This window comes from Drosophila elegans, unplaced genomic scaffold, assembly GCF_018152505.1.
Source record: "Drosophila elegans isolate 14027-0461.03 unplaced genomic scaffold, ASM1815250v1 contig_476, whole genome shotgun sequence".
Classification (NCBI taxonomy): domain Eukaryota; kingdom Metazoa; phylum Arthropoda; class Insecta; order Diptera; family Drosophilidae; genus Drosophila; species Drosophila elegans.
The window spans coordinates 13352825-13494011 of NW_024545863.1; the positions used below are offsets into that span (position 1 = coordinate 13352825).

At 40.0% G+C, this 141187-nt stretch overlaps 13 protein-coding genes across 20 annotated transcripts in view; 7 read left to right on the top strand and 6 right to left on the bottom strand.

The window, feature by feature from the left end:
* Positions 1-1678: 1678 nt before the first annotated feature.
* LOC108148301 lies at positions 1679-2976 on the top strand. The gene has a single exon (XM_017275283.2). It carries the CDS (start codon positions 1816-1818, stop codon positions 2728-2730), a length of 915 nt encoding a protein of 304 aa, XP_017130772.1. The 5' UTR covers positions 1679-1815; the 3' UTR covers positions 2731-2976.
* A 365-nt stretch (positions 2977-3341) lies between these two features.
* On the bottom strand, positions 3342-74948 carry LOC108148299 (hemicentin-2). Its single transcript, XM_017275281.2, has 8 exons — positions 74478-74948; positions 44887-45616; positions 21429-21712; positions 18164-18234; positions 12663-12823; positions 7784-7992; positions 6374-6479; positions 3342-5921 (listed from the first exon to the last, which is right to left on the bottom strand). Exons 2-8 carry the CDS (start codon positions 45005-45007, stop codon positions 5806-5808), a joined length of 1068 nt encoding a protein of 355 aa, XP_017130770.1. The 5' UTR covers positions 45008-45616; positions 74478-74948; the 3' UTR covers positions 3342-5805.
* Positions 36759-38815, bottom strand: LOC108148298. 2 transcript variants are annotated; one of them, XM_017275279.2, is made up of 4 exons: positions 38549-38815; positions 37467-38064; positions 37250-37399; positions 36759-37194 (listed from the first exon to the last, which is right to left on the bottom strand). In XM_017275279.2, the coding sequence occupies exons 1-4, from the start codon at positions 38622-38624 to the stop codon at positions 36876-36878; spliced, it is 1143 nt and encodes a 380-aa protein (XP_017130768.1). In that variant the 5' UTR covers positions 38625-38815; the 3' UTR covers positions 36759-36875. The 2 variants fall into 2 exon arrangements, with proteins under 2 accessions (XP_017130768.1, XP_017130769.1); XM_017275280.2 differs by having other exon boundaries at positions 37467-38174; positions 38549-38814.
* On the top strand, positions 60406-62043 carry LOC108148300. The gene is made up of 3 exons (XM_017275282.1): positions 60406-60496; positions 60761-60775; positions 60844-62043. Exons 1-3 carry the CDS (start codon positions 60489-60491, stop codon positions 61787-61789), a joined length of 969 nt encoding a protein of 322 aa, XP_017130771.1. The 5' UTR covers positions 60406-60488; the 3' UTR covers positions 61790-62043.
* Positions 74949-80113: 5165 nt separating the features above from the next.
* On the bottom strand, positions 80114-81072 carry LOC108148244. The gene has a single exon (XM_017275161.2). It carries the CDS (start codon positions 80988-80990, stop codon positions 80160-80162), a length of 831 nt encoding a protein of 276 aa, XP_017130650.1. The 5' UTR covers positions 80991-81072; the 3' UTR covers positions 80114-80159.
* A 4277-nt stretch (positions 81073-85349) lies between these two features.
* LOC108148242 (Golgi-associated plant pathogenesis-related protein 1-like) lies at positions 85350-86334 on the top strand. The gene is made up of 4 exons (XM_017275158.2): positions 85350-85469; positions 85534-85662; positions 85727-86040; positions 86095-86334. Exons 1-4 carry the CDS (start codon positions 85392-85394, stop codon positions 86195-86197), a joined length of 624 nt encoding a protein of 207 aa, XP_017130647.1. The 5' UTR covers positions 85350-85391; the 3' UTR covers positions 86198-86334.
* A 480-nt stretch (positions 86335-86814) lies between these two features.
* Positions 86815-87956, top strand: LOC108148235 (Golgi-associated plant pathogenesis-related protein 1-like). The gene is made up of 4 exons (XM_017275150.2): positions 86815-86946; positions 87001-87129; positions 87352-87662; positions 87716-87956. The coding sequence occupies exons 1-4, from the start codon at positions 86905-86907 to the stop codon at positions 87840-87842; spliced, it is 609 nt and encodes a 202-aa protein (XP_017130639.1). The 5' UTR covers positions 86815-86904; the 3' UTR covers positions 87843-87956.
* Positions 87957-115822: 27866 nt separating this feature from the next.
* On the bottom strand, positions 115823-116847 carry LOC108148236 (EF-hand calcium-binding domain-containing protein 1-like). The gene is made up of 3 exons (XM_017275151.2): positions 116360-116847; positions 116199-116306; positions 115823-116078 (listed from the first exon to the last, which is right to left on the bottom strand). The coding sequence occupies exons 1-3, from the start codon at positions 116717-116719 to the stop codon at positions 115893-115895; spliced, it is 654 nt and encodes a 217-aa protein (XP_017130640.1). The 5' UTR covers positions 116720-116847; the 3' UTR covers positions 115823-115892.
* A 307-nt stretch (positions 116848-117154) lies between these two features.
* On the bottom strand, positions 117155-118124 carry LOC108148237 (calcium and integrin-binding protein 1-like). 2 transcript variants are annotated; one of them, XM_041709357.1, is made up of 4 exons: positions 117851-117939; positions 117631-117792; positions 117460-117570; positions 117155-117378 (listed from the first exon to the last, which is right to left on the bottom strand). In XM_041709357.1, the coding sequence occupies exons 2-4, from the start codon at positions 117646-117648 to the stop codon at positions 117157-117159; spliced, it is 351 nt and encodes a 116-aa protein (XP_041565291.1). In that variant the 5' UTR covers positions 117649-117792; positions 117851-117939; the 3' UTR covers positions 117155-117156. The 2 variants fall into 2 exon arrangements, with proteins under 2 accessions (XP_041565291.1, XP_017130642.1); XM_017275153.2 differs by having other exon boundaries at positions 117631-118124.
* An 816-nt stretch (positions 118125-118940) lies between these two features.
* Positions 118941-120292, top strand: LOC108148239. Of its 2 annotated transcripts, none has more exons than XM_041709359.1 (3): positions 118941-119407; positions 119904-120011; positions 120054-120292. In XM_041709359.1, exons 1-3 carry the CDS (start codon positions 119054-119056, stop codon positions 120117-120119), a joined length of 528 nt encoding a protein of 175 aa, XP_041565293.1. In that variant the 5' UTR covers positions 118941-119053; the 3' UTR covers positions 120120-120292. The 2 variants fall into 2 exon arrangements, with proteins under 2 accessions (XP_041565293.1, XP_017130644.1); XM_017275155.2 differs by having other exon boundaries at positions 120065-120292.
* Positions 120293-131869: 11577 nt separating this feature from the next.
* On the top strand, positions 131870-133075 carry LOC108148243 (Golgi-associated plant pathogenesis-related protein 1). Its single transcript, XM_017275160.2, has 5 exons — positions 131870-132183; positions 132240-132374; positions 132431-132651; positions 132725-132835; positions 132894-133075. Exons 1-5 carry the CDS (start codon positions 132136-132138, stop codon positions 132985-132987), a joined length of 609 nt encoding a protein of 202 aa, XP_017130649.1. The 5' UTR covers positions 131870-132135; the 3' UTR covers positions 132988-133075.
* Positions 133076-133927: 852 nt separating this feature from the next.
* LOC108148407 (argininosuccinate synthase) lies at positions 133928-136668 on the bottom strand. 2 transcript variants are annotated; one of them, XM_017275443.2, is made up of 3 exons: positions 136487-136668; positions 135351-135596; positions 133928-134869 (listed from the first exon to the last, which is right to left on the bottom strand). In XM_017275443.2, exons 2-3 carry the CDS (start codon positions 135534-135536, stop codon positions 134027-134029), a joined length of 1029 nt encoding a protein of 342 aa, XP_017130932.1. In that variant the 5' UTR covers positions 135537-135596; positions 136487-136668; the 3' UTR covers positions 133928-134026. The 2 variants fall into 2 exon arrangements, with proteins under 2 accessions (XP_017130932.1, XP_017130931.1); XM_017275442.2 differs by lacking the exon at positions 136487-136668 and adding an exon at positions 135793-136371.
* Positions 136669-136799: 131 nt separating this feature from the next.
* The window catches only part of LOC108148287 (transcription initiation factor TFIID subunit 1), an 11372-nt gene continuing 6984 nt past the window's right edge, over positions 136800-141187 (top strand). For all 4 annotated transcript variants that reach the window (XM_017275253.2, XM_017275255.2, XM_017275254.2 and 1 more), the window contains exons 1-9: positions 136800-137084; positions 137264-137565; positions 137948-138082; positions 138138-138349; positions 138416-139047; positions 139108-139488; positions 139544-140261; positions 140321-140593; positions 141152-141187. The exon at positions 141152-141187 is cut by the window's right edge and continues 186 nt beyond it. In XM_017275253.2, coding sequence (XP_017130742.1) covers positions 136897-137084; positions 137264-137565; positions 137948-138082; positions 138138-138349; positions 138416-139047; positions 139108-139488; positions 139544-140261; positions 140321-140593; positions 141152-141187 — 2877 coding nt within the window. In that variant the 5' untranslated portion in view covers positions 136800-136896. The remainder of the gene's footprint in view (positions 137085-137263; positions 137566-137947; positions 138083-138137; positions 138350-138415; positions 139048-139107; positions 139489-139543; positions 140262-140320; positions 140594-141151) is intronic.

A 141187-nucleotide genomic window follows, 5' to 3' on the forward strand; every position in this document is an offset into this window, starting at 1 on the left:
ACCTAGCTGTATTTATCTTTAGTTATACATAGCAAACGGCGTTGATAAATTATTTTTTGTTTATCTATTAGAACTATTTTTTATGTGTTACATAACTTTAGTTATGATTGAGCACAATCGAAATTTGTGATCAGCTCACAAGTTCAAGAATATCTCAGCTATTCTAAGAATATCCCACATATTTTTTATCACTTTTTCAACCACTCTTACAAAAAATAAATATTCTTACAGAAACGTAAAAAGGTGTAACGACTTAAAAAATGGGCTTTAAAGAATTTTTGAAAAAGTATTAGTATTGACATTCAAAGCATGTCATTTCGTTTTTAAAAATGTATTACTGATAATGTAATTGACCAACTTAAATTGAAAGCCGAACGGATTTTAAAATGTCATTAAACAGAGAACGATTTTTTTCGATTGAAAAAATTATAAGCAAATGAATTTAGTATTAAGTTTTTAAGACAAACTAAAAAACAAACGTTTTGGATAAAATCTCACAAATCCTTCTGTTCTTTCAAAAACATTCGTTGAAAAAAATGACACTTATTTGACCAACTGGCATATTTGTTAAGATATTGGAAAAATTTAATTTAATTTTAGCGGTTAGTATTTTATTTATAAATATTTGTTCAAGGACTTGATGCACCCCCGGACCGTCATCGTTTTGGGTGATTTCCATTTAATTAATTTTGGCAGAGATATCTATTATTTTGATTTACTCGGCGCCCTACTTTCAGTTGCCAGTCACAATGAGACCGGCAACCATTGTTGGACATCGACGGCTGTAATGGATATTCTCAAATCAAACCCTAAATCCTTTCAATCACGTTTGTCCTTGATGTTTGGCCTGAAAATAGACAGACCGTTACGTTGACCTTGACCCGATATCCATTGTCAAACTTTTAGGGTTTGGATCGATTTATTTTTGCTTTTTAAGGCCAGATTTTTTTTATTGTTATTATCTATTAATCTGTTTTAATCTAAAATTTTTCCAAAATTAATCTTATAGTCTACCGTCAACGTCTTCTTCTTCCGAGTGAACCAAACAAAGTGAAATGCAACCAAAAATAATTTAAAAAAAAATGGAAAACTATTGGACATATTTTTGGCCAAAATTACATTTATATGCTATTTTTGGTATTTTTCGGCTATCTGAATAGAGGTAAAGAAACGAACGGATTTCGTCGATCTGAATACTAGGCTACAGAAAACTGGTTTTCAAACTGAGTACTAAGGCTTTAAAATTATTAATATTTCTGCGTTTTTACTCCCATTTATGGTCCGAGAAGTACTTAGCTCAGCCAACTTTAGCCCCAAAAGATTAAGTTTTTTACTCTTTTTTCCAGGGCCTGACGAATGCTCACCCAGAGTTCGTTCTAGACGGCTGGCAACGCTTTAAAATGTTCTTGTATTTTTTCATCGATCTGAGTACCGGGGTGAGAAAAGCCACTGACGAAAAGAGTACGCTAATTATTTGCCTCTCGCTCTCTCTCATTGCTGGCGTACGGATTTCGTCGATCTGAGTACTAGGCTTAAGAAAAGACACTGACGGACAAGTTTTCGCCGGTTATTTGCCTCTCGATATCTCTCATAGATAAAAAAAAATACAGATTTTTTCGTTGTTCAGTTTCAAAGGAATACATTTAATGAATAAAATCGACTTTGAAAGGCAGGAAATCGGCATTCCCAGGCAAGCATTTCAACTTATCGATAGTTTCAGCGTCTTGCATTCTCCATCCCTGGCAACTCCGCGCTTTGCAATTTAATTTTTATAAAATTCGTGGTAAAGCCAATAAGACAGTTTTTAAATCTAAGATGGCCCACAAACTGGTTTACGATAATGATCTCATACACATTACGGCAGATCAGGATGAATTTATCAAGATTAACCAAGATCAAGAGGATTTCAATGCATCTGAGGAAGGGACGAGCAGCGACATCCACGTTTTTGTGAATAAAGAGGATGAGCCTCATGCACAGGATTCCAACGCGGCTCAAGGAGACTTTGCCGTTTTGATGGCAGCCATTGAGACTTTCACAGCACAAGGAGAAGAATCTTCTGGTGATTCCCTAACCTCTCAGCCCCCAGCTCCTGCAGATGCTTATTCAGAAGGATTTTTTGCACAAGAAGGCGATGCTGTGGAGTTTGGCCATGAGGTCTACAACGTGCTCATTGCTGACTCAACATTTCCTGAAGAAGTGTCTGAAGTGTCTCGACTGATCCGTTATCCCAGGCAGAACATAGTCTACCAGGCCTTCTCGCCACCCTCGATCCCCGGTCTGCTGTCTGGCCATGGCGATCGTCCCAATGGTTTTCAGCAGAACTGCTTTGGTCTGGATATGACCGATGTGGCCTGCACCCTGCTGAACTCGGCTGCTGCTCAACTGGATCCCCCTGTGCACGTGGACGAGTTCACGGTGCGAACCATCGCCCACGGTCTGTCCACAGCCATGGACTTTACGTCAACAGAGGGGACTCCTCTAATCGGACGCCGGGGCGTCGGTCGTCTCGTGGCAGCCCTTATCCTGGACAGAGAGTCGGGCATCCTTTTGGCGTACGCCGTGGCCCAACTGGTGCCCCAAGCTCTGGTCGACAGCGAGACTGGGCAGGTGATGGGCATGATGCTACATCAGGTAACTCGCGGATTCGGCATCGACGACATTTGCCGTCGCATCATCACCGAAAATACCGGACCCGTTCTCTTGGTGGTCAATCAAATCCCAAATTAAAACTAAACTATAAACTATTTAAGCTTAAATAATAGTTTATGAAAACCAAGTAAAAAGTGAAAAGTAAGAAGATTTTTTCAAGTTGAGAATGCCAAACTAAGAATTCCTAAAATAATATATTACAGGTGTTTGAATTGACTGAAAAAGATTCAGTATTAACATGATTTAATTTTATTCAGTTTTAAAATAACTTAATTTTAATGCGATGTGCCTTGTTCTTAGAAAATACGTGCTCGTTTCTTATCCTTTTTTACTTTTATACTTACCAAAAATGTTCTTTCAAATGAAAAAAAATAAGACTTATTCAAATCACTGACTATTTAAATAAGCTATTCGTACTTAAAGAAGTAATTTAACCAGACAAGTTTAATGCTGAATGTTTTCAATTTCGTTTTATGTAATGCCAAAAGTTTGTCAGTAAGTCTGTATCTTCGTTTTTCTCAAAATAAAAGTTCGCCAATAGTTTTTAAGAATTTTTCTGAATACCTGTGTAGTAACCTACTTTACCTTAACAGAACAAAAATAAAGTGCCTTGTTTAATACATACCATAAAAATTGTTTTCCTGGCATAACCAATTTCCCACACATGTTGTTTTGTGAAAAAGACCTCGTTAAGTTATTCAATTTTATTATTTTATTGTATGTAATGCAATAAATTTGTCAGTTAAAGTTTCACATAGTTCTTAGTTTCGTTTACATATGTATGTGTAAGTATTTCTTTTCGGTATTAGTCGGTACTTAACAATAAACTTTGCTATATCATGAGTACACGTGAGTTCGAGTGTCTGTCTTTAAAAGGTAATGTCCACACCTCGCCTCGATTTTGGGACGTTTGCGTGTAATGCGTTTTATTTACAATTAGTCGGGGTGTTGATAATTACACGTATGGCATCTATACGTTAATCGAGTTGATGAAAAACACTTAAGAGCTTAGAAATGTATTTTGATTTCGATTTGTATAGTACTTGCTATGGTCATATGCGCCACTTAAATCTAACAAAGTTTCATTGTTCAACATTCAGTTTTATGGGCTGTCCAATGGGTTGTTGGTGGCTTTTTGGCGGCAAAATAAAAGGCTGAAAGTTAAATGGCAGGGTTTAAGTGGGTGGTGGTTGCCTCAAAGGCGGTTAGCCGCAGACCGCGAGCATTTGATGCATGCAAACGGGAATGTGTTAATTGTCCACACCCGTGAAAAGAATCCCTGTTAATTTAACACCCTCCAGCCCTCCCCCGCTGCATTATTCTGACCGCAGAAATTTATTTCCGTGGCTTTTTTTTTCTCGCAGCTGCTTGCGGTTAACTTGGCCCGGGATCAATTCGTTAAACGCTCAAAGGCGAGCGCATCAAGTATACGCAGGGTGTAACAACCGGCGCCTTGGGACAGCAGTCGCACACATAATTAATGCCACTTTGAGGGCATTGTTTGAGTGGGAGAATGTGTGTGCGCGGCTTGCACCTAATTGCAATTAAGTTGACGCTGTAGCAGCCTCAATTTCGACGCAAGGACAGGGACAACTTTAATTAATTTCAGACGATTTTTATGGGATTTGCCGTGGATTGGACGAGTGTGTGTAATTAAAAAGGACGTTAAGTGGATAAATAAATACGAGCCGGGCCTGCGGGTTCGCACACGATGTTTACATTTTGTCCGTTTGATTTCGATTTTATTTCTTTGACTGCCTTCCGCCTTTGTCTCCTGCCTGCTATTTGTTTATTTATTTTTATGTATTTATTTGTATCGTTTAAATGCAATTCATTAGTGTTCGGAATACGTCTCTGGTTGGATTCAGCCATTTATATTATTTGTATATTTAATTAATTTACATTTTGTTGAACGATTTCGCAATAGAGTTATATACAGTTCGCGAGTCAGTCCGCTCAATTCAATAAATTTACTTTCGTTATCAATTAAATTGTTTTTGTTTGTTTATATGCTGTGTTCTGCTGGATGTCCAATCCGATCAATGCATGTATTTGCTATAATTTTTTGTTCTTACGCAATTATTTTCTTTATGAATTTTGGTTTTTCCCGCATGTTTCGAGCTTGTTCGTGAGATAAGAGCACATAAAATAGAGTTCCATAAATTGGCTATGCAAATGTTTACCATGTCGCACACATATCGGACAGTCCATATTTGTGGGTTTTCTGTTTGACAATGATAATGATAAGTAAACTCCTTGAAATCATAGAAAACTTCTTTGATTATCGGGACGGCCAATTCGAGGGTATACAATTTTAGATGCATTTATTGGCAACAGAAGTTAGATATTTCTCGAAACGAGAAAACGAGGTCACCGGCCACAGTTCAGTATTTGCTAAAAATAATAAATATTCAAAATTGTCCGGCATCTGTGAGCGAAAGAGGGAGAAAGAAAGAGAGAGAGAGAGAGTGGAAACTGTGCGAGGGGTGCGGGAGATACGGCTAATTGAAAAGTTCAGCATGTCGCCACATAGGAAGGAGACTGCAAATGTTTTCCCAGACTCAAATTGCCATGCAAATGCATTCGAGTTGAATTTTTCCAAAAACGCATTCGTTTGATGGCAGGAATTTCCCTGAATCCGTTCCCCCTTCCTTCACGGTTCGCCCATTCGGTCCAAATGCATTCAGGATATCGATGCAATTTCATATCGGACTGCATAAATATTTACGGTTATGCATTTATGCAAACTTACTCGGTATTTTACACAAAACAGAGGCCCCCGAAACCAAACCGAAAACCCAAACCAAAAAAATAAATAAAGAAATCAGCTAGGAGTCTGCCTAAGACTAGGGGCTTACTAACTAGTTCGCTTATAGCCGGTAGAACTTACGATTAGCTGGATTTCGGGGCTCTCGAAACTGGCTGCGGTATATGTATTGGTTATTAGTTAGTGGATAAAATCAACTAGCTTACAACATGCACTCGATTATTACGTTTAATCTCTCTTTTCTTGTCGCTTTTGCTATTTGGGTCTATCAAATTAATTTGGTTTTATACTTTTTACGTTGGCAGAGTGTTGGGCTTCCCATCTTCTCATTTTTTAGTAGCTGCTGGATTTCCTGTCCCTCAGTTTTGCTTGGAGGCAGTGACATGTCATGTGCGGTGGCCCACCCCGATGATAATCACGCTGAGTAGGAGTGCCAGGATGCTGAGGGCGTAGGCCCGGGTGGTGGCTGCCGATGAGGTGACCGCCGAGGCCGACGATTCGCCTAGGAGAATACACAGGGAAAAATTAAACATTGTGCCAGTTGGTCTTCCCTGCACAGAAATAAATTAAATCACAAGCTATTCAAACTTGTCTCAGATTTCATTATTTAATAGACACACCAATTATCTCACTTAATTCGAGACTGTAATGACTTAATAATCAAGCTTTGCTTGGAAATTTTAAACTTTTTAAACGAGCATCTTCCTATTAAAATTGATACTATATTAAGTAAAAATGTTTAAGTCGCTGTACCTTTTAAACGATTTTTAAATATTTAACGTAATACATACAAAAAGAATTACCCATACTGTATATGGAAAATATTCAAGCATGCAATATATATGACTCATTTTTTACATAGTTAGAATTAGAGTGTATAAGGGCGGCTGGACTTAAATTTCTATAGTATTGATATTCTTTTTTTTGTGTGAAAATTCCCGCCCTGGCACTCACCATTTATTATGTTCAGCGTTACGGTCGCACTGGGGCTATTCGACGGGCTACATGTGTAATTGCCAGTATCGCGCTTCTTGGCCGACTCGATGATTAATGAGCCAATCTGCAGAAGAAGAAAAACACAGGCACATACAGTTACAGATTCAAGGGCCCAAGGAAAAGTTCGGAAAAGAAAAAGATAAACACAGGCAGTTTTCATTCGGACATGGGCACACGTATTCCAAATATTGGGCATGAGCCGGAACTGACTTTTTGCTCCGGGGCCGGGGCACAAAGTTATGGCCAGGCAATTAGGCGAAATGCGACAAAACTGAAACTTTTGCGCAACAACATTATAATATTTTGTGCTTGGCACCAGAAGCGAAGAATCCATAGGAAATAGAGAGTAATTAAATTAAAGTCAACAAGGGAGTCTTTGGGTCTTGGCCAAGCGCAAGAAACTCTGTTACTCTGTTACAGAGGAATTAAATGTTCTCAGTTACAACACACCTTTTTAAATATATTGAAACAATTAATAAATGAAGGCAAAAGAATGAATACGAGATTCCAAAAAAAGGGACAATAATAAATTAAATTAATACATTTTTGGTCTTAATAAAAATATATAGAGATGTGCTCTATTTTCATGTTGGGATGTTTTTAGCTTAACAAAAGGATGGAAAGATAAAATTACTGTTAATTTTACATTTTGTCATTCTTAGTCATTTTAAGTTTTTAAACATTTTCACAAATAATTAGACAACAATATAAAACAAAATTTAAAAGTTATCTCAGACTCGGCTTATATTTCTTTAAAATGTTTTATTCCATTTCATAATAAAAAGATTTCGCATTAGTCAGTATTGGAAAATATCTAGTTTTTTGGCATGTATGTACTTAAGTAAGGTAAAAGATCCAAAATTGTTCAAGTATCTAAGTAGATTAAAAGGAAAAAAAGTTTATAAAAACACATTTACTAATTACATTTTGTTTTAAAATCATTTTGAAGTCAATTGGTTTTTCTTATTTATTTATTATGCGTTGTATATGCTTTGAAGAAACATGTGAAAAACATGCGGTGGATTATACCTTATATTTAAGTTGCGGTTAAATTATGCTATAGTTTTTTTTCAAACTATTTTAAAAAACAAAATATTAATAAATTTCAATTTTCAGTTAAAAATCTTGACCTAGGTAAGGTATAAGGTGCTAAACACTTGCATTTAGTAAACAAAACCATTAAGTAAAAACCGATTTGTTTTTGTAAAAGTAAAATTAATGGCTAACAACTTTTAAGTCTCTCTTAAATAAGAACAATTTTGTTTTTTTATCTCAGCTAAAGAAGAAAGCGAGCTGTGTTTAATGATGGAATATATATACGTATTAATTACTCCCTCATTAACTGGGAATTTTGGGCTGTGCACTTACCGTGCTCTGGCCTTCGCCGGAGGCCTCCGGCAGGTTGGGATCCAGTTGCGTGCGGTGGCGGCGGGAGTCGGCCGCCAGTTGCTCGGCGCCGTGGTACCACATGATGAACGTGGGCGGCTCCAGGGCGCCACGCACGATGCAGCGGAGCACCACGTTGCTGCCCGCCTTCACGTAGCGGTCCGGTTCTCCCAGAATCTCCGTACGGGGCACTGCAAGATGGAGGATGGAAGTTGGGACGTAAGTGGAAGTGGCAAATTCGCTGCTTCGAAATTGTGTCATTTCGCTAATCTATTGAATTAACAGCTGCGAGTCACGTCGCACACGTAAATCTGGTTGTGGCGGAGCGCCACTCCGCCTTCGAAGAAAATCCACTTTTCAATTTTTCACTTACTGATTCCAGCATGAACTACCCCCCAGATGTCCCCGAAACGGCGCCCGGGTGATTTTTGGCCAACAGACACGCACATGCATAACAAACTAAGAGTTGTGTCAAACAAAAATGGAAGAAAGGCAACAAAAAAGGCGGCGAATAAAAAGCATACAAACGAACAAGTTGGAAATGTTGGCGCATACATTTTCACACGACCTTCCCTCCGCCAGGCGTCACGACCACCCCCTCCCTACCCGGAAAACTGTGTGTCTTCATTTGCTAGGGCAACGTGGAGAAACGTGAGCTTTGAAATTTGACAAAATCACGTATACGCCGAGTTTTCACTGCTGTTACACAAAAATGTGCAAAATGAGTGCGCCGAGAATTTACACAAAATGCCCGACTATGCCCCAGAGTATCTGTGCTTGGGCTTGCAGCAGTGTTAGAGTGCGCGAGTGTATCTTTGTGTGCGCCATGCTCTGGTTTGACACCAAACTGTGTCAGCTTGTCAAAATCGTCATGTTGTTGCATGTTAGTTTTCCAGCTGCTTGACTGGAGATTCGCGACACAGCAGCAAAAATATATGCAAAAAAAAAAAAAGTGAAATATGTATGTGGTAGTATGGAGTATGGCAGCTGAACCAGCAGCAAGTGCAATGTTATTAGCAACCGTTCTACTTTATCACCCGCGCAACTTGACTCTGGGGATACCACCGCCCGGTGAGAGAATAATTTTCCAGTCAGCCAATTGTAACACACATATGGCTTTAATTAAGTCTGTAAAGAGTAGTAATTAAATGTAGCAGCTTTAAACTCATTTAACCAACTTAATTGGTGGGCATATCTGCTCTCGTTGTAAGCTAAAACTTAACATTATGACAACTGATGTAAGTGGAATTTTTATAATAGTTCATAAGATTTTTTCTTAATATAAAAAAATATAATAACATATTTCATTAACATATTATTAATTATTATCATATTAATTTATTTCATTTTTTATTTAATTTCTAAATAAATAATAAATAATATTTAATTTTTATAATAGATGCAAGGGTATAAAAAGTTTGTTTGTTTTCTTGTTTTTTACTTAGTTTCTAAGATCCCAATTTAAAAATTCCTCCTTGCAAATAAGGTATCAGCAAAAAATCTAGCTTGTAATCTTCGACGAGTATTTTTTTGAAAACAAAGACGACTATTTCAGCACTTTCTTTTTTTTAGGAACACTATAAAAAAACGTAAAAATAACCTTTGTTTAATGATCTGCCTTATTTTCTTATAAAAAAATTGTATTTCAGATATTGATTGCTGATTATGCAGAAACGAAACCGAGAACCTCAATTCAGTAATAAAATGGTTATCGTAACACATTTTCAAATTAATTTCATTAACACCATCGATTGCCGAACTATTATCCTTAGTCTTTAGAAATAACTCTGAAAAGAAAAGAAGCTGAATGAAAACCGCAGCAACCCAAAAACTTTGCGAACAAACTAAAGTTGACCACACTTTCAGCTAATTCTCCGAGCACAAAGGGAACAGCAGCCCGAAGGGGAATGGAATTGGTTAGGAGTGTCAAGCGAATTGCAGCAACTTAAATTAATTGAGTTTATGGCGAAATGCTTTTAGGGAAATTAGTTAAGGGGAGGTGTGCAGACATCACAGGGAATATTGTCACTTCTGATGGTGAGATTAAATGCGCTCCCTAAAAATATAATAAAACCAAAAGAAAACCCCAAAATTGGCTTTGGTCATACAAGATTAGCAGCAAATTAAATAAGCAGACCGAGCCAGTCAAGAATGAATACGAAAGCAGACATGGAGTGAAAAGCTCGAGCCCAGGAGACGAGATGAGCTGAGCAGAAAACGGAATCTCATAAAACCAAATCTAGTTTGTTGTTCAATGATGTAGAAAAAAATATATTCATTCACTCGGCAGGCATGTGTGCGTGGCCACCGTGGGTGTGAATGCCTTTCTCGGCGCGAAAAGCTCTCCCATGGATTCGGATAATAAATATAAATCTGCCGAGTTAGCCGGGAAAAGTTTAAAAGATTATTACATAAGTTTGCAGCTAAGCAGACTTGATGTTTTTCGGGGCATTAACAACGATTTGGCTCTATTGTGCTGCCCATTTCGGTGACCTAGAAACTTGAGTAAATGAACCAAAACCAAAGAAACTGACATTTTAACCAGCAACAAAGCAAACAAGAATCTTTTACCAGCTCCCCCAGCCTCTGTTAACACAACAAATTGACCGAAAACTACGAGCCTATTACCCCCACTTTGGCTCTGCATCCGAATATGGCCCAGAAATCAAGCAGCAGGCAAGCAAAGGCCAAAGCCTCAACATAAAATCCATTGCCAAAGACTCAGAATCGAATTCATTCAGCGCCAACTGGGGGTGGTGGTGGGTCAAGGCGGTGGTTTGGGTTGCTTTCGGGCGGTGGGTGGTGGGGTGGTGCAAAAATCGACAACATGCAAAGGGAGTTTTGGCCGTTTGCACAGACAAAACGATGCAATAAATACAAATTACATGGCAAAGGCACAAAATCAGCCAGGCAGCGCGACACCAAAGGGAGAAGTGGGGTAAACGGGTGGGAAAACTGGCAGGAAAAACTGCAAAGGGGTGGTCAGGGGGCGGGGGCGACTAGGTGCTGCCGATAATGGTTATGGCCAGCAGAATTGGGAGAAAAGGAGCAATGGAGCGAAGGAACAGGAAGGACCACGCTCACCCAAATTCAACTTCAAACAAACAAAGGCCGATTGGACCACGACGGGGAAATGGAAATGGATGAAGGCCAAACGACTGCAAATAATGGTTATGCAGAAAGAGACGGCAAATCGGGGCGAGAAAGAGACGGATCGCCGAATCCCTGCTGGGCATGAATAGAAATCCTTTATGCTTAAACTTGTCGTTAGATTAACGCAAATGTGGCCGCGCATACGAAATTCATCTGTGCGAATATTTTTGGTTCCAGATGGATACCTGTTGTCTGCCACGCCCTCCGCCCATTCCAAAGCAAGCACTTGGAAAATGCAATATACTTTCATTTGTTTAAAAGTAAGGAACTACAAAATCTGTGATAAACAAGTGAAATCTAGCAATACAATGTCAACTTAAAATTATTATCAGATGTGTGTTTCAAATTTTGGCTTGTTTCAAAATAAATAAATATATTGTTTTGTTTCTTGGGACCTTCTTAATATTGACTTACTATTTTAATCTTGTGATTCTGAATTTAATAAGTAAAATATTATTTCAAGCCATAAATTTAAAACTAAATTAATGTTGAATTTTAGAAACTCATGGTAATTTTTGTTCCCAGTGCTCAAGCACACATGAGGTTTGGCATACATGCGCAAGTGTTTAGCATACAAATTAGCTGAGCCGGAAATGCGAAAATCACTTTTTGGCAACGCCATTATCCAGTCTATTGCCCTTGCCGCCTTTTTCCCAGTTTTCTCCGCCTTTTACTCAGCATGTGTCCTTTTTTGCCAGCAGCTCCTTGGGCTGGATCTCCATAAAACCAAAGTGTTAGTTGGATAAAAGAAAATTCAATTTGTTGGCTTCAAATGCAAATTGACTTTTTACTTTCACTGGCCTTCGCTCTGCTTTTCGTTGCTTTCTGAGCCGGGCTAAATTGACCTTAAATTGTCAAAGAATTTGAAATGATGGTGTAATTCCCGGCAAAAATTGTTTGCCCAGCCCGAGGGCAGTGTTTTTTTTACCAACGAATTCCGGTGTGAAACAAACCTCAACCGCAAAGTGGACAGATATTCGGGTAGAATTGCAACAGCAATCGTTTCAAATGAATGCATCCGTGTCATAGATAAAATCCGGAATCCATTCCCAAACCCGTGGCCAAAAAATACTCGCACTGATTTCAGTGTCGTAGCCCCAAGCAATGCGGTTGTTATTGTGCGGCCCAGATAAATATTGTGAGCGAGGGAAATTTCATATCAATTACAGCACCCAGCACATCCTCCGATGCCCTCGACTGACATTTACATTGTTCATTTGGCCTGCTGCTGCTGTTTCTTCCGGTATGCAAACATGAAATTTAATTAACTTTTTACTCAGTGCTCTGTGTGTGTCTGTGAAACCAAAACGAAACCAGAATCCAGTACGTAAAAGTTTTCTCGTTAAAAAACTTGACCAACCGAAGAAATTTTCCGTCTGTTGGTGCGAGTGTGTGTGCTCTCCTTTCTTTTTTTTTTTTTTTTTTTTTTTTGATCATTTCAATGGGCAATGGTCAGCAGCCGCAATTTGAATGCAATTTAGTGAGTAATTTCAAATGCAGTAGCCGCATGAAACATGCAAAGATCTCGGCCCATGTGTGGCCGTGCCCTTTGTAAGAGGGCTGGAAAGTTTTCGCATTTGCTGCCGCTTGACCTTTGCTCCTTGCCCGCAAATTATACGCTCCAACTCACTCAGAGCCCAGTGTCTGAGTGCGAACTCATATTCATAAGCCCCAGCATTTCATGTTCATGGTCTTGGCCCTGACTTACCCACAACTTGCAGCTGGACACGCGCGCTGACTTTGGGCTCCGTGGAGACCTGGCACTCGTAGGATCCGGCATCGCGGGCCTGCACATATTTGATTTGCAGCGTCCAGTACTTGTCCGGCTGCTTGATGGCCAGGAATCGCTGGTCTGCTATGAAGACGGCCCTAAAAATAAGATTAAAATTGGCATCAATTATAAGTTGCAACACACACATAATTTAAGATGTTATACAATTTATTATTTCATTTATAAAGTATTTATGCCATCTTTGTCTCATTTAAGATCACAGTAATTGCATTCAACCATGAATGGTTGCCTCTGGCAACAGAACTTAAACTTATTCCACTGGAAATCTAATCCCTTGCCATGTTAAATTGCAATATAAGTTTGTTTAACTTTGAAAAGTTTATTATTAGGGCTCGTATAAGTGACACTTAGTTTGCAACTTTAAGAACAGAGCTCGAAAATAAGAGTTACCCTTTTTCCTTTTTTGAAATAAAGCTGAGGAATAAACAACCAGTGCTGGTGAATATTTTCTGATACAATTGGAAACTGATTATAATTCTAATTTCTGACATTGGTGATTAAAATAGTAAAAATAAGGTAAAAATATTAAACGCAAATTCTTTAGTAGAGGGCCTAAAACTGAGAGGAATGAACGATTTAATATTTTTATTCAAATAATTGCTTACAGATATTAAAATTCAATGATATTTTCGAGCCCTGTGTAATGGTCTCGTATTAGAAAACAGTTAACCAGATCTTAGCTGCATTAGATAAAAAAATTATATTTAAGAAATTCACTGCATTATTCTATGATTATCAATATTTTAAATAGAAAAATATCTTATTTTTTGCCAATTGATTTTTAATTATTGTCTTGAAATTTAAAACCTTGTTCTTAGGACCAAAAATTGCTTTAAGCAATACTTCTATGCTTCTTAAAATTTAAATTACCAATTTAATATACGCAACACCGAACTCATAGTCCCTGTGCAAACTATGCATAAAAGCATATGTCAAGAATCTGGAAAGTCTGACTGGGAGAACTGAGCCACACCATTATCACTTGTTTGGAAACTCCAGGTAGTCGGTAACCACTAGCCATTCGGACTGACTTAAAGCCCACATATAGCACAAATTCTAAACAAACGAACAATGGCGGCAGACCCACTTAGTCGAGTCCTCGCTAAGTCCGCTACTAATGGCCACTCAAAAGACACTCAAAGTTATTTAGTTGCGGCATTTAAGCGGCAGCTGGAGGGGGGAAAGAGTTGACAACAAAGTTGCGTGTTTGGGCGGGCAGCATGCAAATGTTTTTGCTGAGGGGAAACTCAGTTGTAAAATAAGTTGCGTTTAATGTCATTGTTGTAGTATTTTTGTTCCTTCTTCCTAGTTATGCCGCTTAGCCGCTTTCCACTCCTCTTGATCCCCCAATCGACCCCTGCACTTTGCCTAAAGTGCAAAAATGTTTCCGTCATTTGGCTAAAATGCAGTGGAATGGCCACGCCCACTGCACACATGCGTTGACATTGCTTATTATGTGCCTCAAAGCCGACTCTTGGCTTGGACCGTCTTCCCACCCACTCACTAACAAGTTTTGATGCTAAACCCAGATTAGACCCTTGCGTTTTGCACTCGTAAAACTCGACATTTTATGACTTTTGCCATTTCCTCGGTGTCCCGTTTTCCCTCTCCCTTAACTGTACACCCCTCGCTGTGTTTCTTATCAAGATTTTGTAGTTACTTTATAATTTTCATTTCATTTTAAAGTTTTCCCAGCGCGCTTTCTGTGCTCTGTGTCTTTTTTTTCTTACTGCCCGAGTTCTTCGTTGTCCCCCATTTGCCATATATTTCTGTAAAACTCCTTGCCCCTGTCCGCATTTTGTGGCTTATTGCGGTCTCTGCGCTCGTTTCTCAAGTGCTGGGGAGTGACCCGATACGGCATAAGTTTCCATCTGCAATTTATTGTTGTGAAAGAAAATTCTGTGTGCTGGCTGGTCCTCTTCGCTTTTCTGTGATACAAGCCACTCGGATACTTGGATACTCGGATGCGGCTGGTTGAGTCTACGCAAAGAGTACTCCTCAAGTGAGCTAATCAAATCGCCGATCTCAAAGAGATTTTCGGTCAAAATAAATGGAGTTTTATGGCTTACAGGGTCTTGGGTGCGCGAAAGGTAGTGATTCATTTATAAGGTGTGGATATAGATTATAAATCTTACACCCAGAGAAAAAGGGTAGCATTTTGGTTGTTTTCCCCATAAACAACTCTATAGTAAAACTTAACTATTAAATATTTTAATCTAAAACTGTTTTTCAAAATATAAACTTACTTAAAGTGAACTAAAAACCTGGTAACGTTATAAACATATTTAATTAGTTTATCCAATAATTTAATTAAAGATTTAAATTTGAAAATCACAGTGTAACACACTTTGATTTAAGCACAACACCCCTCGGGGCTAAATCAGTACCGAAAATATTTAATTTAAAGTGAAAGCATTTGGATTTTCCATGATTTTTCTCTGGGTGTATGAGGCTTGGATATCAATATAGCAATCAAATATCTTAAATTAAATAATTCAAGTCAGGAGATATTAGCAAATTTCTCATGTAGAACTGTAAATTTAATTTTACATAAACTAGAAACGTTAGTAAACAAGAAAACTAAAATAATAATTTTATTTATAATAATTTTCTTTTTTTCGCATATTTTCCATATCTGTCCGAATAGAATATAAATGTGAACTTCCTGAATTCTGTTTAAGGGAATGTGCTCACTCAAAGGTGCATAATTTCCGGAAAGACTGCTTGTGAATATGATAGGGTGTCCTTTCGTACGATAGTGGGTGCGGACTTTTTCACTTTAACCTCAGACGTATCTGAAAAGATTTTCTCCCCTCGACGGAGAGTTTCATTTCCTTTGGTTCGTTTATCGCATCAGGAGCTTTTGCTGCTGCTTGTTGCGGTTGCCACTCGAAGAATCCCATTAAGAGGAAGCTCATCTCCTGCTGCACATGCAACTCTATGTGGCACATATCGTGTGTCTGTGTGCGGAGATAAGAGATAACAAAGTGCCGAGAAACACCTGGCTGGGTAATTACCTCAGCCGCCGAGACTCCTGACTCCCGACTCCTTTTGCCATCCGACTCGGTCAAGTAATCCTTTGTCAGCGGGGACTGGAGGCTATAAATTGAGGAAAGCATGTGTCCAGCGGCAAACAAAGGACGCCATTGCACGTGACATTTATATGATAGTGTAAACACATCATTTGCGCTATTATACAACACACTCGCTGTGGCGCTGGCTAAAAGTTTTTGAAATCTATTCCCATTATGTTTGATATGCCGGAGAACTGCTGGCGAAGGACAAACAGTTGGGGGTTTCTTTTGAGCGGGCAAAAAGAAAACTTTCTAGATAAATGTGACAGAAGACATTGGAGCAGGAAAGAACTCGACGCACACAATCAACTGGCAGCGGAAGCAGCAAATGCAGCAAGAATGACTTGGCCCGAATAAGGAGTTGGCCAAAAAGGGGTGGCACGGGATCTAAGGACACTCCTCTGGTGGGCACTGCAGGAAGCAATCAGTAAGGACACTATCTCAGCTAAATTTCAATGCTTGCCGCCCAGCAATGTTTGCCTTCAGCCAGTCATTCATTCATTCATGCCCAGCCATTCATCCTTGCTCGCACTCATACTCACACACACACACACACACACACACTGAGGGGACATGGCCACACAGATATTCACATATGGGAGCTACTCCGCCAGGAGGACAAACAGGCTGGCTGTCTTATCTAATGTGAAAGGTTCATTGGTTTTACTTTTCTATCAAAGTAATAAGCTGGAAATGTTTGCCCTGCCCCGCTGCAGCTCAATGCGCCCCAAAAGGCAGACGTGGCTAAAACAGAGAAGATGCACTGGGAGATAATCTCTCTTTTTTTAGGATTTTTTAAACGAGATAATTTAGATTTTGAAATAGCCAGAAAAAGCTAATAAAGCATCTTACAAATCTTAAAAATACTAGGACTACAAATTTTCAGTGACAGCAGAAAGAACATTTCATCAAATTTGTAAATTTAAATGAAACAAATTTAACATTTTATAAAAGACTGCAAAAGAAAGGATGTTGTAATGCACGAATTCATTTTCATATTTTTTCTAAGTGTAAAGGAAAAGACAGAGGGAAACAACAACAAACCGAGACGAGGACAGTTTGAAGTAAAGTTTTACTGCTTTTAAAAGAGAGGGAGGTGAAAAAATGCAATGAAATTGCACACTTGCGTTTCCGCTTGGCCTGTCATACAGGAAAAACAGCAAAAAGGACATATCCACATCCAACATCCAGCATCCACAAGCTCAATTCATTGATGACACACCTGCATCTCCCGCTCCAGGACACGCAGATTGAAATTGAAAAGGCTCTTCGGAAGCTTCAAAGTTTGTGCACTTAATTCATTTTGTTATAAATTGTTTTCATCTCAATTGAATTTACAAAAATATAAAAGGAATCGAAATGGGAAATCTCTAAGGAGTTCTGAGAAAAGAATGATGAAACAACTGATGCGAACGAACAAATCGGTCTTACAAGAGTTGAGAGTGGATGATCCCAAGGGTTAAAAGCGACTTAGCTATCAAAAAACAGGTTATTTTCTTTTGATCATCAGCATGTGTTTAACGAAATCGAAAATGTCAAGTCATAACTTTTGTTTGAAAAAATCGTTAATATCGTAAATACACGTTTTGGTATCACTGAATTTTCATTTATTTTTCAAATAACAAAATTTAATTTTCTGTAAGTGTATTTTAAAAATTTTTTTGGTCGAAGTGATAAAAACTACATTCAATTTTTTCTTCGTTTTATCAATGTATCAGACTTAATCATACGGTTAAAAAACATAATTTCGAGAAAACCCACGACGCGCCATTTTAAATATCCTGATTGGTGACTTCCTTTGATCCCATCGGTACAAGAATATAATTAAGATATATTAGTATTAAAATTGCTCAAGCCATTTTTATAGATTTAATTATCTATCAAGGTTAACCACTCCCCCCTCGATGGTCAATTGATCTAAAATGATATCATTGTTATTTTATTTTATTTTTTTAATTATTTTAATTGGCAAATATTATTTCAGCTGATAGCCATTAATTATTTTCATGCGAATTATGCCTGAAATGTCTCAGACAGAGCGAGAACCGGTAAATCACTAACAAAATTGTATATTGTGCGTACAGACGAACGCAAGAATAACAGTTGAAATTGAGCCTGAATCTCAGTAATTACGCAAATATTTATGCTCATCAGTGAATTATTGCGTTTATAGCACTTGAGCTGTCAATTACGTAAAATAACAGCACAGCGTCCCCAAGGAAGTCGAGCATTCACATCGATATTAACGAGTCTGAATGGAAAGGCAGAAAATTGATTTCTAATTGTCAGCAGATACTGGACCTGCCTCGATTCCAAATGGCTGGAAATGAGTTTGTTAATTACCTGTCAACGGTCAAGATGTGTCCATCTCGCAGACGAATCCAGGACACAGATTTGTTTCCCAGCTGTTTGACCTGCGGAAATAAAGAGAGGAAATTAATAGATTTATGTGAGTGGCATTGAATATTTTTGTGGTATATGAATGGCCAATAAAATTATTCAGAAAGTAATAAAAAGCGTCCTATTTAAAATGCCATAGTTTAATAACATAGCCCAGATTAATACTAATTTAGTATAAATTGTCGAGTCCAAGTCGAATGTTTGATTGCTTTGGAAATCGGTTACAAAATGTTTGGCTCCATTAAAACCATTTGCAAATAATGATTATGCTCATCAGTAGAGAACGGTCTCAAACTGTATAGACTGTTCACTTCATTGAGGATAAGGACAACCTCTGGTAATTAGACGGTCTACATGGGAATTGCTCAACAAGTGGAAGAGGAATGTCAAAGTGCCGCCGCACACACACGAGAGAGTAAATTACTGCAACCAAATGCAAATGGGGTTAGGAATGGGAAGCCACTACCACTTCCCACAGAAACTACATTGAAATGTAATTAAATACCGAAATGAACATGAAACCAGGCCGACAGATGGACAAACGTAACGCAACGCAATGCAGGGAGTCATCGGGGCTCAGAAGCAGAGGCATCCGCATGTTTCAGATATTATCGAAATGTGTCGTAGTTAGTAAATCTAAAATGCATTTATAGGCGCACACACAGCAGCATCTCTGTTTGCACTGAAACGATTTTGTCCATTCAACACTTTGCTATTGGGTTCGGTTTAGGATTCGGGTTTGGTGGCAGGAAGTGGGCCTCGAACTCCTGCAGTTGATCCATTAAATGTTTAGGTGCTGTCACCGCCCTGTAATTCCGTTGTAATGGTCCCATTAGGAGCTCCTTGCATGTGTCGCATTTAATTGGGCCTCGGCCTGATTGCAGGCGGATTACTAATTTAGTTTTGTGGAAAATTCTATTTCCGAGATTATTAACTTCTGATTGCAGCGACATCGAAACTCGGTTCACCTCCACTTAATTGAAGTCCGCATTCTTTGGCCGGAAGAAAAATTAAGCTACGACAATTACAAATAAGCTGCTGCTTGGAATATTTCAAATAAGCCATTTGTCCCGAAAGGATGTACTCCACCTGATGTCATCGAATGCCCGGACAAGTGAGGCCAATTTGAAAAGAAGCGGACCGAAGAGCAATCTTTGTCTGACTCCATCCCCATCCCCATCCCGATTCCCGTCCCCTTTTGTGCCTGTCCTGCTGCCTGGTGCCTGCTGCCTGCTGCCTCCTGGCTAAGAGGACTCACTCAACTGTGGCACTTAATGCAGCATTTGAACAGAGAATGGAATGAAAGGCTCCCGGAGAATGGCGAATGGAGAACGGCCAAAGGAGCATCGAGCAAACTGGGCGTGTCATCCTGGACGGGCATAAAGTGTAAAGCCAACGACGAGTAATTGACGAAAATTGAGATGCGAGCCTTATACTTTTCATTCCTGGATCGGGAAATAATGGCAGTGTTGGAGGTCGGAGGAGCTTCTAGGCTATCGTTTGCTGAGCCCAGCGGAGGGGCACTTAATTGACCATGACAACAAGAAATTACCATTGCTCAGCTGGAAAATTACAGAACACTGTCTGCACGGCCATGTATAAAATATTTCAGCCGCGATTAATGCGAATTTTCCAATGCTTTGTTCTTTGTCAAGAATTTGAGCTCTTGAACTTGTCTTTAAATGCCTCTAAGATGACTTGGTAAATTAAATGAATTTATCTTGAATTTAATCCTTGTGTTTGCGCACGTAGGAATATATTCAATTTTTCAACTTTTATCCCACGCAATTTTTGAGGCTATTTTTAGCTGCTATTAAAAACAATAATATCACTTCTGCTGGCAGTTTATTTTTCGGCTTAGCGTTAAACAAACGGCTGAGGGACAGTCAAACACTTTATTACAGGCTTAGTGCCTAAATTAAATAAATATTAAATAATTAGCAGATCTTTCACATTGGCCATAGAGTCACGTACCTTTGCTGACCTCGACACCAAAAACTTGGCACTGATTGCGATGCCATAAAACTAATTTGTTGAAATTTAATTTTCAGTTTTCGTTTATGCTAAATAAAATATTTACAACTTGTAAGCAAACAATTTGCATGGCTGCGTGCCACGGGCATTTCCCATTTCCATTTGCCCCTGACCCTTGCTTTTTCCCCCAGATTTTCCTGTTGGCCCTTAAACACCTGCACAAACAATGGAAAAGCGTGTGAGAAATCGCCCGAGAGAGTCTTGGCCACGTTTGTTTGCCATTTGTTTTTGAGCCTTGCGTTAAATACCCAGTCTGCGGTCACACCTCGTCCTCCCTGGCCGTCGAAAACGTTCCGGGCATCCAACAAATATTTGCGCAATAAAATTTAATGTGTTTTCTATTAGGGCTCCGGCCAGGTCACGCTGATGAGGGCCGCCACAACAACAATAAGAGTAATAATTACAAATAAAAACACGCATGCACCTCCACTAAACAGCACGCAACTTTGTTTAGCAATGTACAGGTGGTATTCGCTAGCCCGAACTAAGTGCGTGGAACCATGAGCACACAAAGCTTAACTTGTTGGTTTTAATGCCAATAATTTGGAATTTTTACTTCGAAGATTTTCCCATAGCTCCAGATAATTTGTTTAATCTGAACAAAAAACTTGGAATTTAAATTTTGATATAAACATCATAATGTTATTTATTGTGAACCGTAATTTAAGAAAAAGATTCTTTTTAACAGGTTTCCACTAGCATTTTCTTTCTAAGAAATTTCAAAAGCTAATTTATAAAAATGTGTTACTCAATCAAACGTTTAACACATATTTCATAATTTATTATCATAAAAACTGTGTGTTTTTCTAAGTCAATTGCTTAGATTAAAGACTTTTAAGGCTTTAAAGATTTATTATCAAATTAAAAACGAACTTTCACTAGCACAATTTTGCTCTTGATTGTTGAGTCAGGTTTTGAAATCATTATTGTCTGCGTTTATGCGTTTGCCGATATTTTTACTTTATGAGCTAGACAATTTAAACGCCCGATTTAGTTCGACAGAAATAATAAATTACTACGTTTAATTTGAGTTACAGAAGTTCGACTGTACGCACAATAAAAGGGAAATAAAGAAGGAATTATGAATTTATTTTTCTGCTAGTTTAGCTTGTTTGGCTTGGGAAATTGAGATGGGACGGGGAGATTGTTGAGATGGAGCGTGAAGAGCACTCACCCGACAGGGCAGATACGCGTGTGTCCCGATCTGAGTGGTCACATTGGAGGTGGCGTAGCCATCCAGATAGGGCTCCACGAGTCCCGATGTCGCCGACAGGGCGGATGCCTCCGGCAGAAGCGAGGACACTTGAGCCAGACTGGAGAATGCGGTCGCCGCTGATGGGTCGCCGCTCTCATCCGAGCTGATGGCTGTGGAGGCTGCCGATGACGACGATGTCCCTGCTCCTACTCCTCCAGATCCACGCCCTCCTGCCGCCTCCGCCGACGTCTGTGTGTGTGATGCTGAAATTGATTTGGGGGCAGCCCAGAGAAACGAGAGAAAAAGTAAGAGAAAAGTGGATTTCTTGTTAATCGAAATGACAATTTTGGGCTTCGATTTCACCAAAGCACATGTCACGTACATGTTTGTGTTCGGCAGGGCTGTGTTAGTTGATTGGGCATTAAAGCTGCAGGCAAACATCCAGCTTTAATTTGCATACATGTGTACATGTACATGAGAGCAGGAAAATTTAATTTAATTCAATGTTGTACTTAGTTGTTCACACGTAAGTGTTTTTTGGGATTGTTTAAAGGCTTATTTTCGGCCGAACAGTGAGCACACATTAGGATAATGCTTTTAAATTATTAAAATTTTTTTCACACAAAGTTTTTGCATCAACCATTAAGCTTTAACATTTTTTTCTTTAAGAAATATCTTAGCCAAAAGGAATCAATAGATATCGCCCAAATTATTAGCTTACGCCCTGCTTGAACCCAAAAAAAAAAACAACAACATACCTCAAGTTTCTTAAATATTCACAGTTTCCACTGAAATTATTCCAAAAAAACCTATTAACCAGGTGAGCTTAAGGTAACCTGCTGCTATAGCACTTTAGAGACTTATTTTTATCTTGTAGTTTAAAATATAAGTTAGAAAAATATAAAAAAAATTATATATATCGAAATTTATTTTAACGAATTTAAGCAAAGAAATAAGTTTAAGAAAAATTGTCGTCTAGGATGAAGGCGCTGTTCTATACACATAAGTTCTTTTGCGCTGATCTGAGTTTTGTTTTTACCTTAGAAGTTTCGCAATTAAATTTAAAAGCCATTGTGTTACTAAGACTTATCTGAATTTACTGGCTGACATATTCATTCTAAGAGCTTGCACATGCACCACCACAAAAGCAGCAGCGACAAGTTAACAGCATTATACGAGGACGTGGCAAATGAGTGCCTGGCGTTTAAGCCAGTACCACACAAAACCGCCAAGTCAGGAGCAGGCGAAGAAGGAGGTCTAACCACACTGACTGGCCAAGTGGGTGGTGACCACCTCTGCAACTGATGGGCCATCCTGCGGCTTCCTTTCACATCCGAACAGCAGATACACACACGTACTTATCTGTTTGGCAATCGCCAGTTTTTCGCTTTCAAATCATTCCATGAATCAATGGCGTTTAAGTGGCTGGCGAGGACATCGTCACCATCATGATTATCGCACCGCTGCAAGGATTTTTAATGAATGTCGTTCATTAAAATTGATTGTTGTTTGGTGGGTTTAGCCTTCGACCTCGCCATTCCAGTCTCTTTGGGGCAAATATTGTCCAACGCCGAAGGGACGCAGCAATGTCGATGAGTTGGCAGAATGCGGAAGGTCCGCTAAAACGCATGCTATTTGCTGAATTGCCAATTAACTGGTAATTTCGGGTAAAGCGAACCGAAGCCGTCCCCAATATTACCCCGTCCCCCGACCAAAGCAATTGATTTTATCCGTCTGGGCCTTTATTTCTGCCCCATGACTGAACAAAATTTGCCGTACAACATTATTTTTGGTGGGAGTTTTCAAGTTTTGACTTTGACATAATTGCGCCTGTCGCTGACAGTTTGATATTCCTTTCAGACTAGAGAAAAGAATTGTGAAATATTTACTAACCAAAGCTTCAATATGACAGATAAGCTGCCGTTTAAAAGCACTATTTAAAAAAAGTTGTACTAAGGGTAGATAACATACCTTCAGTGGATGCATTCACGAAATACTTTTAAAAGTATACAACGAGTTATATGCTTGGAATCCATAGAGAGAGTACTGGGAAACCTTCAAATGATTTCCACTTATTTTGCGTGATGTAAATATGAGGTGTTTGGCATATATAATATTTTTTGGTTGTAACACATTATGGGGCTTGAAAATTTTACCCTGCAAGGACATAAAATCATCCAAAATAGCAGCAATACTAAACTGCATAACAAGGATAACTGCATGCGTAAAATTGTTCCACAAACTACCAGATCCGACCAAACCGTTGCAGAATTCGTTCTCCAATTAAAACGACGAATGTAGCGTAAAATGATTTCCAGTTTGACAACTTGTACGTCAATTTAATTGGTGCGAGCTCTTGATGGCCATAAAGGTGGCAGTGACAGTGGCAGTGAGTTTCTGGCGTATGCACAGCTGAAATCAGCAATCATTTCATCTATGCCTATTTTTTGCCTTTCAGGATGCCATATCGGCCCCTTCCCGACCCTCTCGACCTCCTGACCCTCCGATGCGGCACTGACAAGGGGGGCAAAGCCACGGAAACAGCCGGAAAAAAGGAAAATAGTCAGGGACCTGGGGAAAATGGGCGGAGGGGGCGTAATTGACAAAAGGTCTCATGCATTCAATGCCACTGCCAGGCGCGTTGTCGTCCTCTGACAAATACAGCGCCCAACTGATGACTCCTCGACACTCCCGGCCCAGTTGCAGGACCGGCCCAGAACCAGAAGGACATGGCCGCTGGCAACCCACACCCAGCACTCTCACACACACACACACACAATCAACGCAATCGACACGCAAAAATTGGAGAGAGGCGCGCTGAAAAGATCAAAGCCGTTCAATTGTCAGTGACGACAGCCGGAGAGGTTCCTCGGATGTGGATGTGGCGGGCGTTTTTTCGGGGATTGTGATTTGTCAAAGCAGGGCGCTCAAGGCTACCGCCCCACCAGTTTCCGCCCAAATGTTTAGCTCAACTTTCATCAAATAAAACAGATGCCAGAAATTCGCTTAGTTTGCATTTCCACACGAAGCTGTTGATTAACGTGTGTATATGGCAGAAGGAGGGGACGGTTCCCAATCAGGGAACTAAGAATGAAAATGAAAGCAACGACGAACGCCATTTAAGTTACTTCCGATTTCGATTCATTCATTTCTTAAAAATGTCTATGAACTCGAAGGTTTAATGCGGCGTATACGTGATGTGCTATGAGCAAAAGAAAATCATCAAAAAGGATTTCTTTAATGGAGATGTTTTTCAGAACTCAAAGCTAACATTGTTTTCCTCTGCCTCAACGGTTTTTATTACACGTTTAATTTTAGTACTTTATGCACTGTTCGGTTGATCGTCCAAAATTTGTATGGCTTATTCGAATTTGCATTTTTTACTAGCTTAATTATTTTATTTTTTAAATAATAATAATTGTGCCTAGGTCAAATGAGAATTAATTTTACAAAACAGATTTATGTAAAAAGGAGGATAAATCCTTAAAAATATAATTAACATTAAAACAGCAGTTGTGTTAAAAAAAATCCATTTCCTCTTTCTTTGCATATGAAAGGTCTTTACTGAGTTTCAGCATAATATGATACAATTAACCGCTTAGACTTTGATTAGTTGTAGTAATTTTGTATGGCCTACAAAATTTATTAGGATACAAAAACCTTTCATAATTTGTTTTTTAATATAATTGTGTTCAAACCAGATCCAAATTAAAATTACAAAACACATTTAAGTAAAATGAGGAGAATTCTTTTAAAGGTTTATATAACATAATAGGTTCATCTTCATGGGAGATGGCTTTTTAGTTGAAAAAATGCTATTTCCTCCTTCCTTGCATATGCAAAATTTTAAAAATGTACCTTTAATTACAGAGTATGAAACAATTAACATCTTTGTCCTTTGATTAGTTGTGGTAACTTTGAGGTGTTTGCCTTTAAACTCATATGGAGATGACAGGAGAAACTCATTTTGTAGAAAAATAGTCACACGGACACACAAATCAAATTCCAGCCCTGGGCTCGTGATCTCTGACGGGTTCAAGGTAGACTGCTGCACTCCCCGCTATCCCACTTTCCATTTAACCTCTTTTGAACGCAGCACGAATTGAAGATGTGCAGCCCCTGCCATGGATCCTGCTGCGGACCTTGCTGTGGCCCCTGTTGCAGCCCCTGCTGCAGTCCCTGCTGCAATGACTGCTGCGGGCCCTGCTGCAGTCCCTGCTGCAGCCCCTGCTGCGCACCCTGCTGCGGACCCTGCTGCAGCCCCTGCTGCAGCCCCTGCTGCAGTCCCTGCTGCAGTCCTTGCTGCGCCCCCTGCTGCTGCAGGCCGTGCGGCCAGTGTTGCACACCCTGCTGCGCACCCTGCTGCAGCCCCAGCTGCAGTCCGTGCTGCGCCCCATGCTGTGCCCCCTGCTGCGCCCCCTGCTGCGGACCTTGTTGCGCCCCCTGCTGCGGACCCTGCTGCTCGCCCTGCGGCGGGTCAAAGTGCAAGTGATCGGATTCGGATTCAGATTCGAAGGCAGGAGCCAGCCGCAAATGCCACCACAAGTTCGTCGGGCTCGTTGGAGAACCGTCAAGACCCATTTGCCATTACCAGCTAAGGCAAGCAAATACACGAAAAGTCAACAGCAGACCAAAGTTTTCTGGTCCCTGGGGATGGGTATATGGGGGGAATTGAACCATCTGATCCCGGGTCCATGTTAATGAAGATACCGATTAGACGGCGGGGCCCAGGTAAAAGTTGGTCATCCCCAACTTATGCCAGTTGTGCAAACTTTTTGGCCTCTTCCAAAAATTAATTAAAATCAGTTTCAACTTATGTGACACTAGCACACACACAAAATAAATTACATTACAAGCCAAGATGAGTCAACTACATGGCAACGAAATCTGTTCGTAGAATTTGGTACGTTTTTGGTATTCTAGAAATTCTGACTAAACTTGAAACAGAAAGTTATTTGGTTTCTTTGAAAATTGAATATAAAATATGTACTTGAATCATTTATTCTTCTGTGGCAATAGTGTAGAGATATCTCTACACTAACAAGTCTATATAATTTTTTTTTTAAATAAGAATAAAATATATATTTCAGCATGGCTACAATGAAACGATATGAACATTAATATCAATTATTTATTTATTTTCATGAGCACTGCAACAAATAAAACTAAATTATTTAAGATTCATTACCAATTTAGGAGCAATAAGTATTCGAATATATATATTTTAGGAAACGATTCCTCAACGAAAGTTGTTTACACACAGATGGCAGCTGTCTCCATTTTGCATACTTTAATTAAACATTATACAGCACATCAACATGCAGGGAAAGTGGATTCTCGTTAAATGTCTCAGAATGTAGCCTGCAGTGCTGGGGAACGAGTAAAAATAACTTGTGACATGCTGCTGCGGCAGTCGTTTAATCATTTCACTCGAAACGTTCCTAAGCCCGCCGGCTATTGCCCTCCTCCCGTTCTCATCCAGTTCGTCCTGAAGTTTTCCTGGGCGTTGTGAACTTAATTAGGTTTAATTAATACTAGAAAAACACACAGACACACAGAGCGACATATTGACAAAAGGCAAATTGGTATGCTCAAGGAGTAGCCTCGCATATGTGGGATTGGAGGATTGGGGGATTGGGGGATGGGGACCCAGGTCCTTGGCCCAGAAAGGATCTGGTCCCTGCGACAGGAAATGAGTTTTCAAAGGCCGGAAGGCAGCAATTATGGCAGTCGCTTTGTGTGGACTGTTAATTGGTCTGGGAATCGACGAGGCCGACGACTTTACGATATTTCATAAATTGCAATTTTACGATGCCCTCAAATTGAAACCCAATTGCAGGCTCAACCTTGAGATTTGCATATCCTGGGCGTCCTTTTCGTTCTTATCACAGAGCCATAAGAGCCAAGTACACCACCGTCCCTTCCACTTCGACCATTTGTGTACTTTGTGAGTGTCGACGTCATGTAACGTGGCAAATCCAATTTCGACACGCCCATGGGGCGGAAAGGAGCCGTAGATGGAGTCCGCCCCCCTCCATGACTGCTCACTCAGTCTCAATAAAGCAACAGAAATTTTCTGGCAGAGCGAGAGGGGAAAAAAAATTGCCTTTGGCAGATTTGTTATTGGCCTGGTTGATGCAGCATTCTTTGAGGCGCAGCCAAAGAAATTGGATGAGGCCAGGTGCCAGCAGATATTCATTCCGTATGCAGGTAAATATTTGCCCATAGATGACTCCGGGCTTAGTGAAGAGCCACATTTGCCCATGGCTTTTTCGGATTTAATACGGCTTCAAGGCCGTATGCCGTCAACTGCATTAGCTGGCACACAGATTTAATTAAATTCGTTTGCCAAGCAAAAACCATATCAAAATGCAAAAATCAAAGCCAACTTTATGATTGCACTCAATGAAAGTCGAAAATCTTTCTCGTTTACATTTTATTTTCCACCTCTCTTCGAACTGTCAGTAAATATTTGACATGCGAGCTGTGCCATTTTTAATTATGCTGCAAATAAACATGGCCACCGATATTTGGCCTGCCCGATGCAATAATATTTAGTCTGTTGCCCTGATTTTGCGACTGCGACGCACTTGTTTTAATGCATAAATAAATATTTGTGTTAAAATGAAAAAACCGCAGGCCCTGCACACGAACATCATTCGATACATGCATCCGATGCTGTATGTGCTAGAAAAACCTGACAGGCATTAGATTTCGCTTAATAAACCCTAATAGTCTGTGGTATCATGTCGGAGTGTCTATCAAAAACACACTTTTCGGACCGCCCGCTTTCCGTTGTTCTATTTTTCGTATTTTCCCATTTTCCCATTTTCTCATTTTCCTATCCATCAATTATGCACCGGACTTTATGGACAAGGGGCAGGGAAATTCGCTTTTATATTATTATTTGCTTTGAAACGAAAGCTGTCAGAAATGACCGCAACTGTAAGCGGCGTTTGGCTGGTGGAAATTGTTTTTTGCAGCCGTTTCAGTTGCATTTATCGGTTTGACATTTCCAGTTTGCTAACTCACAGCAATAAAAGAATTTGATAAAATAGAACGAAATAACAAGCATGACAGTTTGTTCATATTTTTAATTGAAATTTACTGACATACTCGGAACTAGAAATAATATTTTCTCGCTAAAGAAATACATTTTAATTGGGATGAAAATGCGTTTATCATTTCAACCGTTAGCTAATTGATTTGTGCTCTCAGCAGATCATTTTGACATGGCTAATTAGTTGCATGACTTTTGAAAACAATCCAGAGTTTTTTTTTTAACAATCTACCTATTTTAACGGGTTTCTGAAAAAAAATAACTGCTAAACAAATATTAGTACCGTCTTAACAATCAGATGAACTCGTTGGAAAAAATATTAAATTGTTTCGCTCTGTGAATAAATAATTTATTTATCATTCAAAAAAGCCTAGCATAAGCAATTCAAGTTACTTAAAAGATTATTGAAGCAACGTCGTAAAGATATCTATATTCTTAGCTTTGGCCCAAGTCAAAGCTAAATAACAAATATGAAATAATAAAAATATATGAGAAATTTATCTATTAATAATAACGGTTTTCGATTTAGCTCGCAATTAGTCATATTAAAAACCTACAAATGCATAAAGATAACATCGCTAATTCGCGGGAAAAACAGCATTTTCAATTTGTTAAACAAAATCCCGCATAAAATATGGCAACAGAGTGCTGCTGTATTCTGTGGGTAATAATTAATGTAATGTTCATTTGCGAACTTTTGTTGGATAGAGTCATTACAGGTGCACATACCACCAATCTGGGGATGTACATATAAATCCGAGCGGAGTGGAAGCAAGTAGCATGTGGGTCATGAAACAGCTTGATATCTTTACTGCGCTCTCTACCTGTGGCTATGGTTCATCCATCATTAGTTGGACACAAAAAGAAGGATTTTATGATGTGGTAATGGCTGCATAAAGGACTGCACGAGAGTGTGTGTGTGCGTGGGAGTATTTTTTATGTTTTATGCCTTTTGAGCAAACAAGTTGGCGTATTTTTGAGCTAAGCTAGCAGACATAAACTGTCGGCTGGCCCCTTCACTGGCCCACACGCTGAGCCACAACTTCCGCAACGTGTCATTCAGGCCACCCACATCATTACGACCTCCCCCCCTCACATACACACTGTGACACACACTCCGCACACACAGATACTTAGCAACACACGACCAGGAATACTGGCTGTACGTGCTAAGTTGTTGTGGCCCTGCTCTACGTAACTCTCTGCTCTTTCGCATAACTTAGTTTTCCACGCTTAATACAGTTTTACGGTCCACGCCTCCTCCCCGCCGCCTGGCTCATGGAAATACTTTAAAACGCATAAAAATTCCGACACGTCGTAACCTCAGTGCTTTTAACAGCTTCTCCACACTGTTCTCATCGCGAACTAAAGGCATATATATACCCAGATCCAGATGCAGGACCCCACCCAAGCCCCATTTATATGTATATAAACCAAGCCCAGAGTCAGCAATCAACTGCACTTCCCAGAGACTCTCGCTTTGTTGCAAGTCATGCACATCAAGTGAAGTTCCTGCCGGTTGTTGTTCCTGCCAAACGCGGTATATTTTGACTCCACGGGTATACTGGATTCGTGTAAATATGAATACATTACATTCTTTTCTAACAAAACATGTAACTTAAAAATAGGTTATGGTAAAAGTTTGGCTGTATTTTCTTTATCAGAAAATGGAAATTTTAATACGAATGGCAAACATGAAATTCTGTTCCATTTTCAGTATATTTCGAACACGTCAATATCAAAAAATGATTGTTTATTCTTCTTTAATAAAAATAGATAAAACTTTTGGTTTTTTTGTGGTAGTAAGGACAGACAACTTATAAATTATATGTCAATGGTACCAAGATATCACTATTAACATATTTCCGTTGGAAGTCTTTTATTTTTTTTCTTTCAAAATCAAGCTATTATCAATTTGATATTTTGTGCTTTTAAAATTCGCACTAAAACGTAAGATATTTCTTTGAAATAAAATTTAACTTGATTTATGATCTTATACCATTATTATAAAAAACGAACTCAACTTGACTAATTTGATTTTGCTAAATAAAAGCCAACTTTAGAAATACACCTTTATATATTTTTTAAGCTGGTCCTTGATTTTTGCACACTTTTTGATAAAACTATAGCGATTCCATAGTTTCGGACGCGACACAGTAACTACTTATACATTCAAAATTAGTGTACACTGTATTTTTTCACAATGCTCGTGAAATTAAAATAAATTTGAAGCAGGTATTGCACATTCGGTGCCCTTGATGACTGCTTTCCAACTTGTTGTTTCTAGTGCCGATGTTGTTGTCTAGCGGACGCGGTTGCTCCGTCTGTTCCGTTGCAGTTAACCTGCAAAGTAGCGCAATTTGTTGATAGCAGGTTAAATTTCATTTTCCCGCACACTTTTTATACATATTTCATTTCATGTTTTTTGTTGCTTTTTTTGTATTCGCTCTAATGATGTTGCCAGCGGGATAAGGCCGAGGATGAGGGTAAAATAAGATGCATGTGGAAAATGTGGCGCATCCTAAACACGTTTTGCATGAAAAATAAACGTAATTGTTTTTTCCGTGTCACAGTCGTTTATTTGAATATGGTGCGAGCTGAATTAAATTTTAAATTGAATTGCTCCCAAGGGAGAGATAAATATTACACGTTTTTTACATGATGATAGCCACTTCGCTACATGCCCTAAATATTTTGCAGAAAAAATTGTATTTCTTTTAATTTAATATAATTGTATTATGAAGTTACTTTAATAACTTTAAATAGTACAATTTTAAGTTGAGTTATAAAGGAAAATAAAGTAGTCCAAAACATAATCTAAAATATATAAGTAAATATTTAAAAGGTCAGGGGGTATCCTTAAATGTTTGAAATATTTTCAAATCAATTTCAGGGGACACACAAATATTTTCTTGTCAAGAATTTTATTTGCACAAAAAAATTCATTAGCTCTTTGCCCACTAAACTAACCAGATGGCTTAAACTTTTGCGCAATTATATTTATTTGAATATCCTGCCGCTCCAACGCCCCTTAACCGTAACTGGCGTTGACATTAATATCACTTTACCTCAATCTGTCCAATTTACCAATAAAACTCTTGAATCTCGGCTCGAAGTGCTTTAAACTGCAATGGGCCAGGTAAAAGCGAGTGAGTATTTGAGTGTGTGTTCCTGGGTGTGTGCTCTCGTGTGTTTGTTTGTGCGGTTGTGCTTGTGCCTTTTAACTTTTGCATAAAAACAACGAACGCAGCCGGCAGCAGTTAGTGGATGGATGGATGCAGGATGCAGGATGCAGGCCAGATCCAAGCCAAGGATGCAACTTTCAGCTGCTAAACGAAAATATAAAACACTTAACTCGACTGCAGGGGCGACAGTCCCTCCATCTGTCCCTCGGAACCAGCCAGATCGTCCTTTATGCGACACATTCAACTGCACCCCGGTTCTGGGGACTGGCAACAATTTGATGGCACTGTGCGGAGGAAGTCCTTCCTCGCTTCCTCGCTTCCTAGCTTTCTCCCCCTACCCTTAGCTGTCCCCTTCGGGCTGGGCCAACAAACCCAGACACAGCCATCCCCTGGCTGTAAATTTGGGTCACTTTTTGGCAGCCAACAACAGTGAGCCGGAAGTGCAGAAAATTTGGCCTAAAAATAACATTTATGTGTGTGCAGTTCACTGGCGTAAAGTTTTACGGACTCGATTACGATTACGATTATGGGGGCACTTTAATGAAAAAATTAACCCAATGAGCTTCTTCATCCTTGCCAAGTAAATAGTTGCAAAAGAGAGAATGCTAAGTGATTTTCACTGAGGTGGAAGGGAGTGTTTCCCTTCTGCAATGTATATTTTTGTGCATATCTGAACTTATTCGAGAAAGTAACCAAAATGTTTTTTTTTGTTACATAACAGTGAAGTGGACGGTGAACTAAACTTTGGGAAATATTTGCTTTATGAAATAATTTAGAACTATCTGTACAAGTCACTCTAAAAATGTTTCCCTGAAATTTTTTGTTATTAGAACCATTATTTTATTGTATTTCAAAGTGAGTAAAATATGAATTATTGATATTTTAAAATTAAAATTATTTAGTTAATTTTTTTTTTAAGTAGTTAAGAAATTAAGTTTGATATTATACATCTAGCTGTTTCCCAAATCTAAAGGTAATAGTTTATTTATTTAAAACATCGATAGTGTGCAATATCGATCGTTTTTACTTCCGATGGCGGCCATTATCGATATTATCGATAATATCTACAACTGTTTAGCCACAGAAAAAACAGAAAGAATAATTATTCACAAACAAATTCAAATTACAATTTATTAAATATTTTTCAAATACAAACTTATATTTCTAGAGCGATAGTATCTATATTGGCTGAATTGGTCGAACATTTATAGTATCGATACAACTATCGATTGGTTTACCAACAATAGGACATCTAGGATAAATAAAAATATTGTTAAATGTATTTTTAGGGATATCAACGGTAGAAATATTTTAAAATAAAGTATAGAATTGTGTATTTAATTCATTAAAATGTTTTGAAGACCAAGATTGGCAAGATTGGCTGCATTGCCTCACTGTGCCTGCGTCACGGGTTCGGTTTAGTGGGGCATTGAAAGCGCGGCTTACAATGACCGACCACCAACTGAACCAGCGGCGAGGGACGGAGTGAAAGGACTTCACGTGGCTTTAATAAATAACAGCTGAAGTTTAAATTGCCGTTAGCATAAATTATGAGCAGTTAGAGACGTTGCCTGCATTCAGTGAGCGACGCCTTTTTGGCTGCGAAACTTCTTTCAGCAGCTCGTTTCCCTTTCCTTTCCTTTCCTTTCCTTTCCTTTCCTTTCCTTTCGTTTCTCCCTCACTCTCGTCGCTTTTTTGGCAAGCATCCTGTGAATGGAACTGGTGCCACTCTTTATGCATTGGGCTATGCATAAATACATATATATATTTTGGGCCAGCCAAAAAACACAAGATGAAAAGTTAGCGGCGCAAAGTGAGATTTCAATTTGGCTGGCTCGCGTTTTATGGCGAGGAGGAAGCATTGCCGGACTCATAAAGCATTTCCGGCACTCATGAATCGGTTGGGGCCCTCGAGGCTTTTGTCCCCGCTCCCTGGGCTCCCGACTACCCCGATATTGTGATGTTTGGAGCTAAAGTTGTTTGCTTTCTTTTCGCCCGAAAGCCGAAAGCCTTAGAAAATGGAACGCCGTCTGTTGGCTTCCTGCTTCCTGCATCCATTACTTCCACCTTCAAGAATACACTGAAAAAATGAGCTTTATAAAGTTAGTGGGTCGAAACTGCATATCTAACATTGCTAGGAGTTAACCATATATTTTAGGAATTTGTATGTTGGTAAATATAAGTAAAAAACGAGTTGGCCTCATTTATTGAAGATACATCTCTTGTATTTTGCGAATTTGAAAAGCTTTCAAAATCATGAGTGATATCAAACTCCCTGCGATTTCTGTTGCACTCCATATAAAAATTGTCCTCAGTGTAAGAGAAAGCCCTGTCTCCAGCTGCGGAGCTCATTCGCTGCATACTTTCCGTTTGCCTGGTTTTGTCTCACTTTCCCAGCAGCGAGTACACATTACATTTCCCTCGCAATTGTTTGGCAGCGAATAAAAGAAAAACCTAGCCATACTACCCGAATCCATAGCCAAAGCCATAGTCCAAAGTGGGTTTGTTTGTTGCGGGCTCGTGGAAGGAGGAGGACGTGAGTGGGCTCCATAGACTCCATGGACTCCATGGAATGCAACGACCATGACAGGGCACATGGCTCAGCATGGGTTAAGGCATTCGAGTCAAGGGGATGGCTGGCATACTTGTGTGTGCATTCCGCCAAAACATTTGAATGCCAAGTATTCAAAGCAACGAAAACAGGGATGACTGTAGGGATATCAGCCATCTATCTATCATTTAGCGTTTGAAGTCCGACACAATCGAATGAATGGCAAACACTTAATTTAATGAATATTGAACCAGTTATACTATCAACGAGATTTAGTTGAATGACAAAGCGGAGACCTAAATGGATTCCTACACGGATTGAATGCATCTAGTCCGCAATCTACACACATCCTGTATATAACGTCAACAGACTGACAGAACGTAGGATCAAAGCAAAACAAAATTAAAAGTCGGGCTTAACTGGAGATTTTGTTACCCTAATCTAGGAGTACTTGATTGTTTTACAATAAAAGAGGGCGAAAATAGTGAATACGATATGTGTATACTGTTAATATAAATAAAAACCTTAATCTCACCGTTTACTATGGTTGATATTGGCAGGAAGTAAATAAATTCAAAAATCATTTTAATTTTAAGTTGAAGAAGCCTAAAAACGTCCATATAAATTACTCATATGTCAGTTAGAATAAATTTATTGATCAAAAGGCACACAGATATATATATCATACTGACATCTTAGCTCTGTGTGAGCTAAAGTGACAAACAAACGTTCAAATTAATTAACTGCTCTCCAAAACCATTCAATCTTCAAACAAAAATTTTAAATATTTTTGGTAAGAGTATTCAAGGAAATTGTTCTAAAAATTCATGGAATGTTTTTGTTTCGATTGCAATCATCGGCAGAAACAGTGGCACAATAAATATAACAATTGAAACGGCAAATACTCCGAATAGGTATTCGTATATATGCACGAAATGAAAATCTCTAATAAAAAAGGACATTTCCATTACTGCGATTAAATCGTCAGGACAAAGCATACATACATACACAGAGACAGTCGAATGTAGATAGGGAATGGCAGCCGATAGAGCTGAAAAGCAATTCTGCTGCGGTCTTTGGCGAGTGGTAAGGATGAGTCCTGTGATAGGATTTCAGTTGCCTGCCATTATTTCAATTGTTGTTGTTTATATTCATTGGATTCTTTACCTCTCTCCCCTCTTCATCTTTCTCTTTCCCGTGCAGCGTTATTATGAGCGTTTTATGTCCATTGCACAATCGGCCTGAAGGTTGACCATAAAATATTTTCTACCACCCATCCGATGATATCAATTTTTACGGCTGACAATATTAGCCCGACATAATTATCAATCTTTATGGGCCGAACAGAAACGGTCAGCAATAAAATGCCAAACGTAGATCGCCGATAACGAATGTCCTCGGCCGCAGAAAGGATGTCCTGCTGGCGCAGAAAATGCTGTAACACATGTGTGCACGTGCTGATAAAATTAGCAATTCGAAACCATTTGTGGTGGTGTGGGTGGTGGTGTGGGTTGTGTGGTTTTCGGGGGCGGAAGGAAACCCGATATTAGCAGCAGATATATTCATGTCGACTGCTGTCGGGCGTAAAGTCATAGCGCAGCCAACGGGGCGGATGAGTGTCGCTTGCACCCAGGCGGTCCTCTGGCTGTTTGCGGTCTATCTACCTCCTACCTCCTGGCTAGGAGCACTCCCCCTTTTTCTCCTGTCTCCCTACTCCCTTCTCCTTTCCCAAATCCCCCTTCCCTTTCCGCCCACACAGCGCGTGTCGAAGCATCTCAGTCGGAAAATGGGTGACAATTCATGACAGGGCATGAGCAGTGCGCGTAATTTGCATATACAGTCGCTCGTTCGTTCGTTTCGATGGTCGAATGCCTGGTTGCCCAGCTAGCCCGCTCTTTACATTTTATTTTTTTCACAAAATTCCCTGCCGCATCGGCCTGGCAGTTTTTGGCATTGACTTGACTGCACTTAGCCCGATGGCATTACAAAATGTTCCTCTCACTCTGGTCGCATATTGTAATAAAAATCCCCTTTTCTATGCATTATCCACACCGAAAACGGCCGAAAAAAGGGCTGCTAAATGGAAACCTCTCACCCACATTTTAAATGCAAATGACACCCCATGCGGGGTAGATAGTAAACGGGATGAAGGGAGTTGGAGGTGTCTTTGTGGCTTGGCAGCCTGCAGATTAAAAGCGAAATTAGTTTTTCCTCTAATAAGCCAATCCAGCCGAAGCAAATGCCGTTAGTGACAGGATGAATTTCAATTTGGTCGAAATATTAGCTTATTATTCTAGTTTTCTTTTGCGAAAACCACAGGTTTTTCTATGTGTGCTAATAGCAACGGGCTTAATGATAGATGATGCTATGAACGCACTAGGCATCCCAGAAAATCAGCTTACCACCTTAAAACTACTCAGCAACAAGCTTCTTTCTGAATATACTGTTTTGTGTATGCCATTAATTAACAAAATAATGCCCTTAGCTAATATCGGTTAAGAAACTACATAAGCTGCCGTATTTTTTACTGTATATTTGTTCAAGAATTTAAGATTTAAGTCTTTGTATAACCTTTATAACTATCTATAGTTCACGGACAATTTAGTGGTTTAGTAGAATCGTTCCATTGGTCATCCCCTGTTGTCTCGCTTGTTCTTCTTGCGCATGTGCTTCTTCCACTTTCTCCAGTATTTCTGGATCTTGGAGGCGGCGCGGTTCATGGCGAAGACCAGGACGCGGTGCTGCCGTCGTCTGGCCTCCTCCTCCTCGCGTTTCACCACGATCTGCTTGTAGACCCGCTCGACCTTGCGGAACCCAACCATAAACTCGTCGAGGGACTTCTTGGCCTTTTTGTGCTCGTCGGTGAGCTGCATGTTCTCGATCATCTTCTCACCAATGCTGTGATCGTACTTCTTGATGATGGCCTGCAGTTGCAGGATCAGCTTATTCCTGGGGGATTCGGGGGGCCTATAAACAGGGTATGGGATCAGGGTCTATGACTCACTTTTCCTCTCGATAGACCTTTTCCTGCTTCAAATAGGCTTTGGTCGATGTCTCGTAGTTGTTACGCATCTTCTGCAGTTGGTCCTCCAAATCGGCCTGCCGCTCCAGACCCGATTTTTTGCTGGCGCGGATCAAGCGAGTGCATCGATCGCTTATATAGTAAGTTATTAAGCTTTTAGTGAAGAAAAACTCGAGGACTGCGATCTTCAATCACTCACATTTCCCTTCGGATGCGTTCGTCCTTCTCGTTCTTCTTCTTCAGCAGCAGGTCCTCGTAGTTCCGCAAGTAGGCCTCCTTAGCCTCCATGCGCTCCTTGATGGCCAACTTCTGGGCGTGGATCTTGTGGCGCAGCTCGTCCACCTGCCCCTTGACCACCTCGTTCTGCTTGTACATGGCATGGAGCTGGCGCTCCTGGGCGATGGCGTCAGCCGATGTCCGGTACAAGCGGTCCTTGGCCAGGTCGTAGAGCATCTGGAAGGCCGTCAGCAGCTTCTTCTCGTCCGGGCTCATGTGGTTGTAGAAGCCCGGAAAGAGGTGCACCATTTTGTGGTTGCGCTGGAAGAAGTCGATGATCTGGATGATTCCATGGTCCATTAGCGGCGGTCGCTTTTCCCTCAAAATAAATTCCCGCCGACGAATAAACGATTCCACCAGGTGCACTGCCGTCTCGAACTTGGTGCCATTCAAGATCTGTGCCATGAGCTTGGGATGTTGCAGCAATTTGGGCAAGATTAGCGAGATCTTGACCCGTTCGATGGCCTCGGCTACGACATTCAACACACAGCCGATTTGCACTAATCGCACGTTGGCAAACTCTAACCGGGAATAGAATTTGGGCTAATCATTTAAAAATTGTGATTCGATCGCGAGAATCGTGGAATTGAGATTTTTCCATTTTCGTAAAATGTTTGTTATCTTTTTGTCCCTACAACCAATGAATAACAAGCTTTAGTGGAGAAAAATCAAAATTGTCAAACGGATAAGGAATGGTTAATTAAACATTTTATTTTGATTTATTGTTTTGACTTTCGGCAATACTAAATTCAGGAGAATTGTATTTTTTAATTTCAAATATAAATACACTTTTGAAACACAAAATAAAAATAGTTTGTGCATATAAATATTACATAACATATTTTGGATCTTAATATATATAAATGAAAGATAACTGTCCCTGATCACTTCACTTAATTTAAACGTGGAATTTAAAATTAAGAACTTGCCAAAGTCGAATTTTAGAAGTGTTTGAGAAAAAAGAATTTCAGAAGTCCAGTTAACTAATTTAGCCAAATATCTCACCATGCTGGGCCAGTTTGATGTCAATCTTCTTTTCGGTCGGCATCGACTTGCCACGCATCATCTCTGTCATACTCATCTTGGTGTTTGTGGGTGCCTAACTAGTCTCCTGCGAGTTTTTCATTTATTATTTCTTTTTATACTGCACCAGCACCATTCGCTATGAGGTGCTTATTTTTTTATTTGTTTTTGTCTTTTACTTTTTTTTTTGACAGCAGTGTTTGTGTGTTTCGGTGGGGATATGTTCCTGCTCTGAGCTAAAATTCCGAGCTGTAGTTTGATGGAAGTTAGCCCTGCTACCCTGATCCCCTGAACGATGTCCCCAATTTATGTACACATCTATCTGCGCCACTGGGTTCGCTCCGCTGAGCTGCAAACTTGCTCAAGTGGAAGCTCTTGTTTGGACTCGAATCAAGTTGACATTACATGGCGTGTTTCAGTCGCGGACTGCGGACAAACTTTCTAAACAAATGCCCCGGAATTTGTGACTACAAATGCAGCGCTTCCTGCTCGATGTTGGATGCACTTTTTTTCGGAACCCTTTTGTGCACTCCTCTGTTCCGCTGTGTTGCCAAAAATTTATGGCTAACAATATTTTTCCCTGGCAAAAGACGCACACAGCTCACAGCTCACAGCAAATGGCAAACAACTTGCTGCGAGTCACAGGCGAGGCACCTAACTAAACCAATGCTTTAAGGGGGTTTTCATGGCAGATTTCGGGGGAGTTTTCAGGGGCGTGGAACTGTTCCGGGGGCGTAATTTGTATGCACAATCCGAACAGCCTCAGCGTCCGCCTGTGAATCCGAAACGAGCAGAATGCACCAGTGAACTCTTTCGGTTTTATCTTTTTCGCCAAGTTGTTTGTGTTTTGAATACCCTATTCTTGGTCGGCTAATTCTAAAACAACAACGATGAAAGATCTAAGAGAAAGTAAAGAAACGAAAGCTATTTCAAAATTTAATTGAATTTCATATTTCTTAAGAAGATCAGCTTGAGTCTCCAACAAGCCACCTTTTTAGCTATAAGAAAATGCTAACAGCTAACAAACTTAACCAAATAGTAAAGTTAATAAATGTAAGCGATTTATCCTCGTCCAATGTTTATTTATTTTTCAGGACCAGCGCCATTTCAACTGAAAATTCAAATGTATGAGCAAATTGCTATGCTACGTTTATAAGATGATAGTGTATAAATATTTCGTTGCTGGATGGACTAAGCAGTTACCATTTTTTCTGTCGCATTTTTTGTATAGAGTTTGTTGTTGCTGTGCGCTTATTGCATTTGTCTCGATTCGTTTGGCTCGCACAAAAACAAATTGCCGGAAGTATGCAAATGTATGATGCAGCTTATCAGATATTGTTTGAGAGCCTGCACTCGTTGTCTGTTTGGTGGGGTATGGGGTAAGGGGGAGTGGGGGTGGCGGTGGTTGGGCGTTTTGGGGCGTGGCATTTGGCACGGTGCTCATTTGCCTTGCAAAAGGCGCGCCTCCAGTGAGCAAACAGCAAACAAGAACCAAGCGACAGCAAATAACTTTCAGAGACACTTGCACCCGAACACAAATACAAAATAAAAAAAACAGAAAAGTATCGGGAATTGAACTGTCAGCTGCAGCTGCACGTTGGGGAAATCGAAATTGAATTACATTTGCACTTTATGCTAAAGATCCATCAGATGACAGCAGCAGCAAATGCAGGGAGATAAAAACTAATTAAAATGTTACAAAACAATTTAGAGTTGGAGAAAAGAATCTACATTTAGGAATGAAGTTTAACTAAGCTGATGACCTGAAATTCAGACAAGAAATATAGTATATTTATGTACAATAAAACCAGGTATTTTAAAATCACTTTATTTATTTTATTTTATTACGGACTTAATGGAAATATATATTTTTATTGTCCCTTATTTAAGCAGTAAACAATTCATGAAATGTCATTGTTGAAAAGTCATCAAATGTACAAAAGTAACGCAGGTAACCGAACAGCCTTGACAACAATTCCACAAGGTTTATTTAAACAAATGGAATGTGAACGCTCTTTATAATACAGGGTTTTTTGTATTTTTACACTGAAGGTTACGTTTTAGTCGTCATAAAAGCATTGCATTTTGTGTGCATAAGTACTTTAATATAACTCCCAAAGTTCGACAGTTATGCGATTTTGCTTCAGGTGTTGGTTTTTCGGCGATCCCCTTGTCTTGGATCAAATTAAAACATTGGCGAGCAGCACTCGATGTCATTTATCAACTCCGAACTTTCTGACATTTATGCTCGGTGACAACCAAGTCCAGGGCGACAATCACTGGATTCTCTAGCAGTGGGCCCGACAAAGTTTCTTTCGACAGTTGACACATTTTCCTTCGACTCTCCTACATGACTACTTGATATTTCCATATTTCTATGGACACACTGGGCTGGCCCCGAAAAAACACCCCCTATTGATAAATGATGCTGATGGATTTTTATTGCCCCGGTCTTCTTGGACATGGACAAGGGAAGTTAGCTGGACCTGAGTTTTTCAAGCGGGAAGGGGGCCACATGTATGACACGCTGTTGGCCGGCTGCTTATCAACGGTTTAGCGCGGCTTGTGTGCCTGACAGGTGAATAAAAGCAGCTGTCAACACTTTTTTATCCCTGTCTTCGAGAGGTGTGTGAGTGTGTGTGTGTGTGTGTGTGGGCGAACTGGGTCCATTAATATTGATATAAAATATATTGATTTTGCGTTTTGTTTTTTTGCTGCCAAGGAGCATGTGAGCCGAAAGATTAATGCTTCTACAAGGATGCCAAGCAACTATTTGAATAAGCTTCTATGGTGAAATCTCGAAGGCCTCAAATCCTTGAGACCGACAATTAGCTTTTGGCTTTTCTGGCCAAGTAGAGCACTTGCCAATGATTTGGCCTGCTGGTAAGCATATTAAACATAAATTGCCTGGCCATCCATCAAAATGCTCAAAGGAAAAGCCAGATGCCGAGTGGCAGGGAGGTTGAAAGTCACAAGGCAAATTGAGAAACAACTTCAGTGCCAATTGGCCAAATCCGAATGCATTTTATGGCCACAAAATCAATTCAATGGCTCAACAAGATGCTCTGTTTAAGTCGGCAGTCGGACGGTGGGCGTGGCTGCTGCACTTCTCGCCTTCCGCCGGTTGAAAATTTTATGTTTAATTTATTGATACACTCAGCTGGCAATAAAAATTGATGGCAAAAACACATTTACACACACCGGATGAGGGCGAGGCGAAAAGTGGGGGAAGGATGCGGGGCGTTGGCCATAATTTTTCATTTCATTGTTTTGTTTCGCAACAGTCGTGGGAAAATACGCGGCGGATAAGCCCGAAACAAAAAGCTGGCAAAGTAGCAAGCAGCAAGCAGCAAAAAAAGGAGAGCGAAAGAAAATCGAGGGAAAATTCTTTTCTATGCGAGAAATTCATGAAAATGCCTGACGGAACTGGAAGCGAATTTTTGTGATATTTATTTGCTGGGCCAGGAAAAAAAGGAAAGGAAAAGAAACCGAGTTGCGAGAACTGCAATAAAACCAAGCAGACAAAACAGACGGAAATGAAAGCAAAGAAATAATGTCCCCGGCTCCAGTTTCAGTTCCAGTTTCAGATCCAAGCAAAAGAAAGCAAAAAGAAAGTGAAAAGTTACCCAAAAAAAAAAGAAGAAACTAAGCCGAAAACGAAAGCAAAAACCAAGCGCTGTTGATTTTATTTTTATTGCCATAATTTATATATGCACAGATCCGACGCTGCGCATACGCAACGCAATTCCTAGCAGCTGCATATTATGCCGAGGCCTTGATAGCACTTAAGTTGCGGCAATGGATTTATTTTACTTTAAAGCAAATCGAGAGAGCGGACAGCTGCAAATCATTTTTAAATGCTTACAAATTTCCAACACAATTTACAACTTAAATAAATTTACTGCAGGCAAGAGGGAAACACAGAAAAAGTTATGAAAAATGGGGAGCAGCAGAAAGCAAAGCACAGCAAATGGAAAATAAATCAATCTTACACTCAAAGTTGGCCAGTGGGTTGGTGAGCGACCACATCCCCCGAGAGACCGGAAAATTCAATAAGGTTTAAGAATGTTGAAAATGTTATAGCATACCTGCGGGCAACTGCAGATGCAGCTGTGTATGTGTATGGAGGAAATTCTAATATTTGTATAGTTGGCCAAGTTGTACATGGAATTTCGCAGAACCCTCAATGGCTTCACTAGCTTACCTCCCCATCACCCGTTTTCCCGCACGCCCTCCAGTCATTTTTTCCCACTTTTTCCTCTGCCTGCACCGTTGCCTGATCATTTACAATTCAACATTTTGCAGCACCAGTGAATTATGCTTTTCATGTCGGCCTTTTCCCCACTTTTCGCGCAGCTCGTTTTCCAACGCTTTCCGGGCACTCGCGGTCTATGGCCCATTTGTGTGTTTTTAGGCTTTGGGCGACGGCAGTAAGTACGCTAATAGCTTCTTATGACAGCAATGAGGCAAAATCATGCGAAAATTCAATTGCACCACTTTTCCGGCTCCGCAAAGTAAGAAGAAGTTGGTTTGGGTTAAGTAAAGTACATCCTACGACTACTACTACTAGAAGCAGTCCGCTTTTTTAATTGGCTCAGAGCTTTTTAAGATTAAGCATATCCTAGTGAATATAATAAAATTCGTTTAACTTCAAACATTTAAAAACAAAGGAATTTCAGCTTAAACTTGAAAGCCGACTTAAGCTGCAAATAAATCAAACCAGGGTTTATTTAGGATAAAATGACGTTTTTAACGTTAGCTTTTGGCAAATGTTGTGAGATAAACGCAATACTAATTGATATTACTAATTGATTTGAAAATCTCTTATTGTAGCCGAATAAAATTGGCTTTGTTATAAAATAAATTCAGCTTTAAATACTTCGTTTGGCGTAAAAACCAATCAGCAGAGAATTCAATTTATATGAAAATTCCTGCATTTTTTGCAGAGTCTCAGTTGTCTTTCATTAAAATATGCTGCATGGCCCATCGGTGACTGTCAAAAGCCAGGGTTCTGACTGCTTTTCCCGTCACATCGAGTGCGATATTGGGAGCTGTAAGCTTCAACAGACTGACGCTTCTACTTAATATGAGTTATTTTTTTGTTCTGAGGGAATACCCAGCTAAGTGAGTTGAATTGTTTTGACATTGAGTGGCAAAAAAAGGGTCCGACAATTGAAACAAATTAAAGGTTGATGGGGTGCGAGTGGACTGAATCCACTGTTGTCGACGTGTTAACAAAACCACTTTATGCAGTTCATTGAAATTACCCCCTTTATTCGACTTTCATATATTCCATTTTTTACTGCTTCTCCGGAGCAATTAACACGTACACACACAGACAGACCAACGAGGATCATAATTGTTGTCGCTGGCAACTGGAGGGCCAGAAAACAACAGCAATGACAACAGCGCCAGCGATTGTAAATTCGAAAATTCAACGAGGTGGCGGAAGGTGAAGGACAAAACTGCGGAACATCTGTTTCAGCCAGGCACTCATTCATTTTTAATGTATTCAACTGCAATTGAGCCGCCTCCGGCTGGAAAGCAAATGTCAAGCAGCTTTGCACCGCACACACCACTCCTTTGCTTCGTTTGTTCACAGAAAAAAAAATCATGATATCGGTATCGGTTGCTTGTTATATTTTTTTCTAAATGGGTCAAAGTAATCGCTGTTGATTTGTTGCATTTGCCAAATGAATTTTAGATTACAATTGCTTTAAATAAAATGTGTTTGTTTTAGATATATTGATTATTGCAGGCTATGCGGCCTTTGCTTTTAAGGGGAATAATGATGTCTATAAATAAAAAAGAAAACATTTTTCCATATATGAAAAATTTTGAGAAAGTTTAATTTTTGAGCCAATAGTATCTAATCAAAAATAGGAAGGCTACAAAAATCATTACAGTTTAAAAATGAGTTAAAAACGTGTCCAAAAGTATGCAGGAAACAAGGAAATGTCGTCTTGCTTTTAAAATCAATTTGTATTCGGGATTCGAAATATCTTGCTGCATACTATTACACACCTTTTTAATTGATTTCAAAAGCCAAGTTATCTGTGGCTTTATTATTATGATATTGAAATTTATTTTCTCATTCTTCGGTACATTAAATAAAGCAACGATTTCAGTATTTTTTTGCTGTGCAGCACTCACTGAACAGCCTTGTTTTTGGGGACACGTCTTTGACATTGCGCCGGCAGCCAAGGAGATTGCAGCGGATATTGGGCCTTGGAAACACTAATTGATTTTGATTATGCCCTGATTAGTTTGTATGGGGAGCTGCATCGCGTGGGTCCTAGGCCTAACAACGGGGCACTTACCGATTGAGAGGCAGAGGATGCCTCCGAGCAGGAGCTGAGTGAGTTGGGCGCCCGGCAGGGGCCGCGTTCTCGTTTCGAGTGCTTGCATATCGGATCGACTGCGACTTTTCCAGGAGCGCATCCCCTCCCGCGAGGGAGCGAGAGCGATAATGTTCAGTTACGCGGAAATAGTGCACAGCTCGGCACTTTCACTGGCTTCCGGTGGTGGATCCGAGGGGAACTGTGTTCGAGGGAGCTACTGCTCCAGCAGATATTTGCGAACGCATTTAACACCTACTGGAAAACTGCGGAACTGCCGACGCGGCGTATACGCAACGTGTGCCAACGTTGGGACTTTCCTTGGAAAACGACCCACTGACTTTCTGCAAACGTTCACTATTTTACTTTCGAGTGACTCCGCCGACAGTTTGTCAAACAATAGTTTTCGTTTTTTGTTTTATTGCTCGGCACGGTATCAACTGCGTTTTTATGGCCAATTTTATTGCCCCACAATCGCGCTGCTGCTCATAATTTGTTTAATATTTTATTTCGTCTCGGTTCTTCAGTGCCTCAACAGTGATTCCTTCTCTTCGGACCATCAATAACCATTGGCTCTGGGCCATGTTCACTATTTCTCCGTTTGGGGGGGTACAGCACCATCTGTCTCTAGGGTTAAGTCCCACCGCCCTTTGATTCGGATTGGATTTTGGTCGTTTTCCGTTTTTCGTTTCTGTTGGTTTAGCGCATTTATCTGAAATGAAACAAAAGGCCATCGGGGTTTTTAATGTTCCGTTAATAGAGAATCGATTTATTTTAGACTGCTAAATGCCAAGTGATTTACTGTAGGGTAGGTCCTTTGTGTGGGATGTGTGGGGTGTGTGGGGTGTGTTTTCAAGGGCCACGGGCCAGGCACACACGGATGGATATGTGTGCGGCGAGTATTGTTATTGTAGATAATTGCTTTTGGCCGGGACGGCTCGGTATTCGTGTTTAGTTTAGCGCTCAATTAATTATAGCAAGTTTCGCCATTTGCCGGCTTAGTTTGCCGGGAATTGGCCTCCGGCCACATGGCCACGCAATTTGTATTCAATGCGCCAAATTACTTCTCTCGAACATCTCAAACAGTTGTCAATTAATTTAGTTCTCCCCCAGTTACACAACGCCTCAGCTGGTGGAGTTTAATTTAAATTGGCTGGACTATACGTTCTTGGGCTAGACTTGAATATGATAAACTTTATTACTAAGGACTACTAATATTATCTCATTAAAAAAGTGTTGCATATCTGTTCTTACGTAAGAATATAAAACAATTCAAAATATTTCGTAAATTTATTCGTTTAGTTTTAGGCAATTCATTTCTTTTTCATATTTTATAGAACTGAATAACTATCTATTAATTATTGAAAATAGTTTAGTAAGCAAATTTATTTAAGCAGCATATGCTTACAATTTTTTTGCAAAAATATTGGTCAGAACCAAATTAAGCACAAGTAGATTTAACTTATATATAACATATATAAAAGAACAACTAAAAGGCGCGATGTTAAATCGGTTTAAATTATATTTCACAGATGGATAAAAACTAAGAAACTACTACATCACACTACATCATCTTCTACAACTTAGATGAAATTCAGTGCCAATTTCTGACTATGGTGATTACAGATAGGCTAGGAAACTTTTGTATGACTAAGTAAATAATATCCACTACATTTTGGTTATTTCATGCTCTTAAATTTTCGTTCACTCTAAGAACTTTACTCCGCAGAAAACTATCGCCTATACCTCACTTGGATTTACTTGGGTAATTTTTCATAGAATTTTTCGTGTCGGCAGCAGATGGCGCCGCTAAAGTGGCACACGACTGACGCTCTTCGGGGCGCTCGCCAAAAAGCAGAAACGAAAAAAAGACAAACACAAATTTATCTTCATAATTTTCCACACGTTACTGGCAACTCATCTGCATAAGCACGCACACTCACTCGCACTCTCGCACACAGGCGCACATGTGATGCATGCAACGCTGCAAAATGTCACCGAAAGTGAAAGGCGGAGGCAGTAATGCTGAAAGTACACTCCAAGCCCCGTTTTGCCCTCGAATCCCGTCCCTTCACTCTGAATGTAGGCCACTGGCAGCAGAATGTTGACTTTAACGTTGCCGGCGCAACTGAAATTTATGCAACTGACGGCTACTTTGGGCAGAATACGGGGGGACTGGCGGAAAACATGGGGCTTTTCATCTCCACAAGCGACTTTAAAGGCTTGCCAGGGGTCGAGTGGTGGGCTCATAATATTTTTTGGGGTAAGCTCCCGGCTACAAGATTTATGCGGGCGGTCGACGGAACGCCGACGCTGCGGGCCCTGTAATTAAAAAGTTTGCCTAAACAATTCTCTAATTAAATATTATTCGTCTGAATCGAGAAATGTTGCCAAAAAACTCTTCTACTTCGGTCGGCGTGTGAATATTAATGACTTGACATTTCGGTTAAACTTTGCTAACGGGGGAACTTGCCCACAAATGTTGCTCAATTTCGGTTGGGGGTTTCCTCTTGTGTTGGCAAAACGAAACGCAATTAAAACACCGCCCCCGGGGCGGTAGTCAACCCTTTAATGGCTTAATGACGAAACCACCGAGTACATAGTTGAGCGGCCAAATTGAGCGGCACTTACTTATTCCGAGCGAACGGAGTCCAATACTCCACATCTGCCCGGCGAGCTAAGTCTGCAGCAGCAGCCGAAAGTGACGAGGGTGTAGTGCAGTAATTGAAATTAAATGGCATTTGAAAGTTTATTTAGCTGGTAGTTTGTCATCTCATTAGCTCACTGATCGACTCAAGTTTTCAATTATTGTAATTGCTGCAATTCAATTTAAGTTGAGGCGATGTTCAAAGTGGCTTCGACGACGTCTAACTAGGTATGAAAACTACATTTGCCACAGCCAACAGACTACTACATCATTCTTTCTGCAGGGCCATCCATTTGGAGTCCCGTGGGAAATTTATCTAAATGTTGTTTCAAAACTTCAACTTGTGCGGCATGGCAAGCCCTTTTGTTGCCGGCCCAGTCTTTCTGGCACTTTTTTCGCACTCTCTCAGATTCAGTTTTGCCGTAGCAGCTCTGCTTTCGGCCCTTTCCCCAACGAACTTGTCACAACTAAAGACATTACACAACAGATTACGTATACGCCGGGTGGGCGCTGAAACAAGAGGTGATTGGGCAAAGTTCGCATTAAAGTGTGCCTCCTCCTAGTTGCGAGCAGATTTACAGCAGCAAATTTTTATGTTATTGCCTGGCGTGTGTGCGTGAGTTGTTGGGGTGGGTGAAAACTTCTCTGCCCCGGCAGCTGAATTAATGTCTGTGGCCCCCAGCAGGCAGCATCCCCTTTCATTTGCCGAGATGTTTATCTTTACATCTATAAAAACACATTCTGCGCACAGCCCTACACACATGAGCTCCACTGTCCATGCCCCTCGGCACGTTCGGCTCACTCACTGATGTAGTCTAGTCAAAATAGTTTCCCTGTCTCCATCTAGATGTGTTTTCCCGGCTGTCTCCCGTCCTGTCAACGGGTCTGAGTAGAGCTCCACTTCGCCGCTCTGCTGTTGCTTTTAAAAGCTTAAGTTGGGCAAACACTTTCCCACATGCTTAATGAGTGCTTGCCTGGTTGCTAGACGCTCCACTTCGAAAACTCGAAATTTCGTTGGCCATTGTGAGTGGAAAACCTAGTTAGAATTCCGCATAGAACCCAAGATGTTGCCATTAGGTATAGGCTCTATTTATTGTTCAAGCTGTAACCGGTGCACAATATTTTTACTTTGCAGAGAAAACAAAGCAGTCATTGAGAGTAAGTAAGATGCATAGCTGCTATTTGTTAAATAAAATAACAAACTTGTAACATACAAAGTTAAAGAACTCTTTGTGTTATTTTAAGTATGACTAAATTAAAATTAAAAGCTAGTTGTCTGTATACGACTTTCTCAATATGACTTAATTAGTATTAATTTTCCATGAATATCTTTATGTTTGTGCCCTCATAAGTTTAGTGTATATAAAAAAAAGTTATCAAATCAATTTCATCTGTAATAAATATTTGATGGCTATCTTCCTTTGTGTTGTCATAACTTAAGTATTGATTCAAGACAGAAAAGTATTCAAACAAACCGCATAGCCTACGAGTTTTCGTTATAAACTAAGGCAAAACTAAGAATAGACTTTTTATGTTTTTTTTACATACACCCAAAAGCAGCATTTTCGACCACTGAAAGTCATTTCTGCTTTGTTTTGCAGCCAAAATAATATCTGAAGGGTCACTCAAGCACATACAACCTACACGGGTGGAAACGGAAACTATTACGACGGGCAGCGAAAAGTCTATAAAAGCAAATGCTGCCTTCTCCAACGCCTTGAGATCCCCGAACGCCCCCGATGGAGGAGGAAAAGCTAGACTGGAGCACGGAAGGCAGAAAATAAAGTCGACTATAAAAATCACAGGTTTATATACATTTTTTGAGGGCGGCCAGTTGCTGGCGTCGTTTTATTTTGTTGTTGCAGTGTTTGTTCTACATCAGAGTTCAAACTTGTTTTTGAAAGCACTTTATTTCCCCGCTTTAAACAGCGATTGACTGGATGCTTTTCCGAAAAACTTCCCGTTTCGGGGTGAAAGAAGTTGGGTAGGTCCAATGATTACGTCAGCCGAGAGTTTGGCATCTTGTCACTGGAAAGTTAATCAGGAAAAGTGGCCAAGACAGTTTCGGGCTTAATCTTCAATAGAAACTTTGGGCATTTCCCAAATCAGCTCAACGATCGGCGGGAATATATAAAATTATGAACATTGGAAAAGCGAAAAGTTCAAGAAATTGCTGAGAGGAATTCCGTCCGCCATATTTTCCGGCCAAGTGTGAAAGGACTTGGCTCGTGGCAACTAAGATGGCCATCTATAAATCAGTTTTCACACACACACGACCGCCATAAACTTTGATCTGTTAATAAATTGCCTGCACTTAATCATCCCAGGTGGGAAGAAAGTTTCGGGATATAAACTTGTACATAAGTTGGAAAAATATCTGCCTCATTTATTCATATGCCAATCTGGGAGAAACTTAAGCAAACAGTCGGATTCGAGAAATATGGTAAAAATTTAATATATTGCTCATACGCCGCGTGGGCCGAGTACCCGTTGGGCATGCCCTCCGCTCTAAAGTGGATCCCCGCTTGTTTTGGGCCAACGCATGGACACCAAGGCCCAAACGCAATTAACACGCACAGGCACAAGCCACTTAGCGAAGTGTGGGTGAAAGCTAATCGCTTCAGCGGCCAAAATTGAAGCCCCATAGTGCGTCTGCCCTATTTGCGACGCAGGTTGGTATGCCATCGTGCAGTCCGGGTCAAATTGGGTAAACTAATCAATGCAAGTGCATTTGGTTCTTGGCGGCTGCATTAAATTTAATGATAGTTTTTAGCTGGCAAAGTTGCTTTGCTCATTTGTGTGTGCAACCTGTACACGCTTTCGAGCCGTGTTTGCTGAGATGCAACTAAGCTTTATTTGCTTGTTTACCCTGGCATGGCAAACAGAGATCAAGTCAACTGCAGCAACAATGCCTCTGCAATTCCAATAGCCTGTTAAGCCAACAGCAACGACAATGTGTGCTGATGCAGCAAATTTTCGCATTAATAAATCTTTTGTTTGCTAATAAATTTCTAAACAGCAAACGACTCCCATTGCTTGAGCTCAGTACGCAGCTTGCTTATTTATATGTTTGCTCGATTTTTGCTTTCGTCACGCAAAATGTAGGTACACATTATAGTTCTTGTGAGCTATCATGTTAAAAGGTTTATAAGTTCATGGCTCTACCGCATGTCTGATAAGTGAATTCCTTGGATATCAACTTTACCTGTTTTTGTGAAGAAGGGTATCTGGTGCAGCATATGCTATGGAGTCCCTAATTGACACATCTGAGAGCAACAGGATATTTACATGCAAATCAAGTCAGCAACGCACTTCAAGGGAAAAAGTTCAATCATGTAAATGGTTCGTCAACCAAATTGGGGCGGCGAAGGTAAATCACAACACACGCAATCCCATTTGGGGGAGGGAATTTCGGGCCATCTAAATAACTACGTTTGTCCTTGACCTCAGGTGAAGGACATGTGTCAACCGACTCACAGAACACGTACGATATCAGACTAGCCAAAACTTCGAAAAACTGTGAGAGCCTGATTTGTGTTAAAGGTGAATACGTAAGCTTGTACTCCTGTTGGTACATAAAACATTTATACGCGTTGACCTTTATTAATGACGTATGACTGTTATATGGGCATGTCTCCTACCTAGGTATACTTTAGGTGAATACAGTACACAAAGATTACTAAAATTGAAACTCAATACTATTTCACTTTAATTATATATATTCAAAAACATGCAAAGGTAGTAATAATATTCTGTGTTTATGGTATCAATTTCATGAATTCTTGAATGCATGAAATCAAAATAGCCCCCCCTTTTCATAAAATAATTGGATGAAATGGCTATCCCATGCACACAGTAATTGATCTACAAAATTTTTAAAGATTGTTTTTAATAATATGTTTGTATATCTTAAAATATAACTACAAGAATGCCATAAAAACATTTTACATGTTAGGCTAAATTCTTTTTTGAAATTAAAAAACAGCCAAACATTTTTATATAATTATTATCGGATACTTGAAATAACGATAAAAGTCGTGTATTTTTCTGTTAGTTATTTAGTAAATACATAAAATGACAAGGTAATACCTTGTCGATCTCGATTTGCCGAGTGAATCAAATCAATTGGCCAGCCAAAGGCCAAAACAAATCCCTATTGAAATTGATGTCAATTTAGCGTACGTCTATTTGTGCGTTTATATTTGTAGATGCATATTTACACAAATGTATCTCTGTGGGTTGAGTACGGGTTTCGTCATTGTGTGTGCTTAGTCACATATATTTTTGAATATTTTATGACGCAACCGAGCGCGTTGACATCGCTGTTTAGCCCTCGTCACCAGCTTCCCAGACCCTTTATTTCCCCCCTCGTAGCCCTTTTTCTCAAAGCCCTTCCCCAATAGGTTTAGGGCACTTTGTTGTAGAGAATAAAAGTTTAGCTTTTCACACGTGCGCCAGCCGCCCTCTTTTTTTCTGCGTCCCAGCTGTCAACTCTTTACACAAATTATTAAAACATTTTCCCACGAGTGTCAACACTTTTGGCGGTCGCCATTTCGGCCGCCAGGGAGTCGCCAGATAGATAAGGGGCGTGGCAAGTTGAGGGCAGTGGGACTGGGACTGGGACTGATACTGAAACTGTCACTGAGACTGGCGGAACCGCAATGAGACCTCTTTAATATTTAAGGCAAGTTGAAAAATGCAGAAGACAAAGGGCTCAGCTTGGCGCTCGGCGGAAAGTTCAACCGTTTCGCGGTTAAGTGTGACAATATTTTATGGCGAGTGCTTAGGTTGCTCCAGGGGCATCCAAATCTCTTCCGCCGATGGAATGTGTATAACCCGATTAACCGGGGAGAGTGTAATAAAAGTTAAAGACTCCCGAAAAGGGGCAGTGTGTGTGTGTGTGGAAGTTCGTGTGTATTTAGGTCGCTCCTGGGGCAGACGGCTTCATTAAGATAAACCAATAGCTGCTAAATTGTTAACATTAGGCATACATAATGAATTACGGCACAGGGCCTGAAAATTTAAGTAAGCTACCCACGAAAGGCGAGGAGCTGCGAGTACAAGGACCCGGTTATCTATGAGCTCGTGGGGCGGCTTTGGGCGGCATCCTTGTCTGCTGTTTAGTCATTCGGTTCGCTTGTTAACAATTTCTTTGAACCAGACAGGCGACAGCAGCGGGGACTTAGGCATTTCACTCAGCTGCACCTTCGCCATTTCGCCTGTCCCGGCGAAGGTTGAGTGGGGATGACTGGCAGATTTCCACTGCCAGCGCAGCTTAGGTATTCATAATTTAATGCCAACTTACACGACACTTGGCGTCATTTCGCATCGTTTAGCTCAATTTTCGAAGCGCTTGCACAAACAGGCTTTTAATGAATTTGTCTCGCTTTATCAGGGCCTGAATGCCAGGTCGATTGTCGGGTTTTTCTTCCCATCTGCCAATTGAAGCTATTACGTATTGTGTTACTTAGTTTGGAAATGGTTGCATTTTCAAATGCTTGAAAAACAAAATGGAAATAAGTTTTTGCACTTAGATTGCTTTCAAAAAATTAAGGCACTGAATTATAACTTACCTACGTATTTAATTATTAGAGTTATATTTATGTTATAAGGCTGCGCTTCGAGATAAAAAAAGTTGTTATGGAACTTAAAATATTTTGAAATAATACATGAACATAAAACGTATATTTGATCTGTTGTGGTGCTATTGTTAATTTGCAGAAAGTCCGAAGAGCTAGAATCAAAGTAGTTTACCTACAATTTGACACAATTAAAATTAAGACCTTGCCAAAGTGGAGGCCACCTTATGCTGCACAAGGCAAACCTCGGGTGGCTTGCGGAAGTGCAAATGGGTGTCAGCATGCTTTCATCACCCATTTCTTGCGGTGTAGGCGTCTTAGGCTACGTCTTGTTTTGTTGTCGCATGTTCATTTGCAGTTTTCGGTTTCCCTTGTCTGGGCCGCCTTCAACTTTGCCTCCTTGTGGCCTCCAGAGGTCATGTGCCCCGACCCCCTCCCTTTCGCTTTCACTTTGTCTCCGCTTAGACAATTTGTGGGGTTTTGGCCTCGGGCGTCCGCTTTCCATCCGCTTTCCACCCGCTTTTGTCGCCCACCATCCGCTTTCCCTTTGGCCAGGCAGCTCTACTGTTTTGTTGCCTGACTTTTTACATAATTTTGTCGCTTGGCTGGCTTTGTCCTCCTTTCGGCTGCTGGCCTTCCCCTTCCCCTTTCCCTCTCCCTTTGGAGCCCCGAGAGCCACTGTCATCCTGTTTGTGTTATCCTATGTGTTATTTTCATTGTTGTTGGCGGCATTCTGTGAATTCGTTGTGGCCACTTCAGCTTGTAATTCACTTAAAACCGCACACAATGACAAAACGTAGCATTTGTTCTGCCCGAACATCGCTGCCAGCCAAGAACAGAGGCTTTAAATTATGTTATTAAATTTGTTTACCAAGGAATTTGGAGCTGCCCGCCCACCTCGACCAAAGTTTGATAAAGCTACCAACCTCCGCCTCCACCTCCGCCGGCACTTGACGCACAAATCCGAGGGCTTCCTAGACATAGTTCTGTCCCATTTTAATTAAAGCCAAGTTTGCAGTAACTGCCAGGCCTAATCGAATTGCCAAGTTGAAGAGCGCTCGAATGGCTTGTCGGCTGCCACGCCCCCAGCTGAGACGTTAATACCTTAATCCACCCCAGAAATCCCGAGCACGCGTTTCGGTGGCGATGACTCGCTTGATTGCTTCGATTGTTCGCAATTTGCCTCGGTTCTTCGCGACTAAGTGCTCCTTAAAACTTCAAAACGCGTCTAAGCTGGAATAGAGTGGAAGAATAACATGGAAACTCTCGGCTCGGTTGAACTTTAATTGGCGGGTCCTGCGAGCTCGAAAAATGCCTCATTTTTGCTCGACATGAAAGCGTCACATTATTTAATAAAAAACTTGCTCCTCCTGCCTGGAGAACAATGCCAATGCCGTTCGCAGAATGCAGAATGGAGAATGGAGAATGGAGGGTGGCTCGGCAACGAGGCTCGAGCCTCGAGCCTCGAGGCGCTATTAAATATTGACGCGCCACACAAAGGCGGCTAAATGCCACAAAAGAACTCATAATGGCGACTTTGTGCCACTCTAATGCCATTTTATGTGCTTTATCAAGGCCGCGAAGTGCGGAGGCGGTGGCGGTGTCAGGGAGACATTCATTTAAGGCGATTCCCCAAGTTGTACAACATCAAACGCAAATTTGTGCCAGGTGAAGCATTAAAATTACCAATTACCGCACAATACAAACTCATTTTCCCACAAAGAAGGCATTAACTACGGCCAAAATGCGACACTACATGGGGCTTAGGAAATCTCAATTAGGATTAGGCAAACTAGTAATTTCAATTATGCCGAGTCGATTGCGAAAAGTCCGCTTAATCAAGCTCAAGTGGCGAGAAGTGTATACTTAAGAGGGAGGATTCTACCCAAAAACAATATGGGCACTAGTTTCTCCCCAACAATATTTTTACTATATTATGTGGACTTACTACTAAATTACTTAACTAGTAATAGGTTGGTAAGGCTTCATACATTTTTTTAGAATTTAGGAGTTTTTCCATCTCTTTAAATCGGACGAAAAAGGTGAGCTGCCACAAAAATCCTGTATATTTTGGTATCTATTGCAGAATAAAAATGGACTATAAAACATAAGAACACCCATCCTCAAATAGCGTCGGGAAAAGCCAACTTTATGGCTTACTCTAACCCCAGCTGCCCGTTTCTACTCCAGCACCTCAACCCCACAGAAAGTTGCTCGGCGACCCCAGAATCCTGGAGGCAGAGCTATAGATACGGATGTATGGACATTACGGTGCGTACGGTCAATTTATTACGCTCGCGCTTTGGCTGCTCATGCATGGCTGCACATTAAAAAGCAGATTTAATTAACTTTGGCCAAACTTTTATTAATATTGAACGCGTTTATGGTGGGGAGGGCCCAGCTGACGGGACACAGAACCCCACCATTCGGCACCCGACAGTGGAGAAAAGGGCATTAAATGCGCTAAGCAAGTTTAAGCCGTAATAATAAAAAGTAGCGCACAAGAAAATAAATAAATAAAAGACATACCATCAGCACGCATTACGTACACAATTTACTTTATTGCATAAACTGATTATAGTTTTAATGCCGCACAGGGCGAGACTGGGAAAACTCGGGTCACGGGCCGAGAAAAAGGGAAATCCTGCGGCGGAGGCGTTCGACATTCCGGCTGGCGGGCAGGAAAACTTTAATATCCTGACGTTATTATCATTATTAAACTGTGAATGGCATAATAAACGAACAGGGTAACCGCAGCGAGTCGCGCACAGCGCGCATTCCCAAGTTTCTTCAAGTACAATGGTCTGTAAGAGCGAAATGTAGTGAGAATTCTGAGGAATATTAAACAACAACGCCGGCTTTTTCTGTGGACTGCATATTTTAAGTTGAAGCACATTCATTGAAAGCCTGACCTGGAAATGCATTTTATTCAATGAACTGGAATAAGCGGATATGTTTTATGATAAATAGGTATATATATGGTCGCTAATATTAAAATAAAAATAGGAAGAAGTGCTGTGCATAAGTGACACTATCGATAATTTCAAATACAAGCTTTACTATCGCTTTACAAAATTCTTTTTTTGTAATACAATCAAATAGATTATCTTTTCGCATTTTTATCATTTTCAATATTAACCTGTTTTTCTGTTTTCTTTGCAATGATTGGTGTTGTTTTTATATTTAAAGTCGTATTAAATCATTTGATATCGATACTTTGTGGAACATTCCACAGTGCGCTAAGCGAGCTGCAAAATGTTGTGTTTACCGTCAACATCCGACTGAAGTGCACCAGCTCTGGGCCAAAAGACAATACGGCCTGTTGTCGAAGTGCGGCTTGAAGTTATGGCGCCGTAATAATCTATTGAGATGCGTTTTATTGCGCATACGCCGCGTACGCCCACCAAAGCAGTAAGCACTTTCAGGGCCCAGAGCTGCACTTAAGAGTCGCCTGCAATGCATTACGGCCCCTATGGGCTTCCCTTGATAACGATAAGACTGTGAGTTGGCGAAGGCAAACGCGAGGCAAATGGATGGAAAACTGTTGCTAATTTCGAACTGCAGACAGGATTGTACAGTCTGAGCCGGCAGCAGTGGAGGCAACTTTCGGCCACAATTCCATTCCAATTCGACATTGATTTCGCTTCGCAGCTCATTTCGTTCTGCCAGCATGTGGGACGGTCACTAATTAGTCGTTAATGATGCATTTCCCCAGATTGCATGTCTCGATTATTTCGTTTCACTTCGTTTGGCTTGGGTTACCCGCACACGGACCCGCTGTACACGCACATACTTTCCGAGTTAATCTTGTATCTGGAATCCCGGCAGACACGCAATATTGAAGCCCTGCGGAAAGTCAACAGCGTTCGGCGGATAAAAAATCTTCTTACTCACGCCATGAGTCGCAGATTTCCCGTTCCGTGATTCTTTTATCCTTATTTACCTGTAAGGAGATAACAGCAGCGTGCTGGGGGTAAAAAATTTGTACTTGGCATTTCAATTTGCTTTGCATATAATTATTATTGTATTACGGATATGCCCCACGGGCCACGCCCTCACTCCCACGCCTGGAATCACTCTGGCGGGCATGATACAACTTTCCCAACTTCAGCCACCGCATTTCCATGTGAGTACACAGGGAAAAATTTGCATAAATCCAGGAAAAATATTTGCATTGCTCAACTTCCCGCTCCCCATTTTTCTGCAGCGTTTAAGCCATTAATTTGCATTCATGAAATATTGCCCGTTTCTGATTTTAATTTCCAACCAAAAATATGTGTCCTCACCGATTCAGCAGGGAATTTCCTTAGAATTTTGGCTGCTCTCCGTCTGCATTGTTTGAGCCATAAGCTGATTGAAAAACCCTCTGCGCTTCATTGAAGTGGCTCGTGTGAATTTAAAAATAAAATATATCAGTGGAAAAATCATCAATTTGTGGAGAATTTATTACCCGTCAATGCTGATTTTTCACCGAATTCCCGGCTGACCGAGGAAGCTGACATCTGGACTTGGCTGTCATTAATTCGCTTCGTTAATGTGAAAGCAAACAAAGTGAAAATGGCGCGGAGTCATTATTTTACATAGTAATTAAAATTATGCCATTCCACACACAAGTGTTCTCAATGATGCTTATGCAAGACCCAATTTGTTGTTACATAATTACAAGAAATAACACCACGGGTCATTATGTCCGCAAACAAAGGCCACAATTAAAATCATTATTGCCGCCATAAAAAGTACAAAGTCAATGGGACTTGCACTAAAATCACTCCCATTAATTAAAGCACTCCCATGGCTAATTCCTGCATTTTCCCGAAGATCTTATCCGACTTGGAATTTCGTCACAATTTAGCCCTCATCCCATTAAGAGGTTACAAATGTGTGTGCCACTGGTATCTTTGCCCAGGATCTATGCACCTGGCCGTGAAACTCATTCGTTGCTCAGTGAACACCGAGCTAATTGATTACAACAAATTCAATTCGTGTTTAATTAAATTAAAATTTTGATTTTATCACCAACCTGCCCCGCGGCATATGTTAATGCCCGGGGGGCTGTGGCCGGCCTTAAATGGAAATTTAAATGGAAATTCGGCACAAACGGAAGTGAAACGGCGGGCTGTGCAATTACCCCACCTAATTAATGATCTGCTTGGCCGCAAGTACGTGCTTGGCTAAAATTTGTGTGTAGCTAACGCATTAATTAAAGTTTCATAAGAGCCGAAAGAAAGAAGGCGAAACAAGGAGACCTATTTAAATATTTATTCCAGTCATTTGTAATGTGGAAGCGACCCAAGACCTGGAGACAGAAATTACCTTTAGCACACAAATTGCATTTGCGTGTCAACCGCAGTGCGTCAAAGGGGGCGGGAATGTCCTGGGCCCCGGGGCGGCCTTGTGTCTTGGATGCGAGTGTGTGAGTGTGGGTGGCGATGTGTTGCTGAGACATGCGAAGCGTGCGTAAGTCGGCAACATGTAAACGCGTATTAATTAAGCCAAAACAAAGCGTCGCCGCTCAAGAACCAGACGAACTGCGAACTGCGAAGACTACGACGACGTCGACGAGGACATGCAAAAGGAGTGGCACGTGGGCGGTGGCGTTGGCAGGGGGCGTGGCTAGTCGAGAGGGGAGTCAAGAGCTTGTTCACCGCCATTTCCCCCTGTCAAGGCCTCCATGTGTCCGTAGGAAATGGAAATGTCCTTATAATACAACAGACGTGGTACATTTAATTCCTTTTTTGTGTGCGCGGCTTTCTTTGACTGATTCTTTTGATTCCATTTATACATTTTAATTACACAACCATCTCTCATATTACACGCATGTCTCGTCCTGTAGTTAACAGGCGTTTTATTTAAATAGTCCCCTAATGAACCGGGTACACACCCCCATTTTTGCTCCTCCTCTGAGCAGGTGAATAGCCCTCGAAGTTTTCAAGCTGCCGGCGACACTTTTCCGGCATTGTCACACCTGTCAGCAGCAGTCAGTCCAAGCTGCCACAGATGTCAATCGCCGCTTTAAAAAACGGTGAGTATTGTACAATCCAAATATATTTGCATCTCCTTCAAAACAATTAAGGAAAAACCATCAGCGCACTCAACAAAAATATGCACCAGTGAATATGTTTTAATAAATATTATGCGATTATGTGTCTCCGCATCTGTACAAGCAAGTTAACGAAATATTTTAAAAGTTTCAGGTTTAAATATAAAATGATAGCTTTGTGAACATTTAACTGTCAAAAGTATTTTTAAGGGATATGCTTTTAAAACAATTTTATTAAGCTGAAGGAAAAAGTCTATTTTAAAGTTTAAAATACATACATACATATACCTAAAATAATCAATTATTTGTTTCTTATGTTCTAATATATTAATGAAATACAATATATGTTTTCGGTTGAGTGCATTTGACAGCGCCAGAATGAGAATGGGCTGTCATGGGGGCTCCAATTCAATTCTCGTGCCCACTTTAATTGCAATTCGTGTTAATTTCGCCGGCGAAACTTAGGTTAACAACCACTTGAGGCGTCCAGCTGGCACTTCATCGGTCATTATGGTCGGCCATAAACAAATCAGCAAACAAAGTGGCCGCCACCTGCCACATGCCACCTGCCGCCTGTCGCCTTTCGACGGCCACGTCGCCACTTTGCACACCCACTTTTCGCACAAATTGCACGTTGGGCGCCACAAAAAGTTGCGACCCCAAGGAAAAGGAAGCGGAAAGGCCGCCCCAGCGAGAAAAGCGAAGGCAAACAAAGGAGAGGGCCAAAAGAAAATCATTCATTATCATGTCACGTCAATCGAAAAACAATCTAATGACTGCACATGATTTCTATCTCAAATAGGTTGGACAGGAGGCTGAGAAAGGGAAAAACAAACCGGAAAATCACCCAGTCACATACGCAGGCAGTTTACTCACACATGCCCACAGAAGTGGTTGAAAAGTTTGCGGCCAAACGTTTATTATGCATTAGCCATGCTTAAACGGTTAAATCAACTGTAAATCTCTGTGCCCACAATAAGGTCGTTGGGGGCGGCCTTGGATGGGCGGTCAACTGCACAAGTCAAGTGTGAACTGTGTGTGTGGATGAGTGTGATTTGATAAATCACTGCGATACTGGGCTCGTGGGTGCGGTGCTTATCGGAAACTAAGATACCATGGCGGGTAGGCTTTTCCAGTTGATTAGCGAGTAAGAGTTCAGGTTTCAATTCAATCATAATTTTCTTAGGCAAAAATGGAACTCTCTGAATTGAACCAAAACTCAAAATCTATTGAAACTTAAAAGGCTTGTCGAGAAAAGTCTATAAGCATTATATATTTAGTTCTGGATAGTTTATTTTGTATTTTTTAATTTATTAAAATGTATACGTAAGTAAATAAAATTCTAAGTACTTCTAAGAAATTAACATACAGAAATGTCACGAAAATCACTTATAGTATAGTGTACGGAAGTCCGGTGAACTCGATAAAAATAAGCACGATCTGCAGACTCATCTAAAAGTAGTTTTAAAAGCCATATATTTTACCTACTGTTCAAAAAACTCGCAATGCATTTAAAATATCCATTGGCTTTTATGTTTTACCAATTAAATCTTTCAGCTATGTATATTAAAATAATTTTTCCACCCACAGCGCTAGACTCACCAAGTAAGTAGTGATAAACGATATTTAATCCCATGAACCCCTTGAAGTATTTGTATATTTTCCTAAATTAGCACAAGCCTCCTTGAGGAAGCAATCAAATGTATTTATAAGTACCCTCAGCTGCCGATTCCACTGATCGACTATGGCTTCATCTACAATCCTGTTTGCTCGAAGCCACGGGATGTAAGCCTTCCGCTGATCCTTGAAGTGGAGCCGAGTGTCAAATCCAAGGATAGTGCTGCTGAGAGGCCGAAGAAAGCACCCAGGATCTCGTATCATTCGCGATCGAGCTCGATGAGTGACGAGGAGTCGGAACCGGAAGAGGAGACCAAATACCGCTGGAACTCTCCCCGCCTGATGATACTCTGCGAAGATGGGGATATCAACTGCGCCCTGCACTACCTCGTCGAGTCCCTTCACGATCCCTTTGCCTGCAATGCGGTGGCCACTCTTCTTTTGCAGGAATCCTTGCTCGAGGAGTTCGTAGATCGCTTAAAGGATCGCCTCGAGCCATTGGATTCGCAGATCTCTTCACATCCGGTCTATGTTAAAACACTGGAGAGATTGGAGCAACTGCAGGCCAGGACCATTGTGGGCAATCCCAAGACCGTGCCGGCGAATGCAACTCCGATTCTGGTTTTCGACCTTAGCCAGCGTTACTTGGGCGATGGGCCCACCGGGGCTATAACGCTTCACACCTTTCGCACCATGAAGGATGCCATCGAGCTGCAGGCCAAGGAGCCCCTAAACTTCACCTCCGTGAGCATTTGGAACGAAAAGCTGGGAGCCGCCTACGAACTGGTTGCCCGCTTCAGTCCCCTAATCTTCCTGCTCAACTGTTTCTACGTGGATTTGAACAACATTAGCCTGGCGTTCGTATGCAATCTCAATACCGCAAAAATCGTCGACGGCTACCACTACGAGTCGGTGACCTTTAGGGAAAAGCGAAAGGCCGTCGTCCATCCCGTCGGCACCATCTGGGGAAAATTGGCCCGCGAGGGACTGCCCCACCACTGATCTCTCCCATCAGGGGACACACTTGAAGTGAAAACTTTCGATTGGCAGCTAATTTAAATTACTAGTCATTGATCGGGCTGCGCTGACTAATTGACTTTCCGGCTGGGTAGCTCAATTACCACTTTAATTGCTCAAACAAGTCTGCCCATCCCACGAGCTTTGGGTACACTCAACGGGCCTGCTCCCCGGGGATAATCAATGGAAATTGTGAGTGACTTTGTATTGTGAAATTAAAAATTCTTTCTGCGAAGTAATTCACCTAACGTGCCAATAATTTCAAAAATTTACTTTGCCACTCATTTCCCCTGCTCTCCAAAAGGGCACAACAAAGGCAACAAAGGAGGTTCGTGTTGGCAACATAATGTTGAGGCTGCCAGGTGAGTGGGTGGTGGGAGGTGGGCGGTGGTTGGGTGACTGGGTTGACGGTGGAATTTCAAAAATGCCATAATTACTCCACTTGCTGCCTGCTCAGAGATGGAAGTGGAAGGGAGGGATAAAGAGTGCTGGTAAAGAGGGGACTGGGCGGTCATATTAGTGGCACATTTCGGCTTGTTTGCTGGCCAAATAATACGGGAATGACTTTGGGCAAACGGGGGGCGGCAACTTTATAATGTACTTCCGTTTGCTTTCATTCACATGGCAGCGGAATATCAAAATATTTGACATTTGCATAAATAACGCGAGCAACGCGGATATCTCGGGCCAGTGAAAAGGCAAATAAGGCTCGTACTCTTCACCCAACCCCCAAACCACACACATATCATGCCTGGAATTGGGCAAATTTAAAAAACCAGCACATGCCATCGCCGCAGAGCAAGTAGTGGAATGGAATGGAGTGGAAGCGGAGCGAAATATGCAGTGCAGGCAGCGAAAACAAAACCGTGGAATTCCTGCCCACCAGAGTCCGGGCTCCTGGCTATGGACGCCGGCGGACGGGTGAGTCCGGTGGCCAAGGGCAAATAAGATTTGCGTGGAATTCAGCCGAATTCAGCCCACTGCGAGGGGCTCTGGTCCGCTGTGGTATAGTATAGCATGTCGGCAAAGCACGGCCTGCTCACTAAATAAACAAATTCATAAACAAACAAGTGCGAAAATATGGGACTTTGCTTAGGCCCCCAGTTTGATACCCTGATGGAGCCATCCAAATGAATTGTTCAATGTAGGAGAGAATTTTTGTGGATCTGGCAAAAACATGAAATATGACAACAGTAAAGTTTTCTGCTGAATAAGTCTTATATTAATCTTACCTCTTAAATCCCAACATTTTTAAAGGCGAACTCAAGTAAGTGAGACTACAATTTTTAATTTTCCCAATTTTTATCTAAATCCATTATTCAGTGCTATTAAAGTTATTTATTTAAAAAGATTGGGTTATCAATATAAAAACCTAAACTTTAAAAGTATAATAACATAAGTATTGTAAACAACGGTCACTGATTCTTGTAATGAATAAAGTCATAGCTTTGTAGGAACAAAAAATATATTGTATACTTTCATCACCTAAAATAATCACATAGATACTACATTATTAGTGGGTGAAATATATTCTGAATTCCTAAGAATAACGTTCTACCTTTTAATAAACTTTTCTTATTAACCTCAGCCTTAAGTTTACACTACCCCACGTTAGGGCACATCGAAAAAACCCAGCGCGAAATGAAGTTTATTTATCCAGCGAATGGGCAAAAATTAGAAGCGGCTGCATGCAAATTGGCAATTAGGAAATCCTTTATTTTATGAATTTTTCGCCAGAGTGCCGATTTCATTTTCTTCATGTTGGCTCGTTCGCTCCGGTTGGGTTTGAAATGCAAATAAATGACTCCACCTCCGCTTCCACATCCACTTCCATTCCACGGCGTTGAAGCCCCATTTAGGAGTTTATTTCGGGTGTGTTTGGCACTCGAGTGCGAAGAGTGGGCGAGGAGTTCCATTTTTCACGCTTTTATTTGGCATTTTATTTTGGTAACGTATTTAATTTCATTGCTGGTTTTTGCCCAAGGTAATTTTGGCCATATGAATGGAAATGAATTCTGTTGAGTGGAAGGTTAACTTCGGCAACTTGTGATGTATACAATTTAAATGGATTATTATGGTCGAATTCTGAATGGTGTTTTTATGGGATTATTTCTGAAAACAGCTGCATCTTCCCCAGCAATTGCTGTAATCAGAGATTTAATGAGTTTCGAAGAGGTTCACTGCCGTTTCCGCTCAAATATCAAAACAAACTTATCCGTATGTTTTGTTTTCTTCGCTTTTTTTTTTGGCTCCCTCCAAAGCAATAACAGACTGGCCAGGATCAAGTGAGGATATCTCTTGAAAAATAAATCCGCAAGCGATAAATTTCGGCGTGCAGAAAACTCACATGGTTGGCCAGGAAACCGTTCACTTCACTTCAATTCCATTCGATTTTCGTCCGTTGGTAATTGCAAAGGCAAGGGCCACAAAAAAAGGAAAATACCTGGGCAAACGGCACAAAACAAAACAAAACAAAAAAAAAACAAAGAAAAGCTGAAAAACCCAAGGAGAGCAGAGTGGAAATCTCAGCTAAGTTGAAAGATTACATCCTGTGTGGAGACGGGACGTGGGTTGGCAACCTTAACTAAAAGTCAATTCCCAAATCAGCACTGCCAAATGACTGGGAAAGTAGCTTATTTCAATCGAACGTTTTGCGGGGCTCTGTTTAAATTGTGCAAATCCCTTTATTTTAACGACTTTAAACTTTTCCATTGTCTGCCGGCTTGCCACTTTTCCACTTGCTCCTTTTTTGGTCCGATTGTTTTGGCATTGTTTCATGCAAGTTTGATTTTCAAATCAACTGCAGGTTGCCTCCACCTTAATCCCATCCCTTGTTCCCACTTAGTTTTTGTTTCTATTTGCCTGCCGTTGTTGTTGTTGCTGTTGTTGCTGTTGTTGTTGTTGTTGTTGTTTCGCCCCACTCAGTTGTCAAAATAAAAACCTGGCAACCTGTTGCTACGGAGGATTACTCGTGCGTTGAATGCCCAGATCTAGAAAAGTCGCAACCTCCGCGACCCGCTGCCCTCATATTCGTATAGAGTAAAAGTTTTCGCTTTGATATTTGATTTCTGTGCTGGCCTGCAATGCCAGAAATCAACCAAACGGAAAAAGGTTCAAATTACCGCGAGTTTTTAGCCGTTTTCCGTCTCCAACATTTTCGTCCTTCTGTTGTGACGTTTTTTCATTTTCATTTTCGTTTTCGTTTTAGTGTTGTTTAGTGTTGTGTGCACTTTGCTTTTCGGCTTTGACTTTTATGCCATGCTGGTCTAAGTTTCGACCCAATCAGGACCTGCAAGGACTGTAAGCCACTCTGGTGGTGAAGTGAGGACTGGAAGTTTTCACAAATATGCCGGAAAGTAGAGGACATTGAGTGAGTTCATACCAATAGGATTACGGCTGCTAAATTGGGGAGGGCATATGGAATAAAATCACTAGAGTCGCCGAGTGTGGCCAACAGTCTGCACAAGAAAGGTTACAGCTTATTGTTTTTTTATAAACATGAGATAAAAATCTTTTAAAAATATGTTCTTACTAAAGTTGAGATAAAAATGTTCAAAAAACTTGTTCCTTATTATGTTCAGAATGTAATAAGCTCGCGGAGTTTATTTCATTCTAAAAAGGGTGCAGGTACTGCGTTATCCGATTTGCTTAATGTTTAAAATTAAAACTGTTTAAATACCATGCTTGCTTTGATTCTACGGCTTTCTGGGGAATATAGACACTTATTTCGCGTTCAGTGTTTTACCCTAGCAATATTCCTAAAACGCGTGCACCGCTTTAACATCAGTTCAATATCGATTTAATTAATTTGAGAAACGCTGATTAAATATTAACAGGGCTGGCGTATTTATGCATTTCGAATGTCGACGTGATTGCCAGCCCCTTTTGAGGGATCGTGCGGTTGGCTGTATCGCCTGACAGCCATTAGGAATATTGATTTCCATATCGCAGCATTAACCAACGTCAGAAGGCAACAAAAATTCGCATTCCCGAGCTGCAAAAAAAAAGAAAGTACAGACAGGATACCAACACTCGCACACACACACACACACACACACCTAAATGCGCTGACGTAATGTGAAAATTATGCGTTGTAATTTGCGCCATCAGAAGGAAACGGAAAGGCGGAAGACGACGCACTCAAACAAACAGAGGGAGGAACAAGGAAGGGGGCGTCGGAAAAAAGAAAGAAAAACAAACGCTGAAAAAGCACGCAGGATATTCCGAAGACGAAGAAAAAGTCGGAGAAGATATAGGCGGGCCAACATACACATTTACATATGCTTAGATGTGTGTGTGTGTTTGTATGCAGATGTGGACATGAAAAATTGGAACACTTTAGCAGTCAAAGCTGATTCACAGTTCCTATCTCCCCTGGCCCCGAAATTTCAGTACCCATCCCCTATTTCCTATTCTCCTTGTTGTTTTTTGGCCCTTTTTCGCCATCGTCCTCTTCATCTCACTTTTTTTGCTTCTGGCCAAAAAGGAAGTTGTAAAAATAAAACATAGCACGTTCACAAGTCCCAAAAGAAATACCCCACAAAAAGCTGCGATTAGATGGGTTCCGACGAAGGAATACCCGCTATATTAAAAGATAAAATAGTATATTTCTGGGCACATCTGTTGCTTATTTTTTTCGATTATTACTTTTGAATTCTGTAAGCAATTTGGTGTGTAAATATCACACATAATACGCGTATTGCTCTTATTTAAAATACTTTTAATATCCAGCTATCAAGGCAATGTAATCAACAAGTTTTTTCCAAAATGAGAGTCATCGTTGAGTGATAAAACAAGATGAAAGTTTAAAAATAGAAGCAAACATTTAATGAAGGAACAGGGTTCTAAAATAGGTTAGATATATTTAAATACTTTTTTTTTTCTCTGAGCTGGCACTTGAACTAATCTGATTTTTAAAGCTAAGTTGCTTACAAAGAAAAACTTCTCCCAAGTCAGATTTAGAAACTTGCAAAACTAATGCATCTAGAACGCTTATGTTCTGCTTAACATGTTACAAAGGCACAGAAGAACACAACCTTCCCAGTCCCTCGTAAAACAAAAAGATAGGAGGGGCAGCCCCAAAGGCGAAGAAAAATAACTACATGGAAATTTGTGGTCGCTGAAGAATGTGGCAGGCGAAACCCAACGGGGGCTGTCGAGGGAGAAGCTCAAATTTGCGGGCACTAAACGTGGCATGTGGCGAACTCAGCATCAGCTTCTCAGGATCCCAGCAGCCCAAGTTCTTCGTTTTCCAGCTCCATCGGTATCCAACCTGCGTGTGTAAATGCTGCGAAATAAATTTGTGTCGCTTGCAGCGTTGGCAGAAAAGAAATGGAAATAAAAATGTGTAACAACGGCAAGAACAAGCAAAGCCTCATAAATGTTTACACCTTGTCTGGGTGGGAAACCCAAGCTCAGGTGGGTGGCCTTGGGTGCTGGGTGCTCGCCGCACGCACAAAACGTGTCAATGACGCAAGTGGAAGGGGTGGCGTGTGGCGAGTGCCGCTGATAAACGTCGTTCTAATAATGATAATGGCTGACGTTGCATCCTGTTGCACAGTGGAGCGGAAAGGTGTCGTCTCCCAAGGAGCTAATGAACTCAGTGCGGGTGCTTTACGTCCCCAGTGAACTGAGCTTCCTGTCCTGCGCAACTTAGCCCATTATGAGCCACTTATAAACGGTTAAATCGATACAAACAAGGCTGTGTAATTTGTATTCCAATTCCAATCACTCTACTTTTTAAAATTCCAAACGGATTCTAGGCTGCTTTAAATTTCAAAATAGGTCATTATTAAACAGTCAATGATGTTTGCCTTTACTCGATATTTGACCAAATTCTAAACTACATTTGTTTTATTTACCATCTACTAAAAAGTAATGTTATACTGTAAAATTAATTTTTACCTATTTAAATTAATAGAAGTGTATGTCTGTGTATATTTTTATACCCTTGCAGAGGGTATTATAATTTCAGTCAGAAGTTTGCAACGCAGTGAAGGAGACGTTTCCGACCCTATAAAGTATATATATTCTTGATCAGCATCACTAGTATAGTCGATCTAGCCATGTCCGTCTGTCCGTCCGTCTGTCCGTCCGTCTGTCCGTCTGTCCGTCTGTCCGTCTGTCCGTCCGTTTATATGCAAACTAGTCTCTCAGTTTTAAAGCTATCTGCATGAAACTTTCCCAAAAGTTGTCTTTCTATTGCAGGTAGTATATAAGTCGGAACGAGCCGGATCGGACGACTATAGCATATAGCTCCCATAGGAACAATCGGAAAAATAATTAAAAAAAAATTATAACTTTGCTGTTTTTTAATTTTTTGTTTAGTTCTTCGACATATAGCAATGGTTAAATATTTCAGAATTATGGTTAAAATTTCATCAAAATCGGACGACTATAGCATATAGCTCCCATAGGAACAATCGGAAAAATAATTGAAAAAAAATTATAACTTTGCTGTTTTTTAATTTTTTTTTTTAGTTCTTCGACATATAGCAATGTTTAAATATTTTAGAATTATGGTTTAAATTTCATCAAAATCGGACGACTATATCATATAGCTCCCATACAAATAATAAAAATATATAAAAGAACAATCAAATAATTAAGCTGCAAATCGTCATAGCTTCAATGTTTTTAAACATATACGCAAGTAAATCATAATTTTAATGTTTTCAAAAATATTTAATTCTTGCGATAGCTGCAAGGGTATATGAACTTCGGCTTGCCGAAGTTTGCTTTCTTTCTTGTTTAACTTATTCTTTACCAAGGAAAAGCTAATTAAATTTACAAAAATAGAATAAAAGTTTCAACATTTTACAACCAACCTTCGTTTTCATGCTGAATTATGTAAGTCTTAAGCCATTTTTTATTTACATAGACAAATTTAGAAATTCACCCATTACATTAAGGTTGACTATAAATAAGTCTCCACTGTGCCAAATTTTTTTCCAACATTTGTTTCATTGTTTTATCCACCCTACTGTGCGGCTTGTTTGCCGCAACTTTCTGCTATTTTATGCTGTGCAAATACAATGGACAGCGAGAGACATTTAAAATTTTCGTCGAGCTGAGTACATAATTTGTTTAATGGTGATTTATTGTCTGGCTGCTTATTTCTTTGCAAATTCTTTTTCTTGCTTTTCTGGTGGGATAAATGTGCATTATTCTTTATGTTCCGCATTTATACACTCGGTGTGTGTGCTATATATTCCTTTCACTTGGCCCAGCTTTTTGTGCTTCCACTTTTCCATTGGCCCGCCTTCGTCTCGTTTGCCACAACTTTGGCTAATTTTTAAAGTTTTTTATTGTCCACGTTTGCGGATATGCGTCTATTCAACCATAGCACATTTTGCAACTCTCTTCTGTCTTTTCATATTTAATTAAAATAGTTTTTGCACCAGTTTAATGAGCTTAACTAATTTGCAGTTGGGTTCGACAGCTAAATATGTTGCAACTTTTTATGAATGCAAAATGCACGCGATGCAGGACATCGCAACGGGACATAGAACTAATGAGCATGGGTAATTAATGTGAAAATTTAAACGACGCATATTTGCCATAATCAGTGCAAAAATGTGGCAAACAGAATTTATGGCTATCCTAAAAACTTATAGTTCTATCCTTTTTAATTCTGTTAGTGAAACGGTATTTTAAATTGAGTTTACAAGATTTAATAAGCAATCCCACTCTTAATGAGCCAATAAAAAGTCCTGATCTGGCTCTTGGCTTATTAACAAGACAAGCAAATAAATAAATAACGCCAAAACCCCCACATTCTGAAATTAAATTTGTTTGGATTCGGTTTGGTATGTGCGGCGCAATTAAAGCAAAGGCAACAGCTTGAAAATAAATATTCGGTATCGCGGTGTCGTAGCGTACTGAAAATGAAATTAATATTAAACAATGCGTGACATTTTTTGCAACAAACCAGAGGCAAGCGAACGGGCTCGTAGAATGTATGGGACCAACAACCGCACCTCGTTAAAATTGTATGCCAAAATGGCTGCATATATGTGTGGCCAAAACAAACAGCCAACAAGAAGCCGTTTCGAAAAAGTTAAACAAGCAAACATGGCACAAAAATATGCAGTACACAATGAAAAGAAACAGAAAAAAAAACGAACGGAAAACTCCCGAGAGAATCAAAAATTCAATTTTGCAAAAGCCTTGAGATAAACTTTGTTTTAGATTTCATTGACAGAAAATTAACGGCAAAATATGCTGCATTCGCAAAGAAAAATATTTATAATGACTAATTATACCCTTAAAATGTAAATATTAATCAATGCCACATATGTCAAACCGCCCATCCAGCACTAAATGTGTGACAAATGAAATATTTAAATAAATTTCAGACCCACAAACATTTTGACATTTTTCGCACTGACAAAAAGTGCCGCAGAAAGTTGCAAATTGTGGTTATTGTGGGGACAACACAAAAGCTCCAAAAAGACGAATAATTTCAAACGAAACGAGCGCCCAACTCGATGACTTGCATTGGGGAATGCGTTAAAGTTTTAAATTCAGAAAAACTTGTTACCCAACATGGGCGTTCGAAAAAACTTTCGATTCATTATCGTCATGGCGATGATGATGACAAGCGTCGGGGACAGTGGGTGGTCGGCCTTTTTTTTTGCAGCATTTGAAACGGAAGTGAATTCATCAAATATTCATATTAACTAATTGGATTTGATGCCAGTTTGCATATTTTGTGTGTGTCCTTCGCAGCGGATATTGCCCGTCGAGCTCATCAGGCCGCCCTTCCGTTAGGGACAGTCGTAATTTAATACACAATGTTTATTATAAATTAAAAATTCATTTACACACATGTCACCGAAGGACGTACCTATCGAAAACCGAGTGTGCTCTCCGGCAGTTTTCTCCCACGGAATTGCTTACCTACAAAGAACAGAGATAAATATAACTAGATTAATAAGAGTGAAAAAGGTTGAGTATATGTTTTAATGTTTACTTTATCTTAACAGCTTAATAATAAAAGGAGCTATACCAGATATTACAAAAAAACACTTCACTTTTAAAGGATTAAATTATTGTATATATTGTGTATATAAGCACTGTTATTCAGCCTCTCATAATGGTGAATACAAACAACCAAAACTTGAACCAAACTCCACTGAAACTTTTCATATTTCAAGAAGAAACTCAAAGGCATGTGTTCCTAGTCAAACTATTCTACCTTTTACGCTGCTTTCTTGACAAAACATACTAAGAGAGACGAACTTTAATTCTGCCGCCTTTTCATTAGCATTCAAGGCGGGCAACGTTTTCCCAGCAGAAGCGATGAATAAAATAACAAACATGGCGAGCGGCAAGAAAAATAAAGCCTTAAAAGGCGGGTCGGGGAAAACAAGGCGAAAATGTGTCAGTTAAAGTGGCGTATACACAACATGTGGGCGAAAGCAATGAACTCCGCGAAAAACTTGGCTCAGCTCTTGACTCAACTCTTTTGGGCCGTCACTTCGTCCCCTTTCCATTACTTGCACGCGCCAAAAAGGAGAGCGAAGAAAACGTGGCAAATATTGCAAAATATTAAAAAAAAAAACCAGGAAAATATAGAAAACTCTGCTGCCAGTGGCAGTAAAAACAGAAGAGGATGAAGTGGCGCAGCGGAGGGGTAGTAAAAAGAGCTACAAAATAGCATAGAAAATTAATAATCGCGCAATTTTTGCGCCAGTAAACAATGAGAAAGTCTTGGCTCGTTAGTTTCCTCATTATTCTGAATTTTCAACTTGCTCTATCTCCCTCCACAAGAGTTTCCCCGGCCACTTCCTCCGTGAGCGTTTTCTTTGTGCCATGCCCCTTGCAGTTCCAGTCCAAATCCCAGAAAAGGACAAAACGCAACGCGCGACTGAAAATGGGACGCCGGCAAACGAGCCTTGAGGTTGTGGGCTTGGGCTTTGAACTGAACTGAACTGAACTGGGTTTTCGCTGGGCTGGCTGAGACAACTGTCTGACAAGATGGAGAACGCGATTTCACCGGAAAAATAATAATGAAAAATGCGATTTAATATCATTTTTCATAAGAACAAATTTTGCCTGTCTCCTCCGTCGCTTCGCATTCCCTTTCTTTCTTCGAGTGGAGTGCAAATGAAGTGTTGTAGCTAAAAAAGTTCATGGAGCCCTAATGGATTTCAGTTTTGTCATATTTCCAGCTTATGCAATCGTGAGAAAAAACACAAAGGAAATTAAAGATGATGAAATCTCTTTGTGAAATTTTTGAAACCATGTTCAGAATTTGATTGTCAAACAATTATCAACAGCAAAATACAAAGTTCAAAATGTTGGCATATTGAATTATCGCTTTTATATACTTAAAATCTGTAAAAATAGTAAACTTGTTTCATTTTTAAATTTTTACAAATTTTTACAAATTTTTACAAATTTTTAAAGAAATTACGCAACGCTGGTGATTTGTTATCTTGGAAGCGGTAGAAATATTTAAGGTTGTCCAAATTGGCTAAGAGGTTGCTTTTTCAAAAATACAGCAAAAATCTTAAATAGTTAGCGCTTAACTTATTTTATCCATCTGTCGAAGAATCTTCAATAACAGATGAGCAAATGTATTTAATCAGACAATCTATTGTCGAGGCCGGCAGACAGAGAATGAGTGAAACAAGTTTAAAAGGCAGTCATGTAAATGATGCCGAACTGATAGAGGCAGTCGCAGTTCCCATTGAAGCTGCTGGCCAAGAGAGTACAACCGAAAACAGGGAAACAAAATCAAATTACAAGCTGGCAAAAAAGGAAAAACGCCAAGCAAAAGGCAGGCGACCAACAAGTTTTCCTGGGTGTCGACTCGAATTCGCATTGGAGGCGAAACGACAACTAAATTATTAATGCACAATGAACTTGAAGCGAGACCAGCTCGGGCAAGCGGCAAGCCAGAAAATATGGCCAGAGAAAAAGTTGAAATATATATGTACGGCATATGAAAGTGGGTATCTGGGCGAATGCAAATGACATTAACTTGGCCGGGAGTAGGGCAAGGACAAGGGCAAACAACGCTGGAAAAGTAAGCAACAAAAAGTGAGGAAAATTATAATACGTGGACAAATTGCGTAAAGTACAGGTGGTCGCTCGCTTTGTTCTTTTTGCTGTCAATTCGTTTTGCATTTTAAATCAACATTTGTTTTAGTCACATTCCTGCCGTGCTTCTCATGTTTTTTTTATTTTGATATGCATTAAAAACTTTTCAACTTATTTATATAATTTTTCATGGGAATTTCACCTTTTGAAGTTTGGATATGAAATGCGTAATGATTTTTTTATCGCTGTTAAATAAACAATTGAGAGGGGGGGCTTGCCAAACTTTTCCAGGAGAACCCCTCATTTATTATACACTCAGCTGGATGAAAAGGCACCCAAAGCCGCTTGCGTGTATGGGACTAATCAAATTCTGTCATTTAATTTGGCCAACTTCCAGGGCCTAAAGGTTAAATGTTGCTAATGCGAAGGGGATGCTTAAACCTTTGGGGTGACCATTAGCCATTTAATTTATTGCAGGGAGTCTCTTTAGAGGCACATACTCCCATAAATCTTTCGTAAATGCAATATGAATGTGATCCTTTTAATTTTAAGTATTAGTTTTTATAGCTTGAAAACAATAATAATTCTGAATTATGCAAACAATTATATAATATGTGTATGTATATAATATATATATATTAATTTTCAGGCTCTTATACCCGTGTTTACGAATTTCAGTCAGAAGTTAGAAACGCTGTGAAGCATACATTTGCGAAACTATAAAGTTATTGATCAGCAGGATTCGGACCGTCTGTCCGTTTGTCCGCCTGACAAGCCGTCCGTTTCTATGCAAATTAGTCTCTCAGTATGATAGCTAACTTTTTCAAAAGTCTTCTTTTTATAGCAGGTAGTATATAGGTCGGAATGGGCTGCATCTTACGACCATATCATATAGCTTCCATAGATATATTAATGGTTTACTTTTTTAGAATTAAGGTTTTGTTTTTATTAAAACATCGAAAAACTGATTTTTGTTATATTGTTTTGTTGATTATTTTTTTTTTTGTAATAAATCCAAGGCTTGACAATGTTTGCTTACTAGTTAGGTTCCTCTAATTTAGAAATATTCCTTGATTTAAATATATTTATTTGCCAATTTGGCTTAAAGAATTTTAAATTTTGTTGTTATCTATATCTGCCATGTAAAGTTAAAGGCAATTTAAAAAGTTGCCCACTTTCAGGATTAGCTCTAACAAATAAATATTTAATCACGCATAACCTTTTGTAATTTAATTGTTGCCTTGAATATACAAGAAAATCGTATTTAAGAATTTTTGGCACCTAGTATAAAAAATAAAAAATATAAATATGATAATCTTTCCTCAATAATCTTCACTTAAATTGAGCCTTGTTACGTACCAAAAGTATTCAATTCATAGGACAGCGTACCAAATTCGCCACCCATAAAGGGCATAAGCCCATTTCGATTACCTAACCTGACCCGCACAAATAACCAATTCATATTCAATTATCAACGTTCTGTGAGGGCTAAATTTATTGGTCGAGCGTTGGCATAGTTATGTGCTCGTGGCCCATAAGCTGCTTAACTATTTTAATTTTCAACGTGATAGGGTCATTTTTTGCCGTTTCGTATTTTAAGCCATATGCGGGGGGATTTGCTCACCTTTGTGCGATTTTTCAATAAATTCCCGAGCTTCGTTGGCGGGCTCAGAAAAAGATATCCAAAACACGTGACAGATTTGCTTGGATTACATACGCATTACACACACACTGCCTCAACCTCACTACCACACAAAGCCACCGCACTACACACCAGCGTGTGTGTGTGTGTGTGTGCAAGAATATCTGTGGATTAACTTCAAGAGGAGCCGCACAATTCAATGATGGGTTTGTTGTTATTTTTGTTGATATCCTTAAGAATGCACTGCGAGAACGTTGGCTAGATCGCTTTTCAAATCAAGCATACGCCAGGGCGCCACACAAATCAAGCATACGCCACCGAGCCGCACAACCGACGCACGAGAGTCACAGCTGGAGTGAGAGTCACAGGCACAGTCACAGTTTCGGTCACAGTGGCGGCAATAACGTTACTCACTGAGCGATAAACACAACTGAAGCCCACGAGCACGGCGTTCGAAGTGGCGATGGGTGATGCCAGCAGTGACGACGACCCCGCAAAAGCTCGGCCAACTCACGGAAAAAGCCGAGCCGAGCTGAGCTGAGCTCGTTCGGAAAATTGGAGTCTAAGAGACAGGCCGTCTCTTTAAAGAGAGAGTCCTTTGGGTGCGTCTGCCGACGGACATGCGCACTAAGCGCAATTTCACCAACGGCAAACGAGTGGAGTGGCTCTTCCAGTGCCTTACTTTGTCCCGTGGATACGTCCCAAAAACAAACAGCAACAGCTGTTCCGAGCGGCGTAAAAGACCCAAAAAAGCTGTCCTCGTTGTTGTCGGCTTGCTCTGACGCACTCTCCCGATACTCCCCGATTTTGGGATATATGTGTGTGGCGTGTCTTAGGTCAGAAACGTCGGCATCCGAAAGTGGGTAATGGCGGTGGCGCTGGCGGTGGCGGTGGCGGTGGAGAAACCTTTGCCGGTGTTGGCAGAATTTTTAATTATGATAAATGCCCATTCATAAAAATGAGTGGCATACATTTGCGTTGCGTGTTTATTTGTATATTTCGCATATTTGGTATATTCTGCATAATTGTTATTGCCATTATTTTATCTCCCTTTTTTTTTATTACTCCACTGTCTTTTTCTGCGTTTTTTTGTTTTCCTGTCCTGTCAGTAATTTGTAAGCTCCATCTTTGACGGTTGCTCCCCCCTTTTGTTTGCACTTGACAGGCCAAGATTTATGCGACTGCAGTTGGTGGTGATTGCTGGGGGAATTGGAGAGTGGGATGGACTGCGTGGTAAGTGGTGAGCGGTAAGTGGTAAGGAGTTCGAGTAGGGGTGGTGGGTTTCCGATGATCGACTGCCGGCTGCAGGTGTTGATGGCCCAAATGTGCCTCAATCACCATCAGCGTCAGTTAATAAAATCGCAGCACGACGTTTGATGAATTGTTGCGATATTTGCCACTGACGTTTTTGAGGGCAAATCGTTTATCCGACTATTAAACAAACGTAGGCCGATAATAACAAAGATGGGGGTGGAAAAAGCCGCCCTTTCTGAATTGCCTTCTGTTCGGCAACCAGAAAAAAATGTTTTTTCTATTGGCCGCTTAGGTACTTTAAAAAAAAAAGACCTATAATATGTTGGGAATATTTTGAGATTTCTAGCAGATTCTTTTGTTTATATTTTCTCATCTCAGACCGGTATTAAAGAAATTTATTGTATATTTTTAAAGTTTTATATTATTTTAAAAGCTTTTTGCCCAAAACATCGCTTAACCATCGTCTCATTTAAAAAGGCAGACATTTTTTCATCGAAAATTCGATTTCGTGTTTGAGCATAACTCTTAAACACATTTGAAAGCAAGCAAAAAAAAACCTAACCAGAAGTCAATTTGAAACTGTTGTCTCAATCCGCTAAATCATGGACCTTTATTAATGTAAAGTTCTTATTCTGAAAAAAAACGTTAGGTTCAAAATTTATATATACTTTTTAACAATTTTGTTTCTTGTAGTTAACTGAAAAACATTTTTTTATAAAATAGTAGAATAAACTCAATGTAAGTTTAGACCAAATCTGTATTCAAAAAGGAAAATGAAGATAAAAATTATATTTTTCTCATTTCTTAAATTGATTACCACTAATTGCAGAACGTTGGAATGCTCACTGCGTATTAATGTCCTTAATTGCTTATTAATTAGTGAGAAGGTCAATTTTTTTAGCTTATACACGTATGCCAATCAAAAATCCGGTTTTAAAGGTTCTGCCCAATAGCCTGAGTAAAGTTGTGCCTACAAGCCATTGTTATGAAAAGGGTCGGAGAATGTAAAGTCCGCAGCAACTTATCTCAATGCAATGTCCGACCACTCGGCAAAAACCAAATTGACCAAAGTTAATTTAACCACTGTAAACAAGCCGGGACTCAAGTACTCGGGCACTTGAAATGCTTTGCTGCCCACGGGGAGAGAATAAGGTGCAAAAAAAAGCAGATCGGGGTTGGGGGCGGATGAAAATCTGGAGCGGTGGTTGCACCAAACGTATACGTACTGTAGTGAAAATCAATTGAAGCGCCAACAAACGCTTCAATCAATTTTACTTTGGCAAACATTGAGTGCAAAATAAATCACAGCATCGACTCGAGACGATGGTGGATGCTTCTGCCCGAGATCCTGAATTCTAGCTCCTGGAAAAGAGGGGTTCGGAAACCCTGCTACCCACGAGCTCATCCTTGTGTTTATCTTATTTATGCAAAGCTGTGGCAAACACCAACAATAACAAGCCAGGATGTGCGGCAGAGGCAGCTAAAAAATGAATGAATTCAATGAAATGTAGGTAAGGGCTGTGGGAAAAGGAAAGTTGCACCAGAGACATAAAAAGAGTGCAAAAAATTGCAACAAAACGATTGGCAATGTGCGAGTGTGCTTGTGTGAGGACATCATGCTACTTGGAGGCACATCAAACATCTCAAACGGAATGAATAATTTATGGACACAAAGGAAAGAAGGGAGATCCAGTCGCGAAAGCCAACTGCATCGTGTTTCTTTCACACACGCAGGGGCATGAGCAACGAGGTTTTGGGGGGAAAAGTCACCCTTCCGATTTATTTACAAGTAACTTTTAAAATAAAAGAGTATATTGCAACAGAGTAAAGTTGTATACAAACTTAAAATAGTAAGGGTTATCTGATAGTCGAGATATGACAGTCATACGTTCGTATGGTCAACGTTTCTTCAAGAAATATGAATATATAACAAAATGCTAATTTTCAAATAGCAAAGCAAAAAAAAATAGCAGGAACAAATCGGAAAGCTCAAAACTACTCTTAAGAAATGTGTTTTCATCTTTTAAAATATAAATTAACCAAGTTTAGTTAAGATTTAAATAAAAAATTATATATAAACCTTTTATTTATTTTACTATGCCGTTTAACTCTGAGTATATATAATGGTGCCCGAGCAGAAAGAATAATTTTAGTTATTACAGATTTTAAAGAAAAATTAAGTAGTTAAAGTGTAAATTGTCATCCCCCTTTTAAAATATCCGGCATGCGCTCCTGCACCCAAGCACACCTCTCAGGTATCCACGCATTAGTCGACACACACATTCCATTCATGGATTTCAATACGACTGACAAAATAAAATGGCAATGCCAATGCAGAATGCAAATGGCAACCTGAAGTGCTTAGGATACCTTTGCATTTATTTTCATTTTTCGCACCCCCTTTCGCAAATAAGTATGCAGCATAATTCCGGCAAAAGAAAAATTTATTTCCAACACAAGGCATCCAAGTGTCTGCAATGCACTTGCCGTATTTTGTACATATCTACGGGCAAAGTCAGTTTTCCGTGCCGATTATCGTTCAGCCAGCATTCAAAAAGCGATTATCGCGTTATAAAATTGGCTGTTTCCCACTCGACATTCGTCTCGTATTTTCAGCCACGTCAAACGAAAAGTTTGAATAAATGGCTGCACAAAACTTTGTTAATCTGACGGAAAACCAGTAAAAACGAAAATGTCGGCATGGAAATTCGGTCAAAAAGCAGCACTGTTGACTTTGATGCTGGTTAGACCGCACTGAAATTCGTCAATTTTTGAAATGCCACCAAAGAAATCAAGGCGAAACAACTGTCTCGTGGTAAATATTAATTTAACTTTGCGCATTAGCCGAGCAATGACACTCGACTGTAGAGAACCTGTGGCACCACATCGTGTTAGAGGCTGGCCACAAATGTTGGTGCAAAACTCCACAAACCGCCACCCTAAAGAGCCCCCCGTCCTCCCAGGGGGTAAGCCTCAGTTCGTTGTCTATTTGCCTATGCGAAATTTGATGCGCTGTCTGTCTGTCTGCCTGTCTGTTTTTTGGTGGTCGAGCTCGTGTAGTGTCCCTGCTTCTCTGGCTCTCATTATCGTAAATTTTTATGCTAAATACATTTCGTTGTCGGACCCAAAAATACAAACACCGAAAGCGACAAAAGAAATCCAATACGCTCTTAGCCGTGCACAATGAAATTGTAACACTCTATACCAGGATATCAAAACCATTTTAATTGAAATAAATGTAGTTAGTCGGAACAAATTTAAAGTAAATTAATGTAAAAATAATATAATATAAAAAACAGCTGGGTATTAGTTTAAACCTTTTTTTTTTGGCTTAAACTCTCTTAATTGAGAAAGTATTCTTAAATAATGTATCAAATAAGTATGCTGAAAAATATTTCTTCGAAAACCTGCTTTCAATCAAACCCTGGATGTGCCACAGCTTCAGAAATGTGTATTATGTATTTTAAGCTCAAATAGCCAGAGACAAAGCCTGTAAAGTAGAAGGCATGCCCTTTTAAGAAAAAAAAAGGACATTAGAGTTCCCCATTTGTGGCAGCTGCCGCCACGTGGATGCCACTCGTCCGGTGGCCAACATAATCAAGGGAACTCAAACTCGCATGTGGGGGCGGGCCTGTGGGTCTGACAAATTGAACAATTTAAAGAGGGATTTGTGGGTTTGTTGTGGGCTGAGCCAAACTAGGTATCGTTGTACTCCAAGAACGAATTCAAATTCCGAATTCGACTTGAAATCTCGAGGCAGACGACCGGTGATATAAGAGTTGATACGCGCTCCTTTGGAGGTAGACCGTGTAATGTCTTAGGAAATTTATCAACTTGAAGGTTGACTGTTTCCGGCGATCCCAATCCCGAATGTACTTGTAGAGGTGGTGTTCGGCTTTACCAAACAAAAGCTACATATAAATTAATTTTCAAATCCCACTTTTTCCTGTTCATCAAGTTTTAAACCATATTTCATAGTTAATGGCATGAGCAAAAAATTTTAAGGAATCTCACATTTTAGAAATGATGCTGAATATTTATGAAAAGACAAATCAGAAAAAACATGTTTAAATTCAAACTGATTTATCTATTTAAATTAACTTCTTACAAAGCTAATAAGAGAATCGTTTTCTATCATAAAACTTTTAAAAAAGTTGTCTCTCTATAGTATTGTTTTTTTTTTTAATTTCAGAACTACGGTTTTCGTTTTATTAAACTCGGACAACGTATAGCTATATAATATATGACCATTTTTTGTTGCTCAATTTTTTCGGTTTCAACACATGCATAGATTTCATTTAATGAGATTACATATTTTAGAATCTGGAACTACATATTTATAACATTTATTTAACACATTGCTGTTATATGTAAACAATTTAATTGTATGTATTAACAGCTTTGAATTATTTAATTTACTTGTTGCACGTCTTGGAAGAGTTCAAGTTTTTTGTTGTTTATCTCGTTTGACAGATATTTCTGTAGGTTCTCCGAGGCTCTTCTTAAATGCAGCACGACCTTAAGGGCTTCCTTCCTACGGGGCTCATACTCATCCTTGACTACATGTTTTTTAAGATGATTTTGTATGAAATTGGCTCTTCTGTCGCCACAATTTTGGATTTCCGTGCCACTGGCTTTATTCCTTTCCAAAAACCAATATCGTTCCTTGCACAGCACTTGATGTTTTTCGAATGTAAGTTTAAAGGAATCCAACTCCTTAATTCTGCTCCTCAACTGGTCAACTAGTGTCTTGTTCTTGACTTGAACATCACGCACTGATTTTATGGCCTGAACGGCTGATTTTTCAAGAGGTTGTAACTGTGTCAGTTGAGTGTTCAGTTTCTTATTATCAATCTCGATTTGAAGGATCTCGGGGTGGATTTGGTCAGGCATCGTCAATAACATATGTTCATGTTCGCATAGATCGATATTTGGACATTCTGGTATATTTGTGCCAAGCATGTGGTTCAGTCGACTCACACGCCGTCTCAAGCGACTCACCTCCTCGTAAATATCTTTTATTTCCAGTTGACTTTCCTCGAATGATTCTTCCTCCACTTCTTCACAGAACAACGAGCCTTGGGATGAGGAAGCTTCATGCTTTTCACAGCGGAAAACTTTTTCCGGCGGCTGTGATTGTGCTAATTTCGTTTCTCTTTTCTGCAAGGGAACTTCAGTCTTAACACTATCAGGGTAAGAAATTCCTGGAGCCTTGCACGGCTCAGCATACTTTCGATCCATTCAAACTAATTTACAAAAAACAAATTTTGTGCCCAGCAAGTAGTAGTTAAAATCTGTTTTTGGTATTTCAACAGATATCTCAATGTAAGCTAGTTCCTTGAAAAAGTTAAATAAAATCAACTATAAAGCTATATGCAAATATTCCTATTGTTGACCAAAATTCTATCTACAGCTATTTTAAAACAATAATGATTTTTGCTAAGCACTTTGTGACACGATCACACTAAAGTCAAAATCTGAGCAAAAGTTGAGAATTATTTTAAATATGTTTATAGCAATGATATACAAAAGTTTTTTTTTCATAAATTTAAATTCTTGGAACTTGTACAGAAATAATTTTTTTCATGTAAGTATGTTTTAATAGAAAAAGTAAACATCATAGATTTAAAATTAAAGTACTGCTTTGGCCGGACTTGTACATAAATTTCTTCGTTTCTGTTGAATTCTTGGAGATGATTACTCACAGAAATAATTTTTTTGCAACGCAGTTGTCACAAACTCACAGTAGATGCAGGCAATCTGTGGTTCACAAAGAACGACATTAGCAAACGCTTTCAACCAGCAGCGTCACTTAACCCTCAGCTAAGCCAAACAAACAGACTCACAGAAAACATGCGAACACAGAAAAAAAATTTCCTAAGCATTCTGAATTTATATCTTTAATTTACCAGTGTCAAGTCGTTTAAATAATATACATTTACAAAATTGTTAAATAAAATTAAATAAAATTTAAAATTCCGCACAATTCGTTTTCAAGAGAAAACTCAATTCGATCAACAAACACGCTGGATGTGAACTTTAAATTACTAAGATGAAGCCGGAAAAGGAATAATAAAGAAACTGCAACAAAAGATAGGTCCAAATTTTGTGCAAGTCCTTTAAATGGTCTAGTTTTTAAGCCTGCTTTCAGAGCGATCAATTAAATAAAATAAATGGATGGTAAGCCTTATAAAAATGTAAGATGTAACCACCCGAAGAAATGTTCTCTCTGCCTAGTGAAAAACAACTCTTGATTAAATGATTGAACTCGACTATCAGCTTTGTTGGATAGAATTGGTACAAAGCAACCGCTTCCCATTGCATTGAATGACAGCGGAAAATGAAGTAAAATCTAATTAAAAACCTTTGCCCGATGCTGAACCATGCGAAAATCACAATTGTCAGCGTAAAATTCACGCACACCTGCTAACAGAGCCCACGAGCACAGACAGATAGACAACCAGCGGCGATTTCCCATACGCAAACAAATAGGGGATTGCGAACCCGAGTGGAGCGGAAACCTGGCAGGTGAAAAGCAGACGGCGGCTGTCCAACTCCCCGAATTCGGAATCTAGCGAAAACAGAGCAAAAGTTTTGGCCAGACACAAAGGCAAGGAGAACTAGTCTCCAATTAGTAGTGATGCCAAATCTATATCGAATCAGTTAAAAATGGAAGAAAATTGTCTTTAGCTTTGACTGCCTGTGTTACATCATAAAAATGTAAAAAGTCTTATGTATTCTTGGTATTGATTGTTGATTCCTCTTATAATTTCCTATTAACTTATGTAAATATATATATATCCTTCAGCATCCGAGATCGATTGGGTGCCGGATCTTTCGAGTTGCTTTTCTTAATAAAGTAATTCTAATAACATACAAATATTTCGATATATTTTCGTAATCTCTTAGATTTAAGGCAACAATAATCAAAATTTGGCATAGAAATATCAAATCACGGTGCTGGCTTTATTTACAAAATGTTGCAGAAGCACACTGACATCACTGATTCGATAGTATAGTGCCATGGGGTTCGATGGGCCAGATAACCTCCAGGAGCGAATGAAACGCGCTGTTGCACACGAAAAATAACAAGCTGCGTTGGTCAATTCATCGAATGTCGGTCAGGGCTGCCACCGGGGAGAAAGTGGATTGGGCGTGGGAAGTGGGCAGTGGGCAGTGGGAAAGGCTTCCCTTTTAGCCCGGAGGAGGGTCAGACCACCTGGCCAGGGGCGCCATCAAAGTTTCGCACCCAGGCATTTGGCCGGCATTGTTCGAGGGGCCAGTGGGAACTGTGTTTGCTCTGTTTGAATTAAAAGAAATTAGTTTAGTTATGCCAGGGCCCCCCAGGATGCTCTATTGAGTTATCGGCCATGTGCGAATGGGACAGCTTGGTGCTGTCGGCAGGAGACAGCATTTCGGATGGATAAATTGCATTTATTATGCAAGTTTTTCCTTCCCATTTGGGTGTGCCCTGCCAGAGTGGTAGTTTTTTCACAAATATGCGAATATTTGCGTGTTGCTCTTCTGATGTCGGTTAACCATTATGTGGCATGAATATGCCATTTCAATTTTAATGCCGGTCTTGGCGACGATTCAAATCGTTGGCTCTTTGGCGACTATTTTGCACATATTCCCAGCAAAGTAAAGTTCGTGCGAGATGTGCTGAAATCGTGATTGGATTGTAGTCAGAAAAACACGTAGATACATAAAATAAAGTACTATACATACAGCTTTAACAGGATGCTTAGAATATTGTTGAATTCTGAATTCATCGTACCAGCTCATATTATACAATTTTCAAATTGGATTGGAATTGGGAATACGCCATTTTTTTCAATCACAATTCATAATAGCAGAATAAACTTATAACCTATCTTAGCATTAATATATATATCAAATTAAATGGATTTTAAAAATATATAGATAGTTACTAAGACTTAAATTACAATAAATAAACAAGTTTTAAAGAGAGAGTTTCAACTGGGCGAGCCAGATTATGCTGATGATAACGATTTCGTCGAAATTGATAGTGGAAATATGTACGCTGAATGGGATATTTAAGCGCGCCTATCAAACACGAACACAATAAATCATCGTCACGGCCCAAATTGACATTTTACAGCCAAAAACCAGAGACCAAAGCCATGTGTAGGACAAACTAAGTTCCACGAGCCCGTGCTGCAGCTGCTTTTTTGTAGATGTGGCTGCCGCTGTTTCAAAGCCACTGATATTGTTGTCAACAATGATGGCCCAAAGCATCAGCCACATGCGTGTCGGCCGAAGCTCATCCCTGGGCAAAAGTGCCCTCACACATGCCTGCCAAAGCCAGACCTTTATTGCCACAGCTCCATGGGGCAACAGGAGCAACAGTGAAAATTTAATATCTGGCAGCGGGCTTGCGGGTTGGGACGTGGCTCTTTTAGAGTTAGTCCGCTGCCGCTGACGATCTGAACTCATCGCATTATCCTTTGTCGTGCTGGCGGTTGCTCGCTTAAAATAATTGCACACTGCACCGCCAATAAGTCAGCTTTCTCGTGTTCATACAGAGAAGCAAAAACATAAAAAAAGAAACTATTGTTAAAAAAAAATATCAGGTATCATCATATACACAAAGTGTTATATTTAATATTTAAATTAAAACATTATTAAGTCGTGGAGCTAGGCAACACCACGAATTAATAAAAAAAACTTTACAAATAAGCTTTTTAAATTCTTCCTGCCGATCAGAGTGCTATAGAATGAAAGGTATTTTCTCAGTGTTTTTTGGCAGTAATCTGTCAGTCAGTGCTCTAATGCCAAAAGCATCAAACCTCCGGCCAGCTGTCAACACATCACACAAATTGCCAAAGCAAGCATCAGACTTTGGGGAAACTAAATCGATTCAATATACCTAGCGCTTTTGCTAACACTGAGACAGGTCTTTTTATAGTTTATTTGAAAGAGAAGAAAGTTATTATTTTACCCAAAAGCAAATCAACTATTTTTATATTCTTTCAGAAGGTAATAAAATGTATTTCAAAAGTTTGCAACGCCGTAAACGAGACAATATTTTTAACTCCTAGCTTTAGCTCTTTAACATTATGAATTATAATGTATTTTTTTTACAAATTTTACAGATTGTTTCCTTGTTATTAAACATTACCGCATATACTCCGAGAAATAAAATTTTTAAAAACTAGGTAGTTTAGAGGGAACTTGGCTGAAAAATGCTTCTAAGCAAGTAAAGCCACGTACAATGGTGGTTAAAGGAAGAAACATTTTCATTAAATATTTGTAAAATTTTAGTTGTTGTTTTAAATTTAAATCTAAAAAATGATTAGTCTGTAAGATATAGAGTTTTATAATTATTTGAATGCAAATTTAAAAAATCCTATTAAAAAATTTAAAAAATCCTAAACAGAAACAGTAAAAACGAGAGTTAAAATAACTTTGATTATCCAAACATGTTATAAGTCAGAAATATATTTATGGTTTTAGTTGTATGCTTTCGGTTCCCGGTGGAAAAACAAGCCTTACGAAGATTATCCATAAGTCTCAAAAATAAAGTGGTCAGTCCTTGAAATTGAATGAAACCCATTTCCAGGTCAAGTAACATTGAATTGAAAATCTTTTAAGCAACATAAAAATTTGGAAACCTTGTCAATGTTTTCGTATTTGGTTAACACACGAAACGGAAAAATGACTTTGGCTAACGTATTTACAGTTTTAGCTCTAAGTTGGGTAAGTAGAACATTTTCATTTTTGTAATCCAAATTTATGCATTAATCTGCGACACTATTTTCAGTTGCTGGCGGTCAAAGCTAGCCCTGAAGAAGACAACCTAAAAGAACACAATCGGCTTAGGGAGAAGCACGGCGTTCCCGCGCTGACGTTGGACGACAGTCTTTCTAAGGACTGCGCAGAGTATGCGCAAGTATGTCCCGGTCTTGTTATTAATTATTTACCTTCTTAATTTGGATGGCCTCACATTTAAACAGGTGCTAGCCGAAAAGGGATCGTTGGTGCATTCGCCTGATGGTGGCCTGAAATATGGTGAAAACTTATGCCTGAGGTCTGAAGCACCTCTTAGATGTGTTCAAGACTGGTACGACGAAATCAAAGAGTACGACTTTGCTAAAGCACAGTTTACCATGAATACTGGCCATTTTACTGCACTGGTTTGGAAAAGTGCAAAAAAAATGGGTCATGGCCAAGCCAAAAGTAAGAATGGGATCTACTTCGTGGTAGCAAGATATTATCCACCAGTAAACATTTATGGACAGTTCAAAGAAAATGTCCCGAAGCCGATTGAGTATTTCATTCAAGTGTCATATTGAAAATAATTTTTAATTGTATTTTATTCCAGCGGCGTTGAAGGTGGAAGTAGTACTACTGATGGCAACGTTAATATGGTACAAGCTAACGCCGTTCTCATTTTGTTTGCTTTGTGTCTGCACTTTACAAAATAAGATAACTTTTTAATGTGCATGACCGACTGAAAATTTTTAGTTTATCAATTTAAAAATATAATTTTTTTTGGTGTTAATAAGCTTTGTTTATTTAAAAAGGATACAGAAAAATTATATCTGACCTAAATCAAAATCGAGTTACGTTTTTTGAAGTTATAGGGTTATTAAGTCCTCTGCCGTCGCTCTGCCGCGCTCGGCCTCCGCTCGGCCACTGATCTGCCGGCTATCGCTGATGTAGAGAGACTGAACGAAATAACTGTTAGCGGGTTGTGGGGGTGCTGCACGCTCTTAGCTTCTAGCTTTGGCTATGCAGTTCGACAGATGGCGCCTCCAGATTTACTTAACTAATTTGGGTCATAAATAGCTTATTTACTATCTGCCTTTTACACGTCATTAGGACTGATTTACTAATATACGACAAAGTATGAAAAAATTGCTCAAATTAAAGTTCCACCGCAAACATGTCTAACCTTTTAAAGAAAATTAAATAAATGGCTTCGTATTCTTAAATATTCCCATGCTCATAGAAGAACAGTTAAAACATTCTTTATCATAGTTTTAACATGTTTTTTGAACTATGTTCAATCATCTAAATTCAATGCAAACCATTTCCATATCAAGTTACCTGGGACTGAAAATATTTTTAGTAATGTGAAACTTGGCGGGTTTATAAAAGTATTCGTATTTTTTATACAAAAAAAGAAAACATGGCTGTGGTGAACATATTAATAGTTTTAGCTTTTTGTTGGGTAAGTTCTATGCCAGAATTATGCAATTTTGATAATTACATACAGAAATTACAGTTGGTCGCAGTCGCAGCTAGCCCTGAAGAGGACAACCTAAACGAACACAATCGGTTGAGAGAAAAGCACGGCGTTCCTGCGCTAACGTTGGACGACACTCTATCCAAGGGATGCGAAGAGTATGCGCAAGTATGTACAATACTTTTCATACACTTGCAGAGAATATTACAAATTTGGTCAGAATATTGGATCACAGTAGAGAAGACACTTCCAACCCTTTAGTTTAGAGAAAAATCATAACTATACTCTTTATCTTGCACGTATCCGTCACACTAACCACTCTGATCCGTGCTAATAGCTGAAATAGAAACAATCGATATTCATTCTTCCGATACCCCCTCAATCAAACAGGTTCTAGCCGAAAAAGGATCACTGGCGCATTCAGGTGATGGCCGAAAATATGGTGAAAACTTATGCCTTAGGTCTGAAGAACCTCTTAAATGTGTTCAAGACTGGTACGACGAAATCAGAGCGTACGATTTTGATAAAGCAGAGTTCAGCCTAGATACCGGCCATTTTACAGCAATGGTTTGGAAGAGTGCAAAACAAATGGGTCACGGCCAAGCCAAAAGTAAAAAAGGTGTCTACTTCGTGGTGGCAAGATATTATCCACCAGTGAACATTCTTGGGCAGTTCAAAGAAAATGTTCCGAAGCCTATCGAGTATATAATTCAAGTGTTATATTGGAAATCATTTTTAATTTTATGAATTGCAGAGACGCTGAGAATGACGATGGTAATGTTACTGCAGTTTGTGCTGCAACAGTTGAAGACAAGTCTTATATGGTACAAGCTAACGTCATTCTAATCTTGTTTGCTTTGTGTGTCCACCTCACTTATTAAGGTCAACCCATTTTTTCTTCCTTGGGCCTGCACCAAACAAAAACTTAAAGTTCACTTATTCAAAAAAAATATTAGTTAAGTTTAAATTCATATGTATTTTTAAATAAACTTTGGCTTATGAAAATAGTAGAAAAACAAAAAATAAATTTTTGTATGTAATGTAATTTTATAAAAATTAACTATAAGTGCCAATTCGCCAACAAAAATGGTTGCTGAATTCTAGTTTGCCAAAAACTAGTGTTAATTTTTTATTTTAATTTAGTTTTAATTTTTTGGTAAATGCTGTGATTCTGCTCTTACGCGATGATTCTCTGATGTGCTGGTTTGAATGCTGGGTTAATTTGAATTTTTGCGATAAGTAAATTCAATTTTTTCAATAGGTGTGAGCTCGCTACGCTTTGTTCTGCCCAATTTCCTTTCGTATTCATTTTAATCTTTTTTTTGCAATCAGCTCCAGGCCAACTGTATTCCCCAATGCATTGGCCATGCCAGTGTCAACCAAGTGGCGGGTAAGATTCAGATATGCTCACGCGTGGGACTGCCATTTAACATTTGGCTGTCTATACCAGCAACTTTTGGAGTATTAAAATAAATAAGTCCGACAGTATAAAGTACTAACCATATATTGTCTTTCAAATTTTTCCAAAGCCCTCTTCAAACCAGAACTCCGAAAAACTCTACAACCCCTACGCCTAATTTTATTGAGCAGAATATTTCAGTTTTCAGTAATAAAACTAAAAGCCGTTAACAACAGGGCTGGCTTAAGGGGTATTTCATAGTCGGAGCAATCGACTACAACGATATTGCTGGTTTTGTTTCCCTACATGTCTGTTCCCAAGTGGAAGTCGATGTCTGGGGCCAGCAGCTGCCGGGAGCGCATTAAATCCTTAAGCACTCATTATTATTCAATCAGATATGTAGTCGAATGCCTTTTTGTTTGGCTCTCACTTAGCCTCGCTTTCCGACTGGCTTTGTCGTGCGTGGGCTCACCTAATGACATTCAAATTGCTTCCATCTCCGGTCGGTTTCAATTGGAACACCTTCAACAAAAATTAATGGAATTATAGATCAAGGCGTCAAGGGAACCACCGCTCTCACCAGATATTTAATTGACAACAGGATGAGTAGGACAGCTGCTCTTTTTTAGTTTTTTATAAGATACAAAAGGCATGCCTGGATGACACGTAAGTTTGAAAGTCTAAATATTGAAATATATGTTGAAAAAAATTTTTTTTTGTATATTTGTATTTAGATGTCTAATAGCAATTTTGTTTGTAACACCATCATTATTTCATGCAGTTATAAAATGTTTTCCAGCGTCACTTCATTCTTAATTTATATCCATCGTAAAGTCCAAATGTTTTGGCATCGCACTGAAACCAAAATTAAGCACAAACCCTCCCTAATGACTTTGTCCACAAACAGAACGGAAACGCGGAGGCGCCGTTTCGGAAAAAGACGAAGTCAAGATGCGGGACGTTATGTCTGGTTGGCAGGACATCATTCCGCGGGACTGGAAATTGTTTAATTTTGCCCTCGCTTAATTATCTGCAGTGTGCCGGGTGCTTAAATTATAATGGCGCTGACCTAATTGAGTAATAATTAAAATTAAGTGCATGCTAAATTGTTATTAATTATAAGTTGCACGCGAAGATGCCACCGACTTTCATCAATAGCGTGCAGAGGGATACTTAAAAGTGACGAGATAGTTTGCTGCAAGTGTCACCAATTGGCAAACTGCAAGAGTTACGTTCAAACCAGATAAGTTAGAGCTGCCGTTTTTATTAGGGAAGAACTTGGCAAAAGCTGTTTGCTTGGAAAGCTGTAACGCGTGGTTTTACATTGTACAATTTATCAAAGAAAAACACCTCTTAACGATGCTAAAAACTCGTGACGACCGCACCTTAAACTTACAAAATAACTGATATCAAATTTTGTGACGAAAAATGAATTAAATAAATACACCTTTTAACTGAAATTGTTTCCTCCTTTAACCTGAAACCATTTTGTTATATCTAAACTAAGAAAAGTTGTAGTCCTTCAATTTTTTTGAAACTGACATCGGCATCGGATCCAAGGAAATTGGGTGTCATTCGACGCATATTTTCAACAAAATTTAAACTTTGCTAAAAAAGTGTAATATTTTATCAACCCGCGGTCAAGAATTTCATTTTTTCCTGAACCAATTAGTTTTCCTAAAGTCTTGGTATGCAATTCGTATTCATTTGGCTATACCATCACAGTAGATTTTTAATACTATATATAGTAGTTTCCTATGCACTCGCCCTTGGTGTGCATCGTCACTACATGTACTGCCGTCCATAGTGATTTCATTCAAAATTTATTCTTATTTCACAGAATACTTTTCTGGGAATGTTTACATGGATACCAAGAATTGTTACATCAAAAGAAGTAAAGTCCATCATTATTATTAACTTTACAAAATATGGTTTTTTTAGACTTTAATCTTAATTGCTCGACATTTTTTTCCTTTATTTAATTACTTTATTAAAATATATACTGCCAGCGACTAATGGTTGCGCGCTGAAACTAAATGCAGCAGCCAGTTGCAACTAATGCAATCCTGTCCTCATTCATTCAAGCAGTTGCAGTGACACATTTCAATATAAATTATTGTCAATGGGAGTGCACAAAATGTTGCATGTAGCTGGAACATGAAAACACCGAACATCAAATAGAGCGGCCGACAGAAAAACTAGAAACAAAAGGAAACAAACATTCAAACGCGTTATTCATCGTTAAAGTAACTGCCGGCTGGGGCGATGACGACAACAACGGACGACGAGATGGATGTACGGGGCGTATGCGCAATGCGATATGCAACAAATTGCTAAACAAATCAAATTTATTGCCAGCGCTGCGCTCTCAGCAGCATTTGCAGTACGCGTGTATAGCGTTGTCCAGATAGCAGAAATTAATATGAGTCCGCGCCCCTCGTTTGGCTATCAGCGTTGGTATGACTTCATTTGGACCCGGGCTGGTCCAGTGGTTTGCTTTTCCCAGCTCGCGTTTCGTTCTTTCGGTTAAACTGCATTCTTGCACACACAGCCGCACACTGCATCCGCATGCATAACAACATGGCGGTCGCTCTGACCGGAAGTCCGACTTGTGCGGCGTTTAATTTATGCCAGAATGCGGCTTCACAGCGCTGCAGATGCAGATTCTTTTCGTTCTGAAGCTGCTGTTTCTCCACATTGGTACAGTGGGTTAAACGAGCTGGACGAGAAGGAAGCCGCTGGATTCAGTGAGCATTCAAGTGTTCTTCTCTCACGGTAATATTTAAACTTCAACATTTTTCCGTTTGCTTGCGCAAAAGAAAGTGGAATGTTTTGTGTGTAAGCTTAAAAACTAGGAACCTTAAAATTGTTGATCAAGATTATACATACTCAAAAGTCTTATTCCCTTCGATTAATATGTTTGTATTTTTTACTAAAATGTAGTTCATTTTATTATTTCCAAAAATCTTAAAACATAATAGGTATGAAATATTAGAAAGATTTTTATAATGAGTGTGTTTTCCGGTGAATTGTTGTTTTTATTAAGTCTCACAAACTTGAAAGTTTCTACCAAATAAGGCTCTATTCTGATGAAGTCCTGCCCATTGTCGCCGCTATGGCATTTATCCTAGCTGTTGATTTTTATTTTCACAATTAGGAAGCTGTTTTTATTATTGTTGTGCGCTGCGTTAAACAAACTAGATATGGGGTGGAGCAAACATGGCCATGCCCACTGGTGGGCGGGTGGTAGGCGGCAGACACTTATTCATCAGGCGGAAGTTTGCTTGCATTCGCCCATTGTTGTTGCAAGCGATGTTGCTGTTGTTGCCCAGCAGACTTGTTAGTTGTTCGTGGGTGTTTGCCGCGCTCATGCAAATTGCACAAGTAACGAAAATGAGGGAAAAGGCCGGGCGAGAAGTGCAGAAAAAGATGTGCAAGGCGAAAAAGCAGAAAGTAAAAAGTAAAAACCAACAAGGAAAATAGTGGCAAACAAAGTTGCTCTCAGCAAACTCCCCCGAACACTCGTATATTTTTTGAATTTATATTTAACTGTATTACAAGGCAACTGCTCCCACAGCCCATCCACAACCCATCCACACCCCATTCCCATTCCCATTTCCATTCCCATCCAAAGCCAGCCAACGGAATCGGAAGTTATAGTTATGCCGCTTGCGCGAACGCATTCTGCAAATATATTTTTGCCAGGCACAACAGCAACAAAAGTTTATTTAAAACTTTTGCGGTTAAGCTTGTTACTTGCCAGCTACTTTTGCGAACGCCCTCCGCCCCGAAATGCTAACTCGTTTAGCTCAAGAGTTTTGCCCCACAAAATATTCGAGCTGCAGCCAGCCAGGAGGCGAACCATAAACATTTTCTAGCAGCACGTGTAGCCCATCGGTGGTCATAAAAATTATACAGACTTTGGCTTTGACTCCGCCATTAATGTCGAGAGGTGTCCGACCCGGCGACCGGCACTGCTCAATCTCATCTTAATCAGCTGGCAGATTAACCAACTTTATACAGCTGCTTAAATTTTCAGCATTCTATTTGCTGCCCTGGTGTTGGCATCATAAAAATTTTCAATTTCATTTGCCCTGCACAAAGGAGACGACCAGCAGCAAGAGAAGTCTGGGGATCCGGCGGCGAACTAGCAAGGAGCAGTGGCAAGTGCAGGATGCTGCTGGCATATCGATGACGGCCACCTCTCCCCGGAAGTGGGCGATTCCCCTGCAGAAAGGGGGAGTGCTCGCCCCGACAGACCGGGCCAATTAAAGTGTCGAAGGCTGCCTGACAAAGCGCCGGCCTGCTTTGTATTTATGATGAGCCATCCGTGCCAAAGTCCCTCGTCGTGGCAATCCCGTGCCGCCTGCGGGTCACACAGTCCTCTCCTGTCCGAGTCCCCCTGTTCCTCCGGCAGAAACTAGCTGCACTGCTCATCGGTGCTGCTACATGGAAAATTTAGCTATTCTTCATCGAAATCAAGTTGCAGTTCAATTTAGATAGCTAAAAATCTGAAACAACCACAAGCAAATAAGAATCAGAAATTAAGAACATGACTAAGTTGTTATTTTGGTAAATTTTTAGATAAATTATTACATAGTTATTAATTATTAAATACATTTCCTATGGCAAATCGAAATTTATAGACAAGTGATAACATAGCAATTCATTATTAAATACATTTCCTTTATTTTATATTATCTAGACCACTTTCAGTAGTTGTTCTCGCTTTAATATATCATAAACATGTACTTCGACTCCTTTATTTTCATTTAATGACTAAAAAACCAGCCAGAAATAAAGGTAATGATTAAAATGGCTTCATATGGAAAGTACTAAATCCCACCTTAAGTAAAATCGTTTAATTTATTTTAGCGCCGGCAATCAGCTTTTAATGATAGTTTTCCTTTGTCATCGCCAGTTGGCATCACTGGTGGCCAAAGCATGTCCTGCAGTTAGAGTTCGTGCGGGTCACAGTGGGATATTCCTGCCATGCGAATTGGGAGCAGCGGAGCTCCAGCCTCGTCATTGATGGAATTCCAATAAATCCTCCTCTCAACTGGCTCCTGTTTTTCTCGAGCACAGGAATGTGTGTGTTTTAACCGCTGCAGAAGCAGTAGCAGCTCTTAGTGCCATATTTTTGTTGGCCATTTGAATTTTGAGCTTTTGTGGGCTGGTCGTCTCCATGGGAAATAAATTATGGCTTAATTTAATTTGAGGTGCCTGCCCGGTCACCGCTTGCAACTGTGGCGAAATCTGTCTGTGGTTCCTGGATTTATATGCATGCGAGTGCGGAGGCCTTAGATTAGTTGCCAATTCGCTTCGGTCCTTCGGTGATGCATGGCAATTGGCGATTTCACAAAAAAAATCAGCTTCCTTTTGTCCAGGGATGCAGGGCAATCTAAATTATAGATGTGATGGTTGAAAGAATTTGGGAATTAAAAAATGATTTAACAGAAATGTTCCTTACTTAAATATGAACTTTTTTTGAAACACATATTTATCCAATCCAAAATTTCAACCTACCAGTAAAATAGCATGTTAGAAAATTCTTATTTTTTACCTGATTCATGCTGATGACCGAATAAATTCTTCAAGTAATAGGCAAATTTAGTAATAAAAAGCAATTTTACCTACCCATTATTGCCTGTTTGAAATACTTTCAGTTTGTTTTGTCTGGGATTATGTTTTTTCTTCTTCTTTTTGTTTCAAGGCAATAATTAATTTGTGGCTCGCTTAAAAATATGTAAGCAAAGCAGAAAAGTAATCCGAAAATAAAGATATGAAAGCGAAAGCAAAAAGTTGAGCAGCAACAAACAAACAAGCAAACAACGAATCAACGCAAACAGCATGAAAAGCGAGAGGGGTGAAAAAAGTTTTTCGGGCCAAAATATCTCATTACGCGCAATGCAGCTTGCTGCCACTCCCACTTCCTTTCCCGCCCCGCCCCTTTAACACTGCTGGCTAACCGGAAATGCATCAGTGTCAGTTTCGCTGGCTGCGCAATTTCGTTAAGAAGTGCGCAAAGTTGTTAAATTTTACGATTTAATTGCGAAACTATTAAAAATTACGTCGCCTTTCGTGGGGCGCGAGTTGCAGTTGCTATCGGCGTTGCTGTTGCTGCTGCAGTTGCGGATGTTGCTGCTGCTGGTGTTGATGTTGCTAGTGTGTGTGGCAGCCACAAGCAGCCGCAAAGTTTTAAGTATCAAAATGGAGCGCTTAATGGTACTCCCATACTCACACAGTGAAAAATGAAATCATTTCCAATATAGAAAAAATACCATAAATATTTTTATTTACTCTTGCCATTTCCGTCTTTTTACTTCCTTGAACACAGCTTTTAGCATCTTATGATTAATCAAATTTTATAACCGTAATCTTTCTCTTACAAAATTAATGTCACAATATATTTTGTTTTATGTAATATTTGTTGTTTGCCTCTAGTTATTTCGATTAAGGCTTTTTTATTTTCAAAAAATTTGTTGTGCTTTAAATCAAAACATTTCTGTATATACAAAATAATATATATGGCTGTACCCTGTCTTTTTAAAAAATTGTAAAGTGTTTTTTGATAATTATTTTATACTGAATAAGAATTTTTTCCGTGCAGTACAACAGTGACAGACTTGGCCGCGTTTCTACTTTGGCACATTGGCAAAATATGCTGCCTACCCCACTTTCCCAACCCAACGCCATCCTCGTCAATTTTTCCGCAGTTTGTGACCCCTCGTAAATATAATTTGAGCAAAAGAGTTTATTAAAGTTGCAATTGATAGGGGGAATGTACTTGGACCCGTTGCCAGCCACTCGCGTAATAAAATGACAAAATGAAATGGTTAAATTAATGTGCAGCGTAATCAACGTTCGCCTGCTAACGAGAACATGAGGAAAAAGTTAAAATCTCTGGCCCGGCAGTCAAGACAAATTAACTTAATTACTCCAAACTGACTGCGAGGCTGGCGAATGTTGCTCCTTCCTCCGCGAAGCTCAGAACTCAGACACCCACGCAAAGGTGAAAGTTTCATGTGGAACTCAAGGAATGGGAGCTTGCCGTTGGGGAAATGGAAACGAAATTATACAAATGATTTAAGCAGAATTTCTGTAAATTTGTTGAATGATTTTACTAGTTTTGGTACATGCGTATTTAAAAAAAAAAAGTTAGTAATGCTTGGAAATAAAGTTTTGCCTTTGAAGGTGCCCAGGCTAAGTAAACTGTAATTTCGTTTAAAAACTTTCGCATTTTAATACCCGTTATATTATGTTTTCATTAATTTAAAACATTTTGATAGAGTCCATTTTTTATGTTTTATGTTTTTTTATATTTTGAATTATAATTTCAGTCAAGGAGACATCTACGACCCTATAAAGTATATATATAATATATATTTAAAAACTATTTGCATGAAACTTTCCCAAAAGTCGTCTTTCAATTTCAGGAAGTATATAAGTCGAAACGAGCAGAATTACGGCTTAAATTTCATTTAAATCGGACGACTTTATTAAAATAATTTATCATTCTATTTTTTAATTATTTTTAAAAATTCTTTCGGACATAGTAATAATTAGATAGTTCAGATTTACGTTTTTAGTTTTATTTAAATCGGTAAAAGATATCATATCACAAAGCTACGTTGGACAATCGTACATCACATTAAATCACTAACGGCAAACCACTTTGGGTTAGACTTCCTAAAATTTTCGGAATAAATTGGTTTGTTCTCTGTATGTTTAACATGGATAAACGAACATTAGTTCTCATTCTGAGCCACACACATAAGCGCACTGAAGTTTGCCTTTTAATTTGCCTGTACTCATGTTCATTTGAAATATTTCAATAGATTGCAATTGATATAAAGACCCCGTTTGCGGTTAAATTGTACAGCATTGTAGATAAACAATAATTACGCACATTTAAACACACGCAAATTAACTTGAGCGCATACTCGTATAACCAACTGTGTGCTCAGTTGTTGCGGGTTGAAACGGTTGGATGTTTGGTTGGTAGGTCGGTTGGTCGGTTGGTCTGTTCTGGTCATTACAGATTTATCGCAACATAATGTAGGTGTGCACGATTTATGCACAGTTTGCTGAGAGCGACAACAGTAACGATGCCAACAAATCACAGCCGGCAGTAACAACAATAATGATGATATGGCACGGGCATCAAGAAGCGCAGTGGCATCAGCAGTAGCATGGGCAGCAGCAACAACCATAGCCAAATGGCCCACAGCCATCAAACGGCAACAATGCCAGACCGGAGGTCCTGTGCATGTGGGACTACTGATTGCCACCTACACTGGAACACCCAGAGAGTTAAACTGTCCCTGTTTTGGTCTTAAATGACTTTTATTCAAGGGAACTGTGTTGAAAAACTTAAGCACTACCTTATTTCCTTATACAAAAGTAGTTTATGAAAATATTGGATATTAGTTAATCTCCCTTTTCTTCTAATAATTCTGCTAATGAAAACTTTAAATCGTTTAGATAGATAAAATTAAATGCAAAGGAGCTAAACACCAGAAATAAAAAATTCAGCCGGTGACGCGAAGGTACAGAATCCAATTAAGCTTACTGAAATGTGGAAAAGTTTACCTTAATATTTATTTTTTTTGTAAAAAAAAAAAATTATTTACTATCAATCCTAATACAAACAATTCTTATGTTTTAATAGTTGTTATCTCTTTAATTCAATAACAAATACTGTTATTTACTACAAAAGTTTTATAAACATATAAAAAAATGTAAAAAATTTTTCTAAGTGTTATTTGTGTGAGGCTCTGAAGCTATCTACTGCGAACTCTGTTGAAATCCTGCCTGCTGGCTGGAGTTCTGTGTGGAACATATCGCTAAATGTTTGGGTGTGCGTATGTGGGAGGTCAGCATGATGCGGATGCGGAAACGCCCCACAAACCGTGGCCTAATGATCGGGCTTTTATTTAATTAATTGTTGATAACAGTTTCATGCCAGGCGGAAATGCGTCACCGATGGTTAGGCAACCCCCAGTCAACCCCCAGTCGTTAACCCTTTGGCAGCCAATCCTCAACTGGTGGTTGCGGTGGCTCAAGCTAGGGCTTCATCCTCTTCAGCACTAATTAAAATCCATTCCAGACATGGTTGGGTGCAAAACGACGCTCCCAATCGATCTCACAGCCATTAACATTTCTGAGATTTTTGTTTGCCCGAATTCTCAACAGTTTCACGCCACATGCGATTCAATGCGGCCAGACCGACCCAGCAACCGACGACATTCACATGCCGCACAATGGGATAATTAAAATGCTGGGCTGTGGCATCGACAGAGATGCATGCTTAATCCCATGTGACGATGACGACCTGGAGATGGCCGACTGGCCATGGTGTCCGTCCCAGTGTCATTACAATGCAATTATCAGTTACAATAAAAACGGCCACAACTCAAAAATTTAATTGAAGCTCACGCACGGGGGCGTAATTGTTAACTTTCATTACGTAATATCCGTAACGACCCCCGGACCCGAACCCGGACACGGACACGGATCCGGATCCGGACTCGAACTGGAACTCGGACACATACAGTAGCCTTGGCCTCTTGGGGGATTATGGGGGAAAGTGGCGGCAAAAAGCTGAAAAATTGCAATGCTTTCATTACGCATCCCATTGCATATTCGCTGCGAATCCCGGTGCTCTTTATCTCCGCATTTTACCCTCCCACTGGCCGGGCAATTACGCCAGCACGCATATATCAATTAATTACTTTTATGATTCCATAAAACCGAATCGGGCCAGCACCCAGCCCAGCTCAGTCCACCCCACCCCACTTGACCCAGCCGGCGTAATGACAGATGCAAATATTTGGCCGATCCACGGCAGGAATTGTGGGTCGATAAATTCGCCAAAGTCAAAAGTCAGCCAGGTACAGCAGGTATGGATGGATAAAGCAAGCTTAAACTCAAAAGTCTGCCTATATTTAAGTAGAATACAAACGAGCCTTTCTGACAGGAAATACATATGTACATCCAGATTTTAAAATCGCATTTTACAATATTTGAATTGCTGAACTCACTAAAAACGCGTTCATATAACCTTACTTGAAAAAATTCGTTTAAGCATGATTTTTTCCAAAAGCGTGGGACTTATGTTGTGCTTTTCAATTTTTTTAATAAATGATTTATTAAATTACATCAAAAACAGACGTAAGTAAGAAGAATACAAATTTGAGAACAAATAAAGGTTCAACATAAGATAGTTATTTTCTTATCTGTTAAGTCACAAGATTTAGAAAAATGTATATATTTTTAAAAAGTTTGGATAGCCTAGGATAGGCATTTGTAAGCAAGGGAAATCGTATTAAAAATGGAAAACAGCATTTATATTTTATCTACCGCAACCCAGCGTTTCTAATAACTTCAACCTACATTTCATAATCACACTCCAAAGAGAATCTTTTACCATTGGAGGAAGATATGGATCCAGATATATGTGTTCAGTGCATGAATATTTATAATGCAACGAGGGAGTCTTCACTTTAGACCAGGTCAAAGGAACTCTCATTTTAATGTATTCCCTCGCACGACTTTCATTTGTTTTCACTTTCGTTCCCATCATGGAAATGATCCAAACGGGGGAAAATGTACCCCGCTCCTCTCGGTGCAAGCGAAAGAGTAAAGAGAGCTGTGGGCCATGATTTCAAGGGATTTCTGTCTCCTTTTCTTGGACTTTAGTGCATTTTCCTTGTACTTCCACAGCCAACAGCTTTGAAGTGGAAACGTTTTGTTTGTTTGTTAGTTTGGAAAATTGAAGTGTCTATTGATGGTTTGTCGTTTCATATTTGATTCATTAAGACGCACTGTCAGCTATACCAATTTTTTGTCAATTGAATTCAAGGAATTGACTTTCGAGTGCTTATGGAAATTGTGAATTTCATTTGAACCTTTTCAAAGAAATCCAATTATAATTGGATTTACACCTAAGTTCTGTTGATGTTGTGTGTCTTTGTGGGAATTTGTTTGCTTTACATTGATATTTGTAATTATTTTTGTAATTCATCAAGGCAAAATGCACTGTTGCTGCTTCCCCTGGCAATGCTCAAATGAAATTTAATTAAAACGTAAGCCCTGAGAGGACAGACCTTTGTCTGTAAATTTCAAACGCTTAAATAACAATTACGAGCAAATCAGGGAATAAAATCATATTTTAGTGGGTAAGTCCTTATTTAATTTTGCAAGCATTAATGGTTTCTGGCCAAATAACGTATCCAATTAACAGCGTGTTGATGGCCTAAGTTCCAGACTTAAAGGAGCATCCTTCCCATTCCCCAGCCATCGACTATTTCAGCTATGATTTGCTTGCGGCCGCTCCTCAGCTGCTCTGTAATGAACAGCTTGGAATAAATAAATATATAAATTCTTGAAGATTATAAATTTTATGCAGTTGTAAACAATTTCAGACATGCGACCGCAGGCTGGGCGGGTATCTTTCGCAGGACTGCGAGTGGAAGGATGGATTTTCCATGGAAAAAGAGGCGGATGTGCCACAGTTGCATAAAATTGCATACGGAAAACTGAACCACCACAACTTCTGGGCCAACGTCGATGGCGATGGCTGCGACGACTATGTGGCTGCCGACGATTGGAGCAGCTGCCGAGGGGTGGGTGTTGGGAGGAGTGGGTGGTTGCGGGTCGAGTGGGGCGGTGGGGCGCATGCAGCCTTGGCGGACATTTCGGTTGCGAGGCACGTTTTAAAGGCTTGATTTATGCGCACTAACTTGGATTTTACAGCCCCCTCTCGCAGTATCCTCTCCGCCACTGAACTCGTTTCATCTGCTGCGGCTGCCACTTTTCTCTGTGTCTTCCTTTATTTTTTTGTGTCGGATGGAAAGGATTATTTAGAGTCAGCGGCGGCTTGCAAGCGTCTCAACGATAAGGACGCAGGACGAACGACAATGGCCAGGACGACGAGTATGGGATGGCGATGGCGATGGCGACGGCGACGGCGACGGCGATGGAAATGGGAATGAGGACGAGGATGCCCGTTTGATGACGACAAAAGCGCTGCGATCATCGCCGCAAGACAACAGTGAGGGATGAAGAAGGGAAATGGCGGTGGGACCCTCGGCGAAAAGGATTTCTAGCTACAAACTCATACCTACACTCAAAAACAATTAAAATAGAAACTAAATTGTTGTTACATGAGTTTTTATCAAATGGGAATGAAAAAATTGTCAGTGAAATGAGTATTAAATAAATACCACAAAACTATCAAAATAAAACGTATTGTTCGGTATAGAAATTAAACTAAAAAGTATAGGTGTTATATATTTTAGTAATGAATTATTATTTATACTTTAATAGTTTATACTGTAGTTTATTTTCAACACACACTCATTAAAACAAAAGCTAAAAATAAGTTATAGCCAAAATCATCAGAAAAGATGAATAACAAAACTGTTGGATTAAAACTAGCTTGCTGTTGTAAATCGTCTTCACTTTAAATTTTTTAATGGATTTACAAACAGTAAAAAATGTCCGAATTTATGTTCGACAGAGTAACGAAAATTTCCATAAAAGGAATGTTAAACAAATTACATTTTTTGCGTAGCACATCCCACAGTTAATGTAATAATAAAAAACCAGGAAAACGCTTTTCTTAGTGTACCAGAACCTATAAACGGAGATTCGAGTTTATCTTTTAGTCAGGTCATTAAGGAGAAACGATTTTTTTCTTGGCTAAAGTATAATTTCTTAATATTTTAAGGCAAGATTTCCAGCCCTTTGGTAAGTCAAAACCCACTGTGCAGCAATGGAACGGAAGCTGGAACTGTGTGTATACTGCGGTCTCCAACGAAAAATATCAGCCACTTTCGCCGAAGATAAAGCTGTCCACCCAACCGAATGGCTAACCTAGATGCGTACTCCCAAAATGCGGCTAAGGAGACATCATAAAGTGCACCTCGACGACAACAGCCACACAGCAACCAAACGCAACGAGATTGGGGAGTCGGTGCGTTGTCCTTATACATTTCGCATTTAATGTGCACCTCCGCTGCATTCGCTTCGATAAATAATTCCGGAAACATTCCTTGGCCGTTGGCATCCGCAGAGTCTGTGTGGGAGCCAAATGGAAAATGAACATCCGTTTTGCTCTGCTAGATTTCACCATTGTTGGCAATAATTTCAGCACCCCCTGAGAGGATGAGCACGTTTCAGGAAAGCTGCTAACCAAATTCCAAGCCAAGTCAGAGTTGCATAAAAATAAGTAACCACATGTAAGGATAACCGCCACTGAAAACAAATGTCGTTTCAGTATTTTACGTCTTTGTTTATTTAAATCGTATACACATTTTCGGGACAGAATGAAAATTGGTTTAAAGCTGACATTTAACAAAAGGATTCCAGTTCACTTTGAAAGTCCTAAAAATGTCCGTATTAATTTTTGTAGCTAGGAATTTGTCACTGCAAAGATCATTGTAAACACCAAATGGTACAAAATTTGAAACAAACCAATTTGAATGCCGCTTTTTTATAGAGAGCTTGAATCAAAATAAACAGCCAAGTACAAGTCATAAATACCAATCAAAAACATTTTTCGACCAATTTAAAAATGTATAAGTAAATAAAGAAATTACACTTAAAAACTAGATTTGTTTTACTTCAGCCAGTTCTTAATCTTTGTTTATTAAGTTTATATTTAATATTTTTAAACTCTGAGAGCTAACATTGCTCTCTCAATGCTTACATCAAAAAAATATGGTTCAATTTTGCACACCATCGAAATTAATCGCATTCGTCTCGTTCATTTTTTTAGAAAACCTTTAGAAAAATTTAATTCATGAAAAATATATAGATTTTTAGAAGCTGAATGATTATACTCAACAAAGCATGCAGAATAATATAGTGAATTTCAAGTATATTTATTACTGGTCTCAAAGCTGGTAATATCTGCAAATGAAGTTGTAAGTGTCTTTACCCTTCTTTTATCGTCCTCATTCTTTTTATAGAACTAATGGCAAAACTAACAAACTGAAATAGCTCAAAGCTCAGGTGAACCTGTCCAGCTCCCGCTGGCCAAAAGGGAAATTTTGCTTTCGGCAAACGCCCCAGGGAATTTTACCAGAGCGCCCTTACTCGGACACTTGCTCTGCGCAAAATATGAAAATTAATTAAAACTTTGGCAAGACACGCACACGGTCGAAAAGAGAGAAAAGCGAAACAAACAAACAAACAGATAGCTAAAAGACACAGGCGGAGTCGGGGAAAAACTGGAGAATATTATGATGACCATGATGAAGCCAAAGGTGAGGAAGTGGGTGGGGATTCAGGAGCTTTCCATTGGGGTCAGCGCGTGCGGCAGACGTTGCTGTTATTAATCCATCCACCCTCAAACACACGCAAAAAATACCGGGACAGACGCAAGTTCATAACGCGAATATAAAAACGCTGCAGGATATCGCTACAACAGACAATTTCCGGGCAACTTAAACTTGAAGACGTCCCCCAGATCCTCCGCCCAGGCATCCGGTTTTGTTTGCCAAGTTTCTGCTTCGCCGAACCTCAATGCTTTTGGTCAGAGCCAGGAACAGTCAGAAGCAGCAGCAGCAGCAGCCTGCCTACATCTATAACGTATATATCCACCGGCTCCTCCTTTCTGCCCGCTGCTCCCAATGGACGCCGATTAAGTCCTGGCCGAGTTGCGTGCACCGAAAAAAGAAAGAGTGGGTGGAAGAATTAAATTATTAAAACATCACCGGATGTCCATTGAGTAAAGAAACAGAAGGCTCAAAGGAATCTGTCGCAGCTGTTAACGAAGTTGTCCGGCGAGGAAGCCACCCAATTGGCCAACACACCAGCAAAAGCGGTGGAAAAGTGGGACAAGCGAAAATTGCAAGTCAAGCTTAATTTCCGGCTTAAAAAAATGATCGAACAATCGGCTAGACATCCGGTGGGGATCTATATGTTTTGAATAACAAATTTTGATAATGGATTAACTTAAATTTTAATTTATAAAAATAAATGGCAAAGCCTTACTTATTTACTATTACTTATTCATACAAGGCGAAGAATAATAAAATGTTCATATCTCAATCACAATAGAAAATCCTATGTATATACTTCAAGTAGTAGATGTGCCTTTTTACCAGTTCAAGGGTTAATTTGCATAACCGATTTTGGCTGAAGCATTTAAATAATTCATATGCCACTGCATCATTGATAGCCAGCCAATAATAAATACGCAAAACAGGCAAACAGTTTGAGGAGGGGAAAAGAAAGAAGAAACCGCAACGACTTTTCAGCGGCAACAGATTGTTCGGGCGTTTATTGCATCTTAAACGTAAATTCAGGTATGGGGTCAGATATGCAGAGCAAATATGCCAGTGCAGATACAGGCAAACATACTCGTGTGTGTATATATTCCATATCCCCCAGTTCAGCGGTCGCTGAGAAAACACAGATGGGACACACACTTAGCCCGACAGCCATTTCTCTGGGATTATGGTGTCTGCAGCTGGCACCTGCACAGTGTTACAGAATTAAAGGCAGCGGGCTCATAAATTGTAAATTCGTTTATTTTTGTAGTTTAAATTATTATTTAATTGGCTACTTTCAATAAAAAAAATAAAGTGGCAAGTTACTGTGAGATAAGCAGTTTAATGTATGATTTAATTTTCAAATCTCTCAGTTTAACTATTCAGATGACAAAGAAGTCACAGCAATCAAACTAAGTGTACTAAAAAGCTGTTATGTGAGGCATTCATTTCAATTGTCTCCATTTTCCAATAAAAGTAAGGAATGTTTAAGATTGTGTTTTATTTGTAATCTACACACTTGTTTTACCCAGAAAAGTGAGCTACGAAAATGCCACATTCGTCGATGCTATCAACTAAAAGTGGTTTATGTTTTTTTTTTACGTAACATACTCACACAGAGACAGACCGCACTCAGAAATTCTTTCCAAGCACATTTCGAAGCTATTCTTTCAAAGTTATGTAAACTTTATTGCAAAAGACAAAAGTCGGGCCAGTACAAGAAGTCGGGCCAAGTGAACAGGTAACTATTAAATAGCCTGTCATCCCACACACACACACATGACATAGTTGTGTGCATAAGCGGCTGGACATGGAAAAGTGTGTGTGTGTGTGTGTGAGGTATCCTTTCAGTGGGGCAGGAGTGCAATAAAGAAATGACAACAGCAGAAGAACAGTAAAAGCTCTTTGTATGCAAATGCAACTCATGTTGGATCTGGATCCACTTACAGGTGCCTTTGCACCACCACTCCTTCACCACCCATTTCGATGCAGTTCTATGCTGATTTTTTCCCGCCACTCGAGTACTCGAAAAGGCGAGCCAGACCACTCCACCCTGATGACCACAGAAATTAAATGAAATCTTCTTTTTGTTTTGCCTGAAGCCCACGGATAAGTGCTCTCCTGGCCCATGGACATTGTATGTTGCTGTTGTTTGTTTGTTGATTCTCACAATTTATTGTTATTTGCTTTATTTATAGTTTGCCTTCAATATTTCCGCTTAAAAGGCAATGTGGTGCGAAAAATACAATGAAATATAAGCAAAGTTTGGCCCAGAACAAAAAGTTTACGACGGCTTCAAAAGCGGTGGAATAGAAAACTTTAAAAAGGGTATGTTTTTATAAATGGAAAGTTTGGCCTTGCGTGCGCCTTAAGTACATATTTACATGTTTATTGTGCAAGAAAAAATTTTAGGGAAACCATCTTCAATTATATATTTGCAATCTTAAGGATTTAATTTAATGTAAATAAAGTATTCATTAATATTGCCAACTAAAATGTAATGAAGAGCTGGGTGGCTTTTTTTCTTTTAAATATATAAAGAGGTATTTTATTATAATGCAACATATTTATTGGAAGCGTTACAGAAATCTCTTTATCAATATTCTTGAATTATTGAAACTTGAACAACAGGGTAAAGATGATTCCCAACTATGCCGATATGTATTTAAAGATTTTTTTGGGGTCTTAAGAACTACCTGCCTTTTGGTAACACGGACTTGGACGCTCACATAACCACACACACGGGTCCTGGCACTTGGCTGCTCTTCATGGCTGATTTATGCGCTGCGAGTGCAGCGGCTGGCAAAAGTGCTGCCTGCTTCAAGGTACGAGAATGCTCGCAAAAGTGGCTGGCCACACCCCTTTTCTGGGGCCGCAGCCTAAGTGGTTTATACCCGGCGAGATTTTGGCCGAAATACCTATAAATTTTAACTCGTTCGTTGTCTAAGTGGGCAAATACAAGTTGCCGCATTCTCATCCGCATCTGCAGCCACATCCACATCGACATTCGGCATTTTTCCACCAACATCCTCTTACTCCGCCTTGGCCACAAACTTGCAGCACTTGTGAAAAGTTTGCGAAATTGTTGTCTAAAAAGTTTTGCCTGCGGTTTCATGTTTTTTTTTTTTTTGTCGGGGTTGCGTTAAGCTTAACGCACAAATTATTTGCTCAAGTTGGCCTTGCTGCACTCTTTGGCCAAGGGATAAGAAAATGTTAAAGGGCCAAGGTGTGCTAAAATATTTAGAGACAAGCTACCTTAAAAACAAACCTTTTAAATTAAGCGAAAAGGCAGAATTAATTTATGCGCCATCAAAAAGGGAATCTGCTGTCCCGGGTTCCCTCAACCACTGCGGTTGAGGACATAAAAGGAGGACTGGAAAAAAATCTGGCCACATAATCCCTTGTAATTATGCCCAAATCGCTTAATTTTGCAAATCCACCGCGATAATTAACTAAAAGTGTCATTAAGTTTTAAGCAGAAACAAGCAACAATGCGACTCGAGTTGGGACTCAAACTCTGTGAATCAAGGACTCGATGGCGATGGCGATGGAGATGACGATGGCGATGGCGACTTTGTCAACAATAACAAGCAACGTAATTACGCTAGATCCAAGACCGGACCCAAAGCCCGAGCAAAAACAAAAGCAGGCGCCACAGAGAGCGAAAGAGAAATTAAGCAAAACATAAAGAGGATGCGGCCAAAGCCTCGAACAATGGCGACTGGCGACAAGGATGCCCGAAAAGGGACAAGTAAGAAGGTGAATGGAAAGTGATCCGACAATGTGTTGCCTAGTATTTGATTTTGCCAAATAACGCTTTTCTTTGATCAGAATTATTGATTTTTAAATTGTGGTCTGGTATTCTGGTCTTGAAATTGGAATCAATTGATTCATTTTTTTTTTTGCATATTATGAAAGTTTAGACTTTCAAAAATATGATCCTAAAAGGATTTTTCATAATTCGAATTATTTTCGGAGACACAGCCAATTAAGTGAGGTGTAGTCCGAGCCATTAGAATCGTTTCTTAATCTTAAAACGCGTTTTTATCAAAACAGACATGATTTTTTAGTTTCTACTGAACCGATTCCTTTGAAATTTGGTATAAATCTTGTTTATACAACTCTCTATCACGTGTGCCTCGGACTTAAAAAAAATTGTATTAAAAGTATTTTTAAAATATTCGAAATTGTAGTATAAAAATGTTTTTCATTTTTTTTTTTATCTCAAGTATGATAAAAAAGCCTAAGATTAAAGCTTCTAGACCAGAATACTCCTCAATAAATGGGTAGTTAAACAGCGTTAATCTCTTTATACGATGTTGGCTGACATACGTTAATTATTTCAAAACAACACATAGCATTTACATTAAAATATTTAAGTGCATTTTTAACCAGTAGTTGATATTGCTTATTTAGTTTTTGGTCACAATATGTCATTAAAACTTTTAGTTACCAATCATAAGTGTCAACCAATTAGTAGTAATACATTTTATATTTCAACTAAGCCGTTTAATCAAATCTAAATAGCAGAAAATTATATATAATATACACATTTTCAATTGATAAATTTTTAAATTAATTGCACGCATCTGGTATACCCCTTGGCTCTCCCATTACCCTGTAAATGGAGAGGGCGGTACGGGTCGACTTACACTAAACATCCATTTGGGTATTAGCCGGCGAGGCGGAAGCCGCACAAAGCGTGCCACCATTTGCGCCCAGCAGAGATGCACAGTCGCGAATCCGCAGGATGCAGGATGCAGGACTCGTAGTGCTGGCGGACCGATGACCACGCTAAGTGCAGGTTTACACAGGCCAATGATTGTGCGCCCGGCGATTGCGTCGGCGATCCTTATTACAGACCGCGCTAATTCCCATTTGAGATTGTCGCCCCTGCTCAGCGACCTCATCTGCACCGCGTCCCCGCGTCCTGCTAACTGGAAAAGCGCATCGGAAAAGTGTGGGTGGAAGGAGGAAAGTGGAAGGTCCATCCCCAAGAGGCAAGTGAGACAACAGCGGAAGCTGAGAACAGCTAAACAAGGAAGCAAAGTGAGTTGGTGAAAAAATAGCTGGAAATGCCGTCTTTGTTTGTCGTCCTGCCGGCTTGCAGCAGCGGGAGTGGAAAGAGTGAGGCATGGCGGATACGAACATGGGAAGCAATCAACTGAATTTTACAGTGCATTGGAAAACACACTACCCGAGGCACGTATCATTGACCCAGAGCATGGCACAGGATAATAAATAAAGTCAACAGATGTTTGCCAAAGGAAAAGGTGACGAGCAAAATAGCAAGGGTATCCACAAATTTCAAACTTATTGTAACTGCAATTGGTTTTTACAAATCATAGATTTAATTTTGAATAATATAACAATCTTTACTTAATGTACAGAAAACTTTATTTGATAAATGAGTTCACATTTCATGACAGCTTACTTCTCTTAAACAAAGTACCAAACACAAAATGGTGTTCTCTAACATGGAACACGTGGAAAATAACACCAAAGTGCCGCTCCATCTGTCATATTGCAGAAGACTACATACTATATTTTGAGAATGCAAATCTGCGTATTATAAAAAAAATAATTTAAATCTGACCTAACGGGCCACAACTGTCTGTTCCAATTGAATATGATTGTAATTTTACGTTACAGTTTGTCTACATTTAATCCTTAATCTCGATCTGGCAAAGTTCCACACCCTTTTCTTTTATAAAAAAACATTTTTAAAAGCTAAATATTACAGTTTTTGAAACGCTTAAAAATTATTTTATAAGTTTGTTACAAAATAATATTAGTTTTTGTATAAATACGCTTTAGTTATTGTCTAAGATGTTGTGGAGACGTTTAGTACCGTATCACCCAAGTTGCTTATTTATGAAATAACTTCAAAATAAGCTAGTCTTAAGAAGCAGCTCAACAATACCAACCATGAGTAGAAAGTGAAGTAGCGTATATAATGGTTGCATTACTGGAAATAAAACACATTTACGATTTTTTCCTCTCTCAAGGCCCAGGGTTCTCCATTGCCATGGATACTTTGCAGCACTTTCGGGACAGCTTAGGGAAGCCATTAAACTTACTTAAAGCATTTTGAAAAGCTAACAAACTTCAACGTCAGTCTCAGCTCTCGGAGCTCCAAGTCCGAGGCCAAATCCAAGAGACCAAGTATCCAAGTCCGAGTCGGAGCTGTCAGAGCGGGGTAAAGTTGCAGTGCAATGCAGAAGGACTGTAAATAAGTAACAAGGATATCCAATTATTCCTTCACCACAGCCCACTGGCTTGCAGAGCGGCTGGAGCAGAGAGAAGAGGACTACGAGCCGGGGAACATAACATAAGTACATAAATGCCCGGTCCTTCAACGAGGAGCAACGATTAAAATGCTGGGGTCCTGGCCCAAAGGCTTTCATAAATTTGCACATAATAAAACGAAATCTTTGCCTAAACTTAGCCTATTAATGTTGGTACACCACACGCACACGCACACGCCAACGCACACAAACGCTCCGCACACACACACACACATGTAGATGTGTCCTGCGATAGACGGAAAAAGGACTCAGACAGACAAAGTTTATATTCAATTCCCAGGCTAAAATGCGAAAATGCCTAGAAATCCATTTACGTAAATTCTCTATTTAGCATGCATTCGGGGCATTTTCATTGTTTTTTATACTCTGTATTTCCCATCCTCCTGACTCCGGTTTTTTCCCCTTCTGTCGTCAAATTTCAAAGCTAAGCTGTAGTTTATTTTGATGGGCCTTCGCTCTGGCACCCGGCCTGCTCCGTTTACTGACCCATTTGTGTGTCCTGCGGCACTGTCTTTGGTTACAGCCCCATCACTTCCTTTTTCGTTGTTGTGAGTCGAATATTATCGAATTTCGATTGTCTTTGGGGGGCCCCAAGTGTTTGGGTTTGAAGATCCCGAGTAAAAAGAGAAGAAAAAATGAAATTATGCGCATTGAGTTGTTGGTATGGCCAAAACAAAGATGATGCCTCAATATACAGCCAAATATATATATATATCTATAAATCTATAGATATAAATTGGGATGTTTGCTGAGTGTGCTTGTGTGGGTGCTACAAGATTTGTTTATAGCTTTGCATAAAAACAAAACCCAAACACGGATCCCTTGGCTCAGTAGTTTGTGGTTCAGGGTACACCGGATCAATATTAAGGAAGGTAACGAATTTCCGGGAATTTATTTTCGAGGGATTAAAGTTTTACTTGCATTTGCAAGTTGAATCCTCGGCGAAGTGCTTCCTCCATTGGCTTTCGGGTCATTACTTGACTTCTTGTCCCGGAGTTTGCCAACAACTTGAAGTCAGCTTAAAACTTGAGAGTTGGCTCACACACTAGCACATTTATGGACAAGTGCCGGGTGTGTGTGTGTGTGAGTATTGCCACTGTAACTATGTCATTGCGGTTTCCTTAATTCATTTTGTTTGTAGGCGGCGCGACATTGTCACTGTCATCGTCATTCCCATCGTCATTGTCAGTAAAAACCGCAGTCCACCGCGTGCAGAGACACAGACAGCGCAAGAGGCGGGAACACAACGATGCACTTAAAAAAATAAAGGCCTACAAATGTTTAATGTTACCTTAAACTTTAATTACACAAATAGAATAAGGTAAGTAGTAACATATATATACAGATATATATAAAATGTTTTTATTGTTAAAAGTCAACTCATCAGTAATCATTCAACTCACCAGGAATAATTTTTCTTACTTTCATACAACTTTATAACTTTAGTTACGTTTCTACCTTTACTTAAAAAGTTTTTTGTTAGTGCAGCGAGTGATGAGCCAGACGAGAAGCCTTCTCCAGCTGTTGTTCTCGGCGTTGTTTTTAGTTGAATGGCAGCGCTAAGCGGATTAACGCTGTTATTTTAAGTTCAACAAACGAAACGAAGAATAAATTAATGAGTTTTCACTGTGGTCGAGCAGACGGCACTCGGCCCACCAAACGGGTTTAACTGCAGAAAGCCAAAAGCCCGAACGCACACACATAGAGGCTGAAGCTCCCTTCCAAAACGTGGGTTCATGGACCAAGTCCCTGCCATTAAGCGCACTCCCCAAAAACTGTAATCTGTTTCGCGTTGCCCTGTGTTTGATATACCCTAGCAAAATTGGTTTACTGAAGAATAAAAATGATATTAACCCAAGGTATCCGAAATATTGATGCTTTACTGATTTAAAAGTATTAAAAATCCTCTTATTAAACATCAAACGTTTTATTTTTTTAAATAAAGGGGGTTTATCCACAAAGTTTTTATATGGTTTTTTGCATGTTAAAAAGAGACGGTTGGTTTCGGATGATGTTATTTTCTTTGAAATCTCATATCTAGTTCGATATTAATAATTTTAAGGAACATGAAGGAAACTTAACATAAATTGATGTCCTAGCGGGTTTATACGTTTACTGTAAGTACACAGGATAGGTGACTTCCATAGTTAAAGAAATAAATTATTCTTAGATACCACAAACTAAAAAAAAAATCACCTATGCTCTGGTTTAAATAATGAAGATTTATTTATAAAATATCTAGGGCTGTATTAAAATACTACCTGAAAGTGAACATGTACATCAGTGTAAGCAAAAATTTTTGTATGCACATTGTATTGTATTTGCTTTTATATTTGTTATTGTTATAGTTTTACGCGTTGATTGCTTAAATATGTGTGTTTTTGCATGGGAATGTGCCGGACACTGAAATTGTAATTAGTTCAAAATTTATGCGGACCCACTTCCGCATTTTTCCCATCGAGGATCACGTCCTTACGGAGCTTTATTTTTTATGTTCGCGTTACCGACCACGTCGTGGCAATTATTATTGCTGTGTATGGAGTTGCTCTTGTTTTCATTTTCCCCTTGTTTGCTTTCTTTTTTATGAAAATTCTATGAATTTCCAATCCCAAATCGGATTATGGCATTAGCTGGACTCAGTGCGCTGAGAGCCATCGCGTAAAAAAAGCAAGCAGCAAGTGCAAGAGGAACAAAAGAAAATACAACTTTCGTTGGGCTGAAGGTCGTGGCATGACCATAAAAATGTGCTGTTCATACTGTGAGCGAAAAAACTGCCAATAACTTGAACTTTTATCATAATGATATGCAACAAAGCCGAGAACGAAAAGATACACAAAGCCATTTAGCGGGGGGTTCGATGTCAAGTGCACAAAAGTTTGGGTCGACAAAAAACGGAGGAAAGGAGCAAAGGGTAGCAAAATTGAGTTGCGATGCAATTAAGCAGTTTCCGACAAATTGCCATCCAATATTTCTGGCCAGGAAAAGATGGTCCCCTCTGCGTCCCCGTTTTCCATCGCTATTCCTGGCAGGATGCATCCGCCAGTCCATCCGCTCCGAGCTTTGACGAGCACAGCCAAGCGGATAATGGAAAGCGCTCAAAAGTCCTCCGCCTTTGACGGTTCCTGACTTTGAGCTGCTCTCAGATGTTAGCTCTACTTAGCCGCTCTAAGTTGGTCTGACATTTTTGTATCGCGTTACGAAATTCGCCACAAAATTGCGGGTAATTAGCCAAAGTTCTGAGCTCTGGTAATTGATTCGAGGAAGCTGTGCTAGTTAGTCAATGAAATTGATAACGCAGAGTAGGAGATTGAACTTAGTTGTAAGCATGGAACAACAATGAAGAAAGAGTTTGATTTAGTGTAAATTAGTTATACCTTTTTAGCTAATTGTTGTCAAATACCGATAAGTATTACAGACAAATCGATTTGGCATATTAGAGATAGAATAATTCTGTTCACATATTTTCGCATATGTATCCCTTCAGACACGTTGGTTTTACAACGAAATATTTAATAAGTTTGGGTAACTGAAATATTTTTAGGAATGTTAAACAAGCGAACTAAAATTCAAACGGTAATAATAGCTGACCTCTTACATTTTTTGTACAAAATTTAGTTTGGCCTTTTCATAAAAATACTATATAACTAAAAAATATAAAGAGTGCTTCACATAATATTGGCAAATTTTTATTACTTAATTTAATTAATTAAAAAGTATTCAATAACAATTGGTCTCTCAGTTACTCAAAACACAACAGCTTCCGCAACTCACCTTAAAACTAGTAAGCTCCAAACTTAACGAAGTTTTCCAAAAAAAAACTTGGGTAAAGACACACACAGTTTGTGCCTCCTGCCTGGGATATAATTGACAAACGCTTTTGGCTTTTAACCGGTTTTGTTTGTGTTTCCCTTCTCAATTTGCCACAAAGTAGTTGCCACCCGGAAAAGGACACAGAGCCAAAAGGAGGCGGAGATGAAATTTACTTTAACGAACTCAAATTCCGTGAAGCTTTTGAGTTGGCCAGAAATTAACTCACTCGCTTACACTGTCCCACAGAAAGTCAAAGCCAAAAGCCGGTGCAGAAATGCAGCAAAAAATACTTGGCTTTGATTCCTTGGCCTCCTGTCTCTCTGTCTCTGTCTCTGTCTCTGTCCCTTTGCTTTGGATCGTTTTTCTTGTGTTTTATCTTCCCGGCTCCTCCATGGCATTCATTATGCCAGGACCCCAACTCCGTGCTGCACCTACTAGCCCCTCGATTCGCCTTCATTTATCACAGTTTGTGCGCATTTGTCGACCCGCCTTATCCCGAGTGGGTGGCCTAACGTCCGCTGCCGCTTTGACAGCCCCGAGATCCTCGGGGAAAACCCCGAGACAAAGGCGAGAATTTCCCGGGTAAGAGTGTTGAGGGGTGGCGAGCGAGTGAGGCAAGTTGTCAAAGAGAACGCTGGGCGGAAAAATGTCTTTTAATTAGTGTTTAATTGAATTGCAAACTGGAATTTTAATCGAAAATTGCAGCGGGTCGACTTTTCCGCCCCGTTTGGCTTCAAAGTTTGCATTGTCCACTGAGCTAAATGGTCTGTTTGCTTAGCCAACTCGGCTTGGCCATTGATAGCCCAAAAGTCACTTGTCGCCATCACCGAAGATTGTCAATGGACTGCGGTTAGATTTCGAAGGAGATACAACTACGGACTTGGGGTTTTCTGTGTGCGTCATTAGTGGTGGACCACAGTTTAAATCTAGATTTAAGTGTTTACTCCTGCCCTCTTTTTTTGAGTCGACAAAAGATGTTCGCTTATATGTAATGCTTTTTACTGTTACGCTTTGTTAATCTGGCGTTTCCTTCTGTGTTTTTAAATATTATTTTTATATTTTATTAAAAAGTATCTGTTTATGGAATCTATATGTATCTCCAGATTACCACTCCAAATTTTAATAAACTATTAAACCTTTGTCAAATTTTATTTTTAAAAGCTAAATTTCAGAAACTTTTAAAAAACATAAGCATACAATTTTTACTGTTAGTATGATTTAAGCTAAAAGCAAGCAATTAAATGTTGATTTAGTACATACATTTCTCAGAAGCATTTAAAAGAATATGATAACTATAATGTACTATTTTTAATAGCAAGGTATGTGGAGTTAAAAGATTCACCTTGCGGCCACCGCAGACCTGCTCATCTGTCCCTTAAATTGCAGAATAAATTGCTGGGCACCACATGCGCGCCTGGGTTAATTGATTGTAATTACATACATGTCCTAATGCAATTCATCAAACGCGCATTGTCCCCGGATCTGCAGACCGTCGTGCCCGCTCCTCGATTCCCATTAATCCGGGAATGGCTGTGCCTCCGGCGGAACGCCATGCACGCCTTTGACGACAATAATGAGCATAATGATGCTGCCGGGGCTGCAGGACATGCGGATGCTGCTGTTAATGCCACAATAAAGACCGCAGCATGGATGCCGATGGCCCGAGGAGCGCTGGCTTGGCTCGGGCTCACGTACAAATTGCATGATTACTATCAGGGATAATTAATGTTGATGCCAGCGAGACTCAAACATGTTGGCCGACGGCGGACGGTTCAACAAAAGGCCAACTCGGCTTGCCAGTTCTGGCCAACTCAAGTCCTTGGGCTGGGCCACATGCTGGCTTAGACCATTGATATGGGGTTTCGAGTCCGGCAGTTGTCAACTGCAGCCAGTCGATCAAGCTAACCCCTTAACTCGTATTTTAAATGAAACTTTAACTTGCTGTGACCTAGCACCGATGTCGATAGCAGGGTTTTTGGGATTTTGGTGGGAAACTGGATTGGATCTAAGCCGCCTGCTGGCAGCATTTAATGTAAATCAATTCGCATCACATAATGTATGTAATGCCACTGCATAAATGCCAAATCATGGCAAATACGTGAGCATTCAGTGGCTTATCCATGTCCCAAATACTTGCAAATGCCAATTGAATCGGGCAAATTGTCAGATGGGGAGGGTGAAGAGGGCAGAAAAGAGGGGCCGACACACACAATTCTCAAATTGTTTGGCTCGAACACCGCAGAAACCGTATGTAATGTAATCAAACGCATTGAAGTTAATGAGCTACTTAACCGACTTCCACTTTCGACCTGCCACTGAGTCCCATCCACTGTGGCATTTGCTGCTGTGGCGAAGCATATAATTATGGGATGCCTGGAATTAGGTCGACGACCCCAGCCGGCCACAAATGCCCGCAGAGCAGGTGAGCTCTGGGGACTTATTATCGCTTTCATTCAGCTTTAAAGTGGAAAAGCCCTTATTGCTCCTTGGGTGTAACAGTTTGATTTCTGCTCGATTTGCCTTCTCACTTATTGAAAATGCCCCCGAGCTCTGCAAGTGTTTCATCGGGTCAATTAGTTCGGGCAATTCAGATATATACGTATAAATCAATGATTCTCACACTTGCAGCTTTGTAAAAATTAAATATTCTTGAAAACATTTAAAATTTGATTTACTTCCGTAAATAAAACAAAAACACCTAATAACGAGGTAAGAAGTCTTGACGAACGCACCTTCACCGTACAAATTAGCTGATGTCATATTTTGTGACGAAAAATAAATAAGCATTCGACTAAATAATTACACTCTTTAAAGGTTCCCATTCGGACCGTTTCATCCAAATATTTTGCCTACACAGGCATTTTTTATTTCGGCGTGACGAAAGGGAACATTTATAAAGTGTTATTAAACATTAAACCATCACAGCAGATTTTCAATTCAGCTAACCTATATATTTTAGTAGTCTCCTATGCACACACTGTTGGTGCGTAAATATACTTTATAGGGTCGGATATGTATTTTTCACTGCGTTGCAAACTTCTGACTGAAATTATAATACCCTCTGAAAGGGTATAAAAAGTGGCCATAGGTTCTGGTACAAAACTCCATCACAAATAGCTTGAATAAAAATATTTAATTTAGATTCAGTTGCAGATTAACGCAGTGGGCCATGAGATTTTTGTCTTCCCTCGACGGAAAAAGCCAGCCCAAGAACTCGACTAAAATTGGCTGCTGTTCAACAACAGTAGAATAGTCTTCAAAAGAAATAACACCGTCCTTGTCCAGATCAAACTTTTTCATGAGAAATTCGGTCATGTCCTAAAAGATTAATTATTTAAATTAATGAAAATAATATAGCAACTAGAAATATATTGCACTTTCTATTGACTTGTTATACAAAACAAATAAAATATATGTTATATTCTGTAAATCGCTTACCGCCTTAAGTTCGTTGAGTTCATCTTCGTCTTCACCGTAAAAAAATTTCTCACAAGCCGTGCCGACTTGCTCTCGATCAATAACGCCAGTTCCTTTCGTGTCATAGACCTAAACAAAATTGGCTTAAACTTCAAATGTGGCTAAGGATCGTCATAACTAACCTCGAAGGCAAATTTCATGCGCACTTGGATGTCCTTCGTTGTGTAAAGATCGAAGAGCTGTATCCAGGCCTGTGGACTGACATACTTGTTGTCCTTTGTGATGGCCTGCAGAGTGCGTTCAATGACCTGGACATTGGCCACGTTGAACAGCACCAAGAAGATCTGGTAGAACTGCTTCTTCGTCATCTTCTTGGAGTTGGGCCCATTGGCCTTGCAGAACTTGTAGTAAACGCAGAGCAAGCAGGTGATATCCGTTTGGGACATTTCCGAAGTTGCGGCCAACTCCTTGATCAAAGCCCCATAAAGGGCGGAAAAGCGACTGTTCTCCATGCTATCGATAGTGGCGTCTAGATTTTCCATGACTTAATCCTTTACTTATTTAGTTTGTGTTTTTGTTTTTATACTTTTTTTGTTATAACTATTTATATACTTTATCTTGTTTTAAATGTTGTGTCTAATAGTGTTGTGAAGTTTTGAGTTTGGTATATTTGTTCTAAATGACAACCATTCTCAAAGCCTTCTCATTTTTAACATTTCTTAATTAGCTTGCATTCACTGTCACTTTTCACTGTCTTAATTGGTGAAATTGTTGGCTGCGTGGCTGTGTTTTAAAATAAATTTGCGCTGCATAGGAACTACTAGAATCTGAATGCCAAGTCCCAAATCTCTAGCTTTTATAGTTTCCGAGATCAGACGGACAGACAGACGGCTGTTGATCCTGATCAAGAATATATATACTTTATAGGGTCGGAAACGCTTCCTTTTACCTGTTACTCTACGGGTAACGGGAATAAATATTAAAGTAATAAATGTTTATTTTTTTCCGGGCTGGAATAATTAAGTAGCGAGTCAAGATTTATGACATGGGCCATTAAATCCTTCTCCTCGTTTGACGGAAATAGCCAGCCTAGGAATTCAACCAAAATGGGCTGCTGAGACACAACGGAAGTGTAGTCTTCAAAAGAAATTACTCCATCTTTGTCCACATCAAATTTCTTCATTATAAACTCAGTCATGTCCTGAAAACAAAAATTGTAATATCCAAGTGTTAAATGATTAAAGGGTCCTTTGGTGTTTTATTAAATTATTTATTTACTTACCTGCCTGAGTTCAATAAGTTCATCCTCGTCTTCGCCTTCACTGAAAAATCTCTCGCAAGCCACGCCCACCTGCTCGCGATCGATAACTCCGGTGCCTTTCGTGTCGTAGACCTGAAAAAGGAACATAATTTGTTAGTAAATATGTTTGCTGATCCGCAAAAAAAAACCCACGTCGAAAGCGAAGCGCATGCGAACATTAAGGTCATCGGTTGTGTAGAGGCTGAAGAGCTCAATCCAGGCATGTGGACTCACGAACCGCGTGTCCTTCGTGATGGCCAGAAGTGTCCGTTCGATGACCTGGACATTGGACACATTGAACAGCACCAGGTAGATCTGGAAGAACTGACTCTTTCTCATTTGCTTGGCTGTAGGCCCGTTGAACTTAACGAACTTGTAGTAAACACAGAGCAAACAAGTGATGTCCAATGTAGACATTTTCGAAGTTGCGGCTATCTCCTTGATCAACCCGCTATAGAGAGCGGCGAACCGACTGTTTTCCATACTGTCGATCGTGGAGTCTAGATTTTCCATGGCTTATACAGGTGTTTTATGTACAGAATTTTCAAGTACTTTTAAGTTTGGCTATCTGATAGTCTAGGGTTTGTACAGAGTATGTTGCTTTGACGTGTATTAAAGTTTTGTGCTTCTGTTTGTTATGATTGAATGAAAGATGATTTCTTGGCATGCTTCACTGATTCACAAATATGTGAACCACTTTCAGTATCGTCGGCCTGCCTAAACGTTTTTATTTAAATTAAAATGTTTCCAATTTTCTTTCCGCACGATTTGTCTTACTTAAAAAATTTATGCCGTTAGTCTCTTCCAAACACCGTACGAAAAATATATCAATCAAAACTGTATACCTAAATCCAGCCCGACTCGCCTGTAAATCCGCCAACACTTGGCGATGTCAACTTTGGGGCACATTAAGGAGCATGAATCCTTGCCGCTCTTCCTTCTTTTTTCCCGTTAGGCTCTTCCCTTTTATTTTATTGTTATTATGCCGTGTAGAGCGGTTCACCCGCCTACTCATTTCTTTGGTTTTTTTTTGGGGGCGTGGCATGTGTGAGTGTGGGCCATACAATTACACAACAAAGGGAGGGGGGGTGGGGGGAGATTCCGAACATTTGTTACCCCAAACAAAATGGCTACACAGCCGTTTCCGCCGAATTTCCACATGGAAGGCTTTACACCCATCTCAGCGCTTTTGTTTGGATTATTATATTCGCGTTTCTCATGCGCACAGCTTTCAGCTTTTGCCTCAGCCTTTTTGTGAGCTGCGTTTGTTTCAAATATTTATTCGAAATGGGGGACAGATGTAGTCCATGTAGCGTGGCTGATGTATTTTTTATGTCGCGGCCTTGTTTTATTGCTTTTAAATTGCGCTCCTTACATTCTCTGCGAGTCTGCGGGCTCCTGCTACGACTTAGCCAATCTATTTGCAATTTGTCTTGCACAACCCACACACTTTTAAGTAGGCCAGCGCCTCATACGTTCATAATTTTCAGCACACACACACTCAATAAATCAAAGCTCACAAAAAAAAAATAAAAACAAAAAATATTGTTAATTAAGAAAACCAAGGAACACTACAATGAATCGCATTGACCTCACCCTAGATGACATGGCCAACAACAAGTTTCTGACACTATATAATGGTCTGATAAAGAGCTTCACCGCCTCCACGGAATTCTCCTCCACTGAAGTGATCAGCTTGCTGATCGTGTTCTACAAGTACGCGCTAAACAACGGATCCCGAATGATGTCCACTGGACAGCTGTACAATCTGTTCCTCGTCAGCTTCGGGATCTTCGACGTAACCATCATTGACCGCATTTCGATGAACATCACGCATGACGGTCGTTCCGTCTCTCCAGAGGCCTGGATGCGACTGTTCTCCGTGTTCTTCACCGGAAAGCTGCAGGAGCGAATAAAATTTGCATTTCAGGTGGGAATATTTCCAAATTTTTCATTTTCGAACTACATTACATTGCTCTTGTTGAGTTACGAGTTTTGAGGTTTCAATTAAAGAATGGTAATTTTAAAGGGTAACAGAGTAAAAGGATAAAAGCGTTTATGGAGCACAAGTTTATTTCAAAAATTCAATTTGCTATGTCAAGTCTCTGGCAGAGAAATATTTACTCGACAAATATTCTTTAGCACACGACAAATTATCCAAATTGAATAATACATTTTAATAATAACAGTTATTTGATAATCGTGGCACTGCTGCACAACAATTTAAATTTGATTTTTTAAAAGGTGTGAAAACTTGCGATACTTCGATCCCTTATAACTGATATATTTGAATAGTATGTATATTATTGACTAACAATATTTTCGTTACGAAAATTCCTGTCGTAAAAATGCAAGAAAATATGTTCACTACCCTTGCTCTCTATTAATCTCACGAAACATTTATTAAATTCCTTTATGAACATTAGGTTTACACAAGCGCTGGTACAGTGGTTCTAAATCGTGAGGTGGTTGGCTTGGCCATCGAGAAATTCTTCTACGGCGATGATGATGATGAGATTAATGAACTCCGAGCGGTAAGTTAAAGTGTGTTTAAATATTGCTGCATTTAAACACAGTTTTCAAGCAGGATATGTGCGAGTTTTTATTCGCCAAATTCGACACGGATAAAGATGGCATTATAGCGTTTGAGGAGTATGCTGAAATAGTCCAAAATCAGCCTGGTCTGCTCGAGTTTTTAGGGAAAATATTCCCAGATGACAAGGACCGATCATTGGTTGCCTACTGCCACAATATTGAATCAATACTTCCGCCAGAAGATGGATATTAAATAAAGCGGTTTTCTTTGTGGAACAAATTCGTTGTGTTTTGCATAATTCTATTCATTTTTAACCTGCTAAGAGGAGATTTCATAAAATAGCGCAAGTGTTGAAAATTGGCGCTTAGAGGCTTTCAAGCCGGCTTACAATAAAGTCATTTCCCATTAAGTACACACTGGGAAAAGTTGAAATTGCCTCGGCAGACTGCGAATGCCACTGCGGGCCCTTCTGTTATGTTTTTTGTGCCGAAATCTGTGTCTTGTGTTCATGTTCAACTCCTTCCGAACTGTTTTCGATGGTGTGTAGGCGGTGCGGAAACTTTTGTTTGTCTATTTTGCGGCTTTGTAGAGCAATTAAATTTGCGCAACATATGCGGGCTCCGGCGGCAAAACAAGGGAATTTTACAGACCAAGCCAAATTCTAATTAAGTTCCAACAGAAATGATGTGTATGGCGGTTCCAGATGAAAAGGAGTGGATTTCATGCATTCGTTTGTTAAATTGTAGTTTTTTTAGGCAAAAATGTTGTTTTTATAGGAATAGCTTTTACAATTGACAAACATTAATAATAATATTAATATGTAAACTAATTTTTCTTAATTGTACCCTTTAAAATGAGAATACGTTTGTTTAAATTTTAGTTTTAATACAATTTCAACACAACAAAATTCCTATAATTCCTAAGTTAAATTTTAAACTTAACACAATTTTTAAAGTCCACGTATTTTAAAGACTTTCCCAAATTTTAGAAATTTAAACATTTAGTATTTTCTTTAAGAGCGCACATTCCTTTATCATTAAATTTAATGGTTAAAGGGGAATGAAGTTATTATTCAAAGATTATAAATTTCATGAATTTCTTGCATTAAACGTTTATTTTTTTAAGTTTAACGACTAATGAATCGCCATAATGTTTTAATACATTAAGGATCTGGTTTTCCAAATTATTTATCCTTTGCTGAAATTTGGTTGCACTTCTCCGACAGCTAAAGAACTTTCATTCATGCGGTTGCTTTCTATTGGCATTGGAAGTGCCACAGATTTTTATCCATCCATCAATTGCTTTGCGTGCGACGGGGCGTATGAGTAACATCGAAATCGAAAGTAGAGAACTGGAAGTTGGCCATCAACTTGTGTTGGGCAATCAGCGAGATGCCAGAAATCGGATTGCCTGCGACAACAATTTGGTGACCCAGAGTCATTGACACGCCTCGTTTTTGGGGGCATTGGCTGGGCATTAAATTCAGCGCGTGACTTTCGCCCCAGACATTTGTTGCTGGCCCGCCCAAGAAAATTCCTCGCAGACTCGGTCCGGGATAATGAAAAAGGGATCTGAAAAGGCTCAGCTGAAAGCATGAAGAGTGACCGCGACATCCAGCTGGCAGCAACCCCACTTCTTCCTTCTTATTTTTTTTTTTTTTAGCTGGAGTTCAGAGTTCGCCACGACTTTGCCACTTTTCTGCAAAAGGGTCCTCGGTTTGTTGTCCTTTTTTTTCAGCATTAACACGCGGCCTCCTGTTGCATTTCAGTTTAAATGGCGCACCCTTCCCAGTGTGAAGGCGCCCTTTTTTCCTTCGCTTTTGTGCCTCGAGTGGGTTCTCACCGAAAAACAAAAACCATAGAGCAAAAACGCAAAAGGGCAGCAACAAATTGGGTAAAACAAACATGCTCCCCCACATTTGTATTCCTGAACGATGTATCCTGCTGTTATCCTTGCGCGCTCGTCAGTCCATTTATCGCTGGCAAACTTTTGACTGGAAACGGTTTGGTTTCCTCTGCATTTTTCCGCTGCCTGCAGTAAATCTCGCGGTGCAACCGGTTGGCATTTTTATGAAGTTATACCACAAACTCAGCTGCATGCCGACTGTAGCCCACCCAGTGCATTAACACATGCCAGATGAAAATGTGCATTTCCAAATGAAATGATCGCCATGAGTGTGTGGCTGATGGCAGGAATTTGGGTGAGTTAAAAAATGAGAAACTTTTTAACATCGTAATGGTTTTGTTACAAATATGATTAACCACCGCTATTAAGGCATCAATATACGTTTTTTATATGCGGCTTGGATTCCACGGATACTGTATTTCATACGCAACAGATTTACAGAGTTCAGGTAAGTGCGAGGTAAAACATCATCATATATTTTACGATTCATTTATTATTTTAAATTATGCTTATATCTAGACAAGAAGTTACTATTTTAGGTACAATTTTATTTTTTGTATTTTAATATATTGTTGTGACTTCTTTTCACTCAATTCCCAGTTACGTTTTCTGAAGTTTTAAGCTTTAGTTTCTGCCGCGAAACGGAAATCAGACAAAATCGCGTCTTTCAAGCGCAAATCTTTAAATTGGCTTTATATGTTATTTTGCATTGGAATTCGAAATGAAAACAAACAATTTGAACAGAAAGATAAAAATCATAATGCAAACAAATTGCCTTTTTAGGATTCAAAGTGACGACAGAGACGAGGTCTAATGCGTTTATGCCCCGGGCGAATCTGCGCCTTTAGCGGAAGAGGAAAATGCGCATTGTGCCTTTGCTTTTTACGATAACGATAACAATGATAATAATAATCCGATTCGCATAACATCGGGCAAAAGGGAGGGGGACACACGGGAACGCAAAAGTGGCAGGCGAACTGGAATCGGTTTGATTGTCACTTTGTCATCATCTGCATATTAAGTACAAGTGATTACACACTCGCACTGGGGAGATACAGGCGCAAATATAAATACAGGTGAGCACATGTCCTTGGCTGCGGGATGATGTGTGCTGCATTGAAAATTCGGCATTTAAATCCAACCAAGCAGCAGGAAATAAGAAAAACTCAGAGCACATTGCGCGCATGGAGCACAAAAGCCAAGTATCTACGAGATACATATGTATCTTTTGTTAACGAGCACGAATCGGAGCAAATGTAAATGTTTTCCAATGCGTTCTTTGGGGGCAGCGGGGAGGCAGGATCCCAACACGTTCGAAACGGTGGCAGGGAGAAATCAAATCAAATCGGTTTTCGGGCGAGAAAGGAAATCGGAAACGGAATCCATTTCAGGCACGTGAAGTCGTTTGATTATCCTGGTCTTTGTGCTAATGATAGAGTTGTGAATCTTTAAGAAAGTGCTCCATTGTTGTGCTGAATTCTATATTGTACACTTATTCTCCATAATCTCTCACGTGGCACTGAAGGGGAAAAACTCATTTGGCGCAACACAAGCTCCAATTAAGTATTGCCAACTTCCACAAATGACTCTACTGCACTGAACTCGACCTGCATCTGCAAATATACAGTTGCCCTCAAAATAATATATAGTTTTTGTTTTAACTCACTGAAGTTGGTATTTGTAAATTTGGGTTATTATGTGTTATTTCAATAGGCGCTGAAATCACATCATTTTTTAAGAAAGTGACGACACATTGTTTACGCTTAATACAGGCAGCAAAGGTTTCTTTTCTTGTATTATCAAGAATATTACCTGTTTTCTGATCAAGTCATGCAATGCATATGGGGTGCTATCTATTTGACCTCAGTTGTATGTTCACTGTTTCGTTTTCTTCGTCTTTGGCCCGGAATTAAAACTAAGCACTTCGGAGCACACAACTGGCATAAACAAAAGTCAGACAATTGGGAGTGCCAGGGGCTGAAAAGGAAAGTGCAGTGGAGCAAGAAAAGCTGCAAACCGACTTTGGCTGTGGAAAACTCGTGCTTGAAAAATCGTAAAATTGAAATTATAATTGCAACTGCCACTGATTCGAGGCGCTTCTTCCTTGTTCGTTGTCCGCTGCCGAAGTGGCTCTAATTGCGCCCCTAAGTGGCTGGAATCATTAAAACGCATGTCAAATAATAATTGCCCGTAAACAATTCATTAATTGTGCAATTTTAAAGTTTTCTTTTAAGATCTATGCTCGGGGAAGTTGGCAGTTCCCTATACCCTTCTCTGGGGAACTCCGTGGGGCCTAGCGCTAACCGACTTCAGTTGGCAGGCGATGGTAAAAAGCATGTGGCATGCCGGATGTTGTGACAGTGCCAAAAATATTTCCACATTTTCCCGCAGACTCCAGCAGGGATAAAGTCCAAACCATGACCCTGCGGCACTTTCAGTGCTCAGTGCTCCACATTGCATGGCATTCGTTTTTTGTGATCTGAATTCGGATTCGGTCAGTTGTTCTACTTCGCTTTTGTGCGCTGACATTTTTGCTAAATATTCAAAAAGTTTGCCCGCTTTGGTGTCTCACTTGTTTTTTGTTGTCGAGCGGATTTTTATGCCATATCCGAATATATTGGTCGAACACACCGTTCTTTTTGGGGGTACAAATCAGGCTGATGGCTTTCTGTTTTCCGTTCGATAGTTTTGTACGACAGCAATACACGTCGCCAGGACACACCGACAGTTGTTAGCCTGAAGTTAGATTTTGACTGCATACGCAGTCAAATCCACGTTGGGAAGCAAATGGAATGTGAATTTAATCTGTTCAATGGCAGCACAGCTTAACTTTCAATAGTAGCTGTGGGTTAGGCTAGCATCCTGAATTTAATTGCCTGTTCTGCTAAAAGTTTCAATACATTCGTATTGATTTCAGGCGTTCAATAGTTTTCAGAAGTATCTTAGTTTCGGTGAATTTGTAAATTAAATTTCTTATGTCAAACATTTCTAAATTAGCAGGCTAATTAAAAAATAAAATCAAAAATGGCATATCAATAAAAAATTTGTTTTTATTTAAACGATTTAATCAAATGCCTTTCTTCCAAGCTTTGTATCTTTTATTTTATATATATAGTTATATTTTTTTTTTCAGTATACTTTGCTCCATTTTCACAGAAAGTATATGTAGTCTGTCTGTCTGTCGTTTAGTCTTTTATATTTTATATAGTAATACCTTTTTTTTCAGTATACTTTGCTTCATATTCACAGAAAGTCATAAGCTAATTGTAATGTATGAGTCTTATCTAATACTTCGACTTTCTAATATTGGATTGCTATGTATTAAATCCCTGAATTAATTTGAAGTTTCACCCCAGAGCTTAACTTCTAGTGGCAAATAGGTCCATTAAGTGACCGAAATCCAATGTCGTCACAGGATGGAGTTGGTTCAAGAAACAAATACAATTTTGTTGTTCAATTTTAACATGGCAATATCTTTAAGCGTCCTATCATGTGTGTGGCCATTTATTTCGCATTTCGGAGCTATCGGAAATGCAGCAACACTTCAGATTTCAAATTATTTTTAAGTACCCGAGAACTGTAAATTGCACAAAAGCCAATTCTCGGCATTAGGAAATTGTTTTGTACATCTGTGCGAGTGTTTGTGTCCCGTACAGCAACAACAATAAGAAATCCCAAATAGACAAACGTAAATGTGGCCTCTTCTACGGGGTCCACGTTTGTGTGCTGGGTCCAGGTTCGATTCCATGGCACTAAAGAAGCTTTGCCTTTGATGCACTGAACTAAATTAGGGGTAATTCACAGCTTTCGAAGATAATTACAAGTCATTAAATGTAAAATGATTACTAAAATATATATTGATGGGAAAAATACAAAAAAAATGTTTAAAAAATATAATATTAGTTATTCGACTAATTGTAAATAAATTTAATGAATTTGCAGAACACCTGTCAGTCATGTATTTATATATATATTTTTTACTTTTTCTGACATGCTAATAATATTTATTTTTAATGTTTTTTGTCCATTCCTTACTATTTTAAAATAGACAATAATAAAAACATTGGTTTTCAATAGCTTTTCCCCTAAGTTTCGAATAAGTCAAATTAGGAAATATCATGTTGCATTGTCTTATTTACTCGAGCCAGTATTATTTCTTACACTGCACAAAAGCCGAAGGAGGTGCTGTGGGAACATGAACCAAAGTGTTTGTTGCATGCAACTGATTGCAAAGGATTTTATGGCTGCTGCTGCCGCTGCACTTACCCTTCGTCCTGCGTCCTTGGCCCTGTTCTTCCTGCTGCTGGCCCCTTGGCAGGACGATGCAAAAATCCACAACAGCAGCAGCTGCCGATCGCAGCGGCAAGAGCAACAGCAACAGCAACAGCAACACCAACAGCAGGGGCAATAGCAATGGCAATGCTTAAGAGCAGCAGTTTCCAGGGGTTGAGGCAATGAAATGGGGGGTGCAAATGGACTGACGTGGGGTGAATTGTCTGCTCCGGCTTCCTTGTTGCCACAGAAGGTGTCGCTGCACTGGCACTGGCACGCTGTTGTGGCAAAACACGAGCCCGCATCAGCAGCAGCAATGTCAGTTGCAGCAGCAACAGCAACAGCAGTAAAATGTCGACATCAGCATTACATGCGAGAATTGCTCGACTGCGGATTTGCAGTTTAATGGCAATGCAACCAGGCAACCAGGCAACCGGCAACCGGCATCCCATCGTTGCAATCGGCAGGCAATCGGTGACGGAAATATGCTGCGGTGCCGTGTGATACGGTTGCCATCCTGTCATCCTCGTCCTCGTTCTCGTTCTCGTCCTTGCCCTCTTCATTTGCCCCCAAGCAGCGTGATTAGCTGGCAGGTGAGAACGAAGGTGGAATTTTCCACACATCGAACACGGGCTTTGCAGCCTTCAAACAGTTCCGCGATGTTCAGCTAAGGCCTTGCCAAAATAATTCGAAGCGCCATTTAACCGCCTCTCAAATCCACACTGTCAGCAGCATAATGCGTGGGTAATTGCTTTGGGACATCAACTGCAGAACAGCCGGGATACTACGGCAAAAAAATATGTTTAAGAATATTTGAGTCGTATGGCAGTAGCTTTGACTTTGGCTTTGATTTAAATTTCGTTTTTCGATAAAATTTTAAGTTGTTCTTCATTTTTTAAAGCCTTATATTTAGCTTAATTTTTTTTATAGTAGAACAAAAAACATATTTGACAAAAAACATATTAATTAGCAATAGTAGTAATAATAGTAACTTAAAAACAACAATGCAGATAATCTTACTAAAAGAGGGTCTGCCTAATAACATTTTAAAGTGCCTATAAATATATATTTTCTGCAAGTATTTTCTTTGTTTAGTTTATATTATAATTATATACAGAGTACACTTTAAAACAAAACATTTATCTTCAGATAAAGTAACACAGTTATCGTTCTGTAATTTTAATATAACATTTATTTGCTTTACTAAAAAAAACTAATTTTATAAAAGTAGAGTACTTTTCTGACTTTAGATAAACCAAAGTTTTTTCTATTGAAGGTATACATTTTGTTCGCAGAGGATATAAAAATATGCCGAACCAAAAAACTCAACAAGTTTTCCAATAAAATTAAAAGTTTGCCTGCATGCACAGATTTCGCAGATTTCACAGAATCCATTGAAAGTAGCAAATACAAATACTAACGTAAAAATAGTGAAGTTTGCGGGGAGGGGGGGATGGGTGCGGACTAAGTGGACAGGGGGCAGCCCGTTGGCAAAGTTTTGATTGCCAATAAGGATTTACAGGTGATAATACAGCATAATCTGGCCACGTTCCACGTGCCGCGCTGGCAGGGCAACATTCTGTTGGAAAATTGTATCTGGAATTTTGTAGTTACCTTGTGCTGCCCGGCTTTTCCCCGCCTTTCCCCGCTTTTCGAACTGCATGCGCGGAAAGGTGTAGAGCGAAATGCATTAAAATGGATTTCGAAACTTTAAAACTCAATTTCAATTGCACAGAAAAAGTTTCGCGCTGCGATTTGCATATTTACGTAAAAGGGAGCTGAAAACAATATCATCCTGTTGCAGCAGAAAAAAGATATGAATTTCTAGGTTCACCTGGGATTTTCACGAATTAATTAGTTTCACTTGTCCTCAGATCTTGGCCCTTCAACATTTGCTGCAGCTGCTGCCGCTGGCTTCTACTAGGCAACGAAAAGCAGAGAACGCGCTGTCAAGTGCAATAATTTGAAAAGCCATTGCGACGCTGCTGGGGCGGAAAAATTCATTTGAAAAATTAAGTTCTCTCACGGACTACGCCGCGTCACACCGTCGGCCAATGGGGCGTATGAGTGACCTGATTTCAACTTCTGTCTGCACTTAATTACAAAATGAGAATGCATCCAACGGCAGCGACAGCGACAGCGGCAATGGCAGGCGAGCAACTACAACAAAGCCCGCGCAAACAAATTTCAATATTAAAATTCCTTTTGCCTCATAGTTTTGGCGCCGCGAAAAAAGCAGGGCGAAAGTCCGGTGTCGGAAGGCAAAAGTCGGATGTCGGGAGTCAGGAGCTAGGAGCCAGGAGTCAAAAGTCATGAAGACAGCGTAGCTGGGCGAATGCAACTGCGTGATAATTAAAATCAAAGCGTTCGAAAGAGGTCAAGACATTCGCTGGGAACGTGAAGAGGACATCGAGTCGAATGCTCGAATACAATGCAGTGGAAAAGGTATCCCTGGACGGGGATTAATTCTGCATGTAATTTTTTCTAATTGTTATATTAAAAGAGCTAACAGTCTGCCAAATAAATAATAAACATCAGTTTGATAAAACGAAATATATAAATAAAATTGGGAAATACTCTTTCCCCTTCATCACTTAAAAGCCAGAATTAATATTAAAAACCAATTTTCAAAAGAATGCAATTATAGCGTTAGAACAACGTCTTTGGGTCCATTCATTACAAACAAAATACTGCCCACTTAGGACAATTTTCGAAAGTGTAATAGTGGCAAATTACGTTTGTAACGTGATCACACAAATATTTGAAATTTCATGCAATTCCGAATTCTTTTTGTTAAAAAGTTTTTGAAATTGGAGACCCTGTAAAATTCGTTTCTTACTTTTCCTAAACTTGTCTTTCACGAATCGCTAATGACAAACTTTTTTTTTATTTTGCGCTTATTTTCACTCTTTAATATTAACAACATAAACAAAATTGAATCATTATCGAAGCAATCTTATTTACCGATTCATATATATATTTTCTGTCAGAAACATTTTAAATATCTTTATGTTTGCGTTTTTGGAAAATGTGTCCAACTTTCCTTAATCCACATTGAAACTAAAAAAAAGCAGACACAGTTATTTTATTTTCGTTTCAAAGAAGGTCTTTTAATTTACCATTGTTGAGTGAGGTTGCTCAGTGCGAAATTTAACCAAGCTCACATATAAGTACGAGAAACGAATTGAAATAGAGAATGAACTTGAGTTCCCAGTATCATAGCCGTAGGTCAGGACCTTTCTGATCCCAGTAGCTGCACGTTTCATGGCTTGGAAATGAATTGGATAGAAGAGAAGGGGGCTGCATGCGTTGCTATCAAAACAATGAGGAATAATTAAAATTCACCCTCAAACAATTTGTGAGCTTTGGCGCAAGGACTCTTCCTCCCTGTTAGAGTGTGTGGGTGTTTGGAAGGAGGGCGGGGAGTGGGCGGGGCAGCGGACACATGCTCATAAATAAATTTATGTTTGCTGAAGTGTATTGGGCGTGCCAGGATCCTGGCTCTCAGCTCCCATCTCCCAGCTCATAGCTCCTAGCTCATAGCTCCTGGTTCCAGTGCCAGTTGGTCATAAATTTCTGGTTGTTGTTGCCAGCTCCGACAGCTTTCAGACAGGTTCCTGGAAAGAGACAGAACGTGTTTTTCTTTGCAATTACAAGGACTTTTATTTTATCATCCCATCCCTGTATGTGGGGAATTCGGTGCTGCTCTTTCGAGTTTTGTTTACTGTTTGACTAAATCAATTTGCCCAGCATCATCGCGTAACACGGGCAAATTAGCAGCTATTTAAATGCGCGCTTTAAGCTGCTTTGCCCGCTTTCTTGTTAATCATACTTCACACTTTTCACAAAGTTAACCTTTGATTCAATTTATCAACTTCAATAGGCAGAACAGCAAAAAATGCGACACACACACAGGGGCCACAAAAACCAGAGCGAGCTTGGTTTCGCAAAAGTTGCGCCTGCGAATCGCAAAGGACTAACGACATCCTTTGAACGCTCGCAAATAATCCCGCAAAAACCGAGAGCTTAACTTTTTCAGCATTTATGGGGGGCTGCATTCGCCCATATTTGGGCCAAAGCCCTTTTTGCCATTCGCCTAGTTTGGCACAAAGTTGAAACGTCAACGCTGTCTGATTCTGATCGTATGCCACCAGCAACCGATGCAACCAACAAAAGCAACATTGTCCCTGCCACTGATGGATGGATATATTCCGGGATGCATCAATGGATGGATGGCCTGCCCCAGAACCGACCCGTGTGGAGTCGAGTTGAGTTGAGTTAAGTTGGTCCAGTGCTTCGGTTTCGCTATCTACCAGCGAGACGCCTGACCAACAGGCAAAGGCATTTTGGGGCAGGACCACCACATGATTATCAAAACAGCATCAACACGAAAGGAAACTGAAGCTACCGAAGTCTAACTATTCAGATTTATACATTTAAAAACAAAAACAAACTTAAACGCAGCATTTGATTATTTTACTGGGTTATACGAAGCTACACCTAAAAAAGGAAACTCCTTAATTTTTGGGAGAAATTCTTATTTTAAGAAATAATTACTTAAACAATAAGCCCACAATATAAAAATTTTTAGGAAATTATAAAATATCTTATGATGAAATTTTAATTAGTAAAAATAATAACTAAAGTTTTTATTATATGCAAATTGTCAAGATAATAAGTTTAAGAAACAAAAATATAACATTTACTTTTTAAGCAGCAGTTTCAAAAATGTTATCTTTTCACTCGTAAATCCCTAAATTCCAAATTGTTTTTATCTTTACAAAAGTAGAAAACATATTTGGCAAAATGTCACAGGTCCGATGTATAAATTTAGCTTAGATTCCCTGTCCACAAGACAAATAAAATACCACTAAGTAATAAAGACTTAACCAAATATTGAATTAGGAAAACCTCCGGGAGCTTACAGTTCTGTCGAAAAGTTTTCACCACTTGGATTTGTGTCCTCGGTCCCGATTCCCTGGGCTTCGAAATGTCTTCGATGGCATTCGACACTCGCTTCCATCATCAATTCATGTCGATGGACAGACAATGTTTGCCTACACACGAAGGCACAGATGCAGACGAACATATAAATATCCTACAAGTCTGAAATACAATCTCAGCTGATGTTTCTGCTGCTGCCGGAGTGGCCGACAGTCTCTATTTATTTGTTGTAATAATATTAGTTTTTGCATTTATGTGCCGAATATGTATGCACAAGGAGCATCTTTTGTTTTGCTCATCTTTCGCCGGACCTGAGCTATTCCGGAAATAAGATTAATGCAATTGGGGATTCCAACATGGAGCAGTTGTGTTGGCTCTTCTGTTTACTTTTGTCCCAGCTCTGCCAAATATTGGAAATGATATATGTATATTTATTTGTATGCCAGTATTTCATTAATGGTGTATTCGACTGTCCTTACAAGTGACCCCGCCGTCACACTTGGCCAGCAGATTTATTAAACAAACACTCGAATTGATTGCAATGGAAATTACATACCTAACTGTCATTCGGAAGTGCATGTGGGTGAAACATTTGATTCAGCAGGAATGCACTTTATGTGATTTTCATTGGACGCAACGGAGAACGGTTTTGAAATTGAGATTGGAAAGTCTGTAAACTAAGTGGACTGCCATTCAGCATTCAAAGCAATTTTTATCTCAGTTTAAAACTCCTCTGATTGGTTGTCATAAGAAAAATCGGGTAAAATTAGGAACATTTGGCATTTTTAAACTTAACTGGTTCTGACTTATAAGACACTACTTAGAATATACAATTTTTGGCAACTTCGTATTCGCGATGATAATTTCCTGTCCCGTTAAGTCTTATTTCGAACCACTCGCACAATCGCTCATTGAAAAACCTTTCAGAATTACTCAAATTACTAAATTACTATATTTCAAAATTTATTGCAAAGAGTCTTAAAAAGACTTAAGGATTTAGTATGTATTTTTTAAAAATTGTATTCTTGGTGTTTTTGGCGGCTTGCGAGGTAATTCATTAAGTAACTGCTTGTTCCACAGTTAACGAGTTCAATGTTAACTTTAGTTCCAACGGATTGAAGCCAATAGAGATAATGCCAGGATAGTTCTGAGGGACACCAACAAGAAAAGGCATAGCCATGGATGTCAGGAATTGTTTTTGGATCTTGCTCTTAGCACAGACTGCGAAAAGTATGCTAGGGTATGTACAAAATCAACTCAAACGCCTTTGTCAGTTTAACAGATTTGGCTATACAGAAACTTGCCAAACAAAAAAACTATACTTATTCGGATCCCACCAATTCAAAATACTCAGAAAACATCTGCAAGTATAAAATTGTAAGGGGAGGACTTTCAAGATGTGTCAACGATTGGTATCGCGGACAAAAACTTGATTTTTTAGATCCCAGAGCAAAGGAGTTTACTGCAATGATTTGGAGGTCTTCCAATTTTATGGGATATGGAGACGCTACCATAAAGTAACATGCTCCAAAATATGTTTCCTATTGCCAATTTAAACTTATTGCTCCTCGACTATAATTTTCCTTTCAGTGCTAATGAAGGCATAATGGTGGTCAGATATACTCCACCTGGAAATATCCGTGGATTGTACACGGACAACGTGCCTCCCAAAAAAAAGCACAAACACAAAAATCAGCATAAGTATAATACATTTCACAAAAAGTCGCGAACATTTTTTCTTAATTAAATTTACTTTCAGAAATTGTGCGAGTTGTCAAGATAATCGATGTCTCATTTTATTAATTCTTTTTTTTTCATACCGATTAGGCTTTTTATATTTTAACATAGGCTAAAAAATTTTGTAAGCTTATCTTCCTTTAAAATTTGTGTACCATCTTCCTTTCAAATTATTGTACCATATAATAAAATACATTTTAGTAATTTTCATCTACGTATAATGGAATTGAAAATATGTTTTTTTTCTATGAATTTCGAAGTGCATTTAATTTTTTCTACGCGGTTTAAATTAAGAGCATTTAATTTAGCTTTGCAGAGGATGACGGGTTGAGACTTTTCCGAGACTATAAAGTATATGTATTCTTGTTGAGTATGACTAGTATGATGAAGCCGTGTCCACCGTCTGTCCATCTGTTTCTCTACCTGTTTCTACTTAAAACTCTCGCAAACGTATTTTTTATCTGTACGTAGATCAAGTTTAAAAAAGGAGCAGATCCGTCGCCTAAAACCTTTAGCTGAAAAAGGAACAATCTGGTGTTAAATTTTGTTGTTTTTTCTTTTGAGTACAAATTGGTGGTGTATACCGTATGTGAAGTTTTTATAGTGCCTAGAACCTATCCCTAGTTTTTTTTTTATCATGCCGATTTCTTGCGCATTGTAAAATAAATGGATTCTTAAAACTTTCCAAATATATTCATATTTTTAAAAGCCATATTATATAGCTGCCATAGGAACGATAGTGTAAATTTTGAAAATTGTTTCAAATTTGGTTGAATCAAAGAATATTGGTGTTATATCATTTCGGATCCATTCCTTGATCAAAATTTCGGCTTGCCGAACGTAGCTTCCGTTCTCGTTATCATTTACCTTATTGGCAATTCCTCACTATAACTACAATAAAAACCAAAATCAGTTAAAATCGGGGAACGTAATCACTATAAGCGATATTTAAAAAAATCACAATTATATATTATTATTGAATTTTATTGATTTTACTCAGAAATAATGATTATTTTTGTGTTTTACTATATTTATCAAAAAAACATTATTAAACGCAATGTATATAAAATGTATCGCATTAATAAAAAAACTTTGTAAAGTTCTATTTTAAAATCTGTTTACCAAAATATGCAAATTTGTAAAAACAATGCATAGTTATTTTTCGGTCTTTGGCACTTCGTAGGCGCCGAATGCCCGGACATGTTCCCTTATCCGGACAGCATTGATGGCAATGAAGCCACCCGCATCCTGCGGCACATAGCCCCCATGGACGTCCATGGACACGAGCTGCTCGTTATAAAGGGCCCCGACTTCCTCCGCTGCCTTTCGGGCGATGGCGCGCCAATATCCGGGTGCCAATTCCATGGTCACCTTTCCGGAGACCCGCTGCTCGGCCAACTCGATGCATCGACGGGCATAAATCGCCTCGGGACTGAACCAGAATCCGTTGTACACGTAGTCGGCCATGCGATTGCGCAGCACTTGCTTGGTGCGGAGCACTTCGCGGTCCAAGGCGAAAACCTCGAGGTCCTGGTGAGCAGCGTACAGGATGGTGCCACCTGGCGTCTCGTACACCCCGCGGGATTTGAGTCCCACATAGCGATTCTCGACAATGTCGATTCGCCCGATGCCGTAGGATCCGCCCAGCTGGTTGAGAAATTCCAGCATCTCCAATGGTTTGGTATAAACACGGCTGCTGGCCAAATCCTCCACACTGGTGGGCAGTCCTCGATCAAACTGGATGACCAAGCGAACTGGATCTCGAGGCGCCTTGGTCAAAGGATCAACGGTCATCTCGTAGAGACTTTCCGGAGCCACTGTGTTGGGATCCTCTAGGATTCCGGACTCGTAGCTTATGTGTAGGATGTTGGCATCGGTGCTCCAAGGAGTGGTTGGCTTTGCACTCACCTCTATGCCGTGCAGCTGGGCGTAGGCAATCAGATCCTGACGTCCCTGAAACTGGCGGCAGAACTCCACATCTCGCCAGGGAGCGATGATCTGAAAAACAAATATGAAGAGAGATATTTCAGGCATCATCTGAATATGGCTAAGCTTGTATGGTCTCAATTTATTTATAAACCTTTTAATTATAATATCCTAGCAATTATGTTTGTTAATTTATTACAATAAATAAAATCATTAAAAGTAGAATTATACCTAAAATATTGTACTTTTAATAATATGAAAGAAAAACTGTTTTTGCTTTTCACTTGAACATACACCCGAAAGAAAAGTTTTATATTAAGCCTGCAAAACAACTATGTATACTTAAAATCTCTTTATATAAAATGTTAGTTGAGTTTTTAAATAATATTTTTGTAAAATTGGAGTCAAGGAAACGTCAAGATTGGTAAAATCGACTTGGGGAAGTACAACTGTACTGCTGCACTTGGGCCGCGATAAGAAGCTGATAGTCATCCAATCTGGCACTGACTGGGCTTATCAATCTGGCAGATACCGCTGGGATGTTCGGACGTACCTTAAGATCCGGTTTGAGGGCGTAGGCGCACAGCTCGAAGCGCACCTGGTCGTTTCCCTTTCCAGTGGCGCCGTGGGCTAGGTACTTGGCACCACACTGGCGTGCCGCCTCCATCAGAGCTACACTGATGCAGGGCCGGGCCAGAGAAGTGCCCAGCAGATAGCGCTCCTCGTAGACGAGGCCCATTTGAATGGCCGGCCAGATGTAGTCCTCAACGAAGGACTGCTTCACATCGGCCACGATCACCTAGGAGTCAAAAAGATAAACAAGCTAATGTAAGTCAAGTTCAGTGTGTAGTTAAAATAATTCCTGAAGAGAGTCTTCCAAAAAAAAGTTTAATACGAAATGCAGGAACATAAATCTCTCCTCCAAATGCACATAGGTTATTTTGTAATGAAGAGTCCAGACACATCTTTAACATTTCTAGTTTCCGTCACCAAACCTTTTTAGCACCGATTTTGAGGGCTTTCTTCTCGGCTGCGGAAAAATCCTCCTTCTGACCAACATCGGCGAGGACGCAGATGACCTCGTACTGCTTGTCCAACAACCATTTGAGAATGCAACTAGTGTCAAGGCCACCCGAGTAGGCCAAAATTACTGTCTCCCCAGCCATATTCAACTTTTCTGCGTCCGTTCGTTACGCTTGTGCAACAATACTGAGCACTGGAGATTTTCTAGCTCAAAGAGCTTGAACTAATCTCTTCCTAATCGAAGGCAGCTTATCAGTCCCCACGTGCAATTCTCTATAAAATTCTCTCACCCGATAAGATGATGTTCCCGCCGCAAATAACGACAGCGCTCCTGGTGGACTGCAAGTTTAGGACAGTTTTACTTCCATTGCACAAAATTACAGATATTAATTATGTAGTTAGAGTAAATACGACGTTCGTAATGCTATGATTTCTTGGAAAATGGTTATCTGAACTTTTAAATGATGGCTTATTCACTGTACTCTGCATTTAAATTGCTGCCTGGGGGAGCGTTAACCTCCCAAGCCCCCCTCCTCTTGGGGCTAGGGCTAGGGCTCTGGTTCAATTCAAATTCTTTCGCGCCAAGACTTTATATCGGACTAAATATCGGAACCGTGCGGTTAGGAACGTCAAGGAACATCCTGGAAATTATTGGCATGGCATTACCTTTTCGCGAATTCACATTACAGGAAGAAGGTGAGAAAGGCAAACTCCAATTCACACTGCCACCGCCACCGTCAACGTCTCCTTCTTCCGAGTGCTCATATTTCGGCCAAAATAATAATAACATCCTAAACATTTTCCATTAAATTAAATAAATTGGCCATCAGTGTGGACTGAAGTAAGAACTAAACAGTGACAAGCAAATATCGCTAGAGGCGGTTAAACATCGATAATCTCTGCCAAACATCGATAGTCTCTGCCAAACATCGATATGAAAGACACGTTGAAATCATCGATGGAATGAATGTTTGTATCGATGTTTTCCCATCTCTAGCTGTATTTTCGTGGTAAAATGCAATTTCGCTGCGCTCCGACAAAAAAAACAAGATTAGCGGCGTAATCATTGAGTTCCGATGGAAATGGAGATGGAATCCGACAACAGTGACGACGAGGGATCCATTGGCAATGGATTGGACTTGACCGGAATTCTCTTTGGCAACATTGACTCCGAGGGCAGATTGCTGGAAGATGACGATGGCGAAGGGCGCGGGGGCACTGGGTTCGATGCGGAGCTCCGGGAAAACATTGGATCTTTGGCCAAGTGAGTATAGCTATCTAGAGCAAAGGAACCTGCATGTCGAGGTGTATCTTGACCAGAAGCCACTGCCAATCAGGCACCTTTTTTCCTTTCATTTGTTTTGAGATTAAATTATAATTTGTAGTAGAATTATCAAATCTTTTGGTTTGATATTTATTTATACTAACATAATTTAATTTCAGACTGGGCTTAGACTCAATGCTGCTTGAGGTAATTGACCGTAAAGAGGCTGAACCATTGTCCGACGATGAAGACGAGAAGAAGTCCGAGTCCGGCGGAGGACTGAGTGCCTTCGATGCCCTCAAAGCGGGCGTGAAAAGTGATGAAAAGGAGGATGGTGCTGTTAAGGCTCAGGACGATGCCATAGATTACTCGGATATTACTGAGTTATCCGAGGATTGTCCACGCACTCCGCCAGAAGATTCATCCAACTACGACGACCTTGAGGACGCCATTCCTGCCTCTAAGGTGGAGACCAAGTTGAGTAAGTAACGTCGGAAAGCTAATAGGTTACACGCATTTCCAGTTGCTTTAATAACTTCAATTTTCGATTTGCTTATAAACCAAGTTAGTTATAGAAATAAAAAGCAGTTTCTATAGAACTTAAACTAACAGCAGTTTTTTAGTTAAAATAACAAACATTGAATTGATACCAAATAGCTCATTTTAATAATATTAAGACGTCACACAATCTAGATTTTTTCTGTCAAAGTGATACTTTTCAAATATTTGACAACGGAGCTTAAAACGAATTAATCAGTTCAAAGCTAACAAATCTGGCGAAGTTGCAACTAGAAAAAAATAGTTTCTCCAAAAGAACTTCAAGTAATTCAATTCGGAATTATATCCCGTATACTCTTTTGCAGCCAAGGACGACAAAGAACTGATGCCACCACCAAGTGCTCCCATGCGATCGGGTACTGGCAGCGGTACTGATGAGCCGGGCAAGTCAAATGAGGCCACCAGTCCCAGCGGCGACTCCAAGTCCATCGATGCAAAGGGTAAAGTTCTAGCTAAAATAAGCTAAAAATGTGTTATATTACTAATGGCTTACAGATGCGGACCGCAAGCTGGACACTCCTCTAGCCGACATACTGCCCTCGAAGTACCAGAATGTCGATGTGCGCGAACTTTTTCCCGACTTCCGCCCCCAGAAAGTGCTACGCTTCTCGCGTCTCTTCGGACCCGGCAAACCCACCAGTCTGCCCCAGATCTGGCGACATGTGCGCAAACGTCGCCGGAAGCGCAACCAATCCAGGGATCAGAAGGTGAGAAGATAAACCATATTTTAAAATGGAGTTGCCTCCTATCCATACGCATTCATTGCCTCACAGTTGACCAACACCGGTGGCTCTGATTCGCCGAGCGACACGGAGGAACCTCGGAAGCGGGGCTTCAGCCTCCACTACGCCTCGGAGCCAACGCCGGCTGAGTGCATGTCCGACGACGAGGTAAAACTGCTGGGCGACTTCAACCGTGAGGTATTGCGTACCGAGGGACCGGAAAATGGGGAGAACAGCGACCAGAAGCCAAAGGTGGCCGACTGGCGTTATGGCCCGGCACAGATTTGGTACGACATGTTGGAGGTGCCCGACTCCGGCGAGGGATTCAATTACGGGTTTAAGACCAAGGCAGCCACCTCGTCGTCCCAGCCGCTGGTGAAGGAGGAGCGGCTCGTGAACAGTCCGGAGGGAGAGGGCGAGGAGCCGAGCATTGCGGACGATGCCTTTCTGATGGTCTCCCAGCTGCACTGGGAAGACGACGTGGTCTGGGATGGCAACGACATCAAGGCCAAGGTGCTGCAGAAGCTCAACTCGAAGACGAACGCGGCTGGGTGGCTGCCCTCCAGTGGATCGCGGACTGCCGGCGCCTTCAGTCAGCCGGGAAAAACCTCGCTGCCGGTGGGCAACAGCAGTGGTAGCTCCAAGCAGGGCTCGGCTGCGTCCAGCAAGAAGGGACAGCAAAAGTAGGTTTTTGTCTTTTAAAATTGCCCGAAATATCGGACTAACATTCTTCGCGATTTCAGTGCTCAAGCGAAGCCAGCGGAGGCACCAGATGACACCTGGTACAGCCTGTTTCCGGTCGAGAACGAGGAGCTAATATACCACAAGTGGGAGGATGAGGTGATCTGGGATGCGCAGCAAATGAGCAAGGTGCCGAAGCCGAAGGTACTCACTCTGGACCCCAACGATGAGAACATAATCCTGGGCATACCCGACGACATCGATCCCTCGAAGATCAACAAGAGCACGGGTCCTCCGCCCAAGATCAAGATACCGCATCCGCACGTAAAGAAGTCCAAAATCCTGCTTGGCAAGGCGGGCGTGATCAACGTGCTGGCCGAGGACACGCCTCCGCCGCCACCCAAAAGTCCCGACCGCGACCCCTTTAACATATCCAACGACACGTGAGTCACTTGTAGGTCTTATGTGAGTAGAATGTAATCATTGATCCTCCCGAAGGTACTACACACCCAAGACGGAACCGACGCTGCGCCTGAAGGTGGGCGGCGGCAATCTCATCCAGCACTCGACTCCTGTGGTAGAGCTGCGGGCTCCGTTCGTGCCAACGCACATGGGTCCGACGAAGCTCCGCTCCTTCCACCGCCCGCCACTCAAGAAGTACTCGCACGGACCGATGGCTCAGGTGACACCACACCCAGTCTTCCCGCTGCTGAAGACCATTGCGAAGAAGGCCAAGCAGCGGGAGGTGGAGCGCATCGCTTCCGGCGGCGGAGACGTCTTCTTTATGCGCAATCCGGAGGATCTGAGCGGCAGGGATGGCGACATCGTGCTGGCCGAGTTCTGTGAGGAGCATCCGCCGCTGATGAACCAAGTGGGCATGTGCTCCAAGATCAAGAACTACTACAAACGCAAGGCGGAGAAGGACAGCGGGCCACAGGACTATGTGTACGGCGAGGTGGCCTTCGCGCACACCAGTCCCTTTCTGGGCATCCTGCCACCGGGTCAGTGCATCCAGGCCATTGAGAACAACATGTACCGCGCGCCAATCTATCCGCACAAGATGGCCCACAACGATTTCCTCGTGATTCGCACGCGGAACAACTACTGGATCCGCTCGGTGAACTCGATCTTCACGGTGGGCCAGGAGTGTCCGCTGTACGAGGTTCCGGGTCCGAACTCCAAGCGTGCCAACAACTTCACTCGCGACTTCCTGCAGGTGGGTGCTGAGATCTGAACTATCTTGCATTTAGTTGGTATTTAATCTCGTGTTGTCAGGTCTTCATATACCGCTTGTTCTGGAAGAGTCGCGACAATCCGCGCCGCATCCGCATGGACGACATAAAGCGTGCTTTTCCAGCCCACTCCGAGAGCAGCATCCGCAAGCGGCTGAAGCAGTGCGCCGACTTCAAGCGCACGGGCATGGACTCCAATTGGTGGGTGATCAAGCCGGAGTTTCGCCTGCCCTCCGAGGAGGAGATCCGGGCCATGGTTTCGCCCGAGCAGTGCTGTGCCTACTTCAGCATGATAGCGGCAGAACAGCGCCTAAAAGTGAGTAGTGTTGAATACCTCTCTATAGCATTGCCTATGTTGACTGTTCAGCTTTTATGGCTTTTATGCGAATACAAAGACAGTCTTACACATTATGTAAATTTGATCTTGGTCTTCAAAGCTAAACACCGTTAACGGTGTGCTCAGATTTATTCCGACAGCTTTAAACTTAAGGAGTTAGTTGAATAAATAATATCAGTGGCCAGGTCTTTCGGACAAAGAATCCCTAATAATTAATGTCAATACGGTAAACGTTCTATATAAATAACCTTACCATAGTCAACTTTTTATAAGAAACAAACTCACTATTAGCAAATTTTGTGACAATTCATTTCTGTATAAGCATTTCCGTAAGATTGGTAACTCAAAAAGGTTAATAACGACAACTTCGTTAAAAAATTAATGTAAAAGTCAAGTTCGCAACATTTTTTGTATAATTTAATCTTTTATTTGTATACTAAAATCTATTACAAATCATGTTGATCTAAGTACTTATAATAAAATGTAAATACTTGATATGAATTGTAGGATACTTTAATTTTGTAATACTATTTTCAGGACGCAGGCTACGGAGAGAAGTTTTTGTTCGCACCC

Excerpts from the sequence above, each read along its gene's own strand:
- LOC108148244 (XM_017275161.2), bottom strand. The coding sequence starts at position 80,990 with ATGGATCGAAAGTATGCTGAGCCGTGCAAGGCTCCAGGAATTTCTTAC.
- LOC108148299 (XM_017275281.2), bottom strand. The coding sequence starts at position 45,007 with ATGCGCTCCTGGAAAAGTCGCAGTCGATCCGATATGCAAGCACTCGAA. Across the intron at positions 6,480-7,783 it reads CCGGCGAAGGCCAGAGCACG|ATTGGCTCATTAATCATCGA; the intron begins GTAAGTGCACAG and ends CTTCTTCTGCAG. Across the intron at positions 5,922-6,373 it reads AACGCTGAACATAATAAATG|GCGAATCGTCGGCCTCGGCG; the intron begins GTGAGTGCCAGG and ends GTATTCTCCTAG.
- LOC108148236 (XM_017275151.2), bottom strand. The coding sequence starts at position 116,719 with ATGGAAAATCTAGACGCCACTATCGATAGCATGGAGAACAGTCGCTTT. Across the intron at positions 116,307-116,359 it reads GCATGAAATTTGCCTTCGAG|GTCTATGACACGAAAGGAAC; the intron begins GTTAGTTATGAC and ends AATTTTGTTTAG. Across the intron at positions 116,079-116,198 it reads AACTCAACGAACTTAAGGCG|GACATGACCGAATTTCTCAT; the intron begins GTAAGCGATTTA and ends TTAATCTTTTAG.
- LOC108148301 (XM_017275283.2), top strand. The coding sequence starts at position 1,816 with ATGGCCCACAAACTGGTTTACGATAATGATCTCATACACATTACGGCA.
- LOC108148242 (XM_017275158.2), top strand. The coding sequence starts at position 85,392 with ATGTTTTCGTATTTGGTTAACACACGAAACGGAAAAATGACTTTGGCT. Across the intron at positions 85,470-85,533 it reads CAGTTTTAGCTCTAAGTTGG|TTGCTGGCGGTCAAAGCTAG; the intron begins GTAAGTAGAACA and ends CACTATTTTCAG. Across the intron at positions 85,663-85,726 it reads ACTGCGCAGAGTATGCGCAA|GTGCTAGCCGAAAAGGGATC; the intron begins GTATGTCCCGGT and ends ACATTTAAACAG.
- LOC108148243 (XM_017275160.2), top strand. The coding sequence starts at position 132,136 with ATGTATTTTTTAAAAATTGTATTCTTGGTGTTTTTGGCGGCTTGCGAG. Across the intron at positions 132,184-132,239 it reads TGTTTTTGGCGGCTTGCGAG|TTCCAACGGATTGAAGCCAA; the intron begins GTAATTCATTAA and ends TGTTAACTTTAG. Across the intron at positions 132,652-132,724 it reads TATGGAGACGCTACCATAAA|TGCTAATGAAGGCATAATGG; the intron begins GTAACATGCTCC and ends TTTTCCTTTCAG.
- LOC108148298 (XM_017275279.2), bottom strand. The coding sequence starts at position 38,624 with ATGAGTATGACAGAGATGATGCGTGGCAAGTCGATGCCGACCGAAAAG. Across the intron at positions 37,400-37,466 it reads GAACGCATCCGAAGGGAAAT|CGATCGATGCACTCGCTTGA; the intron begins GTGAGTGATTGA and ends TTACTATATAAG. Across the intron at positions 37,195-37,249 it reads AAGGTCTATCGAGAGGAAAA|GAATAAGCTGATCCTGCAAC; the intron begins GTGAGTCATAGA and ends CGAATCCCCCAG.
- LOC108148237 (XM_017275153.2), bottom strand. The coding sequence starts at position 117,990 with ATGGAAAATCTAGACTCCACGATCGACAGTATGGAAAACAGTCGGTTC. Across the intron at positions 117,571-117,630 it reads GCATGCGCTTCGCTTTCGAC|GTCTACGACACGAAAGGCAC; the intron begins GTGGGTTTTTTT and ends TTCCTTTTTCAG. Across the intron at positions 117,379-117,459 it reads AACTTATTGAACTCAGGCAG|GACATGACTGAGTTTATAAT; the intron begins GTAAGTAAATAA and ends TTTTGTTTTCAG.
- LOC108148235 (XM_017275150.2), top strand. The coding sequence starts at position 86,905 with ATGGCTGTGGTGAACATATTAATAGTTTTAGCTTTTTGTTGG. Across the intron at positions 86,947-87,000 it reads TAGTTTTAGCTTTTTGTTGG|TTGGTCGCAGTCGCAGCTAG; the intron begins GTAAGTTCTATG and ends CAGAAATTACAG. Across the intron at positions 87,663-87,715 it reads AATGTTCCGAAGCCTATCGA|AGACGCTGAGAATGACGATG; the intron begins GTATATAATTCA and ends TATGAATTGCAG.
- LOC108148407 (XM_017275442.2), bottom strand. The coding sequence starts at position 135,963 with ATGGCTGGGGAGACAGTAATTTTGGCCTACTCGGGTGGCCTTGACACT. Across the intron at positions 135,597-135,792 it reads TCAAAATCGGTGCTAAAAAG|GTGATCGTGGCCGATGTGAA; the intron begins GTTTGGTGACGG and ends TTTGACTCCTAG. Across the intron at positions 134,870-135,350 it reads CCCTCAAACCGGATCTTAAG|ATCATCGCTCCCTGGCGAGA; the intron begins GTACGTCCGAAC and ends TTTGTTTTTCAG.
- LOC108148239 (XM_017275155.2), top strand. The coding sequence starts at position 119,054 with ATGAATCGCATTGACCTCACCCTAGATGACATGGCCAACAACAAGTTT. Across the intron at positions 119,408-119,903 it reads GAATAAAATTTGCATTTCAG|GTTTACACAAGCGCTGGTAC; the intron begins GTGGGAATATTT and ends TATGAACATTAG. Across the intron at positions 120,012-120,064 it reads AGATTAATGAACTCCGAGCG|GATATGTGCGAGTTTTTATT; the intron begins GTAAGTTAAAGT and ends GTTTTCAAGCAG.